Genomic DNA, 134433 nt, shown 5'->3' with positions numbered 1-134433 from the left:
GGAAGGCCGGGCAGTGGGCTTGGGCTCAGAGAGCTGGACGCTCCGGCAGCCCGAAGACGCCTTGTGCCATGGTTTCTTCTGCACGTTTTCTGGAAAGGCTTAAGTCCTGCCTCAGTCATGGGGTTGGCCCTGTTGGCGTTCTGTGTTCGGGAGCAGAGCTAGTTCGAGTTCTAGTGCCGTCACCTTTGAGCAGCTTTTGCCCCAGCAGGGGACGAGAGCGTCGTCCGCCAGCCCCGTCCGTAGCCTGAAGCGGATCCATCCAGGCAGACCCGGGACGTGCGCTCCCACTGTGCAACTGGACAGACGTGAAGGCACCTCACTGTGTCGTCTCCCTGAAGAGACAGAGCTGCAGCCACGCGCCGGCAGGTGTGTGTGCAGGCAGGTGCCCGGCAGGCCCCCCCCCCCCGTCAGTGCCCTGACAGCCTTGTGCAAAGCTTGTCATATTCAGAAACTACCTTTGCCTGCGTTAAAATGCCTTTACCGCTAGTGTTAATCTTCTGGACATAATTCGTGTCTTCAAACCACAAAAATTTATGCTCTCTCAGTCCCGGAGCCCGGAAGTCCAAAATCCAGGTGCTGCCGCCCTCTGAAGGCTCCCGGGGAAGGTCCCTCCTGCCTCCGCAGTCGCCGGCTGGTCGCTGGCAACCCTTGGTGCTCCCTGGCCTGGGGCTGCCTCTCCCCAGTCTCTGCCCCTCTTCCCACAACCTCCTCCCCGTGTCCAAAGTCCCCTCTTCTCCTGAGGACACCAGTCATTGGATCAGGGCCACCCTAATTCAGTACAACTTCATTTTAAGGTGATCACACCTACAAAAGTCCTATTTCCCAAATGGGTCACATTGGCAGGCTCTGGGGGGACGGGGAGCTCCCCAGCATGTCTCTGGGGAACACACGTCAACCCATAAAACCCACGGGCGGCAGGCGGTAAGCCAGGCACACTCTCCCGGCAGGTGGAGGGAACCACAGGTGCGGGAGGGAACGGTGTGGGCCGGGCCGAGTTTGGCCTGGTGGATGGCGGGACCAGCCCCACAGGCCTGCGGCTGCCCCAGGCCCCAGCCGGGCTGGATCACGAGGAAGCGCTGGCTGCGTCAACCCTTTGGGCTGCGTGGTGGGTCCCTGCAGACAGACACAGGAGCAGGTGAGGACAGCAGAGGGAGCACACTCGGAGCTGCTTTGCCAGAACGTTCCCCAGACACCTGCACAGACGTCCCCTCACTGCCTCAGAACTCTGCTCCTGTCACTTGCTCGAGGAGCCTCCTGCCTGGACCCCACCAAGATGTGTCCCAGCACCTGCCTCCCTGACCCCATAACTTGCACGGCCCCCACCAGGACGTGCACGTGGACACACCTGGTCACCATCTCCCTCCTCCCACCAGGACCTTGCACAGCGGGGGGTGGGGGGGGCTCAAGAAATGGATCCTGAGTTCGGGGAAGATCCTGTCACCACCCCCACCAGGGCACCCTCCCTGCCACCAGCCCTGCTCCCATTAAGGCCTCTTTAAAACCTAAGACGATGGTGCCACTTTCCGGCTTCTACCCTCCAGAACGGCCTTAACCAGCCTTGTTTCCCTAGTCTGTGGGCAGGGTGCAGGCAGCTGGGCCAGGGGACAGGCTCCGTGATGGGAGAGGTGGGGCCCAGTGCTGTTAGCACAGGCACCAGGCCTGTCACTGCTGACCAACAGGTAGGCAGATGGCCAAAGAGACCGGTGACAACAGGCCGTGCGGCCTGCCCAGTGCTGCCTGTGGCCCCGCACGTCTCGGTCAGGGTCCCTGGGACCTGGGACTAGCCTTGGAGGGACAAGGCCCCCTGGCCCACCTCTCCCCAGCCTCTCCCACCCCAGTTTCACAGAGCCCCCAGTGCCGTTCTAAGTGACGAGCAGGTGTCATTACAACCACACTCTGGAGGAAGGACAGGCCCCTCCATGAGCGAGGCCCCCCAGGGAGAGGGAGCGGTGGCTGGCGTCAGATCCATTACAGCGGCCCACCTCCCCCCACCCCTCTTTAATCCCCCAAGGGACTCTCCAGCTGGCCCGATGTCACCAAGGGGTGGTGGCAGAGGGGGAACCCCCCAACAGGTGCCCTCACGAGAAGAGTCCCAGGCCCAATTCCCTTCCCGGCCCGGCCCCGGTTCCCTTCCACGGTGGGAACCAAGGAGTGACAACACCAGCACGTTCTATGAGGCCCTCCCAGAGGCCCTTCAGACCCTAAAGGGCACGAAAGTGAGGTGTCCCCACCAAGACTGGCAGGGCGGGTGTTCTGTGCACGGTGCCCCCCACCCCTGGGGCAGGCCCTGAATTCGGGTCCCAAGTGCGGATCCCCTTGGCATCTTGGGCAAGGAGGGGTGGTGGCCCTGGGGTTCCCCTGTCTGCTGGCTGGGGCTGGGGTCCTCTCACCCCCACCTCGAGGCCGGAGCCCCTGGGAACGTGCAACCCGACCCACGGCGGCCTGCTGGCTCGCGCACACGGCGGGTATTTTTACCCTCCCGCCCACGCGGTGACAGTGTGTCTGCTTTATGTTGTGCAGCGGTGGACGTGTCCCCCAGAGACGGCTGCGGGAGGCTCTGCCAGCCTGGAAGCGCGGTCACATTGCAGACTCGGGCTTTGCTCCCTGGCTGATGCTTGAAAATTCTCACGTGAGATGTTGCCCAGTGAAATGCGGTTGTGTCGATGGGGAGAGAAGGGCAGAGAGGGCGAGGCTGCGGACCCATTTCTCGTGCCAGAAGCGTGTTGCTCGCACGTTCAGCGGGCATTGCCACCAAGGCGCCTGTTTCTATTTAAATGGCCCGGAGCAAGTCTCTGACTAAACTAACATTCCCACGCCAACACTCAGCAGCGCCTCTGGTTTTTGGCAATTTTTTTCCTTAGCTGTCAAAGCAAAAATATAGAAGAATTCTGGTCTTACTTAAGGATTGTTGGGGTTTTTTCCTTCCCCAGAGACCCGAAAATAGCTCACAGATGTGCGGTACCTGCCAAGGCCTGTGCTCCGTGTGCTTGCAAGCACAATTCCCGTGTGCTCCGTAACCCAAGCCCCCACTTCCAGCCTGTCTCCGTTCTCAGAGGGGTCCATGGGGGAGGTGTGGGGAGGACGGAAGTTCTGAACATGTTTAAACGTGTCTGGAGCAGACGGGAGGAAACCCAGGCGGCCCGAGAGACTCTCGCCCAGGGCCAGGGGATGCTGAGGTTCAGAAAGCCCAAGCCCCACCCGGGGCACGGGGCACGAGGGTGGCACTGACAGAGGGCAAAGGTTCTGCCGGACTCCGGGCCCCTTGTGGGGGATTCCTGCAGGGGCAGAGGATTCTGCTTATATGGTCCCTACAAACATAAAAATGAACTTTTTTATTTTTATTTTTTTTAAAAACGGGAGCTTTCCAGTTATGTTTACCCCCAGAAAGGAAGATAGGGAAAGAAGGAGGATGGGAGGAAGAAGGAAGGAAGGAAGGAAGGAAGGAAGGAAGGAAGGGGGACAGAGAGAAGGATGAGAAAAAGAGCAGGAAGGAAGGAGGGAGGAGGGAGGAGGGAGGAGCTGGGACTCCGCCTGGCCAGGCTCTTCCCATGACTCAACCCTCAGAGTTTGTACTGGAGCCTGAGGGGCGGGGCGGAGCAGTTTCATCCCCCGGGGCCCTTTCTTTTTGGAGAAAGTTCTGAGCTTCGGGCAGGGGGGCCAGTCAGGGAGGGAGCTCCCCTCCCGCAGGCTCCGCAGGGTCCCTGGGCCCCAGCTGTCGGGGATCTTGGGAGCGTGGGGCGTTGTGGGCAGACCAGGGGCCAGGCCAGGCCCCACATCCCTATTCAGAGCCCCAGCACCCCGCCCGTGCCTGCAGGGCCCCAGCCCCCGAGCCAGCCCCAGCCTGGAGGGGCTCCCGAGCCCAGTCATCTCCTGCCCACCCCTCACCCCACGTCCCTCCTCCACGAAGCCCCCTGACTGTGGCAGGTCTGGCAGCTTTCTCGGCACACACACCCCAACCCACATGACGCCCGGGGTCCCCTGTGGGCACTGCCTTCACTGTCTCCCCGGGCTCCCAGAAAGCAGCAGAGGTGGGCCATCGAGCCCCCAGTGACCCAGCCCCAGGCCCAGCTCAGCCCAGGCTCCGTGGGCAGCTGAGGGGACCTGGGACCTGGGGCCTGGAAATGTCTGAGCAGGGTCCCTCCTTCCGAGGGCTTAGGAGACCATGCCCAGGGCCATCTGCTGTCTTTTCTGGGCCCAAAGTTGGGCTATGTGTTCGGAACTCCAGCAACAGGCAGCAGGCAGGTGGGGCAGAGCCCTGAGCCCCCAGGGGACAGGCAGGCTGTCTCCCCCTATGGGTGGCCTGTACCGCACTGCCCAGCCTGCAGGCGTCTCTGGATGGACACCCAGCTCTGCCCCGTGGCCAGTCCTGCAGCCCTCAAGGCCCACACCGGCCGGGCCTCACCAGCTCACCTGTTCAGGGGGCCGGGTGCCTGTCTGGGGACTTGCCCGGGCAACATACTCCCCGGCCTCTGTGCACCACTGGGGCTCTGGCTCTCCTGCCTCTGCCTCGCGTGCAGCACGGGCTCCTGAGTGGGGACCACTGGGGTGATGAGCAGACATGCCCTGGGCACAGTCCCAGCCACAACTGGAGGCTGCTGTGCTTGCCGCTGGGCCCAGGGAGGCCACCAGGCACCTGGCGGAAGTGCTGGCCAGGCAGCTACCCAGCAGGTGTGCACCAGGCCAGCCCGACGGGCTCCTGCCGGCCCTGCACCCACATTCCGCCAGCATCTCTCAGACACGGGTCAGTCGGCAAACCTTCCGGAGCCTCTCATGTGGGGGCTGGGACCCAGCAGGGACAGGCCCTGCCCCAGAGACCACAGACGGTCTGTGTGTCAGCAGGCTGTGGGGTCAGGGCTGGAGCACGAGGCCGAGGGGCTCTGGGATGGTGCCCTGGAGGACACCAAGGCTGAGGAGTTGCTCAGGGACAAACGGGGAGAAGTCACTTCAGCAGAGGACAAGGCTGGGGACAGTAGACCAGGGAGGTCACCCGACACTAGCCACTGGGGTGCCCGGCATGAGGGGAGATGGCCAGCACCTGCAGGAGGTTCCAGCCAGTCCACTGGCAGGTACAGGCAGCTGCATGCACACCTGGCCGGGGAGACAGCTGCTGTGCATGGGGGAGGGGAAGCAAGGCACACTCTACACCTGCGGTCCCCCAGACCCCGGGCTGCAGACCGGTACTGGTCTGTGGCCTGTTCGGAACTGGGCCACACAGCAGGTGAGTGGCCAAGAGCAAGTGAAGCTTCATCTGTACTTACAGCTGCTCCCCATGGCTCACCATCCCCTCCAGTCCCTGGTGCCATAAAGGCTGGGGACCGCTGCTCTGCACCCGCCTGCCCCTCCCTGGGCCTCTGCACCCTCAGAGTGGGGGTGAAGCCCTCCAAGGTCAGTCTGAATCCAGCCCAGGGAAGAACAGCGCGGAGGGGGCAGGCGGCAGCATCCCCAGCCCTGTCGTGTTCACAGACGGCCCAGCACAGCATTCAGGGCCCCCCCCTGCCCTGGCGGACAGCGGCAGCCGAGGACCAAGGGCTGGACCCGGCCTGGCTGTGAGCCAGTCTCATCACGGCACCTCTGAGCCTCAACTTCCCTCCTAAGAAGAGGGGAGCATCATGCTACCTGCCTCCCCGTGGGGCCGGGTCACGGGAGGGCAAATGCCGAGATGAGACCCTGCAGGAAGGAAAGGGGGCGGTGGCCCAGGATGGGAGGCCAGGCCCCAGCTGCAGCTCAGACTCTCCTGGGAGCTCTAAACACGCTGGCCCGTCCACACACCCGCAGACCAAGTCTCTCTGGGGCTGGAGAAGGACCTCATCTGGTTTAAGGTCACCTGGGTTGCTAAAAGGCACGACAATGTCTATCCTGGTGCCAGCCAGCGTCTGGGGCCGGGTATACAGCATGAGCTCCAACAGCAGCCCGTGCCTGTCGATTTATGCAGAGGTGTGTTCTGCTCTTGGGAGAGCTGGCATTGGCCCCACAAGAGGGGCTGGGGTGGGCCAAAGTCAGCAGGGCACCCCAGTATCTCCAGAGGCAAGAGAGAGGGGAGCTGGCCAGACTCAGCTTGCCCGGGGCGCAGAGCCTAAGGGGCTTCTCATCAGCACCTGCAGGTGGTCCCTGGAGAACTGACCGCAGGCCCCTCTCGCCCTCCCCTCTGCACAGCAGGCCTGCAGCCTCACCCCTCTGTTTCCAGGTTCCCCAGCCAGTGTGGGAGCAGCCCCTTCATTTGGTGGCCCGCCCCGCCCTGGGGTGTACCCTGGGAACCTCGTCCTGGCTCCCACTGTAGGCTGGGACTAGAAGCCCAAAGTGACTTCCCCCTGGGGAGGCCTCACTGCACTGCACCCCTCAGTCAGCTGCCCGGGGTCCCAGCCCGCACTCCCCCATTGTGTCTCCAGAGCAGCCTGTGTGTCCCAGCATTCCTGCCCTCCCATGATCCTCTCAGGGACCCCAAGACCCACTGCCCAGGGCGGCTCACCTGACCCACGGGAGAAGGGCCCCAGGCCATCAGGATCCCCAACCTCCCCCACAGCCCCTCTGGCCTGGTAAAAAGGAATGGGCAGGCCAGACGTCAATCGCCTAATTTGTGAATGAAAAAGCTTCATGCCCACTTGCCAGGGCCGGTCCTCAGCCCAGCTGTCCACGGGGCACTCCAGCCCCGGGCGGTGCAGGAGTGGGAAGCCTGTGCCTCCCTCATGCCTGTGCGCCCAGTGTCACGTCTGTAACGTAGGCTGAGTGTGCCCAGCTCCTGGGTGGGCTGACCCCCAACGGCAGCCCCTGAGCTGGCCACTGTCCTCCCTGCTGGCTCCTGGGGCAGATGTGGGAGGCTCCCAGTCCAGGCTTCTCCCAGCCCCAGGCATTAGGCTGAGAATTTGCTTCCACTCCAGGGTTGCAGACCTGCCAATGGAAGCACACAGGTGGTGGTGCCCCAGGGAGCCCCGAGCCTTCGGGCTGCTGTCCTCCTCCCCGGAGCAGAGGGGGATACGGCGTGCAGAGTCTGGGAACCGCCGGCCCCACTCTTGCCTTCTATGGAAAATCTGCTCCTCCAGGCTGCGGCTGCGTTACATAAACATCGCCGCTGCCTCCAGGCGCCTCCTCTCCTGGGCACTGACCCCGAGAGGTTATGGCTGAGAATGGAGGCCAAGCTTCGGGTAGGCAGGCGAGGGAACCTCCCAGCACAGCTGCTGGGGGCCTGGACAGGCAGCCTGCACCGGTGGTCCAAGAGCACGCACCACTCCTGGCGACAGGTGTGCCAAGAAAGGCAGGCTGGGGTCACATGTGAAGTCTGCCCGTCCTTCCGCGCCTCCCTGGCCAAGGGCTGCCTCCGTCGCCAGTCCCCGGGACCTTCGGGACCTCTCCTGCCCCCCAGGGCCCTCCAACCCCTGGTCTGTCAGCCTTTAGGGCTTCCCTCAGGCACCACCTTCCCACTCTGGGAGAGGGCTCAGGACGTGCGCCTCCTGTCGCCGCTCTCGCTGCCGGGTTGGGTTGGAGAGGGGCGCTGTCTGCCCCTGGCACGAGGCCGTGAACTTTGGCTGCGCAGGAACTACAGCATGCATTTTGGACGCCCAGCGCTAAAGCGGCCTTGGCACAGGATGCCCATGTCTGGCGTCGCGGTGGAGAAATAAATCAGCCGGAAGGAACACGTGGGAGGGGCTGAGCCGGCGCTGGCGGCGGGTCCGCCCGACCCGCGTGCGCTTTCCGGGGCCACCTTAGGCGGCAGCGCCGGGAGCAGGAGGAGGACAGTGACCGCGGGGCGCCTGGGCGCTGGTCCCTCCTGGGAAAGCGACTGCGAATCCGCAGGGCAGGCGCTGGCGCAGGCTGTTCTCTCCGGGCGCCCGAGCTCCCTCTCCAGAGGCAGCGGTCGCGGCGCCACCACCTCTCACGGTCAAGTGCTTCGGAAGTCGTGGCCAGGAGTATCTGGCCTCTATCCCACCGACGCTTAAAGCCGCGGCCACAGGCTGCGGGAGTGAGGCTGCCGGGTTCGGGACGCAGCCGCTGCCGCCCGGGGTGCGACTGCTCTGCCCCGGCCCAGGTCCCCCAAACTTGGCCTCAGCTGCGCCTCCCACCTAGCCGGGTCCAGCGCCCCGCCGGACACGGCTCCCGCGGTCTCGCCTTCCCCAGCCACCCCGGCCTCTTCTGCTATTGAGATGCAAATTTCCGTCGCCAATTGTCGCTGAGCGCGGCGACGGCTAGAGCCGGATCCTTCCGCAGCTCCGTCTCAAACTTTCGGTCTCTGAAAACTTTCGAGCGAGAAGTAGTCCCCAGGCGCCCGCCCCCAACCCCACTCCGCCCGCCGTGCCCCTGGGTCCCGCGGGGGCCGCCCCCGGACGCTCGCCCCGCCCGGCGGAGCCGCCAGGCCGGGCACGCGGAGGGGCGAGGGGTGCGGAGGGATCGGCGGGGCGGGGCCGGGGCCGGGCGGGAGCCGGGGGCGGAGCGCACCCGGGCCCTGCGCCTCAGTAGTGCGGTGGCCACGGGCGGGAGCGCAGGGGCGCGGGCGCGGGCGCGAGCGCGAGCGCAGCGAAGGAACGAACGGGGGGCGCCCAGCCGGGCCCGGGACCGCGAGAGCCCAGCGCCGCCCCGGCCGGGACAGAGAGGGCAGCAGCGGGCCGCCGCCGCGGGACCGTCCGGCGCGCGCGTGTGCGCCCAGCCCCGCCGGCCCAGCGCAGGAGGCCGCCCGGGCGCAGCGGGCAGCCGGCGGGCAGGCATGCCGCGGCTCCTGGCGCCCCTGCTCTGCCTGGCGCTGCTGCCCGCGCTCGCCGCACGAGGTAGGCGCCGCTCCCCCGCGAGCCGCAACTTCCCGCGCCCTTGGAAACTTCGGCGGCGCTCTGCGCGCGCTCCGCGTGGCTGGGAGCGGGGAGACCGGCGGCCGGGCTGGGGACGGAGGAGCGGGCGGCCGGCGGCGAGGGGGAGCTGGAGTCCCGGGCTGGGGAGGACGGGCCCTCTTCCTCGGCCCTCCCCGGTGGGGCGCGTTCGCGCCGCCCGCGCCTGAAGCCGGATTTGAAGCCCGGCGTGGGGTGCTGGGGACCCCGGAGGCCCAACCCTGGGCTCGCCCCTCACGGGCCGCGCGTGGGGCTTGCTGCCGGGACGGGCGGGCGGGCTGCCTACTGTTTTTCGATTTGAGTCGAGTCGGTTTGGGTTTCCTGTTGCTCTTCTGGGCCATTTATCTTCTTTCTTCTTCGCCTCTGGCCCGCCGTGGGGGGCGGATGTTGGGGCGCGGAGTGGGGGCTCTGGGCGCCGCGTTCGCCTTCACTGACCCACACGCCCGGGGCTGCGGGGCTGCGGCGCGAGGCGGGGCGGGGCGAGGGGCGCGGACAGCCGGCCTCCCCGCGCCGGTGTACCCGGCCGGCCGGCGTAGACGGTTTGGGGAGGGTGCGGGAAACTCGCTGCGCGGGGCAGGACTGACTTTCACTTTGCTTTGCGGGGTTGAAGTTTGGAAATCTTGCGGGGGCAGAGAGTGGAAAGGGGGGTGCTTATTTCTTTTCCCACTTGGAGGGGTTCCCTGGGAACCTAGTGATTAATTCCACTGTTCCCCCAAACGTTGGAGGTGAGAATTATCCATCCTTTTCAGAAAGTGGGGTCTGCGTCCCACCTCCCTCCTGCCTCTCCCTCCTCGTCTCACGCAGCCGTGGAAAGCGGGGGAGGGAGAGGCCTGATTAATTGACCTCTTCTCAGAATGGGGTTGAATTCCTTCCAGACGGGGGATCTTCGTCCCCCTCCCGTGGGGAGGGTGCCCCTGGAGATGCCTGCCCTCGGGAGCAGGTATTGGGTGTCGCGGAGGCGGGGCCAGGTCCCCGGGGTGCAATCTTGGAGCCACAGGAGGCGGCCCTGGCCGACAATGGGCTGCTCTGATTCCTAAGCGGGCGCTTTGTTGGCGGGCGGGGCCGCGGGCAGAGCAGCTGTCGCATTTTCCCACGAGCGGGGGAGCTGAGTGTGGCCACCCCCTGTCTAGCGCAGCCCCCTGGTAGAACGTGTTTGAACAGAGACTCAATCGCTATGGCTGGATGGGGGCCCCAGCCCTGCCAGGGTGTCTGGGGGTGCCGGGGTGCAAAGTTTGGGAGAGGAGCCCAAGTCGCCTCTGCTTTGCTCCACTGCTGTCAAGGTGGCACATAAGGTCACCTCCCCCCTTTGAGCATGACCTGTCCACCCACCGCCTAACCTGTTCCACGTTCCCGGGTTTCTGACTACAGAGCTGTGGGCAGAACGGTGAAGCCCTTGGGTTTCTCGCGGTGCCTGGTCAGAGGCAGATGGTGCCCTGGGTTGAGGGCCGGTGGTGGATCCTGCGCCGGGTAGTGGGGGCTGTGGTGCAGGCCAGGCTGACCTCTCTCCTCGTGCCCTCCCCAGGCCCGCGATGCTCCCAGCCTGGTGAGACCTGCTTGAATGGCGGGAAGTGTGAAGTGGTCAACGGCACGGAGGCCTGCCTGTGAGTACCGCCCCTGTGGGGACCTGTTGCCCCCCGCCTTCTGCAGCAGGCCGGCAGGGGACAGAACACTAGGCCATTGTCTTCTGGAGATGGCCCAGAAGGCTGGGCGAGGTCACGTGTGACTTTTATTGGACAAAGTCTGGCAATTACTTAATCACCAGCAATTATGCGTGTGTGGAGCTGGTCTGGCTGCCGGAGGTTCCGCCTTCCTGGGCCGCTGCTGGGGCACTAGGTGGCAGTCCCCAGTACCCCACTTCTTCCCAGTGTCCCTGAGAGACATCCTCGGTACCCCACTTCTTCCCAGTGTTCCTGAGAGACAGCTGACCCGCCAAGGGGGCTCTGGGCCGTACTCAGAGAGGCCCAGCCCCCACCACCTTGCCAACCTGGGAGCACCTGCTTTGGGCAGGTGAGGCTGCCTCTGGGCAGGTGAACATCTCCTGGGCAGGTGAGGCCGCCTCTGGGCAGGTGAGCCTCTCAGCAGGGAACTGACCCACACTTTGGGCTCTCTGCTCGCCCCCCCTCACTCCTCCCTGGCCTCGGGGTGACGATGGGAAGACAGTTGGAGCTGGTCTTGTTGGTGCCTGTCTCCCCGGGTTCTGGGGCGTGAGGGTTTCTGTCCTGGCACCTGCAGACTCACTTCTGACTCTGTGGCCCTTCCAGCCTCTGTAGGCTGTAGGGTGGGCACGGGGGAGGCTGGGAAATCCTTTTGGAATCTGCTCCGTGCCTGCCTGCCCACGCGACCGCGTCAGCCGGGGAGCGTTTCTGCTCTGGCCGATGCCCTTCAACTTGAGTTCGTTCCTGATGGGAATGACGAGCAGTGTTTGGGGGCTGGAGGAGGAGGACCCTGGAGGCCGCCTCCCTCGCCTGCCGACTGCAGATGAATCAGTGGCTCCCCGGCCAGGCCACCCCTCATTCCAACTGCCAAGGGCCCGTCCCCTTGACAACCCCTGCCCGCTCCTGCCTCCGCTGAGGGCCGGCCTGTGGCAGGCGGCCCCCCTTCCCTGGCCCCCACCCACCCCAAACTGAAGCCAATTAAGCAGGTCTGTGAGCAGTTTAATGGACAAAGCCGATTGTGTCTTTGTCAGATGCTAATGAATGCACACTACTTTTTTTTTCCGCTTTTTGGGGGCCCTCTTCTCCCCCTGCAGAAGCCTCACGGACGCTTGATGCCCTAAATCTGACTTCTTTTCATTCAGAGACCGACAGCTGGGATTCAGGGGAAGTGCGGCAGCTATTGTTGGGGGAGGCAGATTAATGCCGTGTGATTAATTATGCGAGGCTTCCCAGAACGTGTAACCCCCTTCCTCGCACCCACGAGGGGCACGGCCAGAAGCTTCTCACTTCTGCAGAGGACTAGGGAGGGCAGGAGGGGTGCCATGCTGGAGAACGGGGCTATGCTTCAGGGTGCAGCCTGCTATACCTCCCTTCTGAACCCCGCTGGCTGGCATCAGGGCTGAGACCCTTGGTGTTCCGGACTCTCTCCCGCCTCCCAGACCTGGCGGCTTCGCCAGCCACGTGCAGCCCCAGCCGGGCGACTGATAAGGGTTTTGGTGCCTGGCCTTGTCTCCTCCACTGGGGCCTGACGCCGTCTCCTTCTTGGCGGGAAGCCTGCCTCAGTTTGGCCTGGCAGGCCGCCGAGCTCAGGCCACAGAGCCCCCATTGTGCACACCCTACAAATCCAATTAGAAGATGGAACGGAAGCGCCATCCTCGGAGGTGCCCACCTCTGGGCAGTGCAGTGCTGGAGGCTAGGGCCACAGTCAGTCCCAGCTCTGCAGGGGCACAGGGCCCGATTCACACTGGTGCGGTGGTGGCGTGACTGCGTCGGGTTCGAGCCCCAGCTCCCTCGCTGGGCTTGGGTGCCAGAGTCCCACCCTGTACACTGCACTTGGGGGCCCTGCCTTCCTGTCCCCGGCCACCCTTCCCAGAGGGTCCCAGCAGGCCTTCCCAGGAGTCGGCCAGAGCATGGAGACACCCTTGCTCTTTCCTCAGAGCCCCGCCAGCCTGGGTTCGAACCCCAGCTCCGTGGCACCCAGCCACGGCCCTCGGGAAGTTCTTTGACTCGTGGTGGTGGGAGCTGCCTCCCCTGTGGAAGGGGCGTGGGGAACAGGGGAGTCACGGTGCCAGGCACGTTAGCACTGGGTGAATCATCTCTTCCCACCCCAAGAAGAAGGAACCTTTCCTAGAAGACACCGTCAGGTGGTTGCAGGGCTCAGGATTGGAAAAAATGGTTTTCGTCGGTGCCAGATGCCTTTCCGGGAGGTCAAAGTGTCACTGAGGCCTGGTCAGACTGTGGCCGGGTAGGAAAGGGTTGCCGAACATGCTAGTGGGTGGAGCGTGGCCGGTCTCTGGGCAGCTGTTGTGTGGGCTAGCCATAGTGGCTGCCGTGGGAGGTTGGTGGCCCCTTGAGCAGGTCCAGGGTGGTCACTGCAGCCCTCGGCCTCACGCCAGCGTCCTCGCCCGCTCTATGCTGAGAGGGGCGTACTGAAATAGGCTCCTCTTCTCCCCTTTTTTCCTGAGACAGGGTCTTGCTCCGTCTCCTAGCTAGAGTGCAGTGTCGTCAGCTCAGCTCACTGCAACCTCCAACTCCTGCCTCAGTCTCCCAAGGAGCTGGGACCACAGGTGTGTGCCACCACACCTGGCGAATTTTTCTATTTTTTCTAGAGACAGGATCTGTCTATGTTGCCCAGGTTCTTTTTAAACACCTGGTCCCAAGCAATCCTCCTGTCCCGGCCTCCCAAAGTGGTAGGACTGCAGGTGGGAGCCACTGTGCCCAGCCCCCTTCTTTGAGGAGGGGCTGGGAGAGCCAGAGGGACCTTCGTCCTTTGGTGAGCAGGAAAGGCTTGTCGAGGGCTATGCGGCTCTGGGCTGGGAGTTGAGGCAAAGGCAGGCGAAGCTGCCCGCGGCTCGGTCGGAGTTGTGCAGGGCCATCTTCCAGGCAGTCTCGGAAGTGGGGTGAGCCATTGTACCCAGCACATCTGGGAGGGACACCCAGCCAGCTGGTGGGACAACCTTGAGTTTGAGACCTGGCTCTACCGCCCACTAGCTCCTTGACCTTGGGTCATCAGGTCATCTGGGCCTCAGTTTCCCCGTCTGTAAAGCCAGACTGATATGCAGTTGCTGTCTTGGTGGCGTGTAAGGATTGCATCAGAGCCGTGCAGAGCAGGCACCGGGCAAGTGTCTGTTTCCTCCCCGCCCTCTCCGTGTGAGCTGACGGTGCTGCTTTCAAGATCCTCATTCTGCAGTGTTTGACTGGCTAGTGGATAAATTCAGAGAATCCAGAGGTGTGCGCTGCGTGGGGGGCGGGGCTCGCCAATTCTGAGGACCCTGTCACCCAGGACGGCTCCAACTCACAGCCCCTGTGCTTTGCCAGAGCGCCACGCCAGGCAAAGCCGTGGTGGGGACAGGGCAGATGCGGCCCCTGTCCCCATGGAGCTGAGGTTCCAGCGTGGGGGCAGGAGACATGTGTCGGGGGTGGGCTGGGCGTGGGACTGGGCACTGGAGAGGGAAGAGGTCCGGAGAAGTGACGCCTGACCTCAGGGTCACACGGGTGTCATAGAGCGTCTACCAGCCCTGCCCCTCTTTCTCCAAAGCGTGTGTCCCTAACCACCGCCCCGTCCTACCGGGGCTGCCCCAGTCACTTCCCGGCTCCCCTGCCAGCACGCGGGGCTGGGGGTGTGACTTCCCTTCAGAAGAGGAGGAGGGAGGCTCAGGCGGGAAGTGACTCGGAGCTCGGAGCTCGGTCGTCTGGGGAGGGACGGGGTGTTATGCGTCTTCTGTCACCTGGTCCAGCTGTTTCCATTGAGTCACCTGCCTCGTCGTGGTTAATGCTGATCCTCACCGTCAGTCTGAGAGAGAGAAGGTCTGCCACGGGCTTCCTCTGTTTATGCAGCTCCTGGTCTTCAGGGCGCCAGCGTTAGAGAAGCATGTTTAAAAACATGTAGCATCAAATAGAAAGTCTCACCTGCGGGGACGTCAGGAGACGGGGAGGCCCAAGCCGGGAGCCCTGAGCCGGGCAGCCTGGACTGCTTCAGAGGGAGGTGCCTCCGTGGGCCGGCCGTGCCTCTGAACAGCAGCCAGCATTTTTTCCATTGCAAAAAATAATAGTAATAATAAAAGAAAGACAGAAAACTGTGACCCTAGCAGGCAGGAAGAGGGTGGAGCAGGGCAGATGGCGCGGGGGAAGCCCTCCCGCAGGGCTGCTGAGCTGGGTCTGGGCGGCTGGGGCTGGGAACCCCAGACACGGGGGCAGGGGAGGGGTCTCTGCGGGGCATCAGGCCGGGGTCCCAGACTGAAGGCCCAGGGAGCTGGGAGCGGCTTCATTCCTGGTCCCTGCAGCTGCCACGGGCAGAGGGGCTGCGCCCGCCTGCCGTGGGGAGGGGACCTTTCCTGTTCGTGTCCTGTCTGTGCAAAGTGGAAGGATGTGGCTTTGCAGAGGCGATCGAGCGTCTAGATTGCCTTCCTCAATAGCAGCTGCCCGCTCCGACGGCGCTCTCACCAGCCCATGGCCCGGCTGGTGGCGTCTCCGGCTGCTCTCGGGCCTTCCCGGAGCTTTGTCCCGCTTACAGGTGGGCAGAGCTGAGGCTGGGCAAGGGGCTGGGGATCTGAGGCCAGCTTGCGGCAGCTTTTGGTGTGTGCAGACATATCCAGAACTTTCCAGATCTTTCCCAGATGCTGAGGAGGAAACCTCACCAGCTTTAACGAGCGCCTGGCCTGGCCTCAGGGCATTGTGACGGTGGGGCCCGGGTGTTTCCTCCGCCCGAAGTTTCCTAGCCCGGCCTGGCTCTGACTGGCTGTGCCCCTCACACCACGTCGCCTCCTTGGGCCTTAGTTTCCCCCTCTGTATGTGAGGGGGCTGGGTCTGGCGGCCCTGGACCCCCTTCCAGCCATGTCCAGGACCAGGCCTGCAGGCGGGTGGTGGTGGTGGGCCTCTGGGCTGGGGCTTGCTCGGCCCGGGGAGCCCCTGCTGGGGGTGGTGTTGCAGGGTGGGGAGGACAGAGGGAATCCCATCTCCAAGTGGCCTGGTCCCGTTCTCCTTGCGGCCCCGCCCCGCTCCCTGAGGACTGGATTCAGGGGGATGGACGTGCATATGGGTTTTTGGGGTGATGAATTACACATGGTGTAAAATTTGCCTATTTAACCCTTTAAAGTGGGCAATTCAGTGGCCTTTGGTACCTTCACAAGGTTGAGCAACTGTCACCACTAACTAGTTCCAAACTTTGCGTCACCCAAAATAGAACTTGTGTACCCAAAAGCAGTCACACCCCCACCCCCACCCCAGCCCTGGGACCCGCTGATCTGCTTTCTGTCTCTGGACTTGCCCGTTCTGCATGTTTCGTATGACATTTCGTATGAGTGAAATCGTACGACATGCGCCCTTCTGCCTCTGACTGCTTTCCCGAGCGAGAGGTTTTCCAGCTGGAAAGGTGGGCTTGGCCGCGGGAGGAGGGTGCGTGCCGCTCAGCTCCAGCGCTGCCGTGTGCAAGGCCTGGGCGCACTGGGCCTGCTGGGACGGGGCCAGGAGCAGGGGAGCCCCCGGCAGAAGGAGCCACTGGGGCCATGGTGGGCAATGAGGCTTTGGATGTGTCTGGGCGAGGCCAGGCCTTCCTCTCCCTGAGAGCCGTGTGACTCCAGCCACATCTGCCTCTGGGCCCTCGGCGTCCCCTCAGAGCAGCCAGCCCGCCCTGTGTGCCAGAGCCCCTGGCGCCTACTCACAGAAGGTGCCCCCGGCAGCCTGCCCTCGGGTCAGGGAAGTGCCGTCTTCCCTACGGGCACCTGTCTAGCCAGTGACCCATGACAGTGGTGACGATGCCCTTCTCTCCTGGCCAGGTAGGCGCGTGAGTTTCAACATCTGAATTTCTGATCGTCCCTAGTGGCAGTGCGGGGGGTGTCAGATGGTCCTGGCATTTTGGGGTTGCTTCGGCGTATCCCCGAGACCTGTGGAATTCTGGGAACAGTGTTTCCCTGTCATGTGGCCCTTTTTACCGCAGATCCCCCACCCTACCCTACACCCCCTGCTCTGGGGTAGCAGCCTTCTCAGGGGGCCACCACTGCTCCACCTGCCCTCCCCTTCCCCCGGCCCGGGGCACAAGGACCATTTGGCTCACAGGGAGTCAGCTGGTCAAGCATTGCCCCTCCTCTGCTGGCCTGTCGCAGAGCCGCTGCTTTGAGCGGGGGCCCGTAGGGTGGCTGGTGGGCCCCTCTGAGGGGCCCGGCCTCCCCTGTCTGGTGGCTGCTTGGCTCCGCCCGGCCCACCCCTCAGGTGGGAGTGCACATCCTCCCGGGGCGCCCAGCCCCTCGGCATAGGCCAGGGCCATCTGCAAGGCTCTCGAGCTGCTCAGCTGAGTCTTGGGCTGTCCTGGGGGTGGGGGTGGGGTGGCCCGAGCCTCCTTCCGCCTGACAGTGGGGCAGCCCGGCTGCGGTTCCCGCCGTCTCCTGGGAGGAGCATCCGGGGTCCTGGTCTCAAGTGGGCCTTGGCGGGGCAGGTGGGCAGCGCTCGCCCCCAGCACCCACACTCGGGGTTCCCAAACACAGCTGCCAGGCCTACCGGGTCCTCTCAGGACCAGACCAGGCCAAGCCCAAATGCTGCCCGGACCCTCCACCCACAGAGAGCCCACCCTGCCAAGATGGGGGACCACCGCCTGTAGAACACTCGCCCCAGCCCCAGCCCACTCCTGGGCTCACCTGTGGGGGGCAGCCGGGGACAGGTGGGCGCCTGTGGGAGGCAGGTGGAGTCCTAGGTTGCTCGTTGAGGTTTTCACCAGGGAAGTAGCTGTGCTATAACTTCAGGACACCCGCAGTGAGCACGGGCCGGCCTTGCTCTGGCGGGCAGACGGGAGAATTTGCCTCCAGTCTGTGGTCCTGGTTTCCCTGTCACCCAGCCTGGGTGTCGGTCGTGTGTGTCTCAAGTGCTTGAATGGGTTGTTTTTTTAAGCTGGATAAATGTCCCCTAGTTCTGTTGACACTGTTAATTTGCTGAACAAACTCTCAGCTCACAGGTAGCGCAAAAGGCCAACCTCACCCCGGCCCCGGCCAGGCCTCGGGGCATCAGTGTTTGCGTGAGTGCCGGTGGGTGCTGGCCCGCCGAGAGCCCTTAGGCCCGGACAGGAGGAGCCCAGGCTGCAGGGCAGCAGGAAACCCAGTGGCCACGCCAGGCCTCCTGCCTCCTTGGCCACTGTGTGCGGGTCGCCCAGCATGAGTCAGGGCCGGGCCGCAGGCGTCTGCCTGGGAGCCGCGGCGGGGAGGCTGGCTTTATTGGTGACGCGTTCATGCCTGGTCAAGTCCCGGGAGAAGCCCGCATGCCCGTCACTTTCCTTGTTGTTTCCCCACGGCCCAGGCAGCTCCTTGAAAGCACATTTGAAGGAGGGTGGAGCTCTCAGCCTAGAACGTCACTCCGCGGTAGGGTCTGTCCCCTCGAAGGACCACAGTTACCAAGCCCGAGTGGTGTGCCAGGCCCTGGTGAAGGGCGCTGCCCTGTTCACGCACCAGATGGGCTCCCGGCCCCCGGCCCCTGGCCCTGCCCGCTCCGCTGGGAAGGCGGTGGGTGGCAGGGGCTGAGCAGCAGGGATGGCGTCGCGGGCTTGGGGCCTGCCTCCCACACGCTCCTCTCGGTTTCGGTAGATGAGCAGAAACGACAGTTACCGGAACAAGAGGCCTGGGGGAGCTGTCGGAGTCTGAGCATGTTTTCAGTGGGAGGTGTGGAGCCCCAGCCGGGGGGTGCAGGCAGGCGCTGCCGTATGGATTCAGCCGCACGTCTGACTCCCCTTCCCCTGGGGGCGGCCCTCCCTCACTTCCCCTCCAGTGGCAGGAGGAGGGCAGCCTCGTTCCTGTCCTATGGAGAGCCGGGGGGGGCCGGGCAGGGCTGTGTGTCCCAGCATCCACCGTGTGCCAGGGGCTCAGACCGTGCTGACGTCCTCCCGTGGTGGCCCAGGGTCCAGCGTCCAGCCTGGCACGGGTGCTCGGCAGCTGTCTGGGGTGCACACCTGGGCCAGGCAGAGGTGGGGCAGGCCCGGGACCGGGTGGGCAGCTCCTGGCATCTGGAAGTCCTGCTCCAGCTTGCAGCGAGCTGCGGTCCAAGCTGGTGGCCCCCACTGGCCTTTCCCTTCGGCCAAGCCCACCCCCGTCCAGCACTGTGCCCCGCCAGGCCCGGGAAGGTGCCGAGGCCGAGGAGTAGGCTGGCTTCTTCCAGGTGGGGTGTGTGACCTCAGGCCACTCCCTCACCTCTGAGCTCACCTTCCTCCTTAGAAGGTGGAACCGGCCTCCCAGGGGGGTGCGCGAGTGTCCTGCAGGGTCCCTGACGGGTCAAGGTGCCGTCCTCCCTGCTTGTCTCTTGTGTTTTATTTATTTATTTTTTATTTATTTATTTATTTTTTTTGAGACAGTCTCGCTTTGTTGCCCGGGCTAGAGTGCCGTGGCGTCAGCCTAGCTCACAGCAACCTCAAACTCCTGGGCTTAAGCGATCCTCCTGCCTCAGCCTCCCGGGTAGCTGGAACTACAGGCATGCGCCACCGTGCCTGGCTAATTTTTTTTATATATATTTTAGTTGGCCAGATAATTTCTTTCTATTTTTAGTAGAGACAGGGTCTCGCTCTTGCTCAGGCTGGTCTCGAACTCCTGACCTCGAGCGATCCACCCGCCTCGGCCTCCCAGAGTGCTAGGATTACAGGCGTGAGCCACCGCGCCCGGCCTCTTGTTTTATTTTTAATTTTTCGTCTCCTTTTGAGATGGTTGTAGGTTCATGCAGGGCTGTGGGACGTCATAGCTCGGCCCCATGTGCTGTGCACCCCTCGTCCCCTCTGGGAACAGGTCAGCCTGTCTTCCTCCGCACTGGAGCTTCTCACGAGGCCACCGGGCCTTGCCCAGAAGGGCCTCCGAGAGACCAGCCTGGCCACAGGACTCGGCGAGGTCGGGAGATGCAGTGCCCCGCAGGGGCAGAGGGTCTGGGACCTGCTAGGCCTGGCCAAGAAGTCCCCACTTTCCCCACAGGGAAAAGCACCCCAGACAATCCTAGACCTGTGCCAACTGTCCTGGGACACCCTGGTGTCCCCAAGGTGTGACACTGCAGTCTTCTGCCCAGGGCCAGGTGCACTTGGCTGCATCTGCCTTCTGGAGCTTGCTGTGTCCCCATGTGCCCGCGCTGGGCTGGGGGCAGAGCAGGGGCTTCCATAAGCACCAGGTGCCCGGGGCTGTGGAGCCCGGGTGGGGCACTGGGGCGTGGCTGGTGGGAGGGACTCCTGTTGGAGGAGGCGCCTCTGCACCCTGGCCAGAGAGAAAGGGGCTGGTGAATGTTGTAGGATGAGGGTGACCTCCAGGGCCACCCTGGAGGCTCGCCACCCCCGCTGTGGCTGAGTCAGGAGGCTGTCCCGCGCCGCCCACCCGTCCCGCGCCTGCACTTGCGGGGTCTCCTGGGAGCGGGCTGCAGGAACGTGGCAGAACGCTCTGGGCTGGGCGTGGCCTTCATGTGGAGGCCACGTGGTGCTGTGGGTAAGGTGGCACTGTGCCCCTCCTGCTGGGCAGAGGGCGTCCACCAGAGAAGGCGTGCACGGCTGGGGGCTCCTTCCAGAGCCCACCCTGCCACCCGAGGGCTTCGGGTTTCAGCAGAGCTGCTGGCTCAGGGTGCAGCGTCTGCGCCGACCTCCCGGTGTGGGAGGTCAGGGTGTCAGGTGTGAACCAGGCCGCCGGCAGACAGCTGGGGCTGTGGGGACGCACACCCCACTCCCCTTGCTTGTGCCTGAGGACGCTGCCCTGCTTGGCGTCCGCTGCCCCAGCCGTGGCAGGTGAGGCTGAGAGCCACAGGAGTGTGGGCAGGACCTGCTGCACTCTGTAAAGTGGGCCCAGCACACACGCCCAGGGCCGCGGGGGCATCGCGCTTGTACAGTCCACACGCGGGTGAACCAGGAGGGGCATGGCCTCGGGTCCTTCAGGCTATGCTAGACAGACGGAAGGGGGTCTTCGTCCCCCGCCCCAGCATTCGTAATGGGGGGCTGGACATGGAGCGGGCACCTGTGAGTGGCTCACTTGGAGGGAAAGGCACCAGCCCCTGCCCGGGAGGACAGGTGCCCTGCTGGGCAGCCCCTGCCACCTCCAGAGACGGCATGTGCTTCGCAAGTGGAGGTGGGAAGTTGCTGGAATCCTTTTTGGCTTTGGCGTCGAGCTCAGTCTGTGATTGCTGATTTAAATGAGTTTTGGATTAAGCCCTCCCAGCAGCACCCGCCCACGGGGCTGTCGATCGCCCTCACGGAGCCTGAGCCTCGAGGTGCAGGTGGGCTGTGCCGGGAGCAGGGGGCCCACAGCAGGCACGGCCGTCCCTGTCCCCGGGTGGCATAGGCACCAGCCCCAGAGCTATGTCCATGTGTGGCCCAGGAGGCGGTGTGGGTGGCTAGTGTCGAGTGAGCCCAGGGTGGGGGTGGGGGACACAGGCCCAGCTTTGCCTGCAGCTCAGGGGTCCGTCGCTGGGGGTCGGGTGGGAAATGCCCCCAGTGGGGCAAGGGGGGCTCGAACAGGCCTTTTCCACTATCCGACAACCTGTGGGACTCTGGTGACTGCTGGTTCCCGGGTGGCCCCAGCTCGCGGGGCTGTGCCTCCGGCAGTATTGGGAAGGTCCGGCCAAACACAGGTGGCCCTGGTCTGTGCTGCCCACCCAGCTTGGCCGTCTCCGGGAAGTTGGCTTCCCATCCCCTCAGACGGGACCTGCTTCCCAGCATGGCAGGGTGGGGGACAGCAGGCCCTGGCCTCCGTGGGAAAGGTGGCTTCCCGGAGGACGGCCGCCGCCTCCCCCCTGCGCACAAAGGGCTTCCCCGAGCCAGGGAAGGAAGCCCTTCCTGACTTCCTCCTGCCACCCAAGGATGCAACTGGGGGGAAAGATTTGCAGACAAAAGAGCGAGAGTGCTGGGAACAGCTGTTTGGGCCGGAAAGCCGCTGGGCTCGGACCCAGGCGGGGCCCTGCCGACAGCCGGGCACCCCCGCGCCACTGGGTTTCCTCCCTGGGCCTGGTCTGAGGAGCGGCTCCCATTGGGGACTGCCTCTCACCTGGGCCCCCAGCCTCCCTCCAGCCATAACTGCCCCCTTCCCCCTTCCCAAGGCCCCGGGGGCCCCGCACTCCTGGGGGCAGCCCTGGCCCAGCCGTGCTGGCCCCACCCTCACCTGCAGCCGCTTCCTGGGGCAGGTGGGGGGTGGAGGCAGCAGCCCCACCTGTGGCCCCAAACCCATGGTTGGTCCCCAGCGGCGAGCAGGCCCGGGGTGCCCTGAGCCCCTGCAGAGCCGCCTGCTCTCTCCCACCCAAGGTGGGGAAGGAGCCGGGAGCAGAAAGGGAAGAGGGACCAGGCGGCTACAGGGGCCACAGTCCAAAGCCCTTCACGCTGGCTGCAGGCTGTTTAGCTGGTCCTCCGACAGGTGTTGGGACAAAGGTTCCTGGCAGGTGGCTCTCTGTCCCTCTGTCCCAGGGGCTTTGGGGAGGGGACGTGAGTGAGGAGAGGTTCACATGTCTCCCCAAGGCTTTATGCCCTAGAGCTGAGCCGCTCTGACTGTTCCCAACGGGGAGGGACCCCAGGGCCCCCTGCCCAGCCTGCGTGAACGTCTCATTTCTTGGCAGCTGGTACGTCCTGGAAGATGGGTGGCTCCCACTGGGATTTGGGGGGCTCGGACTGGCCTCTGTGCAAGGGCGGGGCTGAGGGCCCAGGACTCCTCCTGCTGCCAGAAGCCTGGGGCAGGGACGGCCCGTTGACCTCATGAGGCCCTGCTGGGGGGAGCACCCCACACTTCGGGGTCTCATCCCACCTCCCATCCCTCCCTCGCCCCCTGCAGCAGGGGGTCCCAACACCCCTCTGCCTAGTCCACAGCTGGTCCCCTTTGCGTGGGCAGGGGTGATGGGTGGGCCTGCTCTCCCCAAAGCCAGGGGTGCGGACTGCCTGCGTTGGTGGCTTGGGTGACAGCCGGCCTGGCTGGGTCTGAGCTGAGCACGGCAGCGTCGGGCCCTGGGTGGGGGCCGCACCGGCGACCCCTGTAGAGCTGGAGCACACAGAGCAGGAGCCCCCTAGGGCTGGGGGAAGGGTGCTCCTAGGCAGGGAGGACCCCAGGCCATGCCACCTGGGGACTGCACCCTGGCAGGCTGTGGCCCAGGCTTGCTGGGAGCAGCAGCCGGGAGGGAGGTGGGGAGGAGATAACCTGTCACACTGCCCTGTGGGTCACCTGTACAGCAGGGAACCTGTGGCCTTCGCCATGGGGGGAAGATGGCACAGGACTGGCATTGAGGTGGGGCTGGCGGGGAGTCCTGCCTTGCCTGCCACACCTGGGGCGGGTCTGCTGAGGCTAGGTGGAGCCATGAAGGGGCTAGTTTAAGCCAAGCAGTGCCCACACCACTGTCCCTAGGGCTGCAGGCCACCTGACCCCCCTAGTGCAAGGGGCCAGGGGTGTGCAGAGCCGTGCCTTTTTCATGGAGAGGCGCAGCCTGGCACACCTGAGTCCGCCACCCGCCCCTGCACACCTGAGATTCCCACCACCCCTGCACAGCTGAGAGCCCCCACCACCCCTGCACAGCTGAGACCCCCACTGGTCTTGCACACCTGAGATTCCCACCACCCCTGCACAGCTGAGAGCCCCCACCACCCCTGCACACCTGAGACCCCCACGGCCCCTGCACAGCTGAGATGCCCCCACCACCCCTGCACAGCTGAGAGCCCACACCGCCCCTGTACACCTGAGAATCCTCCCCCCACAGGAAGCCCTTCCTGGGGTGTCTGGTTCCTCCTGCCCACCTGGCTGGCTTGGGTCCACTGACCCCACCCGCACCCTCTGTTGGGCCTTCCCCCCACACTTGGCCATAAACTCCTCGAGGGCAGGAAGTGAATAAAGCCCCCCACTTAGTCCCTCTCCCCCTCCTCATTTTGGGCTGGAGGGAGCTGTCCTCTGTCCCCTGGGGGTGGCAGATGGCTGCTTAGCTTAGAAAGGAAAACAGCACAGTTTAGAATTAGTCCCGGGTGAAAGGTCGCGACGACATCTGCCTCCGCATGCTTTCTGGACTCGCATGTCTATGGAGAGGCTCTGGCGGGGCGGCCCCCCCAGTGGAGGGAGGACAAAGCCAGAGGCCTGGCTGGTGGGGGCCGGGGGGCCGTTTGGCCTGTGGGAAGCCGGCCCTGCCACAGTCCTGCTCCTGGAGCCCCGGCCTGGCTGTTGCTCACCTGCCGCCCGCCAGGACTGGGCAGGTGCCCGGTCATGACCTTAGGAGGGACGCGAGGAGAGAGAGCCTCCCTCACCTGGCACGGGCAGGGTCCTCACGCGGGAGGCCGTGAGTGGGTGGCGTGGCGGACGGGGCAGTTCTTGTCCAGGCGGGGGAGGCTCACATCTTGGGAGAAGACATGTCTTTAGCCCGGAAGGGTCTTCCCACCACCCTCGACAGGAGGGGAGTGGTGTGGTCACTCTGTGACCTGGCCTGGCATGCTCTGGGGTCCTGCAGGGCCAGGCAGCTGCGGGTGCGGCTTCCTTCGCCAGGCCCTGGTGCCCGTCCGCACCACTCTGGTCCACCTGCCGGGACAGGTGCTGAGGACAGAAGGGCCGTTGGTGGGAGGGACTGGCCACCGCCAGGGCTGTGAGGGCTTGGTCACAGGCTGGCAGTCCTGGCCATGGCAAGCTACAGCCTCGAGGTCCCTCCCACCTTCTCAGGGACCTCTGGGTAGGAGGTGACAGATGTCTGTCACCAGGTATTCTAGTTCTGGCCAGGTGGGAGAGAGGAGCCCGGGATGGGAAGGAGTGGGCCTGAGACTGGCCCCAAAGCTGTGCCCCCCCCCCCAGACCCCTGCCCCCCAGCTCCGGCTGTGGTTCCCGCACAGCTGGTGCCCCTCTCTCCAAGCACCTCCAGGGGCCCCTCGTGGCCCTGCCTGTCCTGTCTGTGGGGACAGCGCCTTCACTGCAGGGTTTTAGAGCCCCGGGTGGGGGGGTGCGGAGGACAACGCACCCTCTCACCCGGGCATCCCCCACGGGGAGCGCTGGGGCTCCTGCCCGCCCGCTTGGAGCAGCTGCCACCGCTGCCAGCACCTGCTCCCCCGCCCTTTGCCCGCGCTGCCGTTGCCCGAGTGCTGGGCGTGTTCTGCTTGCTGCCCGGCCTGGCGAGGCACAGCCTGCTTAGCTGGGGTGAGCCGACTCTTGGTGCTCTCACCACCCTCTCTGCTGGGGAGGGAATGGGGTGTCCGCTGGGCGCTGCCCTGTGGCTGGAGGGTGTGGGGTGGGTGTCGGGGCAGAGCCTTTTGGTCCCTCTGGGGACTCCAATGTCCGTCACCTTAGGGCATGTAGCAGGGAATTGCTGTAGGGCCAGGGCCTGAGGCCTCACCCGAGTGGGGGACACTGGGCAGCGTGTGCAGTTCCTCCGAAACCGTGGGGTGGGCCCATCTTGCACCCCCCCAGGCAAGTTCCCTGCCCTGGAGCCTTGGTCTGCTGGGGCCGGGAGGGGCCCAGAGTGTGTGCCTGAGGCGTGGATGGCTGCTCCAGACCCGGCTGTGATGGTGCGTCCTCTGTCCCGCGCCCACGTACTGCTAATTTCATCAACGGCTGGGAAAGAAAAAAGAGCCTTTTCTCCGAGTGGAGCTGTGGCCCAGCCAACCCCTGCCTCACAATGGGGCATTGATGGGGAGGGCAGGGCACTGCTTCTGTGGCTGTGGCCCAACCCAGCCCGCTGGGTTCCAGGAGTCCCAGTGGTGGCTCAGGCGGCAGGGACTGGCCAGCCTGGAACTGGATCCACCTGCAGCGGGGCCGGGCCTGCCTTCTCCACACTCCCTCGTGTGCCCGTGCGGGAGCCCGGGCTGCCAGAGCGGCAGGTGTGGGCGCGGCAGTTCCCGGTGCTGCTGGCCACATGGGGGGCCTCACTCCAGGGCTTGCTGTCCCTGGGAGGAGCCAGCTGTCCCTGCCCCTCCTTCCCAAGAGGGCTGGGCCGGAGCCGCACCAAGTCCGGAGTTTGCTCCAAGAGCCCCCTCTGGGGGGTATGAGTTGTTTTCTTTAAGCCAGTTGGTTCGGGACTTTTGGCTTCTGGTAACAGATGGTCAGCCGAGTGGCCATTTTGCATCCTCCCTACCCAAGCGGTGGTCAGAGATAAAAGCCTTCGGGGAAGACAGATGCCTCTAGGGGGGGTGGGGGTGGGGGCCCGCAGACCGCCTCCCTGGCCTCTCGGGGCAAGGCTGCCAGGGACATGCAGGTTTGATTTTCGCAGGAGAGAGGAAGTGAGGACTTAGCAGGCTGGTGTCTTCAAAGGGGCCTGGCCTCAGGGGCTGGTCCTGGAGCAGCCCCCAGCCCAGAAGGCTCTGGACGGCAGGCAGTTCGCACCAGGAGAGCCCCTCTCTGCCTGGGGCGGGAGGCTGCGGGGCTGGCTGGGGCGTGTTCCGCCTCAGAGGCTTCTCCGCTGGGAAGAGCGATGGCTGGTGGGTCCCAGACCTTCCCTGGCACGGGAGGTGACGGGCAGGCGATTTATGGCCACAACAGGTGGTCGAGGTGGCTTGTGGGGATGGGGGTGGCAGACACAGCACCTGTCCCTGCAGGGAGCAGGTGGTACCAGGCCTGGACCGGGACGCAGGGTGCCTCTCCTGGCTCGTGGTTCTGTGTGAGCCTGGACAGCGTGTTCCAGGGGAAGGCCCAGGCCTGCCGGGGCGGCCCCCCGACCTCAGCCAGCTCACTCTTCACTGGCAAAGGGTTCCCCAGCCATGAAGTTGGCGCATCTGGCCGCTGCTGCCTGGATGTCCGTGTGGAAGACCGCGTCCTACCAAAAGGGGAAAGCCGCGTCTGGGGCTGCGTGTGGGCAGGGAAGGGGTGCTCGTCTGTGCCCCGGGCAGTTGTGGGTGTAGATGCCCGTGGGAAAGTCTCCTGCCCAGGAAGAGACGGGGCAGCTGGCCCGGCCTCCCCGCGTCTGCTGCAGGGCTGACGTGTGGCGTCGTTACGACCCGAGCACTCTCAGGAGAGCTGGGGAGAGAGGCAGCCTGGCTGCAGAGTGCGGTCACGTGCCACTCGTCCCCCACCCCCCCGGACGGCTCTGACTGGTCCGCCCGGCCCTGTCTGCGGCTCACGCAGGTGCGGACTTGGCCGCTGGCCTGGTTCAGGAATGCAGGCCGGTCCTCCCCGGGCACTCGAGCCTCTGGCCGGATCCCACAAGTAACAGTCGTTTTTCTTCCTTTGTTTTATTGAGGTGAAATTCATTTAACCATGAAATTAACCACTTGCAAGTGAACGATCCAATGGCACTTAAGACGCTCACGGTTCCAGAGCGTTCTGTCACCCCCAGAGGAACCCCTGCCCGATAAGCCTCACTGGGCTTCAGCTCTGGAGCCGGCACCCGCTGTGCTCCCTGCCCGGGTTCGGGGGGCAGCTGTGGCTGCGACAGGTGCCCGCCGCTGAGTGGCAGGCACAGCTGGGCCAGCGGGTGGGACTGACCACGTGGCGTGTCTGCCGACAGCTGCAGCGGAGCCTTCGTGGGCCCACGGTGCCAGGACCCCAGCCCATGCCTCAGCTCCCCCTGCAAGAACGCCGGGACCTGCCACGTGGTGGACCGCGGTGGCGTGGCCGACTACACCTGCAGCTGCCTCCTGGGCTTCTCTGGGCCCCTCTGCCTGACGCCCCTGGACAATGCCTGCCTCACCAACCCCTGCCGCAACGGGGGCACCTGTGACCTGCTCACGCTCACCGAGTACAAGTGCCGCTGCCCCCCGGGCTGGTCAGGTGAGGGGCCAGCGTGGCTGGGCGAGGCCTCCCCTGAGGACCATGGGCGGGACCCTCAGCCTAAGGAGTGGGAAGAGCCAGGCCACCCCAGGCTGCCACGGCACTCGAGGTGCTTGGCAGAAGCACTGAGAGGGCCGGGGTCTGTGACCCTGAAAAAGCCTGATCCTCCTACCGAGCGGCCGCAGGGCCCAGACCCTCACCCCCAGCCTCTGTGAGAAGAGGGGACTCTGTCCAGCCACGCCTTGTCCTCTTCCTGCCAGGGGCAAAGGGCTGTTAGCTGGGGAGGGGGCTCCAGAGGAGACAGACGGGGCTTGGGCCCAAGGCCATGTCTTCCCATGACTGGCTGTGTGGCCTTGGGAGGTTACTTGGCCTCTTGGGACCTCTGGCACCTCGTCTGCAGAAATACGACCACGTCCTGTGGCAGGCCCTGAGGATCCCAGGCTGGCTCCGCCGAGGTGCCCAGGCTGCCTGTGGGCTGCGGGAAGGGCTTGGCCGTGGGGCCAGGGAGGCCGGCACGACCTTCCTGTCCCTCACTCCGCAGGGAAGTCGTGCCAGCAGGCTGATCCCTGCGCCTCCAACCCCTGCGCCAACGGCGGCCAGTGCCTGCCCTTCGAGGCCTCGTACATTTGCCACTGCCCGGCCAGCTTCCACGGCCCCACCTGCAGGCAGGATGTCAACGAGTGTAGCCAGAACCCCGGGCTCTGCCGCCACGGGGGCACCTGTCACAACGAGGTCGGCTCCTACCACTGCACGTGCCGCGCCACCCACACCGGCCCCAACTGCGAGTTGCCCTACGTGCCCTGCAGCCCCTCGCCCTGCCAGAACGGGGGCACCTGCCGCCCCACGGGGGATGTCACCCACGAGTGTGCCTGCCTGCCAGGTGGGTGCTGCCTGTGGTCCCTGCCTCCCGCCTGGACGCACACAGGCCCATGCGGGCCCCTCCGCTGCTGCCCGGCCTAAGGGTGGAGTGGGGTTCCTGGGGGGCAGGGGGCCCAGGGAGGGCAGGCACAAGACTCAGGAAGGCACGGCCAGCAGGGTCCGTGGAGCAGGGGGATGCAGGGAGCCCCAGGGTGGTTGAGGGGCTGGGGAGCCCACTAGGAGGAAGCTGCACAGGGTCCAGGCGCCAGGCCAGGAGCCACCCTGACACCTGCAGCAGCTCTGCCGGGGGGTGGGGTTTTGCCATGATCTGCATAGCTGGGCCATGACCCCCTGCACACCTTCCCTGGACGTCCCCATTGCCCTAGTGTCCCTGCTCCTTGCCCTGGGGCACCTCACCCTTGCTCTGAGCCTCCCTTGAGCCCCCTCGTCTGTGGAGTCCTGGGACTGCCCACCGCGTGCACTGGCTTGCACAGCCGCTGGGGCTTCCCCTTTCCCCCTGGGGGTCAGTGGGGGGCGGGGGCTGGGTGTGGGTTGGAGCCCAGCGGCGGCCATCCTTGCTGGCCCTGCTTCCCTCCCCTGGGTGAGGTGGGGGTGCAGGCGGCACAGCGCCCCCCGTGCCCACGTCCCGTCCCTGTTGTACGTATCAGCTTTTCTGCTGTGGTTCTTATTTGAGTAAATTTTGCTGCAGCTCTAAAAATAACAAGGAGGTTTGAAAACCTCCAGACTGTCAGCTGCACACCACGGCGGTTAGGCAGGAAGGGGGTACGGTATTCTGGCGGGGATGGGGGTTGGGTGCCGGGGTGACCGGGGGCTGCCCCACCCCCTTTGCTGCCCCAGGCCGGCCTGGCCCCGCTTGCAGAGGGGAAGCTGAGGCCTGCCCAGTCTGCTGAGCCAGCCCGGCCTCTGTGTGCAGACACCAGGCCGTGTGTTTCCTGCAAGTCGCGGGCGGGTGTGGCGTGGTGACGGCGGTCCCTCTCCCCACCTGCCCCAGGCACTCCCTGGCCACTGGCTCTCTGCAGGGCTGGAAGGCACAGCCCCTGTGCTTGGTAGGGCCCTGGGCCTGGGTTCAGATGCCGTCTTGGTAGCTGCGTGACCTCACATTCCAGCACGCGGGTTGGGGACTGTCTCGGGGCCGTGGTGTGGGCCAGGGGAGGTGGTGGGTGAGCACACTCTGCACACGGGGCAGTTGGGCAGGGCGGGTGATGGACCTCCCATGAGGGCCGTAGTCACTTAAATGCTCTGGGCCCTGGGCCCACTCGGAGCCACCACCCAGGCAGGGGGACAGCTCGGGGTGTCGGGAGGTGGGCCTGTGGGGTCCACTCACCCGCCAGTGGACCAGTCTCAGAGGCCAGGATGCTGGCATTGGGTCACCCCTCTGTTGCAGGGGTGCTTGCTGCCCGGTGTGGGCTCTGGTCAGGCTGAGGGAAATGAGGGGGTCACCACCCAGGGCGCCCACTAAAATGCCCTGGGCCAGGACACCCAGACCCGAGGTCAGACTCTCCCGGGCAGCCTTGTGCCCAAGTCCCCCTGCAGGGTGCTCAGCCCCCTTGGAGTGGTCAGGGACCCCCAGAGAGACACGCCTGAGGAGTCACAGGGAACCAAAGTTGGGACAGAGCACTGAACTCTGGGGAGGCCCTGGGCACTCTGGGAGCTTGGCAGGGCGAGGGTGGGGTTAGGGCACAGCCGAGCTGCAGAGGGGCGGCCAGTGGTGCCCTGCAGCATGCACGGGGCAGCCCCTAGGCCACAGGCCCCGCCCAGGACCCCACCTGCTTAGAGACCCTTCGAGGCACAGGGTCCTGCCACACCAGCGGCGGGGATGGGGACTGGGCTCCGGGCTCCGATTTGGGGTGCTCCCCCAAACCTGTGTGCAACACACGCTGGGCTTTTCCTGGCCGCCAGCCTCTGCTGCCGTGGGGCTGGTGTGCTGGGGTGTCTCGGAGACCAAACCCACGGGTGTTCCCCGGGCAGGAGGGGTTCAAAGGCATCGCAGGCGGGGCGTTAATGAGTAACTGGCTGCAGGTTTGGCTGTTGCCAGGCGCGCCTTTCTGGGTTGATCATTGAGCCAGAGGGAGTTGAGCGGATTAATGGCTAACTGGCTGCGGCAGAGGCCTTGCTGTGGGGACCACGCCTCGGGGGGCCTGCCCTGGGCTTGGGGGAGGAGGCCTTCTCAGCTCTCGGAGAGGTGGGTGCAGGACCTCTGCCCCGGGAGGCTGAGGGCCGTGGCTCTGCACCCCTCTGAGGCTGGGGGAGGGCCCACCGTGTCCCGGCCCGCCAGGCCCTCCCGGGTCCCACATCTTCCCATTCCCAGCTTGGGGGCCTCCCAAGCCCAGTGCCAGCCCCTCTAAGGTGGGGTATCTGCAGCTGCCCTGCTCTGCCCCGCTGGGGCGGCGTGGCGGCGTGGCGGTGTGGCGGTGGCAGCATCCCGTAACAAGAGCCGCTGGGAGTGAGGCCAGAGGGCTTTTGCGGCAGAGCCCTCAGCCCTGTGTGCCTGCATCCGTCTGCTCAGCTGCCTCTACAAACTTAGTCCTCAGCAGGCACCTGTCCCTGTGGGCACCGGAGTGTGGCCTGGTGGTGGGGACACCAGAGCAGGGTCGGGGAGGGCAAGCTCGTCTGTCCAGAGCAGGGGTGCAGCCAGGGTTGGGAGACGCGGGAGCCCAGTGTGCTCTGGGGGGCTCGGAGCCGGAGGGAAGAGGCTGACCACTCCCGGCTCCCCTGCCGCAGGCTTCACCGGCCAGAACTGCGAGGAGAATGTTGACGACTGCCCAGGGAACGACTGCAAGAACGGGGGTGCCTGTGTGGACGGCGTGAACACATACAACTGCCGGTGCCCACCGGAGTGGACAGGCACGTGCCGGGGAGGCAGCCAGGGAGCAGCCACCCGCCCGCTAGGCTGCACACGTGCGGGGGCGGGGGGGCGCAGAGCACCCTGAGACCCGGTTCCAGGTTAGGGTGCCAGGCTGGGGGAGCCTGGTTGGCTGAGGAGGACGTGGTGGGCAGCCACTGCCCACAGCCAGGGCCCAAGACCCCTCACCTTGTGGTCAGCACAGACTCGGGGGCCGCTGATCTTCACAGGCTGTTTGCAGCCTGGCCCCAGGCAGCCTCTGTGCCCGGCACGAGGGCCCCGCTTTGAGCCGGCTGCACCACTCGGCCCCAGGCTGTTGGGCTGCATGCGGGGTTGCAGGCAGGCCCCCTCTCACGAGGCGCACTGTCTGGTGGGGTGGCAGGGGAGGGTGCACCACCACACAGCTGTGTGCACAGAGCAAGAGATGGGTTAGAGCCCCCAGTGCTGGGCGTATGGAGGATGGTGTGATCTGGGTTGGCAGGGGATGAGGAGTCAGCCCTGGAGGCTTCCTGGAGGGGGTGGCGTTTGCAGCCTTGCACCTTGGGGCGCGAGCTCAGCGTGGCAACTGCCTGGGGCTGACGGTCCTGTTTCCCCCGCAGGTCAGTACTGCACGGAGGACGTGGACGAGTGCCAGCTCATGCCCAACGCCTGCCAGAACGGCGGGACCTGCCACAACACCCACGGCAGCTACAGTTGCGTGTGCGTCAATGGCTGGACCGGGGAGGACTGCAGTGAGAACATCGACGACTGCGCCAGCGCCGCCTGTTTCCACGGCGCCACCTGCCACGACCGCGTGGCCTCCTTCTACTGCGAGTGTCCCCATGGCCGCACGGGTGAGTGGGCGCAGCCCCGGCGAGCAGGGGGCCAGGCGGGCCCGCGTGGCCTTCTTAGACCCGGGTTGGGGCCTGCGGCTGGGGGTCCACCACGCAGCCCCATCTCACAGGACGCTGAACGGGGCCGCAGTGGGAGGCTGCTCCGGGGTGTGGAGTTGGGGTCGGCCCGTGGCTGGGGGAGGCCATTCCCCCGCCCAGGCACAGGGGGCAGCGCCCGCTGAGCACCGCCGCTCCGCGCAGGCCTGCTGTGCCACCTCAACGACGCCTGCATCAGCAACCCCTGCAACGAGGGCTCCAACTGCGACACCAACCCTGTCAACGGCAAGGCCATCTGCACCTGCCCCTCGGGGTACACGGGGCCGGCCTGCAGCCAGGACGTGGACGAGTGCTCACTGGGTAGGGGCAGGCGCGGGAAGCAGCAGGGCGGCCGGAGTGGGAGCCCCAAGTCTGCTGGAGACAGACTCTGGGCTCACAAGGTGCCCACCCGCTTGCGGGGGACGTGACCCTGCCCTGGAGGACCTGGTGCCGGGGGGAGGTACCCTCGGGTGTTCCAGACGCCAGGGCACCTGGAGCAGCCCTCGCCCCTGCTCCCCCAGGTGCCAACCCCTGCGAGCACGCCGGCAAGTGCATCAACACGCTGGGCTCCTTCGAGTGCCAGTGTCTGCAGGGCTACACGGGCCCGCGCTGCGAGATCGACGTCAACGAGTGCATCTCGAACCCGTGCCAGAACGACGCCACCTGCTTGGACCAGATCGGGGAGTTCCAGTGCATCTGCATGCCGGGTATGCGAGGCAGAGAGCGGGCTGGGGAAACTGAGTCAGGGCTGGGCAGCCCCGGCCTAGTCCCCTCTTCCCGTAGCCTCCATGCCTGCTGAGGCCAGAGCTTCCTTGGGGCATCTGGGGAAACCAAGGCCAGGCCCACAGGGCCCAGCAGAGCATAGGACCGGAGCTGGGTGGGTGATGCCGCCGGGGTGCGGGACTTGGGGCTGCAGGGGGTGGTGTGGACGGGGCCCAGTGGGCTAGAGGCAGGGCTGTGTCTGTGCCAAGTCCCCAGCTGTGCCCTGGGGGCCCGCGGCCGTCCGTGCCCCTCACTGCCCGCTCCCCCAGGTTACGAGGGCGTGCACTGCGAGGTCAACACGGACGAATGTGCCAGCAGCCCCTGCCTGCACAGCGGCCGCTGCCTGGACAAGATCAACGAGTTCCAGTGCGAGTGTCCCACGGGTGAGGCCCAGCTGGCTGGCCGGGTCTGAGGGAGAAGTCCCGCCTTCCTTGAGGGGCGCCGGGCTGGAGGTGGGGTAGCAGCTGCCAGGAGAGTGAGGGTTTCGCCTTGTGAGGGGCGGGGGTGTTTTCAGGCTCCCCTAGAGGGCGGCCGGGGACCCTCCTCCCAGATGAGGGGTGTGGCCCCTTCTGTCTGGGAAGAGGAGCACTGGGAGCCCACGGTGCGTTCCCCAGGCCCCCGCAGGGCCTAGGTGGGGCTCGGGGTGGAAGGAGCCCATATGCCCTGCCCTCCCCGCCTCCACCCTGTGGCATGCCAGCCACCAGCCACGGGAGACAGAGACCCAGGAGCGGACAGTGGAATACAGGGACCTTGGGGACCTTGGGGGAAAAGGTGTTTCCATCTGCCCCGGGTGCCAGCCCCGACACCAGGAGCAGGGCCATGCACAGCCTAATGCACCGCGGCTGGTGTGGAAGTTCCCTCTGTGGGCGGAGGGGTGCGGCCCGCCGAGCAGTGCCCGTGGAGGGCGGTGGCTGCGGGCGCAGGAGCAGAGTGAGCGACCACCTGGAGTCGGCCGAGGCACCCGGGGAGCCCAGCCCGGCCGGCTGCGCACGTGTGGCGGGGGTCGCTGAGGGTCCGTGTGCTGCCACATGTGACCACCCCTGCCCGGCTGCAGGCTTCACCGGGCACCTGTGTCAGTACGACGTGGACGAGTGTGCGAGCACCCCGTGCAGGAACGGCGCCAAGTGCCTGGACGGACCCAACACCTACGTCTGCGTGTGCGCGGAAGGTGCGGGCTGGGCGGTGGCGGGAAGGTGGCGGGAAGGTGGCGAGTGTGGTGCAGTCCCGACCCCAGTGGGATGGGAGCGCCTCGCGAAAGAGACGGCCAGAGCCCGGGCAGGGACTTGGGGGTACAGGCGACCCCGGGTCTCGTTGGGGATTCCCGAGGCGAGGCCGTCCTGAGACCCCCTGTGCCCGCCTCCCCGTGCTGCAGGCTACACGGGGGCCCACTGCGAAGTGGACATAGATGAGTGTGACCCCGACCCCTGTCACTATGGCTCCTGCAAGGACGGCGTCGCCACCTTCACTTGCCTGTGCCGGCCCGGCTACACGGGGCACCACTGCGAGACCAATGTCAACGAGTGCTACAGCCAGCCCTGCCGCCACGGCGGCACCTGCCAGGACCGCGACAACTCCTACCTCTGCTTCTGCCTCAAGGGGACCACAGGTGGCTGGTCGGGCTGGCGGCGGGCGGGCGGGTGAGCGGGCAGGCGGGCGAGCTGACGCCCACGCACCCCCACCCCCCAGGACCCAACTGCGAGATCAACCTGGACGACTGTGCCAGCAGCCCCTGCGAGGCGGGCACCTGCCTGGACAAGATCGACGGCTACGAGTGTGCCTGCGACCCCGGCTACACAGGTGCGGCCCCGGGGAGGCGGCTGGCGAGGCTGTGGGCCCAGTTCAAGGTCGGTGACTGTCCCAGGGCTCCAGCCAGCACCAGGATGGACCCTGCACACTCTTGTCCCTGGTCAGAGCTGGCCTGGCCCGGGCTGGGCATGGTGGCCCGGCAGGACCCGAGGCCTGGCCCTGGGGTGTACCTCCCACCTCCGCTGCTCACCTCCGCCCTCTCCGGGCTTTGGATTCGCACCGGCCGGGGCCAGCGCAGCCCCCAGGGCCCCTGGGAGGACGCCTTAGTGCCGGCCCGTGGTCCTGCGGCACGTGGTTGCACGTGGGCAGTTTACGGCACCTTGGAAGGACCCAGTGAGAAGGGTTATGGTCCCGGTTTCACAGCTGGGGAAACTGAGGCTCGTGTTAGTGAAGACCTGCCCACCCAAGAGCCCAGCGCCTCTCAGGGTCGGGCCTGGGCATGTGCTGAGCAGCCCCCTCGGCCCGCAGGGAGCGTGTGCAACATCGACATCGACGAGTGTGCGGGCGACCCCTGCCACAACGGCGGCACCTGCGAGGACGGCGTCAACGGCTTCACCTGCCGCTGCCCCGAGGGCTACCACGACCCCACATGCCTGTCCGAGGTCAACGAGTGCAACAGCGACCCCTGCATCCACGGGGCCTGCCGGGACGGCTTCAACGGGTACGGGGCGGCAGCCGTCGGGCACGGCCTCCCCTTGGTGCCAAACCCTCAGGCTGTGCCGCCGGGAGGGCAGGCCAAGGGCGGTCCCCACGCAGGGCTTGGGGCAGGAGGGTGGCTGCTCCCCTCGGGGCCCTCCAGCAGCTGGGACCGTGCCCCGTGTTATAAGCCTCGCGTGATCCTTGAAGTGCATGTTTATGGGGTCACGGCCTGGGTGGGGCCATGTCAGTCCTCAGCGACGCCCACCCTCGCTCTGCGCAAAGTGTCAGTGTGTCCAGGGCCTCGGACTGGGCGATCCATGGAAGGCCCTGGGGCTCTGGACCCTGCGTCGCCGACACTCCACTGCCCTGGGCGCCGTCCCAAACCTGTGTGACCCTTCTCGCCACCATTGCGGGCAAGGCAGGCACTACTGCCTTCGCTTCGAAGGACCCTGAGGGTCCGAGAGGACGGGCACCTCCTTCAGACCACGGCACGGTGCAGAGCCCAGGCCCCAGGCCACACCTGACCTGCGGTGCGGTCCCCTTCCAGGTACAAGTGTGACTGTGACCCCGGGTGGAGTGGGGCCAACTGTGATGTCAACAACGACGAGTGCGAGTCGAACCCCTGCGTCAACGGCGGAAGCTGCAAGGACATGACCAGCGGCTACGTGTGCACCTGCCGGGAAGGCTTCAGTGGTGAGTGGGACCCGGGGTCTGTCTCGGTGGCACAGGGCGGCCCCTTGAACCGGGGAAGCTCGAGGCCCAGGATGGGGACACGGGTCCAGCCCGTGCGATTCATGGCGTCTCCTTCCCGTGATGGGCGCTGCCGCCCGCGGCAGGGAGCTGTTGGCCTCGGGCTCAGGCCAGGGCGTCCTCCTCCAGGGGACGGGGACGGGCTGGGGTGGGGGCCGGGGGGGCCTGCCGGCTGTGGCCGGGGTGCCGGACGTGCTGATGGCCGACCCCACCCTCCAGGCCCCAACTGCCAGACCAACATCAACGAGTGCGCGTCCAACCCGTGTCTGAACCAGGGCACGTGCATCGACGACGTTGCCGGCTACAAGTGCAACTGCCTGCTGCCCTACACAGGTGCGGGGGCGGGGCTGCCAGCCTGGCAGAGACAGGTGCCGGGAAGGACGTTTCAGTATAAGTGTGTCCCAAATATTTCACCTGGCGAGCGGGAGACGGGGCGGGCATGGACCCGCCAGGAGCCCGGCTGGGCAGCTGCCTTCGCGGCCTCGGCGTCCACTCTGCTGGGGCTTCTGGGGGCCAGGCTGTCCCCCGCCCCCAGCCGGCCTTAGGGATTCCTTTGATGGCGGCCCTCTGTGTGTGTGGGAACAAGGAACCCTCTGTCAGATGAGCAGGGCGGGGGCGTTTCCCTCCCTGCCCCGCCCCAGCGGCTGCCCCAGAAGGGAATGGCAGAAACGGCCCTTCTGCAGAAAAGACAAACGAAAGCCCACAACCGCCAGGGCCTGGGCTCCCCTGGGAGCGGGCAGAGGGTGCTGTCCCCGGGCAGGGCCGGCCCCGCACTAGCAACGGGCCCTGGGCGTCCCGAGAGCCCCTGCCTGGCCAGGGGCGGGGCGGGGGCCCTGTGTGTTCCCACGACACTGAGCTGCGGGCTGGTGTTTTCTTGACCGGCGTTGGGACCTGGCTTTTCTCTCCGCGCTCGCCGTGCGGACACTCCCTCGTGGCCTGGCGCGGCCGCGTCCCGCTCGGACACGCTGCTATCGCTGGCGGGAGGGGCGGCCTGTGCCGAGGCGCTTCCTGTCCGCGCTTCCTGCTCGCCCTTGCACAATTGTCGGAAACGCTGGCGGAGTTCCTGCCTGCCCGTCCCCGTGGAAACCGGCAGGAGGAAAGGGCTGGAAAGTCGCAGCAGCAGGCCCGGAGATAGCGGGCAGCGGGATGATCGTGCTTCCTCGGGAGGCCGGCCCCGCGGTAAACAGGAAGCGGCCGCTGGGGCTGCACGGGGGAAGACACCCCAGCGCACACGGTTCCCACACGCACTTTCCAGGTGCTCTGTGTTGTCCTGAAGCCTCGACGCGTAGGTGTGCTGGGGGCCGAGGCTGGCACGGGCCCCCCAGAGCGGAGGGTGCCTGGCCTGCCCCGCGGTCACAGCCTGTGTGCGCTGGACGCCAGTGACGGCCACTTGCCTGGGGCCCGAGTGGGGCCAGGCCCAGGGTCCCCGGGTGTCGTGGAGTCTGCCAGGCTGGGCTGCCTGCCTAGCGCGGTCCATGTTCCCGGGCACTGCTGGTGGGGTGAGGCCCAGGCTGTGCCCCGCCGCCCACAGGCAGGGAGGGGCCGGCTGTGGAGGGAGGTCTTGCCTGGTTGTCCTCAGTGTCGCCGTCTGCGTTCCTCTTGCTGAGCCCCCGGCAGGGTCCCGGCTCGGCCTGGAGCTCACTCGGGGTCCCAGTGCGCGCTTTGCCTCCTGCGGAACGAGCCGAAAGCACTGCTGGTGGCACCGGGGTGGCCTCCATGCGGAGCTGCCCCGCGGGTGAGGCCCCTGGTTTCACAGTGTCTGTCTGCCCCACAGGAGCCACCTGTGAGGTGGTCCTGGCCCCGTGTGCCCCCAGCCCCTGCAGAAACAGTGGGCAGTGCCAGGAGTCCGAGGACTACGAGAGCTTCTCCTGCATCTGCCCCGTGGGCTGGCAAGGTGAGGGGAGCCCGGGCCCGGGAGACGCTGGGCTGGGGGTGTGGAAAGGGCAGGAGGCAGTGAGTTCCCCGTCTTTGGAGGTGAGCAAGTGGGTGGTGAGGAACCACTTGCCAGAGAAGCTGTAGAATCAGGACTAGATTGTGGAGCGCCCTTGACATCCTGAGTTTCTGTGACCTTAGTCTGAAGTTAGGGGACGGAGGCTGGTCCTGGGGCCAAAGAGGCCTGCCTGTGGGCGCCGGGGGAGGCGCTGCAGGCGGACAGCCGGCCTGGGCACATGCCTGCAGGGTGGAGGCTGCGGGTGACTGGCCGGCCTCCTCCCCTGCAGGGCAGACCTGCGAGATCGACGTCAACGAGTGCGTGAAGAGCCCGTGCCAGCATGGCGCGTCCTGCCTTAACACCAATGGCAGCTACCGCTGCCACTGCCAGGCGGGCTACGCCGGGCGCAACTGCGAGACCGACGTCGACGACTGCCAGCCCAGTGAGTGGCCAGGTGGCTCTGGCTGCCTCGGAGATGCTCTCAAGCCTCTGTTTCCTGGGCGGGCACCAGGCAGGCTCGGAGCGGGGGGTGCCGGCCACCAGGGCCCGGAGAGGCCAAGGCCTCAGCTCGGTCCCCCTGCGGGTGGCCAGGAGGGAGCCCAGGCAGGCATTGCGGGACGTGCCGCGGAGGGGCTGCTGCTCTCAAGCCCCACTGCAGGCCTTGCACCCTGGCCGAGGTGCTTCCAGAAGGCTCCGGGTCAGCCGGCCCAGTACCTGCCAGCCGGGAGGCTGGGGCAGGGGCACCAAGAGCTCTAGCCTAACGCTTGTTTGGGCCACGCCAGGCCCCCGGGGGTGCAGGATGCTCAGGGCTCCCAGCCCCGCTTCACAGAAAGCTGACGTGGGGAGAAGCTGAGGGCCTTGCCCAGTGTCACCCAGCATGCAGAGGCAAGAACTGTCAGCTGACCCCTGATGGGGCCATTAGGCCTGCAGAATCGTCACCTGCCTGGGGCCGGGAGCGTGCGGGGAGGATGGATGACGTGGGCTGCTGGTGAAGGGGCTCCCCAGCGGACGCCGTCACCGGCAGCTCGCCCGGCCGGGCCGCCTTCCCGCTTCATCCCCCAGCAGCGTGGGTGGTGCCCACCCCTCAGGCCCACCCTCTTGTCCCCTCCCAGACCCGTGTCACAACGGTGGCTCCTGCACAGACGGGGTCAACACGGCCTTCTGCGACTGCCTGCCTGGCTTCCAGGGCACCTTCTGCGAGGAGGACATTGACGAGTGCGCCAGCAACCCCTGCCGCAACGGCGCCAACTGCACGGACTGCGTGGACAGCTACACGTGCACCTGCCCCACGGGCTTCAGCGGGATCCACTGCGAGAACAACACTCCTGACTGCACGGAGAGGTGGGGGGGGCTCGGCGCACAGGTTGGGGGTTGTGTGGCCTGTGGGGCCACCGTGGGGCCTGGCCTCGGGCAGAGGCGAAGAGGGAAGGAGGGAAACAGGCTGCAGGGGCCGCATGGTACGTGGTGACCTGGCACACCAAGCAGGTGTCCGCCCAGACCCAGTAGGCGCTCGGTGCTGGTTGAGTTGGGTCCAGATGTTGTTCATTGTATCGCAGTGTCTCTCCTGAAAGGGCCATTGTGACCTCCTGTGACCAGAACCAGGAACCTGCGTAGTTTATCCTGAAGAACTGGTGTGCCTCTTTCTGTCAGACAAAAAGAACTTTGTAACCCATCTTGTTTCCCTTTTTGTACTGGTTGCCAGGAAGCTCGGTGTTAAATGTCAGTCTCGTCCCTGGTTTCTGATGTGCTTATCTCCCACGTTATCTGTACAATTGTGGTTTTTCCTTTACTTTTACTTTAACTGTTGTATACTTGTATGTGTCGTAAAGCCTTTCTCAGCACGAGTTTTAAAGAGGGCAGAGAAAGGAGGTGTGATGTGGTGTGAGTCTGAGGCCCCTGGACTCCCACCGGCCTCCCTGAGGAGGCTGCTCCCAGCCTGTCGTGCTGTGAGGTCGTTTGGCCTGAGTGGAAGGGGAGATGCTGGCATGGCGGGACCCACGCGCCCCTTCTTACCTCTGCCCTGCCGCCCTCCTGCCTCCAGCTCCTGCTTCAACGGCGGCACCTGCGTGGATGGCATCAACTCCTTCACCTGCCTGTGCCCACCCGGCTTCACGGGCAGCTACTGCCAGCACGACATCAACGAGTGCGACTCACGGCCCTGCCTGCACGGTGGCACCTGCCAGGACAGCTGTGGCACCTACAAGTGCACCTGCCCCCAGGGCTACACTGGGCTCAACTGCCAGGTGAGTGACCGGCTGCGGAGGGGCGGCAGGAGGTGGCTGAGGCGGGTGTCTGCCCGTGGTGGGTCGGAGCAGCCGCCGACCGGGCCCCGCCGCGTCCACCGGGGCTGTGCCCAGGCTCCCGGGTGCAGGGAGGGGAGAGCCGGGCTCTGCGGGGGTCGGGTCCTGCAGCAGCACTGAGGAACCTCAGTTCCGATGCCGGGGTCGTGGCGCCAGGGCGGGGACTGGGTAGCCCGGGGGAAGGTGGCCGAAGTCAGCGCTTTCCAGAGAACAGGCACGGGCGTTAGACGCTCTCCCTGAGGATTTGCCCGTGAAACGTCCGTTACAAAAGGCTTCAAGAGAGTGTTTATCTCTGCACAGAGTCGTTCCTCTGAGAAAGGTCCCTGCTGCCCTGGATCTGTTGAGGGTCCTGAGGGAGAGGGAGACCCGGCCCCAGGCTGCCTCAGTGTAGCAGGGGCAGCCGGGGGGGGTCCCTGAGCCTCAGTTTCCACTTCTGGAGAACGGGGTCGCGCACCCTGTGGGCGTGAGGCTCTTTGGCAGACGTGCGTCGCAAGTTGCCGGGTGGCAGCTGGCTGGTGGGGGGCTGTCCCGCTGACCCCAGCCTGTCCCCAGAACCTGGTGCGCTGGTGTGACGCGTCACCCTGCAAGAACGGCGGCAAGTGCTGGCAGACCCACACCCTCTACCGCTGTGAGTGCCCCAGCGGCTGGACCGGCCTCTACTGCGACGTGCCCAGCGTCTCCTGCGAGGTGGCCGCGCAGCAGCGAGGTGACTGGCCGTGCCCCCGCCCGCCCTCCCGGCCCTGCAGGCCCTCGTGGCCCCGGCCTCACCTGCCCCCGCCCGGCCTCCGCAGGCGTCGACGTTGCCCACCTGTGCCGGCACGGGGGGCTCTGTGTGAACGCGGGCAACACGCACCACTGCCGCTGCCAGGCAGGCTACACGGGCAGCTACTGCGAGGACCTGGTGGACGAGTGCCTGCCCAGCCCCTGCCAGAACGGGGCCACCTGCACAGACTACCTGGGTGGCTACTCCTGCAAGGTGGGGGCCTGTCCTGGGTGGGGGGAGGTGTGTGGCATGAGTGTCACTGCACACCGGGCCCTGGAGTGGGAGCTGGCACAGTGAACACAGAACACAGAACCCAACAGACCTATGCACCTCCCGCCCCATTAAGGGAGGGCCAGGGTAATCAGGGAAGACTGCCTGGAGGAGGTGGCCTACAGGGAGCCTGAAGGAGGAAAAAATGCTGGGAAGGATGGAGTTTCCCTTCCCTAGATCGTGTCTGGGCTCAGCTGGCATCTACCCTGTGGCCCTATCTGATGGGACGGGGCCAGACCACCCCCCCCATATATACACCACAGGCAGTGATTCAGTGCACTGAGGTCCCGCCCACGGTGTGCTGGGCCAGGGTCCCCGTCCAGCTCTGCTAGGGGTGAGGGACTCCAGGGCAGCTTGTGTGGCCCTGCCGTGCTGCACGGCGGGTGGGGGAGTGTCCTGTCTTGGCCACTGGTGAGCCACGCCCCCCTCGTTCTGTCCCTGTGCAGTGCGTGGCCGGCTACCATGGGGTGAACTGCTCTGAGGAGATCAACGAGTGCCTGTCACACCCCTGCCAGAACGGGGGCACCTGCATTGACCTCGTCAACACCTACAAGTGTTCCTGCCCCCGGGGCACACAGGGTAAGGCCTGCCACACCGAGGGGCTGCCGGGGGTCCGGAACCGGCCGGAAATTCCATTTTGCTCTGTGGGGCCAAGGGCAGGTGCAGCGCTGGCGGGCAGGGGCCCAGAGGTGTCCGGCGGGAGGCGTGGGCTCCGTGGCGTTGGAGCACCGCCCGTGCCGGGCATCCCAGGGTCCCGGTCCTCACTGCGCCTTGGGCCTGGCCCTGCAGGGGTGCACTGTGAGATCAACGTGGATGACTGCAACCCCCCTGTGGACCCCGTGTCCCGGAGCCCCAAGTGCTTCAACAACGGCACCTGCGTGGACCAGGTGGGCGGCTACAGCTGCACCTGCCCGCCGGGCTTCGTGGGCGAGCGCTGCGAGGGAGACGTCAATGAGTGTCTGTCCAACCCGTGTGACGCGCGGGGCACCCAGAACTGCGTGCAGCGCGTCAACGACTTCCACTGCGAGTGCCGCGCCGGCCACACTGGTGGGTGCCGTGGGCCGGGCAGGCGGGCGGGCGTGGTGGCTGGGCGAGCCCCTCACAGCCCGCTGTCCCCGCAGGGCGCCGCTGCGAGTCGGTCATCAACGGCTGCAAGGGCAAGCCCTGCCAGAACGGGGGCACCTGTGCCGTGGCTGCCAACACTGCCCGCGGGTTCATCTGCCGGTGCCCTGCGGTAGGTGCCGCCGTGGGGCAGAGCGGAGTGCACCTGGGTCTGACGGTGGCGGCCCCACGCCCTCACCTGGCACAGCTCAGCCCGAGGGTCTTGGCCACTGTGCGGGGGGGGGGGCGGGGGGTGAGCCTCTGGGCCTCCATCGTCATCATTCCCCCAGGTCCATTTCTGTAGTTGTGATGAGTATTTTTAGAGCAGTTTTAGGTTAACAGGAAGATTGAGCAGGACGTAGCCCTGCCCGGTTCCCCTCAGTAACGCGCCGGTTAGCACTTGGTGTGGCGGCTTATTGCAATTGCCATGAACGCACCCTCCCGGGGCTCAGCCGTGGCATTGTGATTCCGTGGGCTCGGGGTGAGGTGGTGACACAGACCCACCGCCCGTGCCGTAGGGCACTCTCGCTGCCCCCGAGTCCCCGCGTCCCCGCGCTGCATGTGTCCAGCCTCCCTCCAGCTCCCGAGCCTCCGGCGACCCCAGTCCTGCTGCTGTCGGGGGAGCGTGTGTTTAAGCTTTTGCTGCTGGAGGAACGGCTGCGGGCGCCGCCCCTGGGGGAGCGGGTGGTGCGGCCGGGCCTGGCTGGGGCTGGCGTCTGGGGTGCAGCCCACCCGGATGACCCACCCAGATGACCCGCCCGCCTTCCCTCCCCCGCAGGGCTTCGAGGGCGCCACCTGCGAGAACGACGCTCGCACCTGTGGCAGCCTGCGCTGCCTCCACGGCGGCACGTGTGTGTCTGGCCCGAGAAGCCCCACCTGCCTGTGTCTGGGCCCCTTCACCGGCCCCGAGTGCCAGTTCCCGGCCAGCAGCCCCTGCCTGAGCGGCAACCCCTGCTACAACCAGGGCAGCTGTGAGCCCACACCCGAGAGCCCCTTCTATCGCTGCCTGTGCCCTGCCAAGTTCAATGGGCTCCTGTGCCACATCCTGGACTACAGCTTCGGGGGCGGCGCGGGGCGCGACATCCCCCCGCCGCAGATCGAGGAGGCCTGCGAGCTGCCCGAGTGCCGGGAGGACGCCGGCAACAAGGTGTGCAGCCCGCAGTGCAACAGCCACGCCTGCGGCTGGGACGGCGGCGACTGCTCGCTCAACTTCAACGACCCCTGGAAGAACTGCACGCAGGCGCTGCAGTGCTGGAAGTACTTCAGCGACGGCCGCTGCGACAGCCAGTGCAACTCGGCCGGCTGCCTCTTCGACGGCTTTGACTGCCAGCGCGCCGAGGGCCAGTGCAAGTAAGGCCGGTGCCCCAGGGCAGGGGCCGGGTGCTGTCCGCACGGCCAGAGGAGGGGCCGGAGCTGGGCCCAGTGCCGGGCAGGGCATCGAGCCCCGGGAGGGCAGGGCATCGAGCCCCGGGAGGGCAGGGTGTCCCCGGCCTGGCCAGCAGGCAGGGCGTCGAGCCCCGGGAGGGCAGGGCGGCAGTGCCGACGGCCCTGGGGCGGGCTCTGGGTCCGGCGTGGGGGAGGTCTGAGCGTGGCCGCCCCACAGCCCCCTGTACGACCAGTACTGCAAGGACCACTTCAGCGACGGGCACTGCGACCAGGGCTGCAACAGCGCCGAGTGCGAGTGGGACGGGCTGGACTGCGCGGAGCACGTGCCCGAGCGGCTGGCGGCCGGCACGCTGGTGGTGGTGGTGCTGATGCCGCCCGAGCAGCTGCGCAACAACTCCTTCCACTTCCTGCGCGAGCTCAGCCGCGTGCTGCACACCAACGTGGTCTTCAAGCGCGACGCGCACGGCCAGCACATGATCTTCCCCTACTACGGCCGCGAGGAGGAGCTGCGCAAACACCCCATCAAGCGCGCTGCCGCCGAGGGCTGGGCCGCACCCGGCACCCTGCTGGGCCAGGTGACGGCCTCGCTGCTCCCCGGAGGTGGGGGTGTGCGCCGGCGCAGGGAGCTGGACCCCATGGACATCCGCGGGTGAGTGAGCCCTCGTGCCCGCGATGCCCCCGCGCCTCCCCGACCCTCGCGGCCACTGCTGGGGCAGGCGGGACTCTCCTTACTCGATAGTGAAAGAGATGGAGGGTCCCAGGGACTTCAAGGCCACACGGGTGAGTTGCAGGGGCAGCTGTCCGGCCAGGTGCGTGGCCCTGTGGCACCGCCTCCCCCAGACCACCGTGCCCCTGATGTCGCTTCTCCACTCAGTAGGTGGTTTGAGATTCTGTCCTGCACCAGGTGCTGGGGGACGAGCTGATGGAGACCCGCCCCCCCGTGCCCCCCCCCCAGGGCTCTCTGGGGCTGAGGATCCGCCTTGGGCATGAACACGGCGCAGTAACCGCGTCCGCCTTGTTTGGGCTGGAGGGGCGGGCGAGGGGGTCCAGGGAGGGGGCCGTGGCTGGGCCTTGGAGACCGAGGAAGAGCTGAGTAGGGGGCATCCTTGGGGGCGGGAGACCACGGTCAAGGTGAGCTCATGGCGCAGCCGTCCCGCGAGGCTCCCCCTGCTCCTACGTGGTTGGCGCAGCTTGGCCGCGGCCTCGTGTGCCCTGACCCGGTGGGTTTGCTGGCTGGGTCAGAGTCCGCTCTCGGGCAGCCTGGCCCTGGCAGCAGGAGGAGCCCGGCACCCGGGCAGGTCTGCGCTTCCCACGGGCCGGGACGGCTCCCGGGAGAGGACGGGGCTCCTGAGGAAAAGGGTGTTCCGGCACCTAAGGAGCCAGAGAGGGTGGAGGGCGCTCGGGGAGGGTCCGTGATGAGCTCCTGCTGTGTGCGTTGGGCTGCCGGGGGCTGCTCCCCTCGGGTGTTGTTGCCAGACGCAGCCCCCGCCCCAGCCCGTCAGGGGCCAGAGGTGTCCCTGGAGGCAGCACACCCGGCGGGTGGAGAAGGGAGGGCACCCCGGTCCCAGCCCTGACCGATGTGTCCCCAGGTCCATCGTCTACCTGGAGATCGACAACCGGCAGTGCGTGCAGTCCTCCTCCCAGTGCTTCCAGAGTACCACCGACGTGGCCGCATTCCTGAGTGCGCTCGCCTCCCTGGGCAGCCTCAACATCCCCTACAAGATCGAGGCTGTGCAGAGTGAGTGTGGCCCAGCCGCGCCCGGCCCTGCGTCGGGAAGCCAGCCTGGGAGGGGTTGAGTCTCCCGTCCCCCCAGGTGCTCCGTGTTTTAGTGCCGCTGCCACCCCCAGGCACGTCCTGCCATCCAGAGTTCGGGAAGTGCCTTTCTGGAATTTTCTGGACGGCACTCCCTCCCAGCCACTGGTGAAGCTACCCAGGGGGACAAGCCCATCTACCAGAAAGTGGGAGCCTTTTTTTCTGCCCACCCCTTCCCCCTGGTTTTTCTTTGTTGGGTATTATTTCAAAATCATTACAGCTTTTTTTTTTAAAGAAAAAAAGAGAGCGAGAAGAATTGATCGGTGTCATGTGAAGTGTTGAAGTTTGTGTCTTGAAAATCCCCCTAAATCCTTTGTCTTAACAGCTCAATGCGAGTGCAGCGATTTGAAGTTGGCTAATCCTCCTCCCTTAAAGGAGAGAAAAGTAAAAGCCGTCTCCAGATAGAGGCGGCTGGTGCAGGAGAGAATTTAGCGATAGTTTGCAATTCTGATTAATCGCGTAGAAAATGACCTTATTTTGGGGGGCGGGATGGAGGAGAGCGGGTGAGCCGGCGCCCGGCCACGGAGCCTGTCCACTGCCCCCGGCCGCCGGCCCACCGCACCGCCACCGCCTGATGTCCCGTTGCCGGCCGCCGGCCCCCGTGCCCGCAGGTGAGACCGTGGAGCCGCCCCCGCCCTCGCAGCTGCACTTCATGTACGTGGCCGCGGCTGCCTTTGTGCTCCTCTTCTTCGTGGGCTGCGGGGTGCTGCTGTCCCGAAAGCGCCGGCGGCAGCATGGCCAGCTCTGGTTCCCCGAGGGCTTCAAGGTGCCCGAGGCCAGCAAGAAGAAGCGGCGCGAGCCCCTCGGCGAGGACTCCGTGGGCCTCAAGTGAGCGGACGCTGCCCTGGCTGCAGGGGCCGGGGGTGGGGCCGGGCCAGGCGCTCCCTGGGGGTCGGCCGGGGACGGGGGTCCCAGGAGCCGGCTCAGCCTTGCTTCCCGCCCCTTGCCCCCAGGCCGCTGAAGAACGCCTCGGACGGGGCCCTGATGGATGACAACCAGAATGAGTGGGGGGACGAGGACCTGGAGCCCAGGAAGTTCCGGGTGAGTCCCGCGGCCGCTGGCCCCTGGCACCTGCCGCCGCCCCGCCTGACGTGGCTATCTCTGCCCTCAGTTCGAGGAGCCGGTCGTTCTGCCCGACCCGGATGACCAGACGGACCACCGGCAGTGGACCCAGCAGCACCTCGACGCGGCCGACCTGCGCCTGTCGGCCATGGCCCCCACGCCACCCCAGGGCGAGGTCGACGCCGACTGCATGGACGTCAACGTCCGAGGGCCAGGTAGGGGTGCCGCCTGCTGCCGCCACGCCGCCATGGCCGGGACTCTCCAGCCAGGGTCACGAGCGTCTAGCAGCCTGGGCTTCCCCCACCTCAAGGCCCCCTGCTCGCTCCCCTAAGCCCTGGGTGGGGCGCTGGGTCCTGGGGTGCTCCCTGCTCGGAGCGGGGGGGAGCCCCGAATCAGCTGCCCTTCTGCCGACTCTCCGGGGGCCGCTCTGTGGGCTCGCTCTGCCCCTGTAAGTTCATCCCTTCTCCTGAAATGCTGCTTCTGGGACATCCCAGCTGTTGGGTCTCTAACTGCATGTTTCTTACGGGGTCTCCTTTCTAGGTGGGTTTTTGGTGCGGGATCCTGGCAGGACAGGAAGCAGAGCTGCTGGGGTGTCCGTTGCCCACCAGCGAGTTGGCAGCGGGGCTTGGCTCTGACCCTTGCGAAGTTCAGTGGGAGGGGGCTTCTGTGGCCCCCAGCGGGTGGCTGTGTGTGCAGGGCCACCGGCGCCAGCGGCGTGCCCACACAGCGGCCCCCGAGCTCGGGCTGTGGCCTCCTGACCGCGCCCCGTGTGCCGCCCCACAGATGGCTTCACGCCACTCATGATCGCCTCCTGCAGCGGGGGCGGGCTCGAGACGGGCAACAGCGAGGAGGAGGAGGACGCGCCGGCCGTCATCTCGGACTTCATCTACCAGGGCGCCAGCCTGCACAACCAGACGGACCGCACTGGCGAGACCGCCCTGCACCTGGCCGCCCGCTACTCGCGCTCCGATGCCGCCAAGCGCCTGCTGGAGGCCAGCGCCGACGCCAACATCCAGGACAACATGGGGCGAACCCCGCTGCATGCGGCCGTGTCTGCCGACGCACAGGGTGTTTTCCAGGTAGGCGGCAGCCGCCTGTGTGCCCGACCGCAGCTCCCGGTCACCTGCCCTCCTCAGGGCCACCGGCTGGTCTGGGGCAGCAGCTGGGCTTACGCAGCCCTGGGGACCTGACCTCCAGTACAGCTGAGGCAGGGACAGCTGGGGCCCCCACCCGGGACCTTCGCATCCTGAGAGATGCTCGCTGGGGAGGGTGTCGGCCCACCTGTGCCGTGGGGGTCCGGCAGGAGGCCCGAGGGACCTGCAGGGCGAGGCAGGGCTCCCCACCCCCACACACCACAGGCTCCAGTCTCGGGGTCGTGGGCCTGGCTTGGATCCCAGTCCCAGCGCTCAGCCCGGGGCGCCCTGCCCCCCTCCCTTGCAGCCATGGCCGCCGGCGTAGCCCGTGGCGGTGAGAAGGGCTTAGGGGCTGCCGCTTGCTGCCTGCAGACCTGGGGCTCTGGCCGTGCCGGGAGCTCCTGTCAAGGGGGGATTTGGCGGTCTGGACGCCGGGGCTCCGGGCACGTCCCTGGCAGGAGCTCCCCTGGCATCAGCACTGTGGCGGGTCCCCGGGCTCCGGGCAGCCCTGGAGCAGGTTCAGATGGGGCACGAGCCTGGGGGGGGGAAGCCCCCACTTTTCAGTTTAATAATTTCATAAGTGATATGTTGCCATTTTGCAGATATAAGAAATTCAGATTACCCAAAAAAGGAAAACCAAAACGAGCCCCAGGGGCAGGCCCTGTGTCTGCCGTGCACCTCCCCAGACGGGCTTTCCGCACCTGACGGTGCAAATTCCCGGGGCTTTGCAGCATCGGGCCAGCACTGCACATCAGTTGGTGCCAGCTTTCTTTGCCCCCAGCAAAAACCACCCTCCGGCCCAGGCCATGCCCAGGCCGTGTGTGAGGGGCTGCCCACCATCCTCCCGGGGCCCGGGCAGTGCAGTGGAGCTCAGCGGCTCTGAGTGGCTGTAGCCCAGTGCCAGGGTTCCTGTGCTGGCCATGTCCCCTGTGGCTGGGCAGCGACCCAACCCCTGTTTTGGAAGTAGTTGTGGAAGCCAGAGGCCATGAGTGGGCACCAGGGGCCCACGCTATCACCAGGGGGCTAGTCCATGTGGGCAGCACAGCCCCTGCCCTCTGGCATGGCCCCTCCCACAGGGTGTGGAATCAGCCCCGTGGTTGTGTCTCGCAGGGTCGTGCCGGTCTCAGGAAGGGCTTGGTCCGTGTCAGGGAGGGCAGCGGGGCCCCCGGTCCAGGCATTGGGCTCCCGTTTGCCCGTGTCCCTCCTGTCACCCAGATCCTGATCAGGAACCGAGCCACAGACCTGGACGCCCGCATGCACGACGGCACCACGCCGCTGATCCTGGCCGCCCGCCTGGCCGTGGAGGGCATGCTGGAGGACCTCATCAACTCGCACGCCGACGTCAACGCCGTGGACGACCTGGGTACGCCAGGCCGCGGCCCAGCCTGTGGGGCGGGACACGGCTGCCGCCCGGTGTGCCACAACCCCCCTCTCTCTGCTTCCCCGCGCAGGCAAGTCGGCGCTGCACTGGGCTGCCGCCGTGAACAACGTGGACGCGGCTGTTGTGCTCCTGAAGAATGGAGCCAACAAGGACATGCAGAACAACAAGGTGAGCGGGCCGGGCAGGGTGCACGGTGGGGGTCACTGGCCCACAGGTCGCAGTGAGGATCCCGGGGCGCCTCGCTAGGGCCCCTCCTTTCCTGTGCTGACGACACCTCCTGCGTGCAAGGCTGGCTGCCGGGGTGCTGGGCTCCCCACACGCACACGTCCACCGCACGCCCACCGGCCCCCCATGTTCACAGCCAGGGTCTCTCTCCTGCCTGGGTGAGGGACACGCCAGGCATTGGGCACCAGGGGGCAGTGTTGGACCCAGGCACGCCAAGTCCGCGGTGCCAGTGGCCTGACGGGGGTCAGAGGGGGCCGGACGGAGCCCAGGAATGTGGAGGGTTTGGGCGCAGGGCGTCCAGGCTGCGGGGGACACTCCTCACTCCCCGCTCGGCAGCCTCGTGGACACGAGTGACGTGTCCACAGCATGGAAGAGAACGAGGAAAGAGAGTAGACCCCGGGGGGCTTGGTGACCGTCCAGACAGGGAGCTCCTTCCCTGGTGCTGAGCTACGATCTGGGGATCCCCAGGCCCCTGAAACGGCTGCAGTGTCTTTTTGTTTGCATTTTTCAGGGGGAGAGGGAAGAGGGCCACAGTTTGTGAGGTTTTTAATGGGGTGTGTGACACTCTCCCCACCTTAGAGTTCTACTGATTTAGAATAGGAGATCGCACCCAGCACCTTGGGGAGGGTTTCAGGGGATGCATTTAAGGCTGTAGCATCGAGGATGAACCAGGCTAGGTAACTGTAGGACGCGGGGCTAGGGTCACGATGAGCTAACGAGCTTCCTGCCGCCGTGGGGAGCTGGGAGTCAAACCGCTGCTCCCTCTGGCGACAGGATTGGGAGGGTCCCCAGGGTCTCCCTCACCTGCCGCATGCCTGTGTCCCCAGGAGGAGACGCCCCTGTTCCTGGCCGCCCGAGAGGGCAGCTATGAGACTGCCAAGGTGCTGCTGGACCACTTTGCCAACCGGGACATCACGGACCACATGGACCGCCTGCCGCGGGACATCGCGCAGGAGCGCATGCACCACGACATCGTGAGGCTGCTGGACGAGTATAACCTGGTGCGCAGCCCCCAGCTGCACGGCGCCACCCTGGGGGGCACGCCCACCCTGTCGCCCCCGCTCTGCTCGCCCAGCGGCTACCTGGGCAACCTCAAGCCAGCGGTGCAGGGCAAGAAGGCCCGCAAGCCCAGCGCCAAAGGCCTGGCCTGCGGCAGCAAGGAGGCCAAGGACCTCAAGGCACGGAGGAAGAAGTCCCAGGACGGCAAGGGCTGCCTGCTGGACAGCTCCAGCCTGCTGTCGCCTGTGGACTCCCTCGAGTCACCCCACGGCTACTTGTCGGATGTGGCCTCGCCGCCCCTCCTGCCCTCCCCGTTCCAGCAGTCTCCGTCCATGCCTCTCAGCCACCTGCCTGGCATGCCCGACACCCACCTGGGCCTCGGCCACCTGAACGTGGCAGCCAAGCCCGAGATGGCAGCGCTGGGCGGGGGCGGCCGGCTGGCCTTTGAGGCCGGCCCCCCGCGCCTCTCCCACCTGCCTGTGGCCTCTAGCACTGGCACGGTTCTGGGCTCCGGCGGCGGTGGGGGAGCCATGAATTTCGGCGTGGGTGGGGCCGCCAGCTTGAACGGCCAGTGTGAGTGGCTGTCCCGGCTGCAGAGCGGCCTGGTGCCGAACCAGTACAACCCGCTGCGAGGGAACGTGGCGTCGGGCACCCTGAGCACGCCGGCCCCCGCCCTCCAGCACGGCATGGTGGGCCCGCTGCACGGCAGCCTGGCTGCCAGCACCCTGTCCCAGATGATGAGCTACCAGGGCCTGCCCAACACGCGGCTGGCCACCCAGCCTCACCTGGGGCAGGCCCAGCAGGTGCAGCAGCAAAACTTACAGATGCAGCAGCAGAACCTGCCGCCGCCCAACATCCAGCAGCAGCAAAACCTGCAGCCGCCACAGCCGCATCTCGGCGTGAGCTCAGCGGCCAGCGGCCACCTGGGCCGGAGCTTCCTGGGCGGGGAGCCCAGCCAGGCGGACGTGCAGCCGCTGGGCCCCAGCAGCCTGACGGTGCACACCGTCCTGCCCCCCGAGGGCCTGGCCCTGCCCACCTCACTGCCGTCCTCGCTGGCCCCACCCGTGACCACGGCGCAGTTTCTGACACCGCCCTCACAGCACAGCTACTCCTCCTCCCCTGTGGACAACACCCCCAGCCACCAGCTGCAGGTGCCCGAGCACCCCTTCCTCACCCCGTCCCCAGAGTCCCCCGACCAGTGGTCCAGCTCGTCCCCGCATTCCAACGTCTCCGACTGGTCCGAGGGCGTATCCAGCCCACCCACCAGCATGCAGTCGCAGATCGCCCACATTCCGGAGGCCTTCAAGTAAACAGCAGGCGCCCCGCGGGACCCCGCTTCCTTTCCCAAGCCCTGCTGGGCGTCTGCATGCGCCGCGGCCGACCAAGGGAGCCTTTTCTAAAAAACATGTTTTTATACAAAGTAAGAGAACAAGGACTTAAATTTTTTTTTTTTAGTATTTATTTATGTACTTTTATTTTACTCAGAAACACTGCCTTTTTATTTATATGTACTGTTTTCTATGGTTCCAGGTAGAAACTTTTATCTGTTCCAAGAAAATAAACTAGTTCTCAGATTCATGATTTTTCTACTTAGGATAAAGATTCTTACGTGTTTGTAAAATATAAACAAAGATTCATGATTTATAAATGCCATTTATTTATTGACTTCTTATTTTCATAATCCAAAAAGAAACGATGTTGGAGAAGGGAGGTCTGAACAAGCATCGTCCAAAAAGCTCCCGGGCGCCGGCCTGCTACCCTTTCCCCAGGGGCTGCCCTCTCCGGCAGCCATCGTCACCTGCATTCTTTGAGAAGATGCATCTAGAGACAGACAAAGAACAGATCCACACTTCGGCATGTGGATTAATTTGCATCTAAAATAGGAAGCTTAAGTAAAATGATGTGGATAAGATGTTTTGGTGTTTTTCTAAGGATGTTTTTAAAGCATGCTTTTTACAATGTGCTCTTGGCGTATGCCAAGACTACATTCCATGGTACAGGTCATGAATCTTTGTTTCAGGTTCAGTATCACATAGTTACCCATTGGTCTTGCAAGTCTCGTTCCTTCCAGAACCACTCCAGTGCCCCCTTCTTCATGTTTAAGCACCGTGTGTAGAAACAGGTCAGACGTGGACCCATGGCGCCTGCCTGGGACCCCTGTGGAGGAACCCTGCCCTCTTCTGCAGAAGGCTCTGCCTGGGCAGTGCCTGTTGGGGGCCTCAGGATCTCGACCTGGGCGGCATCTTGCAAGTTCAGCAGGAGATGGACTGTCACGGCCCGGGCCCCGGCTCCCGGGACCTGACTGCCATTGGCTCCTGTTTTTATAGGAGACGTGCTGGAGCAGCTACAGGAGGCTCTGGAAAGCCGTGGGCCATGTCCTCTGGTCTCCCAGTGGCCCTGCCGGCTGCAGGTGGGGGAGGCGGGGAGCCTGCTCTCAGGCCACCCTCCAGACTGGGGGTGCTGGCCCAGGGGAGGGGCAGATCCTTGCGATATCGAGTATAAGCCTGTGGCAAAGTAAATGTCTGTAAATACATTTTTAAAGGTGGATTTTGTTTAAAAAATCTAAATGAACAACTCCGTCGTGTGTCATGCTGATGAGGGATGTCAGAACACGGCTCAGCTCTGTGCACCCCGGCCCTGTAGCCCAGTGGCTGCAGCAGCAGCTGCTAGGAGCACAGGCCGGGCCCTGCCACCGCCTGCCATGTGCACGGGGGGTGCTGGGGGCAGCACCTACCTCCTCAGGGCAGCGTCTCCCATCTTGCGGGGGGGCGGGGGGGGTGATCGATGTGCCGTCCCTAGTGGGCATGACCAGACACATCCTAAGGTATTGATTCTTACTGTGTTTTATAAAATAGAGTGTAGTTTACAAAAAAAGGAAACTTTTAAAAAAAGTTATCTACATGTGAAACTGTAGATAATGAAAATGATGTATTTTTTTTCATCTTTTTTGTTAACTGATTTGCAATAAAAATGATGATGGTCATTCAGATTTTGCTAAGCTCTGCTGTTGCCTTCAGCTCACTTTCTGGGAGGGACAGAGGGAGGGACATCCTGCCCAGGTGGCGGGGCTTTGGGCCCCTTCTGATGGGAGTGACGGAGAGGCTGCCCAGGCCTGGCCCATGGGGGTGTCAGGGATGACACTGTTCCCAGAAGTTCCATGAGTGTCTGCAGCCTGCCTGGGCCAGGCCCTGTGAAGGGGAGTGGGGACAGCAGTGGGGAAGGGGGCTTGCAGCCTCATCTGAGGGGACTCATTTTCTAGGGTGACACAGCTCAGGACACCCGGGAATGAGTCTGGCCCTCCTGGCAGCTCAGGGCTGTTATGTCCCTCTGGGCCACAGAGGGGTGAAGGCCCCCCCTACCCTGGGGATGGCCCACGGGAGCCCTGGGCATGCCAGAGGTGTGTGGGGGGATCTTCAAGGCAGCGTCCAGGCCCCTCGGTGGGCTGGAGACCACGGTTAGGAATGCAGCCCCCAGCAGGAGGGTGAGGGAGCCATGGAAACAACTGATCAGGGCAGCACGGGGCATGGTGTAGTGAGTCTAGAAGTTTCCATGAGCCGAAGGGGGCAGACCAAGGCAGACGCAGTGTGGTCCTATGGGCGTGCACCTGGGAGTCCAGGCCCTGGCAGAGCTGCCAGCCCAGCGCAAGTGTGGGCCTCTGGGCCTGGCCCCACTCCACCAGGGCAGGCCACTGGCTTCAAGCCACAGTGATGGGGAGTCTGAGGTCCCCTCTCAGCTGCAGAGTGCCACCTGCCCAGGCCTGGCCTATCCAAGGACAAATGTGACCCCAAGACTTCCCCACCACGTGTGGGTACTCCGCTTCTGCCAGGCACAGTGCGCTGGTGCCACGACACGTGGGGGCACAGAGATTGCAGCGTGGAGGGGCCACACTCGGGTTACGGTGAGTGGCCTGACTGGCCTTCAAAGGGGCTGGACTCAGCCTGGATCCTGCCGAAAAAACTCTCAGCACCGCACCCCACTCCCAGGTCGGGTGCGCGCCCAGGACAAGTGAACATAAGAACTCAGTCCCTGTGTCCGCACGTTCTCTGCAGCAGCACCCACAACAGCCCGAAACGCAGGGGCCAGCCGCCACACGTCCTGCGTGTGTCTCTGAGTGTGTTTCTGGACCAGCTAATGTTGAAGTCCACAGACTGAGCGAAGCGGCTGCCCTCCCCGTGGGGGTGGCTCAGCCCGTCCACTGACGGCCTGAACAGAACCAAAACGCCAAACACGGGAGAACTCCCGCCTGCCTGCCTGAGTGGGGACACTGGCCTTTTCCTGCCTTTGGACTCGGCCTGAAACCTCGGCTCCTCTCGGGCCTCAAGCCAGCTGGCCTCACACTGCCAGGTCCCGGCTTGCGGACGGCAGACCGCGGACTTGTCGGCCCCCCAGTCACAGGAGCCAACGCCCCGCAACAATCTCTCTCAGCATCCACCCGTCCCCCGTTTTGACTGACACACGTGTGGACTGTTATTCTGCCATGGACAGGAGCCAGCACTGACAAGCACCCCAGCAGGGCAGACTTGGGAACATGCTCAGTGACAAAAGCCAGACGCGAAAGGCCACGTGATGTGTGATTCCATTCGTAGGAAAAGTCTGCAGTAATCAAATCCACAGGGACAGAGAGCAGATTGGTGGTTTCCTGGGCAGGGGAATGCGGAGTGACTGCTTAGCAGCTGCGGGGTTCTACTTGGAATGGTGGAATATTCTGGAACTAGGGAGAGGTGGTGGTTGCATAGCACCACAGATGTACTAAATGCCACTTAATTGGACACTCTGAAGTGGTTAAGTTTATGTTCTGTGAATCTCACCTCAATACATTATTCTTAAAATGAAAGAAAGGACTTCCAGCAGTGTCTGAACTTCCACGAAGTTCGTGCCCACAGATGCAGCAGGATGGGGCTCGTGGGACCCCCTGGTCTTCGGGAGAACGTCTCTGCTCCCCAAGTCAGTGGGGCCCCCGAGAGCCAGGAGGAAGCCTACAGAGGAGCGAGGGGTCTCTGGTGCTTAAACTGGGCGAGCTGAAAATCGGGCCCTGCCCGGGTCCCAGCAGAACCGTCGCGAGGACTAAACGCAAAGCAGATGCAAACCACTCCTTCCAGAAGCGGTGAGCGTCCAGCCTGCACCCACCACGCGGGCACCTTGTCCTCCAGGCCCCCTCCCATAGTGACTCGGGCCCCTGGCGGGGTGGGGGGACATAGCAGCCCACAGATTTTCGGTGTTCTATACACAACCTTGAACTTGTGGATTGTTCCTATTTCTTAAAAAAAACAAAAAACAAAACAACAACCTTATAAAAGTGTGTAACCTTAAGTAACTCAATTATTCTCTATCAACTTGTTTCCTTATTGGGAAGAAAAAGGATACCGACCTGAAGCAACATCCCCCCCGGCCACACCTGGCCAGGCTGCTCACCAGTGGCACCTGTGGAGGTAAGAGAAAACAGAATCTAGGGCCTCCCTGTTACAAAGCAACACAGTGGTGGGGTTAAATCACAGAGCACAGAGCTTGAAAAAGAAACATTCTCTGTTATTCCAATATACTCAACTCCGGGAACATTTCCGGAGCACCTGCTGTCTTCAGTAAACCCTGCTGCCCCCAGAAGTGCAGAGGTGGATAATCGCCGGAGGAAGGCTGCAGTCGGGGGCTGACGGGGGAGCCAACACCTTCCTCTGGCTACAGTGGGGCCAGGCAGGCCCTAAAGCAGCCCTAGGGCCCCTGATGCCCAGCCGGACAACTCGCGGCAGCTCTCTGCCTCCCCCTAGTGGCAGCACCCCACGTGTGCCCCTTTGGCAATCCCTGGCCCAGGGGCGGGGAACATGTGGCCTTACTGTGGTCTTCTAGGTCCGTGAGGCCTGAATCCAAATTTTACAGAACAAATCCTTTTGTTTTTATGAATATATTTTTGTCTTTTATATTTTTATTTTATTTTTAAGATGAATGTATTTAAAATACCAAAGAATAAAATAAGTTTCAACAAAATAATCCTCCCAGAGTGACTGGCACAATGAGAACATTAGTAGCCATGAGGGTAAACTGACTGTGCTTACGGTTTAGTTCTAACTTCCCCCGCCTGACTGGCGTCACTACGCACGAGGCTGGTTGGCAAGAGTTTATGGGGGTTGAGTACGCCAGTCTGTTATCAGCTTTTGCCAAGGGTGCACTGTGTTTCTGTTTGAAGTGGAATTTGTGAATAGTTGCACAGCTCGACAGTATTTTTAATTCTGATGCTTAACAGCCCATCGTGTCAAAGAAGACCAAGAGAACGCTGAAGGAGGAAAACAGATTTTTAATGAGGATAGGGAATTGCAATATCATCTTGCTTCCACTAAAGATGATTTGCTTGCTGTGTGATACTGCAATACCACGATTACAGAAATTCAGTGCTCATCAGCATATAACACTCATAAGGACCACAAATATTTTAAATTAGAGGGAGAGGCACAAAAGATTGTAGTGCAGAAATTAAAAGATGAAAAAAGCAAAAGCAGAGACAACTCTTTCAAGCAGCAATAAGGCCTGGAAATAATGCCACTGAAGCGACTTATAAAGTAGCTGATATACTCGGGGAACCCATTCAGTGATGTAGGAATTGTGAAAGAATGCACTGTCCAAGTTGTAGGATGCTTAGACCCCAATAACGTTTCAAAGTACGAACAACTGCCTCTTTCAAGAACCATAACTGATCGGCAGCATGAATTGCCTTCAACTTAACAGAACAACTTCATGCAACATTTTATTCCGGTCATAACAAGATTTTCTTTGCTACGAAGAGTTACTTGGCTTGGGGCACTCTTGGGAACAGAAAACGGGGAATAGATACCTTCAACAACTTTCAAGATAAATGTTGTGAAGTTGGACTGAATTTGGTAAATTTAGTAAGTGTATGCATAAGCATACATTCATTGTACCTTGCACCAGCAAAATCTCTGTGCTAAAGCTACTATTTTAAGTGACACTTTGCAACAAGTTATAAGTACTGTTAACTGTATTGGTGCAAGTGCAACACAGCATCATCAGTTTTGCAACATGCTAAAACTGAACAATGAAGTGTGCAGTGTGGATTTGCGGTATCATTCTGAAGTGTGCTGGCTACCTCAAGGACAGCTGTCAGCCACAATTTTATCTCTGCAAGAACAGAGAGTTAAATTTTATGAAGAACATCATCAGCAATGTGAATTATTGAAAGAAGATTTTTATAGGAATGAAGTATTTGTGTGATATGATATCAAATCAAAACGACTTGAATATTTCTTTGCCAGGTAAAACTAAGTCTATGTATGACATGTGGCTAAAAAGCTATCTTTTTTCAAAATACTTCTTCTTCAAAAGGAAATTTCAGATGAACATTTTCCCCAGTTAGCCAAGGTTATTGATGAGCAGGATGATATATGCGAATCATCTGAAGAACACACAGCTGTTACAGCCCTATTAATATTAATTGGAGAATACAATGAAAGGTTCACTGACTTTGAGAATCATAACATCACACCCGAATTAGCATTTCAGCCTCACCCAGTTGATATCACCAAGGCACCTAAAGAACTACAGATGGAATTGATTGAGCTCTCAGTAGATGGTATTTTAAAGTCATTGTTTGATGCTAAGAAATATCCAAATATGGAAAAATGCAGTGGAATACCCATGCCTCCAGCAACACACCTGAAAAATGCTTTCTTGCTTTTCAGCCACTGATTGCTGCGAATCTACATTCTCCTCCCTCACTCAGATCAAGACGCCCGTAAGGTCACAAATGACTGATACCCACCTAGAGGATCAAGTGAAACTGCAGACTTCCATGCTACAACCAAATATTCAAATACTTTCCAACAAAAAGCAGACACAACAAAGTCATTAAAAGGTCAGTTAACTTTAAAATTAACAAATATAATCATTTTCATTTTTTGAAATTATTAAGTACATAGAGGTGGGGCGCGGTGGCTCACGCCTGTAATCCTAGCACGCTGGGAGGCCGAGGTGGAGGATTGCTCGAGGTCAGGAGTTCAAGACTAGCCTGAGCAAGAGCGAGACCCCCCCCATCTCTACTGAAAAATAGAAAGAAATTATCTGGACAACTAAAAATATATATAGAAAAAATTAGCCGGGCATGGTGGCGCTGCCTGTAGTTCCAGCTACTTGGGAGGCTGAGGCAGGAGGATCGCTTAAGCCCAGGAGTTTGAGGTTGCTGTGAGCTAGGCTGATGCCACAGCACTCTAGCCAGGGCAAAAGAGCAAGACTCTGTCTCCAAAAAAACAAAAAAAAAAAAGTACATAGATTTTTACAAAATAAAGTACATTTTTAAGTATATCTCATTGAAGTTTCTTGAATGCAGCCTTATTTGATTACAGCTAAATTAATGTGGCTTCCAATATGAAAAGGTTCCCCACCCCTGACCTGGCCCCCCGGAGACTTTAGGGGAGACTCCAAGCTTTATACGTACCTCACCTAAGGCTCTCGGTCAACCCTTTCAACAGCGTTATTTCCCCCCCACTTTTAGTGATGATGACAACTGTCAAAGCAGCATCTTTTTTTAAAATTTATTTTTATTTTTTGTAGAGACAAGGTCTCACCATGTTGCCCAGGCTGGTCTCAAACTCCTGGCCTCAAGTGATCCTCCCACCTTGGCCTTCCAAAGCACTGGGATTACAGGCATGAGCCACCATGCCTGGCCTTGACAGCACTGCCCTGCTCTGCAGGTAAGGAAGCTTAGGCTCAAAGGGGTTAAGTGACTTAGCCAAGTTCACCCATTGAAGCCAGGGTCCTGTGACTCCCAGGTCCATGTCCTCACAACCATACGGGGGGGGGTCCCCTCCCCTCAGAGGGCTGGGAGGACCTGTAGAGCCTATGTCATCCAGCTCTGTCATCTTTCAGACAGACAAACAGATGCTCAGGGAGAAGGAGCTTGTTGGGTCGCCTTGCCAGGAGTTAATGCTGTGGCCAGCCTGGCACCAGATACTGGAGCTCTTCCCAGCCACACCTGGGGCCTCTTCTCTTCCCTAGCCACTGTCCCTCAGGCCTACAATTTAAATCACCACCCAGTGTTTAGGGCTCTTGCCTTCCTGTTGTGCTTGTCCACCTGACTGATGTGCGTGGGCCCCTGTGCTGTGCCAGGGGCTGCAGGTGCAGCTGCAGCAAGAGAGCTGGGTCCCTGCCCTTGGGAGTCGCCCAGGGTTCAGCTCAACCCACCAGTCCAGTCCCAGAACACCTGTCTCTTGCCCAGGGCACACCAAGACCACCTCCTGGGCCCCTGGCTCTCCCTAGTGCCTAGCCAGAGACCTTCAGGAGGCCAAACCGATCAGGAGGTCATTCCTGGCTGGAAAACCTCCAGAAGCTTCCCTTGCTTCCATGCAAATCCCTCACCAGGGCCTACAGAACCCACGCCACCCACACCTGGCCCCTCGCCCTGCAGAAGCTTCACGTAGCCTGCCCACTTCTTGTTTCTCGTCCCTGCCCCTCCCCAGCAGCTGCTGCACTGCCCCACCTCGCCTGCACCAGGCCCACCTGCAGCTGTGCAGTGACCATACTCCCAGGGGCCAGCTCAGCTCCTAGCAGTGCTTGGCACGTGGCCAGGGCTCAGCTAACGTCTGTATGCAGTTTGGGGAAGGAAGACTCCCAGGGTTGGTCCAGGGCCCCCACTGCTAAAGGGACACCAGGCAGTTCTCCCTGCAGCTCTGAGCATCTGTGGCAGAGTTGGTGTGAAATTGATATCTGTCGCGTGCTTTCTACTTTGTCTTTATTGCTTATTTATCATCTTATATGGTTAGTACTTGGGTCAACGATTCAAGAGAAATGTTCTCTGAGACCTACTCTGTGCCAAGCACGTTTCAGGATGCTGGAGAGGAAAGAGTGCAATGCTCATGCCAACCGCGAGGCTGCGGGTGATGCATTTAACACACTTCACGCCTGGCCTGGGTTTCCCCTTTGCCACCCTGTGAGGATGGTTCCAGGAAGTCCTCAGAGGCGGCCCAGGACAGGGTGAGGTTATCACCTTCTTTAACAAGCGAGGAAACAGAGGCTCGGAGAGCCCAGGTAGCTTGCCCAAGGCTGTACACCTGGGTGGTGGCCGAGGGTCCAGCTGGACATAGAAATTAGCAACCATTGCTTGAACTATCTTATCTGTGCTCTGCTAGCCACGGTGGGCACGCAAAGGGAAAGGCGTCCCCTGTCCCAGGAGGAGGGCTTCGGGGTCCCGCTCACCCGCAGCCCAGTGCAGAGGAACATTTGCCAGGGTGGGGCTTCCCTTCAGTCCCTCGTCAGCCCTGGGAAGACCCGGACAGAGCAGACAGACGTGTCCTGTTCCATGCCCCCAGCAAGCACACACAGAGGCTCAGACACGAGTAAGAGCAGTGACAACATGGGCACCTGTCTGGGGCCCTCTGCTGTGTGCTTGGCAGGCCTTCCGTTGTGACCTCCAGCACATGGAGGCCAGTGGGCCTGGGGCTTCCTACACACTGCCCATCATGCCCCAGAGGTGCCTCCCTCTCCTCACACTCCACCTGGCCACCCTCCAGCCAACTTGGGTGGCACACAGACAGGGCCCCATACTGCAGGAGCCTGCTGAGCAGATGCTGCAGAACAAGCTCTAAGGCACAGCTATCTCTGCCTCCCAACCTGCTTCCTCTGCAGCTTTGGCATCCAGGCCTGAGAGGCTGTGCCAGGGGCTGAACACAGTGCCAGGCCCCGCAAACTCCACAAACCATAACCACCACTTATGGCTGCCACTTTATGCCTGGTAGGGTGAGGGGCAGAGGCTCACAGTGAAGGGCCACCCTGCCTTCGTTGTGACTGCTGCCCCTCCCTCAAAGGTGGCAGGTGTTCTGGCGCAGCCTGGATGTACACAAGCCCTGCGCCCTGTGTGCTCTGCACAATGTTCCACAACAGTGGTCCCGGAACTTTGTACTGCTGTTGATTCCGGCCCACCTAGGGGGGCTTCAGGGAGGTCATGATATTTGTTTCCAAACTCCACGTGTGAGCTGGGGAGTGGGGGGACTGGGAGAATGGAGAGAACAGTGGATGTTGCAGGCAAAGGGGAGCCTAACCAGGAATGATGGCCATGCTGGCAGGGCACCTTCTAGGTGCAGGCCCTGCATGTTCTGCAGCCAGAGTCACCCTAACTCCCTGTTTGCCCCAGACAGTCCCAGTTAATGCCTCCTGTCCTGGCATACGTACCAACAGCACCCCATTTCAGTCCCCAACTGTCCAGGTGCTCATCCTGCCTCATCTTAGAGATGAGGACCTGATGCTCAGAGAGGTTAGGAAGCTGACAAAGAACACACAGCATCTAGGTGGCAGGCTGGGCCTTAAACTGGCGGGTCTATGGCCCAGAGGCTTGATGGGCTTGAGTGTAGGATGCAAGAGCCCTCTACTCCATGCCAGGACAGACTGGCTGTCTCCACTCTTAGGATTAGGGAGAGGATAGGGGAAGAAAAGTAGCCCCAAGGCCCTTGCAGGGGACTTTGCTGATTCCCTGATTTCCTTAAAGTCACCTCTAGGAGTCAACACAATGCTGCCTTTTCAACATCCCTGCCCTAGGGGCCCTGGCCTGGGGTCCAGAGACCTTGCGTTTTATTCCCAGGGCAAGGTGGGTTTCTGCAGCTTATGGTCTCTCCAAGTCAGAGGCCACCAGGGCAGGACCACATGGCTTCCCAGGACACCAGAGGGGCAAATCCTGCGCTCCCAGCTCTTTGGCTCTCTGAATTCCACTTGAGAGCAAAAAAGAGCTGGCCCTGAGCCTGAGAGAGTCTGAGCTTTGCCTCTGCTCCTCCGACCCTTTCGGGAGGGTTTTTGGGACAAAGTGATTGCAGAGCACCTCGACCACCAGGGAAGTGGATCAAGGGTGGTAGGGGCTGGTGTCACTGTTGCCTCTCCTAGGTGGCCCAGGGCTGAGCCCTACCACGTGTTCCCTAACTCTGTGTTGAAACAGATTGGGAACTTGACTCCTGAAAAGCAAATATTAACTTAGCAGAGCGGCCCGGTGCCACGTCAGCGGGGCTGAACTCTCCCCGCATCGCCTGGGCATCTGCCATCGTGGCATACAAACTGCACTCCCTCCTTCCCCAGAATCCCGGCCCCTCCGAGACCAGCGTGTCTCCCACCCCAGGTGGGCCTCAGCCGGCCCTGGAAGCTCGGCCTGGCGCCATGCAATGAATGGCGCGCCTGCCGCTGGCACGGGCGGAGGGCACGCCGCTGCTCTGCCCGTCCTTGCCGGGCAGGTGTGCAGGTGAGCGGGCGGGCCTGCTTGCCCGCATCCTCACCGGCCAAGCCTGCCTTTCCGACTCCGGAGATGAGGACACAAACGACAGCACCCACCTCTTCCCTGAGATCCCCCACGGCAGGGCTTAGACGGTGCCTGGCCTGGGTGGCACCGGGGACCAGGTAAGGCGACGGGAGGGGCCGGGGGCTGACCCCACCAGCCTCGCCGGGTCTCTGGGGAGCTTGGGGGCCGCCCAAGGGCCGGAGCTCGCTCCACACTGATGTCCGCTCGACCGGGCTGGGAGCAGCGGGCCCGTCCTCCCGGGTCCGGGAGCGCTCCGGCCGGGGTGGGCCGGCGCGGAGGACGCGACCGACGAAGAGCGGACTGGCCGAGTCCCGGCGCGGCTCGCGGAGACCGGGCTGCCTGCCCGGTGCGGGCGGCCACCGGCGGGCCGCGCTCCCTGCCAGGGCGCGGACGCCCCCGGGACGCCTCGCGACGCTCCACAGGGGTCGGTGGAAGCTAAAACCCGGCTCCAAGCGCCAGACCCGAGCCCGAAGCCGAAAGCCGTAACCAGGCAACCAGCGCGCGCCCCGCCTCGAGGCGCGCAGGCGCAGTCAGCCGTCAGCAGCGCGGCGCATGCGCGATCTCCCTCTGCCCGCCGGCCTCCGAGGCCAACCGAAGAATGGGAGGAGCACGCACGCGTCAGGGCCGCGCGCAGGTCTCGGCCCCGCCAACTATCCGTTCTCGCTGCGAGAGCCTGCTGGCATCAGTCCCTTAGACGGATTCTTGCCTTGGGGCCTTCGTTGAAGAATTTCGTGTCTTCTCACATCCTAAAACGAAAAAAGACTAGGAGAAAGAGCCAGCGTAACCAAGGCCACGGCCCGGGCGGCCTCGGCGCGCTCGGTCCGGGCAGGTGGGCGAGGGGCGGGGCCAAGGGCTGAGGCGGTGGATGGTCGTTGACGGGGGCGGGGCCAAGGGGAGGCTGGCGGACGGACGCAGGCGAGGGGCGGGGCCAAGGGCTGAGGCCGTGGACCGACGCAGTAAGGGGCGGGGTCACAGGTGGGCGGGGGACGAACGCAGGTGAGGGGCGGGGCCAAGGAATGGGCGGTGAAAGGCTGAACGAGGGCAGAGGCGGGGCGTGGCGGAAGCGCCGAGGGGCGTGGCGCGCGCTGACGTCGCGGCCGGACACGTCGGCGGAGCGGCGGCCGCGGCTACCGGAGCCGGATGTGCCAAGATGGCTGCGGCGGCTGCTCTGTCTGTGCTCGTCGGCAGCGCCGGGTGGGCTTTCGCCCGCGGTTCCTGAGGGGCCGCCCCGGCCGCGCTGGTGAGGAGGCCAGCGTGGGCAGAGTGGGGCGGAGGCCGGCCGGCGGAGCGAGGCTGCGGAGGCCGGGCGGGGTGTAGGGGAGGCGGCTGGGCCCAGCCCCGAACGGCCGGCGCAGCTCCGGGGCCGCGGCCGGGGCCGAGGGAGAGGACAGAATCCCGGGCCGCCGAGTGCCCGCGGGGCCGGAGGCAGAGGCCGGGCGCTGCGCGGGCAGCTGGGGGCGCGGTCCACGCTGAGGACTGACGTGGACCTAGCAAGTGTCCAGATCCGGGCAGGCGCCCGCCGGGCTCGGCTGCGGTGACACTTGTCCTAGTAGTGGCTGCCTCTGTGGAGAGTTGTGTTGGAACGGCTGGACAGTCAGCCGCTTCTCATGAGACCTGCAACTTTTTAAAATGAAGGAATGTTTGGGAAATTCTCTGACAGTTAGTGTGTCCTTTACGTCGCAGGTTCTGAGGATGTCTCGTCCTCATTGGTTGGAAGACTTTTCCTTAACAGTGCTGGTGGTGAGATAAATTTACATTTGAACCCAGGAGCAGAGTTGTTATTTGTAATCGGATGTTGCAACGGAGGTCGAGCACCTGTGTTTTATGTCAAGGATTAGAGGAATGTGTGAACCAGCTCGCCCTATTGTGATGAAAGTATTACAGTAGAGCATTCAGGTACATCAAAGCCATTTAAAATCACTTTTTCTGCTTCACTTAAAAGCATTTTTAAATGGCTTGTAGGTTGACTGTGAATTGCGTATTAAGATTTTGTTTTAAATATGTATGATGCAGATGTTAACTAGAGAGACATTTCCCATCCCCAGATAGGGCAACAAGAAGCAACCAGAACCACAGACGTTCATTCGTAGAGTGATATTTTGCAAGTTTCCACACAGTGCAGCCTCCTTGCAGTTTTTTTTTTCCCATCCCATTTCTTAGAGTGCCGGTACTGGTATCCTGAAAAGACAAGTTTGACTTGTGACTCATTTACCCTTAGTAGTAGTTACTACAGTGAGCCTCAAAATTGTACTGCAAGTTTTCTTTGAGGTAAATTTTAATATGATTTCTTTTTCCTTCTGTAAACATCTTTCATGAGTGTCAGAGTGTCCTTTTGGGTCTTTGTCACTTTTAGCAGCTTTTAGGCTCTTCGGTTGCTGCTGTCTTCTTCAACATTTACATGCATTTGATTCCAGTTTTAACTCAGAAGAGTTGGAGTTTGTTGTGTCAAGTGTCCCATAGTCCGAGAGAGATGTCACTAGCCATCACCACGAGGGAGACTGTGGGCAGAGGGTAGAATCACAGGTGCTTCTTGGTGCTCCTGTTGATTTACATTCTTACAGCTAGAGGGCAGTGGATCGAGAGGAGAGGGGGTGTGCATGTGTGTTTTAAATTCCTCAGTTCTATAGCCCTAAAGTCATACTGAAAACGGTTTTGCTTAAGTACTCACATGGCTACAAAAGAGTTTAACTAAAAAACTAGGTTTATGAATAATGCATCTTCAAGATCAGCTGGTCTTTTTGAAACACTGATCCTTTAAAAAGTTAGATGACCTGAGGTTATAGAATGACTTACTGTACAGAATAAAATTTCTGGTAGCCACGAGATAGATGATATACACTTGTGTTGTTTTTCTGTTGGTTAGTAGAGAAAAAGATCAAAAAAATTATGTTCAAGTCACAAGATTGTTCCAAGTGAAATTGGTGTATTGCAAAAAAGCTCTCAATTGGAGAGTGTGGGGGTTGGGGATGCTCCTTTGTGGGTAAGTGATGGTGTTTGCTTATAAGACAGTTCTTAGTCAAGTAAAGTTGAGAAAATAATTTTAAGAAAGTTTCTGTAAGGAAAATATTTAAGTATAAACCTGTGAACTTTAGATTTCCCTGTAATTAGCAGTTGGGATTAAGGCATCCCAGAATCCCCTGAGTAGAATCTCATGAGATTATACCTGGAAGAGACCTTAGAAAAAAACATCACATTGATTTTTTCTTTTTTTTTTTTTTTTTTGAGACAGAGTCTGACTTTGTTGCCCGGGCTAGAGTGAGTGCCGTGGCATCAGCCTAGCTCACAGCAACCTCAGACTCCTGGGCTTAAGCGATCCTCCTGCCTCAGCCTCCCGAGTAGCTGGGACTACAGGCATGAGCCACCATGCCCGGCTAATTTTTTTTTTTGTATATATATTTTTAGTTGGCCAGATAATTTCTTTTCTATTTTTAGTAGAGACGGGGTCTCACTGTTGCTCAGGCTGGTCTTGAACTCCTGATCTCGAGTGATCCACCCACCTCGGCCTCCCAGAGGTAGGATTACAGGCGTGAGCCACCGCGCCCGGCCTGATTCTTTCATGTTATAGATGAGGAAACTAGTTGCGAAGGAGAGGCGGCTGCCCTGAGGTACTTAGCTGGATGCCTAGTCTTGCTCTCACAGTGATGCCTATTGAATAAATCCTCCAGGCTTGTGCTCTGTATTTAAAACAACAAGAAAAAACTGCTTAGGATGGTTAAGGGTCTTGTGCTGGAGCCTTAAGTCCATGTCCCGCAAGATGATTTAGAATGTTTGTTGCTCCTAGCAGAAGAGTTTCAGGAGGTGCAGGGAAGTCTGCGTGTTCTGACCATAGGAAGTTGCTGTGCCCATTGTGGTCTTGTAGCCTGTCCGACCCAAGGGAAGAGGATGCCGGCTCACTGCTCTGCTTGTTGTACCTTGAATCCATATCAGTGGAGCTGTGAACATCCTGTGCTTTAAAATGACAGCTTAGAGCCAGACCAGGTCTCTGATATTGTTCGTAATATATATAGTCTGTTAAAGTCAAGTGGATTTCAAGGTGCTTATCATTTGGAACGGGTCCCCTATTGGCATAGGAAGAGAGTGTGTGTGAACAGTCATAGTAGTGAGTTAATAGATTTAAAGGACTAGTTTTCAGGTAGGGATAGGAACTTTCATTTGAATAGCTTTACTTAAAATACATTCATTAATGTTTTCTTTTGTCTGAATATCAAAAAGATTTCCAAGGACAGAAAAATGCAGATGCAAAAATGTGTGGATTAAACTCCAGAGTCCTCTTAAGATTTCTCCCTTTGGTTTAATTTTCTCTTTCATTGGCTACACTTAATCTGTTTGTTAATGAAGGTGGTGCTAGGAAGAAGTACGAATATAAAGAAAAGGACTTTTTAAAGTTAAAGCACTTGAATTTTTAGAAGCCTGGGTTGACTATTCTAGCTTGTACTTACTGTGTTTTATTTAAAAACAAACAAGAATAACAAAAAAACTGTGATGAGATTTTTGCCCTTTTGTTTTTTTTCTTTTTAATTTTTTTAGACATGGATCTCACCCTGTTGCCCAGCCTGAAGTGCAGTGGCTTGATCATAGCTCACTGCATCCTTGAACTCCTGGGCTCAATGATCCTCCCGCATCAGCCTCCCTAGTAGCTGTAACTACAGGCGTGTGACATTAGGCCTGGCTAACTTATTTATTTTTACTTATTAATTTGTTTTTGTAGAGATGAGGTCTCAATGTGTTGTCCAGGCTGGTCTCAAACTCCTGGTCTCCCGCCTCAGCATCCCACAGTGTTGAGATTACAGGCGCGAGCCACTGCACCTGGCCCCTTTTTGTTTTCTGTGAGAGGTTTGTTGGCACTTTGCCTGTTGTTGAAAATTTTTGAATCCAGTTAAAACATTAGTTTTAAAGCTGCTTTAAGTTTCCTTGGGGTTTCCGTTCCAGGCATAGTTATAACTCCAGTGTTAAGAGGTGACATTGTTTGGCTGTTGGTGCTTTCATACCTTAAACCAGCTATAATACGAAAAAAGAGAAATTTTACATTGTGAGACAAAAGGCATTTAGATGAATATATTTATTTTTCAGATTTTATAACTGTACTTTATAATGCTCATTAAAGGATGTAGAAAAGGAAATTTTAAACTTTTGTATTCCTTTTGAGATTTAAAATTAAGATGTATGAAAAGTATGATATGTAGTTCTTTCTTAGTAAAGGAATTGCTCTTTCTGGATCTGGTGATAGTTTACAGAAAATGTGGAGGACCTAGGCTAAAGTATCGGACTAGTAGCCAGATTCTGCCTCGTCCCTGCCAATGTCGTGGGTGTCCGCAGAGGCGGTGGTCATTCTGAGCAGGGAGTCCCAGAGGAGGGAGCAACTGTCCACATACACTCAGCCAGCTCAGGGCCAAACTGTCCAGTGCTCTCACTTCGTCCCCTGCCTCCCAGAGCTCTTGGAACAGCTCCTCAAGGACAGATGCTCTCTGCTAGGGCAGGAGCGTGAGAGACATGTATTCTCCAGGATTTAAGTGACTTGAAATCAATTTCAGTCTTTCTCTTTTTCCTTAGTTTTCCTGATTGCAGCCAGGACTTTGGTCTTTTTATTGTTGTTTTGTTTTTTTTAAGAGACAAGGTCTCGCTCTGTTGCCCAGGCTGGAGTGCATTGTCGTGATCACAGCTCACTGCACCCTCAAACTCCTGGGTTTAAGCAGTCCTCTCGCCTCAGCCTCCCAAGGTGCGTGCCACCATGCCCGGCTAATTTTTTTTTGTTTTTTTTTGTGGTAGAGATGGGGTCTCTCTGTTTTGCCTAGGCTGTAGAACTTTGAATGTATGGGTTTTATGCTCATTTTGTCTTTTTCTTTTTCAGCTCAAATTAAGGAAAAGTTATATCCTTCTTCCTTGTATAAGCAACATCTATTTGTGCAAGGGATCAGCCATGCAGCCACCGCCCCAGGCAGTCCCATCTGGTGTGGCTGGACCACCTCCGGCCGGGAATCCTCAGAGCATGTTCTGGGCTAACAGCCCTTACAGAAGACGGACCAATAATAACGCACCAGTGACTCCGATAACCTGCCCTTTGCAGCCAGTAACGGATCCGTTTGCTTTCAGTAGGCAGGCCCTCCAGAATACCCCGCTGGGCGGTTCGTACAAAAACAGCCCACCCATCTTGCAAAGCTCAGCACCCCCAGGGTTTCCTCAGCGCCCTGGTTTGCCTGTGCCTCACACAGATGCCAGGGATAGCTCCCAAGGACCTTGTGAGCCTCTGCCGGGACCTCTGTCACAGCCCAGAGCAGATGCCAATTCATTTTCTGGTGCGTTGACACCTTCAGCGCTGCCCAGGGCTGAGATGAGCAGGAGTGCAGAGGTCCATCCCGGCTCAGAGCCTGGAGTTCAGGCTCCACCGTGTCTGCCTCACTACATTCCAGGAGTGGGTCCTGACACGTCTCAGGGGACCCATCTGCATGGGAACGTGCCTGGGCCTGACCAACCCCTGAGTAGGCAAAACCTGCATGATGGTGTGGTAGCCCCAGCAGCGTCCCCTTTTTCCCCCCAGCCTCGTCAACAGATACCGAGTCAGTGGGGCCCAGTGCAGGCAAGCCCACAGCCCTCAGGTCAGCATCACTCGCCCTGCCTGGAAGGACCTGTTCAGAGCGCAGTGCCCCATGCCACCAGCGTTCCCCATCTGCCCCCATCATCCAGCCCACATCAAGGTGTTGGCCATGAGCAACAGAACCCACTGGTGTCTCTTTCGGCACCCTTGGCCAGTGACAGGAGAAGTGAGGTGGCCCATCTGCAAAGTGGAAGCTATGCAGCAAATAACTTTGATCCTGAAAATACATTCAGGCAAAACCCCAGAGTTGGGAATACTTGGGCAAGCCAGGACTTTAGGCAGAATCCAGGAGTGACTAAAGAGCACTGGCCAGCTGCCACTCTTGTGAGCCCCCTCACTCAGGGAGATCATCCAGAAAACCACGTGCACTACCCCCCAGGCACTGGGGCCAGCCTCTCCCTTCCAGATACAGACTCGGGAGCTCTCTCAATGTTTTTCCAAGGGGGAGAGACAGAAAATGAGGAGAATCTCTCGTCTGAAAAAGCAGGCTCTGCTGGTAAATCGGACTTTGAGGGTTTCTCCCCTAGCCCTGGACCGGGCCATCCCCCCTCACTTGCACACATGGGAGCGGGTGGCATCTGCCAGGCCTTTCTCAAAGGCTCCAACATGGAGACCACACCGCAGGGTGGAGATACACACCTTTATTTTGCTCAGTCTGCAGGCATTCAACATGATCAGCAAACGACTAAAAATGCTGCTAGTGACATGTGGGGTGACACAGCGAGTGCAGAGACTCAGGGTACCAGCAGTTCACAGTGTGAGAATATTGAGAACTTAGAATTCATTCAGAATCAAGAAGTTCTGCCAAGCGAGTCCCTAAATTTGGACGCTTTGTCTCCAAGTGATCAGTTCAGATACGGGGTCCTTCCTGGGCCAGCTGTCCCCAGGCACAATGTTGGGGGCCACCCCGGAGCCGCTGAAGCAATGATGCATCCTGCGAGATCTGATAGCGTGTCATCCAGCTACAGCAGCAAAAGCCACAGGAGTCTTTCAAGTTCAACCAGGCCCCAAGAACTAGTTGGCACGTTTATTCAGCAAGAAGTTGGAAAACCTGAAGATGAAGTTTCAGGTAGTTTTTTTAAGCAAATCGATTCTTCTCCCGTAGGAGGTGAAACAGAGGAGGCCACTGTGAGCCAGAACTGCCATAGCAGCGTGTCCCAGCCCTCAGCTCCAAGCCCCCCAAAACCGACAGGAATATTTCAGACAAGTGCAAATAGTTCTTTTGAACCAGTAAAATCTCACTTAGTTGGGGTAAAACCAGTCGAGGCAGACCGTGCCAATGTGGTGGGTGAAGTAAGGGGGACCCGTGCCCGCCAGAAGAAGTGCAGACCACCTGATGCTTCCCCTGGCAACCTAGAGCAGCCGCCAGACAACATGGAGACCTTCTTTGCACCCCAGGTCTGTCCTCTGCCTCTAAACACCACTGCAGAAGCTGGGCACGTGCTTCCGCACACTGGGGCACCACCCTTGGATACTGTGTATCCGACACCGGAGAGGAAGCCCTCAGGCAGGGCTCAGGGGACGGTGAAGTGTGAGAGCCCAGCGACGACTCTGTGGGCCCAAAATGAGCTGCCAGATTTTGGAGGCAACGTCCTTCTCGCCCCAGCGGCTCCTGCACTTCAGGTACCAGCAAAACCTCAGCCGTCTGCAGTTGTTCAGCCTCCAGAAAAGGGGGTGTCTGGGCAGCAGTCACAGAAGCCAGGCTCTGCCAGCCCCCTGCAGAACCGAGATGGGATTGGTGCTTCCGAGAACCTCGAGAACCCTCCCAACGTGGGAGAAGAGGAGGCCCTTCAGCCACAGGCAAGTTCTGGTCATGCCGCTGCGTTACCCTCACTGTCCACTGAGTCTCTGCAACATCTGCCAGTCCTGATGGCCCAGCCTGACCAGAGCTATAATCTGGCTCAGCCCATTAATTTTTCTGTGTCCTTATCGAATCCTAATGGGAAGAATCAGTCCTGGAGAGATGCTTTGGTGGGAGATAAACCTCCAGTAGGCAGCAGGGTGCTCAGTGGTGATTCCGGGGAAAACGTTCCTTTGTCTGGGATCCCAGCCAGCTCTGTCCTTAGCTTGTCTCTGCCTAGTAGTCTTGCCCAGAGTAATTTTCCACAAGGTTCTGGTTCTTCTGAAATGATTTCTAATCAGCCTGCCAATTTGCTGGTTCAACCGCCATCCCATCCACTTCCAAAGAACTTGGTTCCAGAAAGTCGAAAGAATCACAATGCAGAAAACGTTCTTCCCGAGTTTGTTAATAGCCTTGCTGGAAGCACGAGTGTGATGTTAGTTCCACCTGCAAACAGTACTGTGGTGCCTAATAGTAACAAGGCAAATCACTCCACTAATCGGGAAGAAACGTACGGAGCCCTAGACTTTACATTAAATAGGACTTTGGAAAACCCTGTAAGAATGTATAGCCCATCCCGTTCCGATGGCCGGGCCTCTCAGCACACCCTTGCCAATCACCCCGGACAGTCTGGGCCTGGGCTGCATAACCCAGACCGTTTCTACCAACAGGTAATGAAAGATGCACGGGACCAGCCTGACCTGGGAAGAGCCCTGCAAGAGCTAGCGCCTCCTCGGCAGCAGAACTCTCCTCCACAAGTGCCCAGAGCAACGTCTACGGAACCTTCAAATGCAGAAAGTCCGCCAGCACAAGGACAGTCCCAAAACTCAGCCCAGGCACCAGCAAGCCTGGCTCCAGCTGACACAGTTCAGCAGCGGCTGCCTCCGTCCTCCAGCGTGTCATTGGTGTCCACTGGCTCGAGCCAGGCAGCCACGCAGTCAGAGCAGCAGTGGCCACAGCCGACACCGCCGCACTCCTTGGGCCCACTGCCTCCGGACTTGGCGTCCTACTACTACTACAGACCTCTGTACGATGGCTACCAGTCTCAGTACTCCTCCCTGTACCCACCGGATCCTGGGGCGGCCTCCCTCTATTACCCGGTATGTAGAGCTCTCATGTGTAACCCACTTTCCTCTCCTTGCTTTGACTAGTTGGGTTTCTGTCGTGGTGTGTTCTTTGGTGGTGTTTGCTTGATTCAGAGGTAAGCCACAGTCCCCAGAGCATGTAGAATACCAGTTCTAAGCCCAACACCAGCTCCGAGCAGTGCTTCCTGAGAGAAGTACTCCCTGGTCCCAGAGCTGAGCACAGGCCACCTCTTAGAAGCTCACACCACAAATTAGCATATTGAATTGCTTATAATATCTGCTTAATTTTATTTAATCCAGCCTCACCAATTTATGTGACAAAAAGAGCCCTTTGTCTCCTATAATACTTGTTGTCTCTCTGCAGAATTAGAGTTCTGAGTTGCATCCTTTAGGAAGCTGGGATAGCCTTTGGAAGCTTTTGTGTGGTTTTGAGAATAACCGTAGTCTTTCACATCCCTCCTTGAGAATAAAAACATTGACGGAAAAAGTTAGGTTTGGAATATTATCCACATGCAGCAGCTAAGAGAGGTGGAATTCCATGAGCTTCTGTCAAATACGTGGTGATACCAGCAGCAGAGTGGGGAGGCCCTGCTTGTTAACACACAGGATTCTTTCATGCCTTTCTTCACAGTGACACGAGTGTTGTTCAAATTAGATTCTGTTTAAATCCTGCAGTAGCTTGGAAAAGTGTGGTCCACGAGGACACATTTGATCATTATCTGCTTTTTCTCACCACTGACCCCGATTCAGTATCACCCAAGGTAGTGTTGTGTAAGGGGAAGTCTTGCAGTGGGTGGGGCCCGTCAGACCCAGGCTTGGGTGCTAAGCAAAGGCCTAAAGTTAGAAGGCATCCCCAGGAGCGGGGCTGCTTTGGCCAGGCAGGCGCTGCCTGCAGCCCTGGGGCCGGGCCTCCCTCCTTGGCCTTGAGTAGATGGTTTGTGCACCTGCAGACAGTTACACATTTGAGCCCTCAGGCCTGTGAAGCCTAGATTCTGGAAGGAGCCTACATAGTTCTTATTTCCACATGAGGAAGTTTAGCCTTGAGCTCTGGGAGCAGCAGAGCGAGAGCAGCCACGGACTCACGTTAGGTCCTGTGCAGGGACCCGGCCTGGGGCCAGCTGCACTGTGTGTGTGTTTCCTTCCAGCTGCCGTGGTGTCCAGTCGTGGGCAAGAACGAATCCGTTTTTCCATGGTTTCACATTATCTGCCAGGCAGTGGCAGAGGGTTGAGGCTTTTAGACATGGAAGGATGAATTCTAGCTTCTACCCAGATCACCTCATCTGTCTTCAGATCTTCATGTGTCCACTTGGGCCCTTCCTTAGAGACAGGTCTGAAAACATCGTAAATATAAAACGTAATCCTCTTCTTGAGGCTGGCTGTAGCTTTAGGACCCATTTACGTGGTTGTAAAGCTTTACGGAGATGGCATCTGAAGCTGGACACAGGCATTATTCAAATCCTGATGTCTCCACATTGGAGACATCAAGAAGCAGACACCTAACAACCCCCGCAGAAGTCGCCGTGGTCCTTTGGGGTTGCCTGTGGACATGCTGGTGCTCTCTGCCCAGAGGTGGTCTCCTGAGCAGGGCCAGGGCTGTCAGTCTGGGGAAGATCCCACCGCAGGCCTGGTGAGAGGCACCGCCGTTGGTAGGTGGTTGTTTGCATTAAGGAAGCCCCACATTCAGTGCTGCTTTTAGAGAGCGTCTGTAACGTTTAGAGCTTGAGCTGGTTGCTCTGAGTTTGCTCTTGACTAGTATCTAATGCAGCCCAAATGCTTCCTCCCATAGGACATCTACAGCCTCTATGAGCCGCGATACAGGCCCTACGACAGTGCAGCATCTGCGTACGCTGAGACCTACCGCTACGCCGAGCCTGAGCGGCCCAGTTCCCGAGCAAGTCACTGCTCCGACCGGCCACCTCCCAGGTGGGGCTGCATCCACTCTGGCTGCTTCACTGTCGTACACAGTCTGATGTTTGTGTTGTTGACTGTGGTGGTAACTTAATGATTTGAAAAATTTTGTATCTGTAAAGAATTATACAAACCTATGCAATATATGTTTACATTTTGCCAATATGGACAAATTGCAGAATGTGCTTTTAAATTGAGTCAAACACACTGCCACCAGCAGTCATTAGCTGTGATGGTCAGTTAGCATTTGGCCACCTCCTAGTCAGGCCAGAGCCTGAGCAGGTCCACAGAGAAGCAGCCTTGGACTTGTGTGTGTGCGCTCTGGATGGGGTGCTTGTTCCTGCTGTCCAGGCACGTCTTGCTCTGGCAGTTTGCTAATGGGATATTCGCGGTCCTTAGACTGTAGCAGCTTTTATCTGTTGCAGACTTTTCCCTACCACTGAGTCTCCAGAGGCCAGGGGGTGCTGGTCACAGAGATGACATAGTCCTTAGATCCACCAGGCAGCACCAGAATGCAGGGCCTGAAAACCCACTTTCTCTCCCTGATACCACCACCTCTGCCGAAGGCCGGCAGGTGTCTTGGACCTGCTCGTCTCCTACGCTGGCCCTGCATGCTTTTGTTTGCAGTTGCAGAAATGGATTTGGGAAGAACCATGGCACCGTGCCTTCAGCTGAGTAAGCCTTTAAGCCAGGTCAGAGTCCTGCGTTCTTGGAGCAGAAGAGGCTGTTTTTGGTTTTTGTTTCCGCTCAGAGAAGTTGTCAGTGGGAGAACAGCAGTGGTGGCATGGTCCTGGCAGCTGTGTTCAGCTGTGCCTGCCTTCCAGAGCTTTTGCTGCACTTTCTCCTTGTCGAACCAGACCGAGGAGTAATGGTCTCACTGGTACAGGTTTTGCTACAAGGGTATATTGATTTTTAGACTTTGTAATACAGAAAAGTCAAATCATTATGAAGACTGTGTACCTATACTTTGTTTCAAAAGGTTTCTTATGCTGAGTCTTTGAGGTTTGTAGTGGCTTACCTGAAGACAAAAGGCTCTGAAAGTCTGCTCATTCGGCTGGCCCAGGTGTACACTGCCGCAAAGGTACACCCTGAACCGTGTGTAGCGGGGCATTCTGGGTGCTTTATGAAGCACAGCAGCACAGTGAGAGTTTGTCTCTCAGGAGACTTCACTTGAGATAAAATTCCCAGGATTTTAGCTACTGTGTATCACCATGTCACCAGGGAGGTGGGACCTGATGTTAATGTGGTTGTCTGACTCCAGAGCCTGCAAAGTGATGGCGGACGGGCAAGTGTTTTCCAGAGCCCTGGGAGGCAAGAGAGGGCAGAGGAGGCAGAGCTAGGGTGAGCTCTCGCTGGCCTGGTTTCCTTCACCTGCCGACCTGCAGGTTCACGTAGGATGATTTCAGGCAGCCAAAGGCAGCTCCATGCTGTTCAGAAGCCTCCCCCAGAGGCTAGTTCTGGTGCCATGGGAGTGATTTTGTCGCCGTAGAAGCTAGAATTCTCTTCTGTCAGCTGTCCCGCTGCTCCCGCTGTCTTCAGTGCTTACTGTGACCACTCTGTCCTTCCCCTCTAGGCCGCACACGAGCACATGCACGTGTATTTGGTCTCAGTGCTGATGTGTGGTACTAGCTTGTCTGTCTGCACCAGTGTGCTCAGATCATGGCAGAAAGTGCTTGAGGTTAGAACGCCTCGTTTGCTGTTGTGAGCGTATCCTTCCTGACAAATAGTGGGGCTGGAGAGCAGTGCAGCTGCTGCCAGGTGGCAGAGGGCCCGGCCGTCCACCCCGGCACGCCGCACTGCTCGGCCACAGTGACGGCCCTGCCAACCAACAGCCCGGGTGGTCACTCTAGACTGCATCTGTGTACATGGCAGTGGGTTCTGGAACCCCCCGCTCTCACGAGCGCTGCACCAGCCAAGCAGCCAGGCAGGGCTGAATGACCATGTGGCTCCTGTGACAGTTCCTGAAGGATCATGAGAAAAGTCACATTATAAAAATCTGATATTGTATAAAACCTGCCATTAGGCTGCTTGCGGTGGCTCACGTCTGTAATCCTAGCACTCTGGGAGGCCGAGGAAGGAGGATCGTGTGAGCTCAGGAGTTCAAGACCAGCCTGGATAAGAAAATTTTAAAATACTCTTAAGTCCTTTTAAGAAAATCTTTTAAGTACCAGAAGTTCTGATAATTGATCATTTTGCTAAATGTGGTTTTTCTGTAGCAAGAGTCAGGGTCATGGCTTGGTCTACGAAGCCAGCCTAGGGGCCCCTGTAGGAGTCTGACCACAGGTCAGCTCCAGGAGACACAAGGGGTGACCCCGTCCTGTCCTGCTCCCAGGAGCCTGTGCTCAGGCTCTCCGGCGGGCACACCTGTGAGCGTGCAGCAAGCATCCGTCAGGCAGTCTGGCGTAAAGGCGTTTTCATTGGCATTTTAGGGTGGTTTGGTGGCTCAGTGTGCTTTTTTCTTCTGCTAAGCATGATATAAAAAATTTTAGGACCTATTTTAGTGTTGACTTTTATAGCATGTAGCAGTGAGAACACCAAAAGGGTCAGTTCTTTTTTGCTGATTAGCTCTTAAATATTAATAGTTACTTTACTGAGGTAAATTTTAATTAGCAGTATGGTGAGGAATGCCATAATCTCATCCAGGTTACTGTTTGAATCTTCTAGTTAGAATTTTTTTGTGACCAAAGTGCTTTGATATGCTTTTGCTCTTATAATTTGTATAATTTGTATTGTCTGATAATCACACTTTAAGAAACAGGTAACTTGTTTTTGAACAGCATTGTGTGTTTTTTCAGGCAAGGGTATCCTGAAGGATACTATAATTCCAGAAGTGGGTGGAGCAGTCAGAGTGATCACTATGCGAGTTACTACTCCAGCCAGTATGATTATGGAGGTACGTTTAGGAATTTTTAAAAGTCAGCCATTCACAGATGGATTGTCTGAGAGACTGCCGCGCTCTGCGGGGTGACTTCTGAGAAACTTTCCTTTACTAGTCTCTTATGTTTTTATCCAAGAGCCAAAGTTGTTGAAGATACTTTGCATCTGAAAATAATTGTATTGATATTTTTCATTAAGAAATCACACCTTAATTACAGCATGAATGTATCTCTATCACATTGGCAGTTTTCTTTGATTTTCTAGCAAATCGTAATCATCACTAGTTCCAGAGCCACCTTTTCCACATGTGACTACTGACATGTACATTGATGAAAACAAAACAAAGGGAGAAACCAGCCCCTCAGTCTCACCAGCCATGTCTCCCATGCTCAGTGGCCTCAGGAGGCTGATGGCTGCTGCATGGGACAGTGCATACATGGCCGTGTTGTGGGTGTGGCACAGTGGCCCTGTCCCTGGGAAGAGCTGCTGGTCGCTCCTGCCCTGGCTGTGTCCTGTGCTCCTGGCCCTGCAGCCCCTCTGCGTCCCGCTGGGGCCAGCCCCGCCCTCGGCTTGCTGGAGGGCTGCTTCTGCCCTCTGGTGTTTGTGCCTCTTTTAAATGTAATTTCTGTACACAGTTGTTAAAAGTGTACATCCCGTTTTGTTTATAATGTTAATGTGCCCTTTAAAGTAACCTTTTAATATTGAGGTGATTTTTAAAAAATCTTCCGGATCACATTAAGGAGAAGAAATATTAGTAAAATTTATAGTTACAGGATTGGCTATTAAGAAGTAGTAACTATGAAAAAGAATTTAATAAAGAAGTCTTTTAGCATCTCTTCTAAAGTTATCTTTTTAATCAAAAAACATTTGTATTTGGAGAAAAATTGTGTAGTAAATACACAGGCAAGACACAGCGGAGGTCCTCTGGGACCTCGTAGCTGCCCCGTGTTCTTTCAGGAGGAAGGTTTGGTTTCTCCAGGGGTCCTTAAGCGTTCTTAGGTACTGGCAGGGTGCAGCTTCTGTCGTGAGATCCAGCGGAGTTTCTTGTTCTGCATATTACTGCATTAATCCATTACGCCCTTGCTTACAGACCCAGGCCGCTGGGATCGTTTCCACTACAGTGCTAGATTCAAGGACCCCCGCGCCTGTGACCGGAGGTACTGGTGTGATGTGGAGTACGACCCGTACAGGAAGGAGCACTATGCCTATGGTGACAGGTTGGTAAGCCACACTGGGATGAAGGAGGCTGGTGGTGAACAAACGTTCTTTCTTATCTGTCCTTGTGTCTTTGGAGTTTATCAAAGAGCTCTAGTTGTTTGGGGGTTTCTGGTGAGCAGCTGCCTAATGTTTTGGTCACTGTCTGAGAAAGGAAGGATGGACTAGGCCCTCCTGGCGTTGCTAGCTCCTGGGCTGTCAGAGGAGCCCCGGCCTCAGAATGAGTGCTCCTGCAGTGGCTTCAGAACCACCTGGGGTCTAGGCTCACTCATGACTCGTCCCTCATTTGTCATGCCTGCACCCAGAGTTGTGACCACGGTCAAGATGCACTTGAGTTCTCTAAAATCCTGAACCCGAGTCTGAGCTGTGGGCTGCTGTCATGTGATGCAGGGTAGTGTCAGCTCTAACTCATACTCTTTAGGGTAAAGGTGTCTTGGAAATGGCAGGGTGGCCAGGGGGTAGGAGGACCTGCTGGCCTTGGTCTGTTGTCTGGCAGCTGCACGTCGTGCCCCGAGCAATCCTCCGAAACTGCCCTTTCTTTGCCTCTGGCTCCTCCTTCCTCCAGGCCCGAGAAAAGTGACGACCCCTGGCGGTATGACCCTCGCTTCACCGGGAGTTTTGACGATGACCCAGAGCCCCACAGAGACCCATATGGGGAGGAGGCGGACAGGCGCAGCGTCCACAGTGAGCACTCGGCGCGGAGCCTGCGTAGCGCGCACAGCCTGCCAAGCCGCCGCAGCAGCCTCAGCTCCCACTCGCACCAGGTGCGCTCAGCAGAGTGGCATTCAGGGCCGGGGGGTTGGGGCGAGGGTCTGCCGCCCCGTCCCGTCAAGCACAGTTATCTTTGTTGCCGTTCTGGCAGCATACCTCAAGTCTCACTGGTGTTGGTGGGGAAGTAATTTACCCATTTGCTTTGTTTCCTAAGAGTCAGATTTACAGAAGTCACAATGTCACTGCCGGTTCCTATGAGGCCCCACTTCCTCCAGGCTCCTTTCGTGGTGACTATGCCTACGGCACCTACGGCAGCACTTTCCACGGTGCCCAGCGCTTCCCTGAGTGTGGCTACCCCACAGACAGCGGCTGGTCCGCCGTGGAGCAAGGTGCGTGCGCAGCAGGGCAGGGGGACGCTGGGTCCCCTGCGGGGTGGCTGCCAGCCTGGGGCCAGGATGCGGAGTCAGGGCTGTGACTGGCATTTGTGACAGGCTGTGTCCCAGCCCGTCCTTGTGAGTGGCAGAGCGAGTAAGGACAGGCCGATGCCTTCCCTTCGGTTATAGCGGGGCTCGCAGGGCTCGCAGGGCTGAGAGCGGCTGTCTGTCCACACGTGCGTTTCTCCAGTGTGGTTCCGAGCACGGCCCACTCCAGGCTCCTGGGTGGCCCCTGATGGTGTCTCCAATGTTGACCCTGGCGAGTAGTTTGGAGGGAACTTCTCATTCCCTTTGGAAGGCTCCTGTTCCTGGACTTGTCCCCGGCAGCACATTCTAACTTCCCTTCTAAATGTTTGGCCAAAGGCTGTTTGGGAAAACTGCAAAAATATACGTAAAGTTATAAAGAATATAACAGGGGCCTTCCTTTCTTAAAGTATTACTTCAGTTAAAGATTTTTTGTTTCTTGAGACAGCGTCTCTGTTGCCCAGTCTGGAGTGCAGTGGTGTCATCACAGCTCACTGCAACCTCGAACTCCTGGGCTCACACGATCCTCCTGCCTCAGTGTCCTGAGTAGTTGGGACTACAGGCACAGCCACCATGCCTGGCTAGTTTTTCTTACTTTTTGTAGAGACGGAGTCTCACTATGTTGTCCAGACTGGTCTCGAACTTCTGGCCTCCTTAAATGCTGGACAGGCATGAGCCACTGTGCTTGGCTCTTAATTTTCTTTTTGATTCAAAGTGTTGACTCTTGTCATTTCTGAGAGGTGCTTGTCAGAAGGTGCATTTGTGAGAGAGAGCTCCGGAGCAGGGAGGGCCCAGGAGGAGCCCCCCTTACCTGTAGAAAGGGCCCGGGAGCTGTCTATAGGAGCTTTTCCATTGTAGACGAGAAGGGGTCTCACTTTTAACGATTTAAACATTTTTCTGACATATGCTTAGGTTCTCCTTCTTTTACTGTAGATGTTTAACAATTATTGCAAATATTTAACAATTTTTTTTTTTTTAGACAGAGCAAGACTGCCCCAGCCTCCTGAGTAGCTGGGACTACAGGTGCACACCACATACCCAGCTAATTTTTCTTTTTTTCTTTCTTTCTTTCTTTCTTTCTTTTTTTTTTTTTTTTGTAGAGACGGTTGCTCTACAGTTGCTCAGGCTGGCCTCAACTCCTGGTCTCAAGCCATCCACCTGGGTTGGCCTCCCAAAGTGCTAAGATTATAGGTGTGAGCCACCACACCCGGCCAACAATTATTGACTTTAAGTTGAAAGTCGTTTTATAATGCTAAATCTAACATGATTTCAGCTGTGTGGTCACATTGAAAATCTAGGCATTGATCTGGCTCAGAAGCATTAAAAGTGACAAACTGTTTCCTTTTCAATTTTTTTAAATATAGTTCCGTCAAGACCAACTTCTCCTGAAAAATTTTCAGTGCCTCATATCTGTGCCAGGTTTGGCCCTGGTGGCCAGCTTATCAAAGTGCTTCCGAACCTGCCTTCAGAGGGACAGCCCGCGCTGGTTGAGATCCACAGCATGGAGGTAACGCCGCGGGGGCAGCGTGGCTCCACTGCTTGGCTCACACTTGTGCTCTGCAGCTGTTACCTGCAGCTGCCAGTTGTTGTGTCTGGACATACCAGCCATGGAAATGTTTATTCCTATGAGTCTTCAAGTTGTAGGTTTTTTGCTGTGTTTGCTGGTACCATTTTCCTCCTCGAAGTCAGCGTTTGAAGCATCTGCTTAGGGTGTTAGACTTGGTTTTACTGCGTTTGTGTCTCTGTCTTGGTTCGCGTCTGTTCGCTCTCCTGGTAACTTTCAGTGATGCTGAGGTGCTTCTCAGTGCAGTGCTGGTGGGCCAGGTGCTGCCTCCCTAGGGCGCCTGCAGCCCTGGCCGGCCTCTGCTGTTACACGTGTGGGGGCCCTGCTTCAGAGTATGGGGGAAAAAATGGATCTCACTACGTAAAGTTTGGAAATCACTGTTGTAGCCCAGACATGACTGTTCCATTAAACAACCTTGAGCCTTCACTGCACGTGGTGGCACAGGCCACCCTCTCGGGCAGTGTCTGTAGTGCAGTCTGGCAGTGTAGCCAGCAAACGTGGCTCAGGCATGCACTGCATACTGTCCCATGTGAGCGACTCTGTCCCCCTCCTTGTAGACCTTGCTGCAGCACACGTCTGAGCAGGAGGAGATGCGAGCATTCCCGGGGCCACTCGGCAAGTACGTTCTTGTTGGGAGTTCCCTGATGTCTGTGCGGTAGCAGTTGCTGAGCTTGGCCTCAGAGACAATACTGTTCACTGCATGTTTGTTCCTTTGCAGAGGTGACACCCATAAAGTGGACGTCATTAACTTTGCACAGAACAAGGCTGCAAAGTGTTTGCAGGACGAAAATTTAATTGACAGAGAGTCTGCAAGTCTTCTTTGGAATTTCATCGTTCTCTTGTGTAGACAGAATGGGGTATGTGTGTTTTTACTCCTGCCGTGTTTCTCTTCGTTGGCCTTTAGTCTTGGGGCTGCTCGGTCCTGCAAAGGGCCTGGGCTGGATCCGTGTCCTTGGCTGTGGGCAGTGGGCGGTGCCGCCATCAGGGGCTCCCTCGGGACCGGGCGCCTTAGGAACAGTTTGGGGATGTGGGAGAAAGGAGAAACATAGTTTTGGGGTGAGCTGAAGTTTTAGCTCAGCTGTTGTCAGCCTTTTAGGGGGACTGCGGGTACATCTGTCATGTCCCTGGCTGTGCCCAGAGTGTGTGTAATGTGTGTTGAGGATCCTCACCGGACCAGCAAATTTGTCACCTCACTGGAAATTCTGTTCCTGGTCAAGCCTGTGTGCTCCCTCCCACCCTGTCACCCTTACAGACCGTGGTGGGAACAGACATCGCGGAGCTTTTGTTACGAGACCACAGAACGGTGTGGCTCCCTGGGAAGTCCCCCAATGAGGCAAACCTGATTGACTTCACTAACGAGGCTGTGGAGCACGTGGAAGAGGAAGAAGCTGGCGAGGCCCAGCTCTCATTCCTCACGGACAGCCAACCGGCCACAGCCAGCACGCTGGAGAAAGAGACCGAGAGGTTCAGAGAGCTGCTGCTTTATGGCCGCAAGAAGGTAAGCTGTCCCCGAGTCACAGAGCCCCAGGTGTCTTCGAGTGTGCACCAGGGGAGGGGCAGAGCCTTGCTCTCGGGTGCGTCAGTGGTGTCCTGGGTCTCGCCATTTCATGAGATGTCCAGTCCCTCATATGTCGTCTCTCTGAATGTGTGGATGTTGGTTTCCTTTAAGTATTGCCAGTGACAATGACTTGCACATTCTGTTTCCAGTCATTCATCAAGTAAATGCGTGTGTTGAGCACAGGCTACATCCCTGCCATGTGCCGAGTCTCAGGGTTAAAGACATGCATGAGACAAACCCGTTCTCACAAAGCTGGGTGGGAGTTGGGGGGACGTGCCGAGCGCAGGCCAGGCATAGGCTCATCGTGGCAGAGGCCGAGGGCCGGTGTGTGCCACCGGGCAGCTGTAGTCACTCTGGTGTGGAGGGGCACTGGGGTCCCAGAGTGCCTCCAGAGCCCTGCAGGAGGGAGGGAGGGACCGAGATAGGAGCCTGTTCTGGGGAGGGGAGGGACGTGTCCAGAGTGAGCCTGTGGGACAGTGTGTGCGTGGGAGGGGGCTCCGGGGTGGGCGTCGTCTGTTCAGGACTCACTCAGGGTGAGAGGCTGGTCTTGCTGGCTCGGGTGGCTCTGAGCAGCAGGGACACCTGATAGGCCTGGAATTCTCTGTGCTCACATATCCCAGTGAACTGAGGAGGGTCCTATGTGATCATTGTGTCTCAACATGGACATTTGGCAACTGATTGAAACCTGTCAGCTTTGACTAACATTTATCTCTTTCTTGACGTCTGCCTCTCAGCCGGCAGTTGTAGGCGTTGAGGTGTGTTGCCCCCTGGATTACTTAGGGTAAGGGGGGCTGGCTGTGCTGGGCAGATCCCCACAAGGGGCCCGTGGCACCTGGCATTGGGAGTGAAGGTTGCCATGTGGCGCCTCCTGGGGGCAGGACGGTGTGAGCACAAGGGCACTTCTTGGTTGTCCCTGCTGGTTCTTTATGCTGAAAATGGGTAATAAAAGCAGTGACATCTACTGTAGGGACTTTGAAACTAAGGAAAATGATGAAGTAATGGATTTTCTTTAATATCGAACTGCCTTTGGTGGGCTTTTCTCTCAGTCTGCTGTCAGCCCTTTCTCCCTTCCTGTCAGTGCGTACACAGCACGTGGCAGCTTCCTCTGCTACAGTCACCTGAGTGACTCTGGTGATTGGCACAACCACTGAACTGCTTTGCAGGACGCCCTAGAGTCCGCAATGAAGAATGGCTTATGGGGTCACGCTCTGCTGCTTGCCAGTAAGATGGACAGCCGGACACACGCCCGCGTCATGACCAGGTACGGAACCTCCCGGCGCGGGCTGGTCGGCTCCCTGCGGCACGCGGGTGCCAGCACTGCCTGTCACGGACGGCAGGTGGGTCTCACTCCTGCTGCGGTGCTGCCGCACAGGGACTCAGGCCTGCTTGGCCCTCCTCGTTGGGTCGTATTGCTGAGGGTTTTTAAGTTTTGTTTTACTAACTGAATGGTTTTTAACACATTTTTCTTTTCTTTTCTTTTTTTTTTTTTGAGACAGAGTCTCACTCCGTTGCCCGGGCTAGAGTGCCGTGGCGTCAGCCTAGCTCACAGCAACCTCAAACTCCTGGCCTCAAGCGATCCTCCTGCCTCAGCCTCCCGAGTAGCTGGGACTACAGGCATGCGCCACCATGCCCGGCTAATCTTTTCTATATATATTTTTAGTTGTCCGGTGAATTTCTAGTTTTTTTTTTTTTTTAGTAGAGACGGGGTCTTGCTTTTGCTCAGGCTGGTCTCAAACTCCTGACCTTGAGCAATCCTCCTGCCTCAGCCTCCCAGAGTGCTAGGATTGCAGGCGTGAGCCACCGCGCCCGGCCGTTTTTAACACTTTCTGTAAAATCTCAGTGAATTCCTTCATCTTTAAGGGTTTGTTTTATTTTTTTAAGTATTGAGATGTGTACACTTTGCCTAAACACGAGTCTAATCACTAAATAAAAAGGCTAAGATAAGATTTTTTAAAAACTGAGCCAGAAGTAGATCTTTTTGTTTTTGTGTCTCCCTAGGTTTGCCAACAGTCTTCCCATCAATGACCCTCTGCAGACCGTGTACCAGCTCATGTCTGGACGGATGCCCGCTGCGTCCATGGTATGTGGCGGCTCGTGATGGCCCCTTTCCGTTTGGCCTGTGCTCTGAGCAGGCTTGCTCCCGGAGCTCAGCGTCACGAGTTACAGTGCTGTGCCCTTCCCAGGGTAAGGGGCTGGGTTTTTTTCCCCAATTTTAGTGTTGTGGAGACGAGAAGTGGGGAGATTGGAGGCCGCACCTCGCCATGGTCCTGTCCAACTTGAACAACAACGTGGATGTGGAGTCCAGGACGATGGCCACAATGGGCGACACTCTGGGTAGGTCAGGTGCTGGGACCGGGAGGGGGTCCTGGAGCGGGTGTGAGGGCTCGAGGTGCGAGTCGTGGCAGGGGTGGTGAGGACCGCAGGATCTTCGCTCCTCTGGCCTGTACTTGTGGTGTCTCCCGCTAACCCTCCGGTTTCTGTGAGGAGTCCCAGTGACAGGGACTTGGCCTGTTTTATGTCTCTCTTCAGCTTCAAAAGGTCTCCTCGATGCTGCACACTTCTGCTACCTTATGGCCCACGTTGGATTTGGGGTTTATACAAAGAAATCTACAAAACTTGTCTTAATTGGATCAAATCACAGGTAAGGAATCAAGTAAATGTAGTATCTGTTTTCCTTTAGAAAGAAAAAAAATGCCTCTCCTTTAGCTAATTCGGAGATGGCCAGCCTCACGTCTTTGTCACATCGTGGGACATGCTTCTGAGTTATGTGCTCCAAGGTTGACTATGCCAATAACTGGCCATTTTTTTAAATCAAAATAATTCATTTCCTCAACAGTTTGCCGTTTTGCAAGTTTGCAACCAATGAAGCTATTCAGAGGACAGAAGCCTATGAATACGCCCAGTCGCTGGGGGCCCAAAGTGGCCCCCTGCCTGACTTCCAGGTGAGCAGGCATCCGCATGAGCTGGCGGTCAGTGCTGACCAGCTTTGGGTTGTTTAGGGTTTTTGAGTTCTTATGCAAAAAATGACGGAATTTTTGGGAAATCTTGTTGGGAAGACATTTGATCTATAGTGCTCAAATACCAAACCATATTGAATTGAGAATTTTTATTTGCATTTTGGTTCTTAATATTTTAAACATTACAAACCTTCAGTACTTGGTTTCAAGAAGTTTTATATCAGCTATTTTTAGTATTTGGGGAAGGTGTTATCTGACACAGTGTGTGTGTGTGTGTGTGTGTGTGTGTGTGTGTGTGTGTGTGTGTAGAACACATCTAAAGCACTAGGAGAGATGCTTCTGGTACGTTTGCAGCCGCATGGCGGGCTGTGGTCTCAGGGTGTCTCTCTGAGTGTCGCTCTCATTGTGAGCCTAGTGGCTCTGCTGCAGGTGTTGGGGGGAAAGTAGAGCAAGTTTCTCAAAAGCTTAGTTGTTTACTTGGACCTTACAGCATCCCAGGGAATGGAGGCTGGTACGTGGTTGGCGGGCAGGGAAGGGAGACAGTGTAACCAGAACATTCGGAACAATTCATAGCTTACAGGGTGCTGTTAGGAATGACAGGGAACGCTACAGGGTGCTGTTAGGAATGACAGGGAACGCTGCAGGACAGCTGAGCTTTGTTTGTTTGTTTGTTTTAGGTGTTTAAATTCATCTACTCTTGCCGCCTGGCCGAAATGGGGCTTGCCACACAAGCCTTTCATTACTGCGAAGTGATTGCTAAAAGCGTCCTGACGCGGCCCCACGAGCATTCCCCAGTGCTGATCAGCCAGCTGATTCAGGTCTGTCTCTTTGCCTTCCCCCCCGGCACTTGCTGACTGGGCCACTGAGGCACTTTGGGATTGCTGGGCTCGGGGATGGCCTCGTGACCTGGATGCTCATTGTAGTGGACACTCGGAACCTACTTCTTGGATGGATGAAGATCTTGAAACGTGCTTAGGCAAAGATGCTGTGTTTTGCATCTTAGCATGGGGATTCTCAGGCACTCGTGCCAGGACAGAAATTGGGCAGTAAGCTTCAAAATCAGAAGGACTTGCCTCCAGGACATTCCTATTTTGAGGCAATTTAGTCTGGTGGTTAAGAGCTTAAGCTGCTGGGTCTGGAGCTTGACTGCGCTCTGCGAGCCCCACTCCTTCCCGTGAAATGGGGCCACGAGGCCACCAGGAGCCCAGTGAGGAGTACACAGGGCAGGGCAGAAAGCACTGGGGGGAGCCCGGCACGTGGCGGCCCAACAAGGCTGGATCAGGTGTTTCCCCTGCCCCGCTAGCTCCATTTTTGAAAATGTGCTCATGTGATAGCTGCAGAAATTTATTTTGGAAATTTTAAGACCTATGTCATAGTACAAAGAATAATTAATGAGTCCTTATGGCCTTGTCCCCCAGCATCACCAGCTGCTAATACAAGGCCAAACTTGTCTGTGCCACCCACTGCCCCCTGGCTTTCATCCCCCTCTGCCCCTACCGCACCCCCCAACTCCTAATCAAAGAATACATACATTCCGGGTCAGTTCAGCATTTTGACGCATAAAGTTGAGTCTGCGTGATCAGATGGCAGCCGCAGGAGCTGCTGATCACATGCGCGTGGCCGGGGGCTGCCTGCAGTGACCTCATGGGCAGGTTGTTTCTGATCACCCAGTGTCTTCTGTTTGGGGCCTGTCATGTAAGCACACTTTAGAAACATGTACATGGCTAACTAAAGCTTTATCTCTAATTTAACACTGAAGCTGCATTTGTTCGAGTACGGTATGTTTTGAAAATGGTTTTGCCTGCCATCACCTGGTTGTAACTGGGTCTTTGTTTTTCGTGTGTGTCTAGGTAGCTTCCCAGTTACGACTCTTTGATCCTCAGCTGAAAGAGAAGCCAGAAGAGGAATCTTTTGTCGAGCCTGCTTGGTTGGTTCACCTGCAACATGTGGAGAAACAGATCAAGGTACAGTGTTTGCTTTTACAACAGGACAGCCTTCTCTTAGGACTTGGCACAGAGACATTTGACAAGGTGGTTTTTGTCTCTGTTGTTGTCACACTAAAAGTATTCAGTCTAAACAAGGTAGTCATAGAGTTTGCCTGTCGTTAGAATTTCGTAATTCCCAGAATGGGCATTTGTGGCGTAATGCTCTCCTGAAGTAGCGACGGTGGCTCGGGCTGGGGAGAAGGCTGTTGCCGTGAGCCACAGGCTGCCAGACGTGCGTCCACAGGCCGGACTTGGTTCTCCTTTAGGAGGGGACTGTGGTGTGGAGTCAGGATGGAGCCTTCCCCCAGCAGTGTCCCAGCACGCCCAGCTCTGAGGTGGGACAGTTGGATGGTCCAGGACTCGGTCAGCAGGCGGATCTGGAGACTGATAACCTGCTGCTGGTGGTGCCGGCGCCCAGCACCGATCAGCTGAGCCAGGGTGTGCGGTTGCTGCCCTCAGGTGAGCCCACGCTCCCGGCTGTCCGGGCAGGTGCCTGCGCACCTTGCCAGGGAACTGCTGTGCACGTGGGATGCCTGTGTTTTGCTGCCAGGAGAACCAAGAACGACAGTGGTTTGGGCAGCTCCTCTTCTCCTTCTCCTCACGTGTCCTCTCTTGGGGAGCCTGTCACTTCATGGCTGCAAATTCCCATATGCTGATGACCCTGCCATTCCCACCCCAGCCAGCCCTGTGCCCTGGACGCCAGCTATGTCCTCAGCTTGCCCACACACTTGTCTGGGGACCTCTCAAACGTGCCGTCTGGACTGGGGCCCTCCACAGGCACTGGCTGCAGCCTGCTCCTCCTCATCCACCCCGTCTCAGGAAGGGCAGCCCTGATTCTTCCAACAATTGGGGCCCAAACCTCCTGCTCTCATTCGACCTCTAGTTTGTCAGTAAATCTCGTCAGTGCGTCCTGCCCATGTCACGCTCTCACTGCCTGCCTGGATGAGCACCCTTCCTTCCCTACCCGCCTCCTGCACTTACCCCAGACTCGTCTGAGGGCAGGACAGGCTCCTCACAGTGCCTGCAGGCCCTGCAGCCTCCTGCACTGCCCCTCCCGTTTCGTGCTCCAGCCGTGTCTGTGACCCATCCGCTGCCACCTCCCCTCCTGCCGTTCACCCCTCTTCATCCGTAGCTGCTCTGTCACCACTTCCCGGCCAATTGTTTATCTTAGCTTTTATTTTGTCTTCTTAATTGGCTCATCCAAGCCCCATCTCCCCGATCAGGACTCCTCGTCTGTCCTGCTGATGCTGCATCCGGTGCCCGCGTGGTGTTGGCAGGCTGCAGCTGTCCCTGGTTGTGTGTTGAGTCGGATGGAGGGAGGGGTGAATGAATGAGTGGTCTGTTGGACTTGTGGCAGTGGAGGAGAGGAGTCAGTGCACAGAGCAGAGCTGTGTGCCCAGCGGCCACTCACCAGCTTGCATTTGGGTTTTGCAGTAGACTGGAGCCTGTGCCTCACCTCGTGCTTGGTGACGTGCACACGCATCCATGCTGCCCCCGACCCCTAGGAAGTAAATGTTCTGCTTTTCTCCAAACCACTGACGGGGCGGTGTTTTCAGCACTTTGTGCTTTGGTTATTGGATCTCGCACCCCTTAATGAAAGCAATGTGGCTTTCACTCGAGTTATTTCATTCGAAATAACTAGTAATGTGTTTAGTGTATGCTAGTCACCTCCTTCTAGTGACCAAAGTTAACCTCTGTAACCTTTGACTTCTTCTCCACTGCCCCTGTGCAGCTCCACAGACGCTCTCCGACGGCCAGCTAGCCAACCCAGCCAGGGTTCCAATGTTCCCGGTGCTGCCGCCCCCAGGCCCCCCCGAGCCGGGTCCTGGCTATGGACTGCCAGGGTCTGCACCTGGCTTCCCAGAGCCCTCCAGGCCTGATCCTGCAGCTCTGTACCCTGGGCCTGGCCTGCCACCTGGCACCCCATCTCTCCAGGAAAGCAGACAACTCCAGGAGTCCAGGAGCACAGACCCAGGTGGGTCTGCCAAGACGCTGTCCCGGGAGCAGAAGCTACACTGGGTCTGGTGTTCAGGGGGAACTGGGGGAAGAGACTGAAGTAATTTGAGCTTGGAACAAGTTATGTTGCCTTAATGTAGACCAGCAATTCTGGAAGTTACAGACTGAATGGGTTAAGAATCTTACTACAGTAGGAATATTAATACTAGTTTTCTTTTGTGACTTGGCTTTTTGTTATAATGTGAGCCTATGTGACCATTCAGAGCATGACAGAATGACTGGGCTACTCCCAGGGTCTGTGTTCAGATGGCCTTTCTGAGCTCCTTGTGAGATGCACAAGTGGAGTGTGAACGTCTGTCTGGAGGTGGATTGGGGGATCTCATCTCTGGTCTGTGCCTGTCTTTGTTTGGACAAAGCAAAACATAAGCCAGGCTTTAAAAAACAAGATAATTTCCAAACATTTGGGAAAATTTTTCAGTGTTGGTCTCTGAAAACAGCACTGTGGTGAGCCCAGGAAGAAGCTGGTATGTTCCTTGACTTGTGTGTCACAAAACGTCCTGCTTCCTTCTGTTCCACATCCAGTGGCACTGAGGTCACGGTTGCCCTCTTTCCCGTTGACAGGGACACTGCCACAGGAGGTGCCTGTTGGAAACTCACTTTCGGAGCTAAGTGAAGAGGATTTTGGTGGAAAATTTGCTAATCTGGTACTTCCCACATATTTTAACTGTTTTTCATGAAGTTCATTGAGTAGTTACCCAAACTCCTTGTTCAGGTGTACATAGAGAAATAATAAAGGTGATAAAATTATTTTTTAAATTGTTTCTTAAAGAGGAAATGCTTCTAGATAGTTTTAATCCTTAAAATATGAAGAGTTGTTGAAAATGTTTGTAAGGAAAGACCGGGGAAGAGAGACTTCAGTAGTGTAAAAATAGTTGCTTTAAGTAGAAGAAATACCCAGAAACAACGAAATCCCTTACTAATTTTAACTTTTCCAAAATGGAGAACTTTCTTCATTTCTATACCTTTTCTTCTACAATAGAATTTCTAACATTTTCACTTTTTTCCTAAAACTGAGTTTCATTTCACCAGACATATTTGGTATAAATACCTCGTCTGTTTACCCTGATCCTAACCAGGAGAGACAGCTGTTTTCATACAGCCTGCATTCTGGAACCTCTTTATGGGTACCCAGCTCTTTATGGCCATCCAATCAGTATGCGATTGCTGTAGTTTAAACTTTCATTGTATGTTTTACCAAAATATTCTGTCCCTGGAACAGTAAAAAAGAGGGTTTAAGTGTATTGAGAACAATGTAAGTGCACATTGCCCAGCCCTGCCCAGTCTTGTCCTTGGTGCGGGTGAGTGTTCTACTTCTTCCAGCCAGCAGTTCCCCGGACGCCAGAGTCTGCATTCTGAGTACCCCACACTCTGAACAGGGCTGCTTGTTAAGTACGGCAGCTCTTGCCCTGCCCAGGCGGAGGCTTCTGGGCACCCCGTGGCAGAGGCTGCATTCCTTCCTCAGTCCCCTCCCTGCTCTGGTCACTAGAATCAGCTGACCTCTTGGTGATGTTTGAGGGAACCTGTGTGGGCAGGTGCTTCCCCCACTCTCCTCTGGATCCTACACGAGGGGCCTCCTCTGCTTCTGTGTTGTCTTGGGACAGGACCCCTCGAGAACTGCGCAGGACTCAGAGACCCCTGCAGGATGGGATCATGCTAACTTGGGTTCTGCGCAGCCTCCTCTGTCTCTGACACCTGCTCCAGAAATGAAGAGACCTGGACAAGCTGTCAAGAAAGAGGTCAAAGAACCTAAGAAGGTAAAGCACAGCCCACCCCTGGTGTTCTCGTCCAGCTGGGCAGGGAGGGCCGGGGCTGGTTCTGAGCAAGCAGGCTCAGCTTCCCAGAGGCAGCTGTCCTCGTACACTGGAGGCAAGGGAAAGGCATTATTAGTTTCTTGGTTAATTAAAGCAAACATTTAAAATTCTTTTTATATACACAGTCAAGTGTATAAAGTGTACAACAGTGTGGTGAGCATGTATATATTTGTGCACACATGTAACCAGCACCCACGTCAGTATGAGGACACCTCCAGGCCCCCAGTTCCCTCATGGCGACTTCCTGTCAAACCCACCCCAGAGGGTGGCCAAAGGAGTCAGAGGGCAGCAGTTGGCTTGTTCTTGTTGTGTTGGTGTCTGGCCTGTGCCACAGTTTCCTTTCTCCCAGTAATAGACATTTGGATTATTTTCACTTTGGGGATATTCTCAATAAAGTCAGGTGAGCATTCTTGTCTGTATCTTTCGGTGGGTGAATGTACTCATTTCTCTTGGGTATGTGCCAAGGAGTGGAGCTTTTAGGTCACAGGATAAGTGTCTGCTCAGCTTTCGGGGACATTGCTGAACAGTCTTCCTAAATGGCTGTGGCAGTTTGCACTGCCAGCAGCAGAGGATGACAGTCCCAGCCGTTCCACGTCTCCACCAGCACTGGGTATCACCAGTCCTTAGGCCTTTAGCACGTTGCTGGGTTGGAGGTATTTCCCTGCTGAGTCATGATGCTGACAGAGCACCTTGTCCTGAGCTCATTACCGTCTCTGCTCTTCTGTGTAGTGTTTGTTCCAGTCTCTGTACACTTTTTAACATTTTTATTTAAATGTTAAATAAAAGCTGTGTTGCCCAGGCTGGTCTTGACCTCCTGTCCTCAAGCTGTCCTCTTGCCTCTGGAGTAGCTGGGATTACAGGCAAGAGCCACCGTGCCCAGCTTGTCAGTTTTTAGTTGGGTTGTTTTAGTGCCTTGCGGGAGGCCTCACTGCACTGTGGGTGTGAGTCCTGTGTTAGATGTGTGTATTGCGAACGTCTCCAGTCTGCACGTTGCCTCTGCACTCCCAGTGGTGCCTTATAAAGAACCTAGTTCTTCATGCTAATGGAGGTCATTTATCAGGTTTTTCTTTGATGGCTACTGTCTTAAAAATAAGCACACATTTAATTCAAAATGTGTGTGAATTGTGAGATAAAACATGACACATCAAACAGGTTTTCAGCAAACAGACTATTCCAGATCTCAGGTATAAGTTTATCTGCTCAGTAGACTTCATAGAGGAACAGAAGTGAGAGTGTGTAGGTAGCTACTGATGCTTTTTTGTTTTTTTAATTAGAAATGAAGTACAACATGTGAAGAATAAAGTAAATTTCCCCAACACCCGTGTTCTCGCAGCATGGGAAATGGGGGCACTGTGCTGTGTGGGACCCCACACTGCCTTCCTCAGCTTGCCTTCTGCTCCATGGAGCGGAGCATGTGCAGGCTTCGTCTGTCCGTGTTTAGACATGAGAAGCTCCTAAAGGCATATTACTGGTCTGACTTAACTATGGTAAAATGCACATACATGAAATTTACCACCTTAGCCATTTTTAAGTGCCAGTTGAGTGGCGTTGAGCGCATTCACGTTGTGCAGCCACCGCCCTCGTCCACCTCCAGTGCTTTTTCATCTTTCCAAGCTGGAACTCTGTCCCCCTCCCACAGCCCCTGGCAACACCCATGCTCCTTCCCATCCATGTGGGTCCGACAGCTGTAGGGACCTCATGGAAATGGATCATGCAACGTTTATCTTTATGTCTGGCGTATTTCACTGAGCACAACGTTTGCAAGGTTGTTGTCATGGTTTTTATGTTTAGAGTGAATCCTGGTTCTCTCGTTGGCTACCTGGGAAAAAAAGGACAGAAGCTTATTTGCCAGATGACAAGAACAAGTCGGTGAGTGTCATAAAATAAGCACAGTGGGGAGCGGGAGGAATTTTAATGATTTGTCAGTCACTTTCAGGACAGTCCTGAGTAGATGTTTTCTAAAGTTGGAAAGTATCATAATTTATCAGATTCTAATACTGTTTGGCTTCAATCTACTGATTGTTTTTCCTTTTTAAAATCTTGGCAGATTGTTTGGGATGAAAAGAAAAACCAGTGGGTGAATTTAAATGAACCGGAAGAAGAGGTAAATTACGATTTCAGTTACTATTGGGTATTACTAGGCTGTGACTGGAAGGAAAAGCCTTTCCTGCGCCTATACTGTGCTGGGTTTTGGCAGTCCTTTTGGAGCATCCTGTGGAATGTCCCGGGGGCGTCTGGGTGCATGGAGTGGCTTTCTGAGGCTGTTCCTCCCTCTGCAGAAGAAGGCCCCGCCCCCACCTCCAACTGCGTTTCCCAAGGCTGCGCAGGCCGCGCCCCCTGGCCCCACGGGGGTGAATGTGTTCTCCAGGAGAGCAGGTGAGAGTTTCCTGACGGTAGAGCTCATTTGGATAATTCACAGTTCAAGAGATATGGGAGTTTAGCCTTTGTAACAGGTATGAGATGGCATTTGTCACACTGCAGAAGGTGATGTCAGTGTCATGAAGATGAATCCTTGGGGGGAAGAGTCCAGTTCTCCAGAGTATCCAATACCCCGCAGCACACCATCCATCGGTGCTGATGAACTGCAGGCACAGAGTGTCGGAGGAGTCAGAACAGAACTGGAGACAGTGGCAGGAACCAGGAAACCTCCCTGGGGGCAAGAGCCCACACAAAGCTGCCCGAGGGCAGAGAGGCGCCCTCTTCATAGTCAGGCCACGTGTGGCTCCCAGGGCACCCTGCTTGCTCCTCTTCTGCCGCAAGGGAAACGGAGCTGTTGGAAGCCTGAGGTCACTTCCTGTATGGACCCGGTTTGCTTCCCCTCCCTTGTTGTAGCCGGAACTAGAGCTCGCTATGTCGATGTTCTGAACCCGCGTGGGACCCAGCGGAGTGAACCAGCGCTTCCTCCCGCAGACTTTTTCGCTCCACTGGCCCCGCTCCCTATTCCTGCCAGCTTCGCACCAAACCCAGGTGGGCAGGGCCTGAGTGAGCCCAGCGTGCTAGCCTTCTGGCTTCCTGACCTTTGACCTTCTCTCTCTTTGTGAGTCTCTGGCCTAAACCTCCCTTTAAAAGAATGACCTGACCAGCATGCAAAGAACCCAAAGTTTGTGCTTTTTTTTCCGATTTCTTTACCTTTTCCTCTTTGAGTGTACGACGTGAAACTCTTCTTCTTGGGATGTTTTAAATGAAATCCCAGCGAAGTTCTGGACAGAATGACGTCTTCCTGCACTCTCGTTCACAGATGCAGAAGAGCTGCAACTTGCGGACGGGGCTGGGGGGGAACAGCAGGCTCCAGCCGGGGGCCAGGCCAGTCCAGAGGTGAGCGGTGCAGCGGGGGTGGTGGTGGTGGTGGTGGGGAGGCACCCAGTGAGGACATGCCTGCCAGCCCTGCCCAAGACAGGTCCTGCCCTCTGCGGGTCGGTGTCCAATCTGCACAGATAATGTTCCACCCGAAACATCTGACGCCCGTGTGTGTACAGACGGAAAGCAGAGTAGAGGTTGCCAGGGGCTGGGGGAGGGGAACAGGGAGCTGCTGTCTAAGGAGTACGTAGTTTAGTTGGGGAAGATTAAACATTTCTAAAGATGGTTGGTGGTGATGGTTGCACAGCAGTGTGAGTGTGCTTAATGCCACTGGACTGTGCACTCAGAAATGGTCACAATGGTAAATTTTGTGCGTATTTTACCACAATAAAAAAATTTTATAAAGTTACTCTAACTTAAAAAAAGGAGAAGTTACCTACTAGTAATAAAAAATAAAGTATATTTTCACCTCAAAAAAACAAACAAAATCCCATGTGAAGTAGAACAGCTCAGCCCAGAGTCTCTGAAGTTGGATAGGCCCAGGTCTGATCCTGGTCCTCCACTCATTAGTAAATGCATGTTTTGTTCACTGTTTAAAGTGTGGGGTGGTCGCCAAACCTCTCTAAGCCTCAGTTTCCCCCTCTGTAAAATGGGAATAACAGTCGTACCAAATGGCAAAGCTGTCGTGGGGCCTTGAGGACTGTGCAGCACGCAGTAGGTGCTCAGCAGTGAGCTGTTGGGGTCTGGAGCTCACAGGACAGTGCAAGTGGGATGTCACGGGAGTTGCTCTCTTTTCGTGGCTTCTCACCACGGAGCCCTTTATGTGGAATGGGTGTTTGTAACCCGGGCCGGAGGAACAGTTCACTGTTTTTCTGCCTGGTGTGAAAGACTTTAAATTCCCTGGGATTTGGTAGTTGCTGCATTTCTTGTTTTTCTCCGCAGGTTTTAAGTTCCGCAGCACTGCACCCTGGCTCTGAACTCCCAGCGCCCCAACCAGACTGTTCCCAGGGAGGAGAGGTGAGGAGCACCGTGCCCGCGGCTGCCCGCGGCTCAGTTTTATTCTCCAAGTGCCTCTTCCTTTAAAAATGGATGATAATGGGCAGGAAAAGTCAGTATGGAAATGAAAACACGTCACAGTGTTGTATTCCTAGGAAAAAATTGCGATTATTTGAGCAAATCTGTTTAGGACCTCTAAATAGGGCATGAGGGGTTTGAGGTGGCCGTGGTAAGTCACCCCCAACGCAGCATGGAATGATCTGGAATTTCGTGATGCCATAAGGTAAAGCTGGCTTAGGGCAAGGGCTGGAGAGTTTCCCCCAGCCTTCCCCTAAAACTAATGGTTATTTCTTAACAGCATCACATTAAAATAGAAATTTTAAGCTAACTCTGGCTTTTTCCCCTTTTGAATTGTATCAATTCTAATGGCATCAAAAAGCTTTTGAAATTGAACTGACAGCTTGGACATGCATGTTGATTTTCCTGTCTGTGTTTTGTGTGTGTTCTTGCTGTTTTGTAGCTTTCGCGCTGTAGTTCAATGAGTTCATTATCACGTGAAGTAAGCCAGCATTTTAACCAGGTACCTGTGGCTGGCGGCTCTCACTCACCTCGAGGATGAGTTGTGTCGCTTTGTGTTTCCTTTAAGAGTGCCGGAGCGGGCGCGTCGTGTGTGCCATGCCGCCACCCCACCCGCTGTCTCACGCAAACACCATGTGGCCAAGGATGCAGTGTTCCTTTCTTCGAATGGCCTTAAAGGGATTCTGTTGTTAAATATCAGATGCCTTGATGATTGAATTGACCCCAAATGCTCATAGAAACGTTGCTCTTTCTCAATTGGTTTTCAAATGAATGGGCCCGGGGTGCAGCCTCCCTGTGTGGGCGTTCCTGGGTCAGGATGCTCTCCTCTGGGAGGAGGGGTTCTTCTTTCTGATCGAGCACGGGAAGGTTTGTTTGAGGCCAGTGAGAGTGGCAGTGACGGCGTCTTGCAGCCAGTCTGGGTGGGGACGAAGGAATACTCCATCTTCCGTGTGTACCATGCAACTGAGCCGTGTCCAGTGGCTCAGCAGAAAGGCTTGACACGACATTGCTGCCTGCACATTGGAACGCTGGGTTTCAGAGCTGGGTACTGGAGGTCTGAAGTAATCAAAAAACCTACTAACTGCTTAGACTGACACTATTGTGACGTCCCAGTGCCATGCACTCCTTATCTTTGCATGTTCCGGTGTCTAAAGCATTTTACTCTGCATGTTGCTTTTATTTTTACCATTTTCTATGAACCATTAAATAATTAAATCCAGTATTGCAAGCAGTATCTGTGACCTGCTTCTGTCGCTTACTTAGAAGTATTATAAATCCTCACTTAGAAATAGGATCTGTGTCTGTGATTGAAACACCAGCTGGTGTGCAGTACAGCCTTGCTGAGGTGACTTCTCTGTGGTTCTCAGGCTCCTGGCGACCTCCCCACTGCAGGGGGCACTGTGCCCTTCTACAACCCTGCTCAGCTGGCACAGGTGAGTGGCCCTCGTCTTCCTCCACATGTGACACCAGCTTGCTTGCTGACTTCCCGACCCGGTGCTTGGTGACTCTCAGTGTCCCTTCCCGGACTCCCTGCATAATGGGAATGGCGCACCACTGAGCGACGGCCCACGGGCGTGCGGGAGTAGCAGCGCCCTCTCCCCGTCCCGCCACCTCTGCCTCTCCGGAGGCTGTCACTTGGAACTCCTCTAGCCGATCTGGGTACTCAGCCCCCGTCACCCCAGTGACTGTGTCGGGCGCTGCTCCTTGGCGTTTGGGCTCAGGCTCCTTTCTGCTCTCCTCCCTCACCCTGGGGCGGAGTCGGACTCCTCTGCTGCTGCCTTTCTTGGTTATTCCGTTTGTCTTGGCCACACACACCCTCCACTTGCTGCTGGTTTGGTTTTATGTTTTTGTTTTTTTATTTTTTGTTTCCCAGCAGCTTCTTGACAAAAAGGTGCACAGGTGAGTTTGTAGAGACCTTTTCCGTCTCAGAATGCCTTTATCCTACCAGTGTGTTCAGTCGATTGTGTGGCTGGGCAGAGTTCTTGGGCAGAAATCATTTTCTTCAGAACGGAAGGTGGTTGTGCATTTTCTGGTGCAGCTCCCTGCAGGGTCCTCCTTGTGTTCTCTTTGGAAGCCTGAAGGGGCTTCTCCATCCCCAGGGCTGTCTGACTCCCTCAGGGTGTGCCCTCGGCCACTGCTGGCCTGGGCGCACACACTTCAGGTGAGGAATGTTTTTGAATGTTCCCTCTGGTTTTCCTTCCTGAGCCTTCTCTTTCCTCCCTCTGGTTTCTTGCCTGTAGAGAACACACTGTCTGCCAGTTTAGGGGAACTGAGAGCGGGCAGCGGTCTGGGGGTGTCCTGGCACTCAGCCCCCACTGCCACGCTCGTCTGCCCGCAGCGGCCTGTGGGCCGGCCTCACGCCTCTTGACTGCAGTCCTGCCGCAGGCCGCACTCCCTGCCCTGGTCCTGCAGGGCTGCTGCAGCCCCGTCCGCTGCCTGGGCCAGCTCTTGGTTTTCAGCTTCAAGATTTGGTTGTTTTCTTCCCTCCTGTTAACCTTTATCTTACAGTTTGCCTTTACAAAAATCCCTTGGCTTTGACCTCGGGTTTCGAGAGGGAGCAGAGGCTATACCTGGTGTCCCTGCAGCAGCAGGCCAGGCACAGGCCACTGTCCCTCCCTGGACTCACTGAACACTCAGCAAGCCAGCACTGCAGAATTGGCCTCAGGCCTAAGAGCCCTGACAAAACCAAGGCACCTCCTGGCCGCCGTGATAGACGCTCCTGGCAGACGAGTCAGCACTTTTAAGGGAGCCTGACTCGGTGCGGACCTGTCCGTTCTCCTGGGCTTTCAGGACAGAAACGCAGCCTTCCACTTGCCGCCGTCAGCAACCAGCGCCCTGCGGCATCATCCCTGGGCGTTGTCCACCCTGGTGGACGTGCAGAGGTCAATATTGTTCATTTCTTTTCAGGCCTCTGCCACCTCTGGGAGCTCAAGGCCGGGGAGGATTGGCCAGAGGAAATACCCGACATTGAAGTAGAGCCGTCCCTGTTTGGGGTTTGTATTTGGAACCCTGAGAAGACTGTTCTCCACCAAGAACCCAACTGCCTACTGGTGGCCTCACTCCTGTCCCCAGACAGGGCGGTAACTCGAAGCTGGCCACACTCTGCAGCTCCCTCTCCTCACCCCCGTCTTGATGAATTATTTCAGAAATTAACCCCACCATTCCTTTCAGATGCTGGATGGAAAGAGTGAATCTCTGACTCAGAGTCTCTCACCGAAAACGATGTTACTTAAGTCATTTCAGATGATTTAGGATATATTCTCAGTCATTTAAGAATATTCTATTCAGTGAATCTAGAATTGTTTGCTGCAGGAGGGCAATGCGTCAGTAACCTGGGGCCTCTCTCAAAACTCAACTGTGAATTGTTGCCCTGTTAATCCCAGGGCTCCTTTAAGATGCTGGGGGGAAAGAGTGAATGTGTGACTCGAGAGGGAGACACAGCCACCCGCCCTGCAGCCAGGGGCAGCTTTGCCCTAACCATTCCTGAGCCTGCAGGAATGACCGCAGGAAGCTGCGTTCTCAGGCAGCACCTCAGCAAAGCGTGGGGTTCGTTTGGCAACAGTTCAGTTAGGTTTTGAGAGCGGCTCTGGTTACTGAAGCAAATTTCTCTCCTGTAGCAACAGCCTCATTCCACTTTCTGTGGCCTAATTAGGACCGTGGGTGATTTCACACAGCCAGAAGACAGGCACTGCCTCTCCCCGCCACGAGGTGCCGCTCAGCGGTTAGGAAAGAGCCCCAGAGTGCTGATCTCTGACTCGGCCGGCTCGGATTGAGTGGCCACTGTTGGAACTGTGACCGTAAGAGGCCTGATTTTTATTGCACACATAAGAGGTCTGGTGAGTGTCAGGGCAAGGCCCTGGGTGGGCTCTCTGAGGAGCACTGCGCCTTCTCAAGAATGGCTTCCACGTTTCCGTCTGGATGACTGGCTTTCTCTCACCTGGGCGTCATCATTTGAGGATTGGTGACATCTTGAAGAAAGTGGCTCATACAGTTTCTTGCCAGCAGCTCTGGAACCTGAGAGCCCCCCCGCTGCTCCCTGCTGACCCGGCCGGGAGGACCGTGGGGAAGAACTCCGTTCAGCGGACCCAGAGCTTTAAGGCTTCGTCGACTGTTCTGAAAACCGCTCGTGTTCTTGTTAAGACTAAAGAGACTGAAAAAAAGAAAAGATTTAAATATTTATAAAAATCAGTAGGTAACAATTTCTGTAGGCTCTGCTGGGGGGACATAAGCAGTTAGGTATTTTAAGTTTTAAATTTAAACGTAGAAATTGTAGAATGCGGAATCAGCACAGGCCCGTCCCAGTTTGCTGTTTCACTTGGTCACCCAGGAAAGACCCAGACTATCTTCCAGGGTGTTCCACAGACCTGTCTGACTGGATCCATTTGTTCTTGTCACTGAGAAAGGCCTGTCCCTGTGGACGGGCAGCCCTGTGTCCCCTGGTGAGGTCCTGTGGTTCCAGGACCTCCTCCAGCCCAGCCCTGCTGGCTGTTCTCTGGTGGACTGCTCACCACTTTTGATTCAAGAAGCTTCCTGCAGGTGGGAGCTGCTATTTTTCCTAAATGCAAATTGTTACACTGCAAATTGTTGAATAAAATATTTTGCGCTCTCAAGCACTTCACGGGTGGGTTCCCTTTTGTTTGTTGGAAGCCAAAAAATGGGTGCAGGTGTCCTGCAGGCAGCCTGGCAGACTCCTCCAGGCCTGGCCGGGTCCGGGGCGCTTGGAGGACCGGGGCGCTTGGAGGACCGGAACGAGGGCGAGGGCAGGGGCGGGCTGCCCGGGGTAGGGGGCATGGGGCGGGGCGGGCTGCGCGGGGTGGGGGGGTTGGGGGGACGGGGATGGGGCGGGGCGGGCTGCGCGGGGTGGGGGGGTTGGGGGGACGGGGATGGGGCGGGGCGGGCTGCGCGGGGTGGGGGGGTTGGCGGGACGGGGATGGGGCGGGGCGGGCTGCGCGGGAGGGGGGCGTCCGGGCTCGGCCGAGTGCGGTCCTCCGGCCGCCAGGGGCCGCTGTGGGCCGGGGCGGGCGGCCGGGCCGGGAGGGCGTGAGCGAGGTGCGGAAGGAGGTGCGCGGGCCGGGGAGCCGGGAGGGAGGTGTGCGGGGCGCGGGCCGGGGCCGGGTTCGAGTCTGGACGACAAAGGCTGGAGGCGGCGGCGAGGTGACCCCGGGGTGCAGGTGCGGGGCGCGGTGGGCGCGGGGTCGGGGTGCAGGCGGTGGGCGCGGGGCCGGGCCCGGGTGCGGTCGTTGCCCCGCCTGCCCGCGCTCCGCCCCGAGCGGCCGTAGGGGAGCGGGGACGGGTCGGGTCGGGGTCGGGGTCGGGGCGCACCGCCGGCCGCCGCCCGCTTCCTCTACGGGGTGCGCACCGTCTGCCCCACGGCCGTCCTTAGGAGCGTTAAATGCGCCCGAGGGAGCCGTGGGCCTGACCGCGGGGTTTTCCTTTAGGGGTTGCCGGGACTCCAGGGCATCCAGCCATGCAGCCACGGCGCCTGTCCCTTTGGGACCCGCTCAGGCCTGAACAGGAGCCGCTGCCGGGTTTCTTTTCTGTGCTGCGCCCGGTGACCTCTGACATCGTATCCCTGACACTGTGTGTTGCCGGCGACCCAGGGAGGCGGCCTCGCCAGGGAGAGCCAGGCTGTGGCCGCCCCTGAGGGCTGGCGAGGCGGCCCGACCATGCCGTCCGAGTCAGTGTGCCTGCGACCTCCCCAGCAGCCTGAAGGCAGGATGCTCAAGGGACAGCTTCCAAGCACAGACAAAGACCTGGCACAGAGCTCCAGCCCGGGGTCCCTGCCCTCTACCACCTGTCAGGGCCTGGAGAAGAGCCCCGTACTTCCTTTCAGCATTCCGGCAAAACTTAGTGGGGACCCACAAGCGGAGGCAAAACCCATTGTCCCGCAGCCCCCGGCCAGGCCCAGGCTGGAGCGAGCCTTGTCCCTGGATGACAAGGGCTGGAGGAGAAGGCGTTTTCGAGGCAGCCACGAGGACCTGGCTGCCCAGAATGGGGCCAGTGCCTCCAGAGGCTCCGAGCACAGGGAGGTGCCCCCAGCCCCCAGCCCCAGTCTCTCCCCACCCTGCCTGAGCACCTCCTTGCAGGAAATCCCCAAGTGCTGCAGGGGCCCAGGCAGCGAGGGAGGGAGCCCCTCTCCGGGGGGTAGGCGTCTCTCGGGGGTGCTCAGCGGCTCCCTGGACCTCCTGCACGGAGGCGAGCTCTGCGCAGCGCGCTCCCCCAGGTTGGCCAGCCTGCTTCCCCCTCGCCCACCGCCCGCCATGGACCTGGACGTCACCTCCGACTCCCTGAGGACAACAAACAAGGTTGACTCGGAGCACGCCGACTACAAGCTCCGCGTGCAGACCAGGCTGGTTCGGGCTCACAGCAGCCTGGGCCCTGGCCGGCCCCAGAGCCCCCTGGCCTGCGACAGCTGTTCCCTTCGTTCGGCCAAATCTGCCTTCAGCCTCCTGGCGCCCATCCGCACCAGGGACGTCCGCAGCAGGTAGGCTGGGTGCGGGGCGTGTCGTCCTCAGCCTCCGTGTTAACGTTCAAGGCAAGCTGCAGGAGAGCCGCTGAGTGCGCGGTCACAGACAGGATACATCAGCAGAGTAAAGCGAGTCTACCCGCAGCCACCCCGCACATCATTCCAGAACTTTCCCTTTGTGTTTCGGAATCATTTGTGGGTATGAGGTACCTATAAAAATACATCCTCCTGACTCGATAGATAGGTGAGATCCAGTGCTACGTGCTATTCTGTATCTTGTATTTTCTTTCTTGTTCTCACTTTGTCTTTAGCAACTTCCTTGCCAGCGTGTGGGCCTCCGCCCCGCCGTCTCTGCTGCGGCAGTGATGCCGCGGGTGCATGGAGCCGCGCTTGCAGCAACCCCTTTGCCCATGGCACACGTGTCGGTGTGCTCCAGCTGTGGCTGGAAGGGGTGCTGTAGCCCGCCGCTGGGGAGGGCTCCTGGGGGGTGCGTGCCGGCGTATTCCAGATGGACAGGTGGACATGAACTTGGCCGGGCCAGGGGGCAATGACCATGAGAGCTCCCCAGAGTCCACTCACGCTTGGGGAGGGGAGGGGAGAGCAGCCAGGCCTGGTTGCCTGCACGTGGCTTACTGGGGACCACCCCGCGCTTTCTGGAACCACAGGCCCTCGCTGTTCTGTGATTAGATTTGCTAAACACTCCATCTTGGGATCCGCCGGCCCCTGTGGCTGAGGGGTTCACGTCGTGGGAGGATGCACAGGCCTTGGCTTCCTGCACTTAGACTTTCTGTGACTTTAATAATTAATCCATATTGAGTTTTTTACAGCTCTAAAAGAACCTGGGTGCCGCCCACGATGTCATCCCTCTCATGACTCCCAAATGCACACCTCCGGCTCACCTCTCTGAGGCCAGAGCTGTGAATTCACCAGACCGGGGCTTCCAAAGACTTTTGAGTTCAGCCCCTCCAAACCCATGACCTCCTCTCCCAAGCCCGTCCTCGTCCTGGGTCCGTGGGACCTCGGTCTCAGGGCCTGTACTGGGCCTCCCTGCTCCCTTCCCTTCCTGCCTTCCCCACGGCCATGGTGGTCAAGTCCCGTGTGTCCAGATGTGTTGGGGGTGGGAGGGAGAGGAGGTGTGAGGTGGTCCCCGCGTTGGTGTCCTGGGGCTGCCGTAACCAGTGACCGTAGACTGAGGGGTTTAAAACAGCAGAACTTGACCCTCTCCCAGCTCCGTAAGACCAGCGTGCCGCAGGGCTGCGCTCCCTTCAGGGCTCTGGGGCAAACCCTTCCTCCCTCCCTCGCCCTCGGATCCAGCACCCAAGATCACACGTGGGAGAAAACTGTTTCATTGGTTGAAATGATTCACTACGTGCTTCCTTTTGAATGGTGAGATTTCTTAGTGCATTTAAAGTATTATTACGTTTTTAAAATTATGTGCAACTTACTTAGATATGTTCTTCATGGAAAATGAGAATTCGGTCTCAAAGTTGGATCAAGTTGTTGTTCACAGACAACTGGGAAGCGCTGGGCTGACGGGGCTTCTCACCCAGTTCTGCTGCCAAAGAGCCCCCTGTTTCCAGACCTTTGGTTTGTTCTAGAATAGGGGTTGACAAACCTTTTCTGTCAAGGCCAGATAGTATCTTCAGCTTTGTGGCCCGGAGGCCGTGTCCCAGCTCAGCCGCCGTCGTAGTCGGGAAGAGCCACAGACGCCACGGGACAGAGGGGTGGCCGTGTGTCAACGAAGCTCTATACTTAGAGATGGAAACTTGAATTTTATATAATTTTTATGGATCATAATATACTATTCTTTTTTCTTTTTTAACCTTGTAAGAGTGTAGAGACCATTCTCAGCTCGTGGGCTGTACACAGACAGCCCGTACCTGGCCTGGGCTGACTGGGCCCTGCTCCTGAACGGCCCTTTGCTTGTGGCCAGGCCTGGACGGTGGAGGCGGCTTCCCCGCCAACTCCCTCTGGAAGCCGGCGCATTGCCGGCTGCACTGGGTCTCCAGCAGAGCACCTGCACGTGCTGGCTGGGGTGGGAGCTGGGCGGGGCTCTGCTCCAGAGCCTGGACATAGGCCGGTGCCCTTGGCCTTGACCTGCCACTCCCTGCAGCTGGGCAAACCGTCTTCGCGGCTTCCCCAGTAGAGAAGACAGGCAAGGGGGCCCCGGGTTTCCAGGCCAGCTGCCGAGGGCCCAGGCCCTGCTCACCTGTGGTCTCCTGGGGCCGTCGCCTGGCGCTGTGCGGCCCGAGCGCGCTGCGCCCTGACAGCCGGTGTATAAGCATATCTGTCCTGTTAGGAGTTTGCAAGCTTTGGGGGTGCGATAAGGAGGATCCCCGCTCCTGACGTGGTGTACGTTGTGTCCTGTGGATGTGGACGTGGAGAGGTGAAGGATTTCTCACAGGTGCCGGTTCGCATGCGCTGGGTGTGGCTTCCGTCCGTGGCCGCGGCTCAGGGGACGTGATGTGCCGCGGGAGTTGCTCTCTCCTTCAAAGGACTGTTGGTCCCTGCATGCGCGGGAGGAAGGTGTGAGATTTTTCTAGCAAGTTAGGATGGAAAGAGTAAGCCAGAGGTTTGGAAAATGCTCAGGGGTCCCATCGACTGGCGCTGCATTGACTCCAGGCATCCAGCCCCCACTCCCCCGCCAGGGACCGCTGTGAAGTGGCAGTAACGTAACAAAATCAGATGCGCACACGAACACACTCACAGTAACAAGAGAGCCAGACACGGCCCTTGGAGCTGAGAGGTCCTACCCTTCTCTGGAAGGCGGGCACAGGTGGCGGCTGGGAGGGCACACTGGGAGGGGGCACCGGCCCACCAGGTGGGGTGAGCTCGGGGCAGAGGATGGAGCGTTGACCGAGTTGCATGGGTTAGCTCATCCCCGGGGAAAAGCTGTCCACATCCCAGCGTCCTGAGCTGCCCTCTGTCACCAAAGTGCAGCCTCATCACGTCAGGGACCCGGCTCCACTCCCAGGGCTGGTCCTCAACAGGCAGGACCAGGGACTGCCCCCGTGGCGGGAACAGGACCAAGATAACCAGGAAGAAGGGACCTTGGCGTCCTTGAGGAGTCGAGAATCTGTCATAGAGTGAACCGAGGAAGGGTCCTGCGAAAGGAGCAGTTGCTCTCGGCTCCCAGGACAGGTGCTGCCCCGGCCGTCGGGCTGTGAGGCCGGGACAGGCAGAGGCCAGGTGTCACGGAGGACTGCTGAGCCGATGCCATCGGACCCACCGTCCATCCTGGCATCGCTGGGGCAGGACAGGCAGACGCGGCACCTGACCGGGATGCCCGGTGCCAGTGAGCTAGGACGTCCTGCCTGGAAATGGGAAGGAACCTGACAGACACTTGCAGGGGCCAGTGGAGGCCGTGCGTGGGGGCATGGTGTGACTCCACAGGACCGAGGGTGTGGTTTCTCCAACACGTGGATGGCTGGGCCGGGCGTGTCGTAGAGATGAGGAGACGCGAGAGACCGCGGGGACATCATCTAGGTCCTGATTTGGGGAGCGGCCTGGCCTTAGCCTGGGCGAAGGGCGGGGGTGGAGTTGGGTTGGAGCAGCATTCCAGAAGGAGGGCTCCCCGCAAGAAGGGGGGCCTCAGACAGTGCAACTGGGAGAAACCGGAGGCGTCCGCAGTGAGGGGGCACTGGGTGTGGAAGCGCTAAACTCTCGCCCCCGCTGCGGAAGAAGAGGCGTCAGAAGGGGCGGCACAGTTACCTGTCTGGAGAGCAGCCGGAGGCGGGCGTCGCCGAATCCGCCTGGGTCAGGGCAGGCACGTTTCTCAGTGGTTTGAAACAAGGTAATTGTAATATCTCATGGTAGGAGAATGTCATAGGAGATTCTTATTTCAGCGTCCGTATAAATAAAGTTTTATCAGCACAGCTGTGCCCATCGCGTCAGTTGTAGTGGTTCTTGTGCTACAGCGACAGAGCCTAGTAGTTGTGACAGAGACCAGGTGTCCCATGAAGCCAAAAATATGTACAATCGGCTCTTTCCAGAACCAGCTTGCCAAGCCTTGTGGCAGAAGCCGCCAGTGTGGAGCGTGTCCTGGGCTGGGGCAGGACCGGGCTGGGTTTTTTGGTTTTTGTCACAGGCTTTGAGCATAATTTGGTGTGTTTGGCCATTTGCGTGCTTCATTGTATTGCAATCTGAACGTGGCTTGAACCCGCGGGGTGTCGTGAAGACATGTATGCACACGGGGCCTTTGGACCTCCCGTCCTAGACCGTCCTGCCCGTGTTGGGCTGCGGGGGAATCGGAGAGCCAGCCCCTCCCCAGGAACGTGCTGCGTGCACCCCGCTCTGCCCACAGCCTGGAGGCTCCTCTGTACACCCCTGGCCTTCCCAGGCCCTCGCCATCAAAAAAGCCCAAAACGTCACCTTTTTGCCCCTTTTTCCCAGGAGGCAGCCAAGGTCAGCGTAAATCCGTGGTGGGCGTGTGCACGACTGGGAACGGGGCTCACCATCCCCCAGCGCAGACAGGGCCTTCAGAGAGTCTTGACCCCAGGGGGCGCAGCTCCTACCATTCCATGGGGCTGCTGTTTCCCCTTAGGGGGGCACTGAGTCCCCAGAGGTGTGTCCCCACGGCCCCTGCTGTGCCTAGGAGGACTCCTGGGCTGCTGCCGCCCCAAGATCAGTCTCGTCTCTTCACAGGAGCTACCTGGAGGGGAGCCTCCTGGCCAGCGGGGCCCTGTTGGGGGCGGACGAGCTGGCCCGCTACTTCCCGGACCGGAACGTGGCCCTCTTTGTGGCCACCTGGAACATGCAGGGCCAGAAGGTGAGTGGCACCGGGCTGGGCGTGACGTGAGTGCGAAGGTGGCTCGGGACAGAGGCAGGGTCACCTGGGGAGCCAGCTACCCGCATGGCCTGGGCCTGGGAGGGACACAGCCCCACGGCTCACCCACTGTGGCCCACAGCACAGGGTGGTGAGGGTGGGCGAGGGGATCACACCCTTCCTCTGTGAGGGTCCTGGGTCCCTGGCGCCCCCCGCACCTCCCTGCCCACGTGGCTGCGGGGAGGCCGGGAATGCGGCAGTGAGCCCCGACCCCGCCGGGATTGCATCTGTGCTGGTGGGAGCAGGGAGGTGTGCCTGGGGGCGGCCAGTGGTGCCTGCCCCGGGGGGATACTCAGACGAGGGATGGGCCTCGAGGGACAGGTGCCCAGGTGCTGAGCGGGCATGGCCCGGGGCCAGTGCAGCCTTGGCTGTAGACTCAGAGGTGGTTGTTAGACAAACTCGTGTTTAGAGAGGGAAATTGAGGCAAGGCTGGCCCACCCAGACCTGGAGCATCTTTGGTGTCGGGCTCCTCAGAGACGGAGCACACTGCTCTTCATCGACTGCCAGGAAGATCGCTTCTCATCTGTGGCCTCAGTTTCCCCCCATTCAGAAGAGTTTCTCAGTAGCACTTCTAGATGCCGTGGCTGGGACGCGGGCACAGCCCCCAGCTTGGGGGAGCCTGCTGACCTTGGCCAACCACACGTGGCTCTTGTCCCCAGGAGCTGCCGCCAAGCCTGGATGAGCTCCTGCTTCCTGCCGAGGCAGACTACGCCCAGGACCTGTATGTCGTCGGGGTGCAGGAGGGCTGCTCTGACAGGTACGGCACGGCTCGTGCCCCCCAAGCCCGCCCGGCCTCCCACGTCCTGCTGGTGGGCTCTGAGACCCCCACGTGCGGCCAGACACGGGCAGCCTCTAAGCCTGGGGTGAACATGGGAGGCAGTTTCTTCTCAAGTAGTGACTGAGAGAATTTAGAGTAAATGATATTTTGTTTTTTGTAATCAAATAGTTGATTTTAGAGAAATGAAGGTGGCCAAGAGGGAGGTTGGTGTTTTGTGCAACCTGGTGGCCCCAGGGCACTGCCAGCCTGCCCGACTCACCCTGGGGCCTCGTGTGGCTCCGAGTCGCGACGAGGACAGCAGGGGCCCCTTGCACAGACGCTCTCAAGGGAGGGCTCTGCCTGGCCTGCAGGTGGGGGCGGGTGGCTGCTCTGCCCAGGTGGGAAGGAGCCAGGACTGTGACCCACTGGCAGGTCCCTGGAGACCCTCCCTTTGCAAACCGTGCCCACGACACCTGCTCACCTGCCGTTCTCGGTGCGAGGCTGCCAGCCCAAATTGCGGGCTTCCCCTGGTAGCTCCTCCCGGGGCCCAGGCAGTGGGTCTGGGGGGTGAAGCGAGGAGGCCCCGAGTGCCCCCAACAGCCATGCGTCCTCGCTGCAGGCGGGAGTGGGAGACTCGCCTGCAGGAGACGCTGGGTCCCCACTACGTGCTGCTGTCCTCGGCGGCCCACGGGGTGCTCTACCTGTCCCTGTTCATCCGCCGGGACCTCATCTGGTTCTGCTCAGGTGGGTGCAGCCAGAGGGTGGATGGGGCCCCACAGGCGTGCTCCCCTCTCGTGGCCCGGCCTCCGCCTCTGTGGCAGACAGAATCCAGCCTTCAGGCCGCTGCATCCCACGTGGCTGCCCTGGTGACCCCGCCCCTCGCACGAACAGCGACACGACCCACGGGGTGTGGGCGGCGTCCCGCACAGGTGAACTGAGGGGCTGTCTGCCTCCCCGAGCAGAGGTGGAGTGCTCCACGGTGACCACACGCATCGTGTCGCAGATCAAAACCAAGGGCGCCTTGGGCATCAGCTTCACCTTCTTCGGCACCTCCTTCCTGTTCATCACGTCGCACTTCACCTGTAAGTCCTTGGTGCCTGGGCCCCGTGTGCCGCATGGAAACCCTTCCTCCCTGCCGACAGCCTCTGTCTGGGGCAGGGGAGCCCGGTCACCCGGCGGCGTCTCCGGGGGCTGCAGGGTAGCTCCGCGCGCTCGGGCATGAGGCATGAGCCTGACGAGGACCCGAGCGAGACCTCAGCGTTCAGGACTGTCGCTGGCCAGGCCTCGCCGCACACACCTGTGCTGAGCACGGTCCCGAGGTGGGGGCTCCTTGCGGGGACTTGCGTGTGCAGAACCCTGCGTCCCCCGCCTGGCTTCTGTTCCCACAGCTGGAGACGGGAAGGTGGCGGAGCGGCTGCTGGACTACACCAGGACCGTGCAGGCCCTGGCCCTGCCGCGGAACGTGCCGGACACCAACCCCTACCGCTCCAGTGCAGGTGAGGGCCCGCGGCCAGCTCCCACGCGGGGGCTCCGCCCCGCCTGCTGTAGGTCCGCAGAAACAGCGTCTGCAGCTTCTGAGAGTCAAGGCCAGAACGGTTGCTCGCAGTGCCCAGCGCTCGCGAGGGGCGGCCGTTCCTTGGCGCAGTCGGCAGCCAGGCAGGCTGTGCCCTCCAGGCCGAGCGTGGCATCGGCAGCCCATGTCCACATCCTCACTGCCCACCCCACGCTTCCCCCGGCCATGCGGTGGGGCTGAGACGCCACTGTCACGGCGTGAGTCTCAGGCTGCTGGGTGCTCCTGAGGCTGTCCTGGGTGCGGGCGCTGCCGGCCTCTGCCTCCCTGCCAGCCAGCACCGAGACCCGCTTCCTTCTGGGGCAGGGGAGGGACCCAGACCGAGGACCCCTGTCCCCTGCCTGGGCCCGGCTGCCTGTCGCGGAGGCCTAATGGCGGTGCACATCCAACACCTGCTGCAGCGGACGTCACCACCCGCTTTGACGAGGTGTTCTGGTTCGGAGACTTCAATTTCCGCCTGAGCGGCGGGCGCGCGACCGTGGACGCCCTCCTGCTGCAGGGCCCGGAGGCAGACGTGCCGGCGCTGCTGCAGCACGACCAGCTGACCCGGGAGATGAGGAAAGGTGAGCCACCCGGGGGCCGCAGCCCAGGCGAGCCAGCCTGAGTGCCCGTCCCGGTCTGAGCGCCTCTCCCCTTGCAGGGTCCGTCTTCAAGGGCTTCCAGGAGCCAGACATCCACTTCCTGCCGTCGTACAAGTTCGACATTGGGAAGGACACCTACGACAGCACGTCCAAGCAGAGGACCCCTTCCTACACGGTGAGGCCACACCCGCCCTGCCTCCCAGGCAGCCCTGGCCCTGCCACCAGCCACCTGCCAAACACAATGGCTTCAAGGCAGGGACTGTTAGCCAGGAGCTCACGCCTAGCGTCGGGTGAGACGGCGCACTGCCCAGGCCGGAGCCCGAGACGGCCTGGCCTTGAAACTCAGCTCCGCACCCCGGCCGTGTGGCCTGGGTCCAGTGAGCCCGCGTCTGAGTGTCCTGTGGCACAGACAGGGCTGCTGAACCCTTGCACTGGCTCCCGAGCTGTCTACCCAGCACACCTGCCTTCTTGCCACGCCCCCCAGGCCCACGGCCCCAGGCTGGGCACATCATGAGGTCTGGGGGAAGCCACTGAGGCAGAGCTGGGTGGGAGCAGGTGCCGTCCCCGCAGGGTCTCTCGAGCAGTGAGGGACAGGCCTCTGGCCCACAGACACCAGCAGCAAGATGTGCGTGAGGGTGGGGGTCCAGGAGGGGCTCCCGGGCCTTGCCGGAGGACAGTGGGAGGGGCGCAGGCCACGCCCCACGGCCCACGGTGCATAATTGGTCCTGCTTCTGGACTCTCTTCCTGAAGGACCGGGTCCTGTACAGAAGCCGCCACAAGGGTGACATCTGTCCAGTGAAGTACGCTTCCTGCCCTGGGATCAAGACGTCCGACCACCGCCCTGTGTATGGCCTGTTCCGAGTGAGAGTGCGGCCCGGGCGTGACAAGTCAGTGTCTCCTGTGCGTCCTCCCTCCCGGGGCCTGGGGGTCAGCGGCACATGGATGTGGGTGTCCCTGTCACTGTCATATCACCTGCAACATCCAGATAGGAGCAGGGTGTCCTGTGGGCCAGCAGAGGCCCAGGAATCCTCGGGGTTAACCCGGAAGCTTGTCCGTGGCCTGCAGGGCTGCGCTCTGGAGTAGCAGGCAGGACCTGGCCGAAGCTTTAGGAGTGAAGCCGAGGCGAGCCCGGCGGGTGGCGGGTGGATGTGGCCCCTGGCAGCTGCCCTGCCCTTCCCTGGGCGGGGGCGGGGGGCTGTGCGGAGCGAGGGCCCCTCCCAGCGGTTCTCTCCTCCACAGCATCCCGCTGGCCGCCGGCAAGTTTGACCGAGAACTGTACTTAATAGGAATTAAAAGACGGATTTCTAAAGAAATTCAGAGACAGCAAGCGCTAAAGAACCAGAACTCCAGCACCATCTGCACTGTTTCTTGAAGCTGCACGAGGACTGGCCAACTGCGGTGTGGGAGGGCATTTGACCAAAAGTCACTGGAAGACGGAAGCGTCCGCCCCTGGGTGGCCTCTCGCCCTCTTTGGGACCCTCGTGAGCCAGCCCAGGCCGTCCCACTTTCTCCTCACGCGGGGCTGTGGCGAGGCTGTGCCCTGCCGTGTCTGTGTCCCAGCAGGGAAGCCGGCCCTCGGCCTGAGCACACCTGTCCCGGCCAGGATGCGTCCCCATGGGCACAGGTGGAGCTTCGCTCTCAGGGCAGGCAGAGCTCGGACCCCACACGGAAGCACCGCACCCCCCACAGCCCCCACGCCCCAGAGGCTGTCGCGGGGTCCCCCACTCTTCCTGCCGGCGAGCGCCAGCACTCTCCCAATGCCTTGTTCACGCCATCACGGCCGGATCGGATGTCTCCAGGTCTGCGTCCTCCTGACAGCCCCTCACACCCCCCGAGAGCTGGGCCCGTCCTCCCTCGAGTACCCCTCGCCACACGGGAGTCTGCAGAGGCTGGGTTGGGGCTGGGCCACCCCTCAGACCCCTGGAGTGCCTGGGAGCCCAGCTGACGAAGCCAGACGCTCAGACGTGATGCGGTCCCCTCTGCTAGGCTGCAAGTCACCCGCCTTGGGACAAAGAGGCCCCGGCTGAGTAAGACACTACTTCCCGTCTCCTGTCCTGTGAAAACATGTCAGTTTGGTAACGTCAGCCACACAACATTAGAGCAGTGCTGGGAACTGCCGGAAGCTCAAGAGTGTCACCATTGTCCACCTGGCCAGGGTCCACCACCATGTCCGGGGTTTTTCTTGGAGAGGGTTCATCCTGGCTCTTTGCATCTTACCCTGTCTTTTGAAAAAAATAACGTAGGCTTGGGATGTGTGAAAATCTAGCGACATTCAATCTAGTCCTTTAAATTATTTATTTTTCCATATTTATGTTTTTAAATAAATGCATATATTCGATCTTAAACTCTCTTTCTAGCCAAAGATTGAATTTTGGGAAGGAACAACCTATGTGTACCCTATTCTTAAATGTTCTTATTTTAAAAGGCTGTAAAATTCAAAGGCAGAAAGTCTGGACCCAACCATCAAGTTGCTGACCAAGCTGCTGTCTGACTCCCGCTACTCCTGCTCCATTTGCCGCCCGGACGCCAGCATCCACTGGAAAAGGGTCTTCCCAGGGAAAAATGACTACTTCAGACGGGAGTGGACTGTGATGAAATTAGGAACAATTGCAATGAAAAACATAGAAAACTTCGATTAGCATTACCTTCCAAAATACAGAAGCAATACACACCCAATCTGTTGATAACAACGCCAGCCCCGTCTACACTATTCAGTCCGTACGTTTGAGATTTTGTTCAGACAAATCAATTAATTGGAAATCTCTTTGTTACAAAGATTTTTATGGTAGTGGGACTTGAAATGAGTGAGACTTGATGGATTCTGTCCAGGCATTTTCTCTGACCCATACCACAGGGAGGACGTTTTCGCCTGAGCCCAGAGCGCCTGTTGGGCAGGGTATCAAGAATTCACGTCCTTGGAGGATCATCGCAGACATCTAATAAGATCGTGGTTCAAAAGTCGAGTGATTTGCCTGATCCTAGACTTTAGATTTTAGATGAATGGAATTTCACTTGGAAAATTAGTTTAAAATTCAAATTAATGCCATGGAAGTTGGCCGACAGCAGTGGAAACAAGCTTCATAAAGAATCATGAAACACAACCGAGTGTGAGGGCAGTTTTTTAAAATCCAGCTCTCGTTCTCTCAACACGTTCACTTGTGTCTTTCATTCGACAGGTGTTTCCCGGGTCCTGCTCCGGGCCTGGCAGGTACAGCGTGGGGCAAGCGCACTCCGAGATGGGACCGCACCTGGTGCCAGGCCGGGTAGGTGTGTGGCCAGGGACGGTGCCAGCACAGTGCTGGGCTGGAGAGGAGGAGCAGAGGGAGGCCCAGGGAGAGCCCTTGGTGGGGGTGGAACTAGAGGGGCCCGTGCTAGCGTTCGCTTCTCAAGCACTGGGCACCAAAGCCTGGTTAGCAGCAGTTTCCGGAATGCAGCCAGGCTGCTCAGGCCTCCACCCCTCACCATGACACTTGCTGCTGAACACGGGGAGCAGCTTCGCATCACCTGCGTGTGCTGCCCGGGGCCTTCCCCCCAGCACGGTAATACTAGCAAGTTTCTAACCAAAAATTCAGTCAGAATATATTACAATATACTATATACCACTCTCCTCTGGCTCCAGCCCCAGTGGACTGGATTCTACCAGGCGGGGAGAGAGCCGACTCTTCCCGCGAGGCAGATTCAGTCATTGCGCTGGTGTGTGTGTTGTAAGGGTTCCAGGTTTCCAAAATGTAACAATAGGCCAGTGCTGGGAAAACCGACCGTGCTTTTCCTCTGCCCGCACGGCAGCACGGAAGACTTACGCGACCCCAAAACCCGTGGGGATTTCCCCACCCAGCAGCAAGTGAGCAGTTCTGCAGGGACGCCCCTGGGTGACCTCCAATTCAGTCCTGACGATCCTGGAGGCGGCATCAGACCCCACAGGGTGAGGGCTCCCTCGAGGACGGCCCCCGGACACCACCCACGCGTCTGGACCTTCGGAACTGTCACACACTGGCTTCAAGAGGGCTCCCACGAACCCCTCTGGCTCTAATCTGCTGGAGCGGCTCACGGAACTCAGGGAATCACCTTTACCAGCTCATCACAGAGGACATCACAAAGGATGCAGAGTGCGTGGGGCGAGGTGTGAGGCGTGGAGCCTCCTTGCCCTCCCTGGCCACCACCCTCCACGTGTTCAGCGACCCGGAAGCTCCTTGAGCCCCATCCCCTCGGGCCTGGTGTGGAGACGCCACTGGCTGGGCGCGAACAAAGAACGGCGACAGTGTCGAAACGGACTGCACGCCAGGGCCGGGAAGCCCAGCAAGGCCTCTGGCAGCACCCGGCCTCCCGGTGGCGGCAGGGCCCTCTGGAACGGAGGTCTCGGGCAGGAGAAAGGAGGACGGGAGATCAGGGAGATTCCGTCTCCTGAGGCTGCTCCGGAGGCCTAGAGCAGCCCAACAGTCACAGCCAGAAACCGTGGACAAAACCACTGTATTGATATGTACGTAAAACACTGTCACAGCTCGAGTACAGCAAGAGAACCGAGTAACGGAAGTAACGCTTGAAAGTCTGACTGCCTTAAAATACCCACTCCCTCCGGCATCCACACAGCGGGGCTTCTAGCCGTTCAAAAACCACGACCAGCGACCATCGTCTTCCAAGCAAACCGGGCAGCACGATCTCTGCAGCGCACTGGCTGCTGCGGGCCACACGACTGTCCTCTGGACTGTGGCCACGCTCAATGGCTCCCGGTGGCTAAGACAGGCTCCCAAGCTACTGATGCCCCCCAGACCCCCACCCCATGGGGCTCCCCGGGTGGTTTCTGTGTGAGAACCACTGAGGTACACCGTGTCAAAAGTCTTAACCTGTCACTCCTACTCCCAAGCCACGTGGCCTACAGCTGTCCTGAAACCCCAGCAGCAGCTACAGGCTGAGTCCCGAGGCTCTGCGTCCCCAAGTTGAAGCGCCACGGCTGTGCCACCGCCACCCACTCCCTCCGCACTCCTCAGCTCTGGCCCCGTGCACACCCGACACCTCCGAAATCAGGACGCACCTCACAGTTAAAGGACAGGAGGCTTCACGGCATTGGGTCAAGCTGGACGATTCTCAGGGAGTAAGGTCCCTGTTTTAGGAAAGCTGTCAGTTAGGACAGGCCTGTAGCAGCTCCTTCCTCAGCCAAGGGAGACAGAAAACACTGGTAAGAGAGGCATTCACCGTTTTATTGCCAGTGACAATGGGTGAGGCACACACGGACTCGCTCCGCAGGGCAGGCCGAGCCCCGTCCGGTCCAGCTTGTCAGAGGTGAGTCCTGGGACCCCTCGCGGAACACCGCGGTCCGGTGTGTGTGGCACGGGCCTCCCAGGAAGCCGGGACCCCCGCGGGTGCCTCCCTGCTCAGTGGCCAAGTTTCCAGGAACTCTCGTGGGCCCCACAGGCCACGAATTCCTGACAAGGGTGACGTGCCTGTCTGGTTTTGCCACGGCGAGCCGCTTTTCTTCTTTCTGCAGTTCGCCTGGCTTCTAGCCGGGAGTGGTGAAGGCGAGTCTTTATTCCGCTGATCGGCACGTTCAGTCCTGAAGGAGTGAAAACCAAGCGGGTGTTCTGGCAGCATTGGCTTCGCTCACCCAGCTGAAGAGGAAGGTCCCACTGTGTGCGCTGTTCGCAGAACCAGGCATGTGTCACCAGACTCACACGCAGGCAGCACGTGTGGAAGCAGGCTCTGGCCACAGCCGCTGGGCCCCGCGGCAGCTGGGGGCTCTCTACCGGAACAGCCGGTATGTCCTGGGCAGGCGTCCGTCCTTGCTGGACAGCGCGGCCTGGATGTGCTCGTACGCGGGCAGGTCGGTCAGGTCACCCAGGGCGGCCACCGCCGGTTTCCCTCGCAGCATCTTGGAAGCAACTCTCTTGATGTCTTCTGGCTTCACGCTGCCTGGTACGAGAGCAAGAGGGCATCAGACGCGCTGTCTCCACATCACGGCTGCGGTCACTGAACGGACCGAGGAGGCCACCAATCTACGTCACTCCCACCGTGCTGGGCCAGCTGGGGTGAAGTGACAGAACTGAGTTGTTCTTAGCAAAGAGGCAAGTGCCAAAGTTTAAAATGATTTTCAAACGCATAAGGACATACCCAGCAGAAGTTAATATATTTAGAAGACCAGGCTCCTAGTCTGATGCGTTAACTTCATGACAGGTCTACAGGAAAAACCCAAATTCCTCAGGGCTGCGTGGAGGGAAGGTGGAGTCGGAACGAGGGGCCCACGGGGCGGCACCAAGGCAGCAGCCTCACTCGCTGCCCGGCCTCCGGGGACCGGGACCTGCTGGGAGGCGCGTGGCGAGAACCACATCCTCCAAGAGCGCCCCCTGCAGATTTATTTTCCCTGGGGAGACTGGACACTCTGCTCAAGGATCCAAAGGGGATTCCTAAAAGGAAGGACAGGGGCCCACACGGGGCAGGGCAGGACTTCATGCCCAGGAGGACAAGGCTGAGGTCCCCTCACTAGACCGGAAATGCCATCGGGAGACAGCCAGAGGCCAAGCCTACCTAATAAGCAACTCTGCGCCAGGTGTTGAAACTGGCCCCCAGAAGATGCCTACGTAAGCAAGATCTGGCACAATTTGGGGATTTTCAGGGACCACCTGAAGGTCACTCACTGGGGCCACAGAAACGCGGGGCTGAGACACCTGCCAGGGAGCCAAACAGCAAAGCCCTGTCCCATGTGACTCTGGCATTCCGCCAAGTGCTTCTCAGCCGTTCACTGAGTCCTCGTTCTTGTTTATCCCAGAGACACAGTCTCACTGTCGCCTGGGCTGGAGTGCAGTGGCATCATCACAGCTCACTACAGCCTCAGACTGCTGGGCTCAAGCGATGTTCCGCCTCAGCCTCCGAGTAGCTGGGACTACAGGAGTGTGCCACTGTGCCAGGCTAATTTAAAAAAATTTTTTTGTAGTGATGGGGTCTCACTATGTTGCCCAAACTGGTCTCAAATTCCTGGCCTCAAGCAATCCTCCCACCTTGGCCTCCCAAAGTGCTGAGATTATACGTGTAAGCCACCGCACCCAGCCCGAGCCCTTTTCACAAACGCCGAGCAGCAATGACAGCCCTTCCAGGGGTGGAGAAGGCCTGGTCACATGCTAAGGTGCCCAGCTGGCACAGGTGAAGCTAGGAAGTGAGACAGACTCCGCAAGCCCATGGCCCTGTCCTCAGGCCTCCTCACTGAGGATGCCTGGCGAAGGCCCAGGCTTGCGGATGGGGCAGCCATGCCCATGTGGGCCCACATAAGTCCGCAGGAAGGCGAGGTGTCATCCGAGCCCTGACTGAAGCCGTCAGCAGCCGCCTCACTGCCGACATGGTACTCACGGATGAGCGTGCACAGCTCGTGGGGCAGCTTTCTGGAATGTGTGGCCAGCACCTGCCTCCCCACGTCCTCGAAGATGATGGGTCTGGACTCCAAGTTCATCATGAGCATGGACATCAGCTGTGTCTTGGCACGCTCCAGCTCCACCTGGGGCCAACAACCAGGTCAGCAGGGCATTTACACCACCACCCACCTGTCACAGCCTGCAGGCTACCAGAGGTACTGATGGGACCTGTCCCAGCAAAAGGCCTCTGGGTACCCTAAGCTGAAAACCAGGGAGGGAAGGGCCTTCCCCTGTGCCTGGGCCCAGGCCCAAGTCGGGAGAAAACCGGCCACATTTCCTCCCTGGCATCCTTTGGGTAAGGGCTGACAGTACACCTCAGAGGGCTTATGCCACGTTGGAATAAGGGAGACATGTGCTTCCCTGGAGTGCTTTTTTTACTGTCGGAGTGCCACACAGCGGGAGAAGGTAAAATGTTAAACTCCCAAACTCCGGGACCCCACAGCAGCCACACGGGACAAGCAGGAGGGAAGTAACGCAATGCAGATTCCGGGGCTCCACCAGTCCCCGGTCAGGGCCCAGGCAACTGTGTTCCACAAAGTCCTTGGGGAACTTCGGAGGACAGCACCTCTGCCCCGAGGCTCCGGCCAGTTACAGGAGTCAAACTACTAGGGCTCCGTGAAGTCAGGGCTCCGGAGCTGGATCTGAGGGGGCACACGTGCCAACCAACTAGGCGCCGTCAAACTTTGAAAACAAACACTGACAACAGATATTGGCTGCTGAGATACCGGATCATCTTCTAAGTAAAATAATTCCCAATTTAAACAGGTCTTTTTGGTTTTTGCCACTTCAGGCAAGTATCTAAATAAATTTATCTCAAATTGGCCTCACATTAGCGAAGGGTGTTGTTCTCTAGCAGGATACTAATGGAACTAAAGAATGTTAATTTTTAAACACAATTTTTTTCTTAATGCTTCTTTTGCAGTAAAAAATAAATATGGGGCCAGGTGCAGTGGCTCATGCCTGTAATCCTAGCACTCTGGGAGCTGAGGCAGGAGGATCACTTGAGGTCAGGAGTTCGAGACCAGCCTGACCAAGAGCAAGACCCTGTCTCTATTAAAAATAGAAACAAATTATATGAACAGCTAAAAATATATGTAGAAAAATTAGCCGGGCATGGTGGTGCATGCCTGTAGTCCCAGCTACTTGGGAGGCTGAGGCAGGAGGATCGCTTGAGCCCCGGAGTTGGAGGTTGCTGTGAGCTAGGCTGATGCCACTGCACTTTAGCCTGGGTGACAGAAGGAGGCTCTGTCTCAAAAAGGAAAAAAAAAAAAAAAAAAAAGCAACAAGCATCTAATCACTGCAGAAAACATGAAACACGTAGAAAAGAATTACAGGCAAAGCACGTATGACAACACCTACAGGCAGGCGACTCCCAGGCTGGCGTGCCCTGATGCTGTGTGTGTATAAAACTGGTTTATTTGTGCCAGTCGGGGTCCAGGAGGTAACAAGACTTCCAAACATATAAGGCATCAAAAACTACGCTAAAGAAATAAGTAAAAACAGGCTCAAACACAAAATGGAGCCAGAAAAAGGCTGGAGAAGGCACTGTGTGGTGCCGCGGCTCATGCTGTACCACCAATTCGCAGTGGCCTTACAGGGGCGCCTGAGCAGGACGCACAAACACTGCAACGTGTCTTCCGCAAAGCTGAGAGGTCACATGGTCAGTCCCAGGCCTTGCCAGCCAGCCAGCGGATGAAAGCAGACCAAGCGCTCAGGGCAGGTGTGGTGGGCTGTGCTCAGGGTCACCACCAGGCAGGAGGGATCTGGGGGGCTCCTGAGTGCCACGGCCAGCACTGAGCCCCTCAGCTGCACCATCCTGCTCGCCCGTGTAGCCTTGGGGTTGGGGACTGCGCCCGCTGCTGGCCACTCCTACAGCGTGGCTCTCTCCCTGGCAGGTGCTGGGGGCAAGTTTGGAAATGGCTCCACGCCTTACTTACCACGTCCACGGTTCCGCTCATTAAAATAAATTCCTTTGTGATGATTTCTACCATTTCTCGAACCTGCAAAGGAGAGCAAGGCCCTGAGAGTGTGGGCTGCACTCCAGCCTGCTGACCCCTCTCAGGCAGGGATGGCCCTGGTCGGAGGAGCAGCTACAGTGGAGAACTGCGGCTGTGGGCAGGACTCGGACACAGCTCCTGTGCTGGGGGAAGCCCTCACCTGTCTGGGGTCGGCACTGGCGTGGATGCACAGGAGGCCCGTGTCTTCGTAGCTGTGGTGGTAGGAGGTGGCGTTGTACATCCAGTGGTGCCTGTGGAGGAACACGGAGTTGCTGGGGTGGGGGAGGGGACTTGCCAATGTCAGGCCACAGGAAACTGGAGAAAGGACACCTGGAAGGTGGCATCATGGTGCAAAAACCCACTCGGCCTGGTCTGGCAGCCTGAGGACAGCCACTCAAGAAGACTGCAACCTACCTGTTGAGCACGTTGAGGTACAGCCTGGAGAACATGCCCTTGCCGGGCCCCCCGGCCGAGAAGGAGCCGCCTCCCCCCATCATCATGTTCAACACGGCGAAAGGGATGAAGTCTCCCTCCTGCAGGGACAGCAGGGCAGGGCTTGGCCAGAGTCCACACTGCATCTGGGGTGCGCCACCTGTCCAGCCCCTGGACTTACCAAGAAGGAACAGCTCTCAAGTCCCACCATGATGTGTGTGAGCTCGGGGATCGGGGTCGGGCCCAGGCTGACGTTGGACATGTCCCTTTCCAGCTGTAACCGACAACAACAAACAAGCGTGGCCCAGGTGAAAAACCACCAGGACTCACCAACTTCCCAGGGCACCCTGACGGTGGCTATACAGAAACCAGGTGCCGACGGCTCCCAGCTACATGGACACGTTCCCTGCTGTCCTGGGACGACAGTAACTTAAGGCAAAGCAGCAAGTGCAATAAATGTCTACCCCCTCCGGCATAAATACAGACGCAAGTCAGAAGACGTACACAGCCCACGATCACAAGACCTTTCCTGTCACCACTCTACCTTGACAATCCCCCCAGTGTACTGTGCTACCGATCTGTCAACATCCGTGGCTGGCGTGCCCCCCCAGGCTGGCTGGACGCCCAGGAGGTACTTTCTGGCACATTCCACCAGGTGCTCGTGCTCGACGCCCACTCCAGCCAGCACCATGCGATCGGGCGTGTAGTAGTTTCTCAGGTAAGAATGAAGCACTTCTCGACCCATCTTGGCGATGTTTTCTGTGGGGCAGAAGCGGTGGAGGCCAACGGTGTTTTCCCTGTAGGCTGCCTGGGAGCGAGGGAGACAGACGGAAGTGACTGGAGAGTGCAGTGCGGTTTCCTCCAGCCGGCATCCACCCCGCCCCCGCCTCCTGCCGTGCCTCTGGGAAAACCTACGCAAGCTGCTCTTTTAGGCAGTCTGGCAGTGGCAGCTTTGTGTGTATTCATGAAAATAATAGAATCTGCTTCTCCACAATGAAAATTCATAAGAAATGTAAAATGAAAGGGTCATTTTATAGACGGAGTGGGAAATGTTACGGCGAGAATCGTAAAGCACAAACGCCGTATAAACAGCAGACTCGGAAATTCAGAGTGTTCCATGAGCACCCATGACCTGCAAGGACAGGATCAGGGAGGGGGCTACCGCTCCCCACCGCCCCTGGTGTTATAAGGACCACTGATCTGGAGGGACGTTTGCAAGTTTTATGTTTTACTTCATGAATCATCTCAGTGAGAAGCGGTTCTGGGTCAGGCCGCATGTTCAGGTCCTCTAGCTCAAACTGGACAGCCATCCGTGTCATCTCGATCTCTTCATCTGCAAAAGAACCCAAGGGCAAGGGCTCCGTCTGCTCAAGCAGGAACGAAGAAAGCACTAATCCCGAGCCACGGAGCTGGGCGGGTGCTGTTGACTGGTGGGTGCCGGCAGTCACCACCACCCTCATCCAGGGGGAGACCTGGGGGTGCTCGTGTGAGTGAGGGAAACAGCATTATGGTGAATCAAGGTAAAGGGACTTGAGCCTCTCGTCCCAGTTCTGCCATGAGGCAGCCAGTGGGCCCTGCCGCAGCCCAAGCGTCCACCTGTGGAAGGCACTGCAGGGGCCTGCCTGGCTATCTCAAAGCGCTGCTGTGAGGACACAAGATCAGATGTGAAGGCACTTAGAACACGGGCACAGACTCCTGCCAGGGGTTCCACTTCATCAGCTAACTGTAGCAAATGCCACAAAGATCGTGGCTCCAGCCAAGTGTGGTGACTCAAGCCTGTATTCCCAGCACTTTGGGAAGCCAAGGCAGGAAGATGGCTTGAGCCCAGGAGTTCCAGGCTGCAGGGAGCTGTGATTGCCCACTGTACTCCAGCCTGGGTGACAGAGTGAGGCCCTGTCTTAACTAGTCTTGCACTGGCACACTGAGCTAGACTGCTGTGAAACGGCACCCACTTAGATCGTCTGGATCAACCGACACTCCTCTTCTCCCAGTCCACTCCAGGCTGGGAACTCAAAGTCCTGCCATCTGCAAGGCCAATGAGGGTCATGGAAACTTCTGGCAGCATGCCAGTCAAGGTGTTTAAAGACAGTATGAGGGTGCCTTTCTAAAACAAAAGACCACTTTCACTGAAAACATCAAAGGGCTCAGCGATGTATCGCAGTATTACGCACTCCCTGAAGTGCCGAGCACTTTTCCAATCACCAGGCTTATTTCTACTGAAATCACGCCGCCACTGCTGTGCAGGCCCAAGGCTCCAACAGCACGGTGCTCGTGGCTGCAGCACTTCAACAAGCCTCCCTGGTCTCCCACGCCCACCTCAAGCATCAGCAGCGGAGATCCACACCTGTTAGCCGGGGGTGCAGGACCACGTCGGCCAGCAACCCAACCACTGTGTCCAGGCCTTTGCTGTCAGCAGACACAGCATACATGGTGGTGTCTCTGGAAGGAAAACAAGCCAACGGTGACCTGGCAGCTAGGGGACGTTCACACCTGGTGTGCCAGTGGGTATTTCCTACCATTTTGTGTCAGGGACCGGCAGACTTTTTTTCCCCCTTCCCCCCTTAAGGTATGAATTCCTGACAGGCCGGAACCCCAGCTACACACAGGTTAAGTACTTAAGTAAAAGACACTGCTGAGTCACATTGGAGCCAATGCTAACAGAGATTTTTATAACCACAGGCACTCTCAGAAGGGACAGCGTTTCATCTGTGCTTTCTAAGTGTATGCGAAATGCACAGACTGGAGGCGGGGCCCAGTGGCTCATGCCTATAATCCTAGCACTTTGGGAGGCCAAGGAGGGAGGATTGCTTTGGGAGGCTCCTGGCAGGAGGCCAGGAGTTCGAGACTACCCTGAGCAAGAGACCCCATCTCTACAAAAAATAGAAAAAGTAGCCAGGCATGGTGGCATGTGCCTATAGTCCCAGATACTTGGGAGACTAGGACAGGAGGAAGGCTTGAGCCCAGGAGTTTGAGGTTGCGGTAAGCTATGATAGTGCCACTACACTCTAGCCTTGGCAATAGAGACCCCGTCTAGGGGAAAAAAAGAAAAAAATGAACAGCCTGGAATTACACCCAGCCTTGGATGGCTGGGGGACAGAGACGACTTGGCTCTGACTGAGCTTGCTGTCCAGCGGTAATGCTAACTCCCAGCGTGAGGCACCACACCATCAGAAGTGCACAGAGCTGGGTGGGGAAGGAACAGCCGCGGAAAATCACAGAACTATCTGAGATCAAGTGAAATCAAGTGAGACCATGTAGAATAGACACAATCGTCACTCGGGAAAGAGCCCTGTCAGGTGGGACGCAGTCACCAGTGCCTCTGCAGAGGGGACTTGGCTAGACCTTCACCCTGGAGAGGAGCCGTTCTCGGTGACAGTCCCATGTTGGGAGAACAAAAGCCTGAGCTGTGTCTGAGTCAGGACACCAGCCTGCCTGACCAGAGGATGGAGTTCATTTGGCAGAAAGAGGACAAGACCTGGGGTCTGAGGCAAGATAGGGACGACCTCACATACCACGCAAGGAGACTGGACATCATGCATGGGCAGCAGGAGCCAGAGGTTTTCTAAAACACCTTGTTTTAAACGTGAATATAATTACCTCCATTGTAACTTTAATTGTTAGCATTTAATGTGCCTTTTATGTGTCATTTTTTAGCATTCAAATTTAAATAATCAACTTTTTAAAACATTTTTCTGTGATCTATATCTGCCCATCTCACATTGCCCAGAGCTTTCTGAGAGTGTTCCATACCTGGCACTCAAAGATCAATCCCCCAGCCCTTATCCCAACTGTGCTCCAGCTAACAGTGCCCACCTCCCCTTCCCCAGCAGACTACTGCCTCTTCCAGCACTGAGCCTTGGCACAGTTGCCTGGGTCTGGAAAGCCTCCTGCCTCACTTGTCCAGCAAACTCCTCAGGAACCAGCCCCAGTGCCACATTTCCTACGATTCTGTTCCCAACTCCAGACCAATTTCATGGCTTGTCCGCCTGGGTCACAGCCCCTTTGGCTCTGGGGTCCATTACCTACACGTCACCCTTGCCCTATCCGCCAGCCTAGGGCCTACTCTGTACCCCTAGCACTGGGCTAAGTGGGTGTCCAGGAACTGTGTCTCTGTGTAAGTGCTGCCCGCCCAGTTCTCCACCTAGGCCGGGGCTGCTTTCTCACCGTGAAGCTCCACAACTTCTCCAATGGGAGGGGCTCAGTAGGGCCTTAAGCAAGGATGGAAACAATATTCTCACAAGGACACAAAGTAAGTTGGTTCGTAAAAGCTGGTGTACCTTGACGTCTGGCAATCGCAAATACCCCCGTGCTTTTCCAAGGTAAGCAGGATGTCATCCTTGCTGTCGAATCGAGCAGTAGACTAGTGAAAATGAATAAAAAAATCTAAATAAGCAATCCAAATAACCTCTAAAATATAATCAAGAAAATTTACTTTTGCTTTCAAAACACACAAAAACAAATTATTTTTTAACTTAAACGTCTTTTATTAGTATTAATTTAACAACTTCATTATTTATTAAAATATCCGTTCTAAAACAGAAAACCTTGAAAGATCCTTCTCAAGTATAGTCTCAAAAGTGACAAATTGGACACTGACCGAAAATGCCAACTTTTCCAAAAAGTGAGCAATTCCACTAAGATATTTTGCTTCATATCTTGATCCTGAATTAATAAGAACTGGTAATAAAAAGAAAATTAACAGGTTAAAGCAAATGTTGCAAATAGAAAATTTAGTCAAGAATAACTTTCCAAAATTGTGAATATGACTCAATAACCAGATTTAATTATGTGAGGGTGATGAATACATTCTTCATATTCGTTGTGATGATGGTTTCGCAGGTATATGTGTATGTCAACCCTTATGAAATCGTACATTTTATGTTTGTGATAAAAACTTTTAGAATTACAGAAAGGTTGAAAAAAAAGGGGGGGGGCAACCGATCCTAAATGCCATTACCAAAAATGGCCACTGTTCATATTTCATACCTTCTAACATGTTTCCGCTCGGTACAATTCACAACTGATCTACTCATTACAACTGACAGTCAATAAAGCATGCACGTGTCAAAACAAGACCACCTGCAACACTACCAACAGTACTTACTTCCTACCGTACAAAATTGTCCAAACTTATTCTGAGAGGCCACACGAAGCCCATTATCCAGTGTGGTAACTTTGGTTTCAAACTTTTCCTGTCCGTCGACTGTAGCAAAAACAGGCTTGGGTACTCCAGGTAAGGGAGAAGAGAGGGGGATGTTGGGATAGGTGCCACCACTGCTGAACTGTCTGTATGCCTTGGGTCCAAACCTGCAACAGAGAAACCGGCCCAGTTACAACAGACTTGAGACAGCTGGTCCTGTGGTAACCACATAGGTGCAATTACTTATGTTTTGTTGGCGTTAACAGTCAATATCTGGTGTTCTAAAGGATTTATCTTGACACACCTTCATAGACAACATGAAGGAGTGACCCAGGCTCAGCTAAGTTGGTTCAGTTCTTTGGGTCTCAACTGCTATCTCTGTAAAATAGGGCTGATGACAGTGACTCACTCCAAGTGCAATTTGTACAAGTGGAGCCCTTAGCACAGCTCTGCCCTTCACCAAAATCAATGGAGTCTTGGTAGAAGCCACACCCCTCATTAACTCAGTCTGAGTGGTGATCTGGCCTCCTTCTCGCTCTACTAAACTCAACTCTTGAATCGCCCTCCTTGCCCATTAGGTCCCAGCTACCCCTTCTTTCGTTCCTCATCTCTTGGCTTAAATGTCACCCTGGTGAAGGGCTATCTCTTATCAGTCTGTCCGGTCTTTCCTGTTATTTCCACTAAATGTTGCTTATTTACTTCAAAGCATTGACACGACTGCCAACATTTCATTCATGCTATTGTCTGTAACCATTTCCAGAGGACAGCAACTTCGCTTCTGTTCACCTCCCTAACCCTGAAACAGTGTTAGTTATGCAGTAACAGATTAACACATATTTGTTGCCTGAACGAATGGGCCAGCGTGCGAACGGCAGGCCTGGCCACTTGGGCAGGAGCAGCGGTGGGCACGGAAAGAGTCCTTCACGTCAGAAATCAACGTTCCAGGGGACACGGCGCAGCAATCGAGAGCCCTAGACTCTGGTGTCAGACAAAGCCCCCGGTTCTGTGGGTCTAACAGAGCAGAGGCCCCGCCGGAGTGGGCACGCGGCAGGAAAAGGGCAGAGATGACACATGGGGCCGTGTCAACTGCAAAATCTAAAGACGGGCCTTCCAGAGAGACTCGAGCATCCCCGGCCCCAGGCCGAGGCCTGGATCGCCTTCGGCTCACCTCAGCCGGGAGCGGCCCCAAGAACCCGAACCCCGCAGCAACCGCGTCGCCGCCAGCACCACAGCCGCCATCTTGGCTCTCCACCCACCGCTTCTGTCGTCACTTCCGTTTCCGCCGGCGGCGCCCCAGTCCGCCGGCTTCGGCTCCCGGCGTTCCGGTGCGCGCTTCCGGTGCGCAGACCGGAAGCCTCGGCGGGAAGCTCGGAGGAACGGCGGCGGCCGAGCGGCGGGCGACGGGGGCGGGCGACGGGGGCCGCGGCCCGGGCGGAGCCGGGGCCATGGAGCCGCCGCTGCCGGGCTAGGCAGGTCCAGCCCGCCGGTCCCGCGGCGATGTCGGGCTACCCGCGCCGCCCGGGCGCCACCCCGCTGTCCCGAGCCCGGAGCCTCGTCATTCCCGACGGTGAGCGGGGCCGGGCCGGGCCGGGAGGGTCGGGAGGGCGGGAGGGCGAGGCGCCGGCCTCCGGGTCCGCGTGGTGCAGGTAGGTGGCCTGCCCCGGCGCGCGGGCGGGCGGCGCGGCTCGCAGTAAAGTCGCTCTTATTGTTACTTACAGCTCCAGCGTTCTATGAGCGCCGGTCTTGTCTCCCCCAGCTAGACTGTGAGCGTCCCCATGGCAGGGACCTGGACTCCCACTTCTTCGGCATTCGGCCGACTTTTATGTGCTATGTGCCCAGTCCGGTGCTAGCTTCCGTGGGAGATACAGGTGAGAGACGAGGGCGCCGGCCTCAGGGAAGCGCCCGTTCCTGTACTACCTGTAGGTAGCTCTGCTATAGCGTTATCTCCGCCATTGACCCAACAATGAGCACTAGCGCTCACTGTGTGCCAGGCACTGGGAGTACAAAGGTGAAGTCCCCGCCCCCTAGGAGCTCACAGCCTGGTTGTGGGGAGACCGTCCCCCAAGACAGTTCCAGGACAGCCTCCTCAGTGCCCAGTGGGAGCACAGGAGACCACCCCATTATTCTGGGTGGTGGTGGGCGGGAATGAGGACAAGGGAAGCTTCCAATAGGTGGTGACTGGAAACCGAGCTGGAGCCTTATGTGTCCACAGCCGGGCAGCGGGCAGGTGTTGTTCATCCTCATTCTTCCCAAGCAGCTGGGTGGGCGGGAGTGCTTATAGATGGTTATGTCAGGGTCTGAGGACATTCAGGGGGCATCACAAGACAGAGAAGGACATGTTCCTTCTCAGCTCGGCATCAGAACCTACCAAGAGCATCTTTAAAATCACAGACACCAGGGCCAGTCGGTGGAAGTCAGATCATCTCCACAGTCAGGAATCCTGGGGCTTGTGTTTTTTTAAGTTTCCCAGGCAGTGAGAGCCAGTGCAGTAGAGACTCCATGTCCAAAAAAAAAATGTAGTCATAATGGCTCTCATGATTATGGTGGGGTGACAATGTTTCTTTGCAGATTGTGGCTATGGAAAGGGGAAATGTACTAAGCAAGGCCCATCAGAAGCCCACAAGACACGTTTTGGAGGTAGAGTAGTTTGGTAATCCTTTCTTTTTCTCTCCAGCACACAGTGCCAGGCACGTGTCTGTGGTGGGGCTGTCGATTTGACTAGACATAAGTGGCTCCTTATATCTAAAAGAGCAGGTGAGGTCAGAATCCCAAAGATGCAGTCTGGGCCCTAGAGGAGGAATGGGGGTGCAGGGGCAGGAGAGCTGGAGGTCGGGCTGGGATTGCAGGAGCCAGCCTTATACGGGGTGGGCACCTGGGAGAGGCTAGGCTCACTGGTGGACCAGAGGCCCAAAGTGGGGCCGGTGGGTACCAGGAGAGTCAGAAGGAAATGGAGGAAGAGGGAAGGGGAAGTGGATGAGTGGGCCTGAGCTAGGTAAACCAGATCAAATGGTCAGAGAGAGGACTGAGGAGCACCTGGTTCCCACGCTTTGCAGCTCCTCCCCCCCAGTGAACTCGGCATGTGGAATGGAGGTGGCATCCGTCCTCGTAAGGACCCCCAGGGGTTCCTGCAGGCAGCAGTGTGGGAACCGCAGGGCTGAGAGATGGACAGGAGAAGAATTTTGAATTTGGAAGCAGAATGTTTCATTGCCCACCTTTTGGTCAGCTTTCTCACTTCCTAATGTCCCCCGAGTCGTGGTGGAGTGGTGAAAGTGGCATTCCCGATTTCAGATGTGACCACGCTCTGCAAAGAGATGAGTAGGAAGGTTCCCTTTTAATGATCTTCAGTAGACTTTATGCCTTTGCAATTCTGTTATTTTAGATGACAAAGCTGAAGATCTTGAAGAGGCAAATCCATTCTCCTTTAAAGAATTTCTGAAAACCAAGAACCTTGGCCTGTCCAAAGAAGACACAACCAACAGAATTTATTCAAAGGTAAATCTCAGGTGTTGTTTTCAATGACTTTAGACAGAAAAGGTCTTCAGAGGACGCCTCTTTTCTGAGTCGCAGTGTCCTTTGGCGGAGATCATGGAAGAATGTGCGGCAAAGCGAGGCAGCTGTTGACACTGGTGGAGAAGTTTTTCAGGGTTAAGAAACTATTTGGATCCTTGTAGTAGACAAGATAGGATCTTTCTCTGTACTCCAAGGTTGAACACAGGGAAAGGCACGAGGTGGCTTTTGGGTTGGCAGGGGTTTTTTTTGTTGTTTTGAGGGGTTTTTTGAGACAGAGTCTCGCTCTCTTGCCTGGGCTAGGGTGCAGTGGTGTCATCGTAGCTCACTGCAACCTCAGATTCCTGGGATCAAGTGATCCTTCTGCCTCAGCCTCCCAAGTAGGTGGGACACCGGGCACACACCACCACACCTGGCTGATTTTTCTATATTTTGTCGAGACAGGGGCTTGCTACGTTGCTCAAGTTGGTCTCAAACTCCTGGGCTCAAGTGGTCCTCTGGCCTCGGCCTTCCAAATTGCTAGGATTACAGGTGGGAGCCACCGTGCAGGCTGAGTCAGCAGCTTTGCTCCACTGTTTTTTTTAGGAAGCCTCGAGGCACTCACTGGGACTTGACCACAACTCCCCAACCTCCCAGCCCGTGGGGTATGGCCTGGAATATCAGCAGCCATTTTTCGAAGACCCGACGGGGGCTGGCGACCTCCTGGACGAGGAAGAAGATGAGGATGACGGTTGGACTGGGGCCTATCTGCCTTCTGCCATGGAGCAGACGCACTCTGCAAGGGTCTCTGCCAGCATGTCACCCTGTGGCACATACCTCTCATTTTTTTCCACCCCATCGGAGCTGGCAGGGCCCAAGTCTCTGCCTTCATGGTCGTTGAGTGACACTGACTCTCATGTGTCTCTGACATCTCCCGCGGGGAGTCCTAGCACAGACTTTGCGGCTCACGGAGAGTCTCTGGGAGACCGGCACTTGCGGACGCTGCAGATAAGTTACGAGGCAGTAAGTGAGGGGCTTGCGTTGGTGCCTGGCACAAAGCACCAGTCTGAGCAGGGATCTGCCGGAGGGAACTGGAGCCACCCTGCTTGCTGGGTGGCCTAGGATTTGGCGCCAAGGATAAGACCATGTGTTGTGTAACAGCCTGCTGTGTGGCTTCCCTTCCCCTTCAACTTTGGTTACATATGTGAATATAACTGGCTAAAAGTACCGTGATTGGAATTTTTTATTTTATTTTATTTTTTTTTGAGACAGAGTCTCATTCTGTTGCCCAGGCTAGAGTGCCATGTCATCAGCCTAACTCACAGCAACCTCAGACTCCTGGGCTCAAACGATCCTCCTGCCTCAACCTCCCAAGTATCTGGGACTACAGGCATGTGCCACCATGCCCAGCTAATTTTTTCTGTATATAGTTTTACTTGTCCAGATAATTTCTTTGTATTTTTTTTTAGTAGAGATGGGGTCTTGCTCTTGCTCAGGCTGGTTTCAAACTCCTGAGCTCAAACAATCCACCCACCTTGGCCTCCCAGAGTGCTAGGGTTACAGGCGTGAGCCACCGCGCCTGGCCCGTGATGGGAATTTTTAAAGCAATTATAGTCACCTATAAAAAGTTCACAAGTTTTGAGTAAAATTGGAGTCTGTGACCATAGTTCTTTAAAAAGTGGGCACCTTTATTCATGGTCTTCGTGAGTGCACTGCAGGTTGACTCCCCACTGGCCTGGATGTTTCCGTTTATCAAGAAGTTCTACAAATTTGTAGAAGTACATACCCAGTTTTGAGTGAGACGTACTAAAGTTCTAATAAGGATTTTCTTTCTCTACAGCTGAAAGATGAAAATTCTAAGCTAAGAAGAAAGCTGAATGAGGTTCAGAGCTTCTCTGAAACTCAAACAGAAATGTATGTAAGCTTCAGTTAGGAACGTAAAACCCCTAACACTCAAGGAAGTCGTTTTTTAAATGATAATGGACTAATCAGAGTTGAACTGAGTCTGGGTTTTCTTGTATGTAAATCTTCAGTGTCAACACAGTTCTTGTGTTCTGTGTAAAAGTTTATTTTAAACTTTAGACCAGAGTCCTTGTTGGAGCTGCGGAGCTGTGAGCCAGCCCCTCCTCTCCACCCTGCGTCAGCACAGCGCGGTGCCCCCCGAGGTCACCGCTGCCTGGCGTCTGTACCTGCGGCTCATTTTCTCTCGGGCTCTTAGTGGCTTTTATCTAGCTAATCAAATCACAGTATCTTTTAAAAGTATTCTTAAAATTAGCCACATGAGTTATTAACACTCAGGTTTTTCTTTAACAAGGGTGAGGACACTTGAGCGGAAATTAGAAGCAAAAATGATCAAGGAGGAGAGTGACTTCCATGACCTGGAGTCGGTGGTTCAGCAGGTGGAGCAGAACCTGGAGCTCATGACAGTACGGAGCCATGTCTCTCCGCACTAGGGCGGGTGGCGCAGGACGCTCCTTTGGAGCAAGAGCTGTTGCTGGTGGCGTCACAGCCCTCAGGGTGCCCCCGGGAGTGTGGGGCGTGTTGTGCTCAGGCAGACCCTCGGCACTGTGGCCACGCTCTTCCCAGGCTTAGACGGCCCCAGAGGCCATCAGTGAGCAGAGGGCCAAGCACAGGCTCTGTGGGACAAGCCCCACGGGGAGGGCGGCGGCCACAGAGGGTGGTCCCTGGCTCCCTGCTGCCTGTGGACATGAGGACACCAGTGATGCTTTCTGTGTTTATTTTTTGGGTAACAGAAACGGGCTGTAAAGGCAGAAAATCACGTCATGAAACTGAAGCAGGAAATAAATTTGCTCCAGGTAATTAGAGGAGGGTCCTACGTGTTTTCCTTTGATGTGTGGAGTCACATACACATGGATGTAACGCACTGACCGCCACACTAGAAAAAAATTTTTCCTTAGGCCATGGTGTTTTATTGGGAAAATAGAATACAAACTTTGAAAACAAAACGATCCCTTGTAATTTAATGAAAAATTCATTTTTATTGTTTTCTGTGCATGAGTTATATGCCACTTGAAAAGTAGTTCTTGCGGTGCTCAAGGTGAAGAGATGTATGAGTTACGTGTGCTTCACGAGGCCCCAGGCTCAAAATTAGTGCGAGTTAAATACAACTCAGGTGGCAGTTAATGTGTTAAGAAAAAAGGTGTGAAAGCCCTCTGTTGGGGTTCGCCCTGTGCGCTGAGCAGATCCAGGACTTCAACTCAGGATGGCGCCGGCTTTCTATCAGGGGCCTTAGATAAAGGGAGGTCACGGAGTTCTTTCGGGTGTCTGGTGTCTAGGCTGGGATGGAGCCAGGTGCTGAGTACGTGGTGGACTTGGGCGGAAGGTGTGAGGCCCGTCTCCCTTAGGAGCCTCCTCAGGCCAGAGCGCCTGGCGAGAGTAGGCTGGGCCCCCGCAAGCGGGTCCACACCTCTGGGATGGCACGTTGGTTTCCGGTTGGGTTGCCCGACGGGTGCTCTGTGCTCAGCCATAAACACCCCCACCCCCACCCCAGGCGCAGGTCTCCAGCTTCAAACGTGAGAATGAAGCCCTGCGGTCGGGCCAGGGCACCAGCCTGACAGTGGTGAAGCAGAACACAGACGTGGCCTTGCAGAACCTCCGTGTCGTCATGAGCAGCGCACAGGCTTCCATAAAGTGAGCGCCTCGTGGGGCTGGGAAACCTCAGGCCAAGTGAGGGTGAGAGTGGAACGGCCATCAGCTCTTGTGGGTGGGGCCGCAGACCGCGATGGACGTGGGTTAAATAGTCCTGTCCCCTCCAGGTCGTGATGTGGACCGACCAGGGCTCTTTTTAACCTGCCTCATAGTGACTGTTCGCACCTGGGAGGTGTGGATGTCGGCGTCACGCAGATTTGAATCCCAGCTCCTTCATCTGCAAGATACTAAAATTCTGAATAAAGAAAGTAGTTTTCCTCCTGTCATAAAAAGATAAATTCACAGAAGGGCCTTAGTGCAGTGCTTATCACAGTGAGCACCCTGGGACACGGCAGCTGCTGTCACCGAACAGCAGTGATTGTCAGCCTCCCGCTGGGCTGAGCTCTGCAGGGCGGACAGCCAAGCCCGTTCTCCTGGCAACTCAAGCGCGAGAGTCTCCTCAGAGTGGATCTGAGACTTCAAGAGTCTGTAGTTTTCACTCTGAAATTCCTTTCCTTTCGTGCTTCTGTTGTTGCTGTGAAGCAGCAGTAGCCGCTTCCAATATCTGTATTTTCATTTTAGGCAGCTGGTTTCCGGAGCCGAAACGCTGAATCTTGTTGCCGAGATCCTTAAATCTATAGACAGAATTTCTGAAATTAAAGACGAGGAGGAGGACTCCTGAGAAGCTCTGCGACACTGTCGGCCTGACGCTCCGTGTCTTTAACTGTGCAGTCTTCACTCAGAGTAAAGTATTTATCACAAGATACTAATTTCATGACCTAGAACAGTATTATTGGCCACCTATCATAGGAGCTGATCCTATCTGGGAGTCCAAGCTACAATTTACATGCAGTCCTTCCTGGTGAAATTCCTGCTATTTTATAGATTCTGATGATCTATTGGAAGGAGTCTTTATAAAAGCCAGCGCTTTTTTTTATTTAACTGCTAAACATGAAAACAGCAATTCTGTAATAAGTGTTTTCCATTACTGTCTAAAAAAATTGTAAGATAAGTTCACATGATCAGCCCTGATGTTGTAAGTAGAAAGAACACTACATGAGCCATTGTAGACAAAATCGGCTTGGGCAGGGACTTGTGCCTTTTCACCATTACTCAGGGCCCCTCTGGCTCCCGGTTCACTCCTGCGGCCTTCCTGGGGTGGTTTCTGCAGTTGGCCCGAGTGAGGGGTGCTGCTTCCTGGATGCTGCTGTCTTCCCACCAGGGACCAAGGGTGCGCATTCCGCGTTGAAGCTGTTTACACACACCTCTGTGAGCTTTCAGATCTGAAAAACTTTTGGGCTGTGGGTTTCGATACACATTGAAAGTGGCATTTTGTACAATGAAGTTTAGAATTCAGGAATTTAAGGTGTGTTCGGAGCCTTCTTGGGTCAGTGCGAGGTCTTCCAGACTACCTTTCTGATCCCTCTCCCACACAGGGAAGAGCGGGGCGTGTACTGCGTGCCTTTTTGGCTATTTTCTTGTGGACGTTATTTTTTTAAATAAATTTTCTTTTCCCTCCTGTTCAGATTGATAGCTTCCTTATTTAAATAAATTGTGAAGTTCATATGTACTGCCTATTTTACTCTGATTTTAGCCAACTCTTGATGCTTGAGAATCAAGCTGCCTTCCAACTCTAGGGCCTGCATCCTGTTTTGTTCTTGTCTTAACTGGTGATTTGTGCTGGAAGATTAATTTCTTCAGGTCCTTGGCCTTTGGGGACAAGGACAGACTCAGACCACTGCTGCCTGGGCCTGACCACAGTGACTGACATGTTATGGATCTGTGAATCACACAGCTGCACGTTTTGGAGTTGGACAGATTGGATTCTAGCATCAGATCATTCTTTGAGATTATATGTGGTTAAATTTCCAAGCAAGATGTTGAAACTGCTGGACCTTGTGGCTACAGGTAGAGGTTGGAGCTTTCCGGCGCCTTCAGGCCTCCGCCCATGTGGCACCTCACAGTCCTGCCTGTTGGTGAAAGCAGGTCTGGATTCTGTTGTCAGGACAGACTTCAGGCAGGGTGGTATGGAAAGTGCTGGAATGAGGTTCTCTTCTGGACATACGAGGTAGTACTACTGGGACTTCTGGGGAGGACGCTTGGGCTGCAGACCTGTTCCGAGGCCTCAGGAGAGACAGCATTTTATGGGGTGGGAGGACATGCCGGATGGCCAGGGTGGCCACCAGAGCCACCTTTAGACGTTGCACCTGTCCTGGGTCCTACACTCCAGCTGGCAAGCAGGGTAGAGTCTGGGCGCATACGCAGCCGTTCACTGTGCTGTTCTTCCTCGGTGTGTGTTTGAAGCATTCCATAGCAAAAAGCTTAAAAATAAAATTCACAGTGCCATATCTAATGTCTGCCCCAGGGCTTCGTGCCCCCTGAGGACAGGTCCCTTCACAATTCAGGGAATGAAACGAGAGGTGCTTGATGAGCACCGAGGGGCCAGCAGCTTTATGGTTCCGTTCTCTCAATTCTACTTTTGCGCCAATACCAAACTCCCAGCTTGGCCTCACTGGCTCTAGCCCTCTGCCGCCAAAAGCCCACCTGTGGGTGGACAGCAGCCCCCCTTACGGTTCTCCAGCTGACTCCCCCAACTCTCCCCAGGCCGCGCTGGAGGCCCCGGAGTGCCTCTAATGCTCACAGGCCCTCAAGGCAGGCTCATGTCCAGCCCCCAGCCCGGAGTCAACCCCGGAATGTTCCTGAATGAATGAATACCCACTTAGGGTAGCTCCCTGGGGCAGCTCTCCAGGTTGGGACACCCTGAAAGGCCCGCAGGGGGTGAATTCTGCGTGGGATCCCCACCCTGTGACTCGGCTGGTGCTTAGTCCCGTGCACCTGCCTCGAGTCCGGTCTGGCCTGGGGTCTGGCCT

General features: G+C 58.4%; 5 protein-coding genes and 1 long non-coding RNA gene across 26 annotated transcripts; 4 read left to right on the top strand and 2 right to left on the bottom strand.

The window, feature by feature from the left end:
- The first annotated feature begins 8445 nt into the window (after positions 1-8445).
- Positions 8446-53032, top strand: NOTCH1 (notch receptor 1). Of its 2 annotated transcripts, XM_045563948.1 has the most exons (34): positions 8446-8753; positions 10330-10408; positions 26834-27096; positions 27638-27976; positions 30697-30819; positions 31417-31650; positions 31891-32046; positions 32247-32432; positions 32757-32870; positions 33542-33655; positions 33860-34093; positions 34174-34284; positions 34762-34954; positions 35480-35625; positions 35902-36015; positions 37457-37576; positions 37902-38054; positions 38725-38953; positions 39654-39855; positions 40465-40618; positions 40704-40888; positions 41392-41524; positions 41735-41992; positions 42067-42179; positions 42825-43396; positions 43650-44081; positions 45022-45170; positions 45857-46073; positions 46199-46286; positions 46357-46522; positions 47091-47386; positions 48656-48803; positions 48892-48989; positions 49874-53032. In XM_045563948.1, exons 1-34 carry the CDS (start codon positions 8693-8695, stop codon positions 51353-51355), a joined length of 7662 nt encoding a protein of 2553 aa, XP_045419904.1. In that variant the 5' UTR covers positions 8446-8692; the 3' UTR covers positions 51356-53032. The 2 variants fall into 2 exon arrangements, with proteins under 2 accessions (XP_045419904.1, XP_045419903.1); XM_045563947.1 differs by lacking the exon at positions 8446-8753 and having other exon boundaries at positions 9670-10408.
- Positions 53033-54789: 1757 nt separating this feature from the next.
- Positions 54790-55423, bottom strand: LOC123646693. The gene is made up of 3 exons (XR_006737974.1): positions 55414-55423; positions 55277-55302; positions 54790-55021 (listed from the first exon to the last, which is right to left on the bottom strand). It is a non-coding gene; the product is annotated as an uncharacterized LOC123646693 (long non-coding RNA).
- A 6644-nt stretch (positions 55424-62067) lies between these two features.
- Positions 62068-99880, top strand: SEC16A (SEC16 homolog A, endoplasmic reticulum export factor). 10 transcript variants are annotated; one of them, XM_045563959.1, is made up of 31 exons: positions 62911-63148; positions 68168-70711; positions 71423-71851; positions 73623-73759; positions 76540-76637; positions 77712-77838; positions 78402-78600; positions 78762-78936; positions 80370-80512; positions 81127-81188; positions 81288-81426; positions 81822-82067; positions 83291-83388; positions 84126-84207; positions 84344-84461; positions 84657-84768; positions 84964-85069; positions 85762-85902; positions 86935-87048; positions 87336-87528; positions 88802-89044; positions 89647-89729; positions 90687-90839; positions 92688-92765; positions 92944-93000; positions 93176-93272; positions 93729-93863; positions 94135-94211; positions 95136-95210; positions 96635-96700; positions 98175-99880. In XM_045563959.1, exons 2-31 carry the CDS (start codon positions 68237-68239, stop codon positions 98241-98243), a joined length of 6327 nt encoding a protein of 2108 aa, XP_045419915.1. In that variant the 5' UTR covers positions 62911-63148; positions 68168-68236; the 3' UTR covers positions 98244-99880. The 10 variants fall into 10 exon arrangements, with proteins under 10 accessions (XP_045419907.1, XP_045419915.1, XP_045419906.1 ...); XM_045563958.1 differs by lacking the exon at positions 62911-63148 and adding exons at positions 63446-63559; positions 95710-95769 and having other exon boundaries at positions 96635-99880; XM_045563953.1 differs by lacking the exon at positions 62911-63148 and adding exons at positions 63446-63559; positions 95710-95769 and having other exon boundaries at positions 68168-71851.
- A 405-nt stretch (positions 99881-100285) lies between these two features.
- Positions 100286-112567, top strand: INPP5E (inositol polyphosphate-5-phosphatase E). 7 transcript variants are annotated; one of them, XR_006737864.1, is made up of 12 exons: positions 100346-100438; positions 100706-101751; positions 106378-106501; positions 107218-107315; positions 107935-108059; positions 108278-108397; positions 108704-108811; positions 109287-109448; positions 109526-109641; positions 110217-110353; positions 110706-111265; positions 111453-112567. XR_006737864.1 is itself a non-coding variant. In XM_045563133.1 (11 exons), exons 2-11 carry the CDS (start codon positions 100934-100936, stop codon positions 110836-110838), a joined length of 1941 nt encoding a protein of 646 aa, XP_045419089.1. In that variant the 5' UTR covers positions 100346-100438; positions 100706-100933; the 3' UTR covers positions 110839-112567. The 7 variants fall into 7 exon arrangements, 6 of the variants coding, with proteins under 6 accessions (XP_045419088.1, XP_045419089.1, XP_045419091.1 ...); XM_045563133.1 differs by having other exon boundaries at positions 110706-112567; XM_045563135.1 differs by lacking the exon at positions 111453-112567 and having other exon boundaries at positions 110753-110836.
- Positions 112568-114640: 2073 nt separating this feature from the next.
- PMPCA (peptidase, mitochondrial processing subunit alpha) lies at positions 114641-125758 on the bottom strand. Of its 2 annotated transcripts, XM_045563124.1 has the most exons (13): positions 125598-125758; positions 124394-124596; positions 123887-123966; positions 123567-123649; positions 121634-121728; positions 120522-120622; positions 119834-120097; positions 119471-119563; positions 119272-119390; positions 119018-119108; positions 118798-118860; positions 116799-116943; positions 114641-115370 (listed from the first exon to the last, which is right to left on the bottom strand). In XM_045563124.1, the coding sequence occupies exons 1-13, from the start codon at positions 125666-125668 to the stop codon at positions 115201-115203; spliced, it is 1578 nt and encodes a 525-aa protein (XP_045419080.1). In that variant the 5' UTR covers positions 125669-125758; the 3' UTR covers positions 114641-115200. The 2 variants fall into 2 exon arrangements, with proteins under 2 accessions (XP_045419080.1, XP_045419081.1); XM_045563125.1 differs by lacking the exons at positions 124394-124596; positions 125598-125758 and having other exon boundaries at positions 121634-121726; positions 123887-123942.
- ENTR1 (endosome associated trafficking regulator 1) lies at positions 125738-133088 on the top strand. Of its 4 annotated transcripts, none has more exons than XM_045563126.1 (10): positions 125738-125996; positions 126148-126297; positions 126998-127066; positions 127809-127921; positions 128522-128938; positions 129756-129829; positions 130230-130341; positions 130669-130731; positions 131427-131566; positions 132146-133088. In XM_045563126.1, the coding sequence occupies exons 1-10, from the start codon at positions 125927-125929 to the stop codon at positions 132243-132245; spliced, it is 1308 nt and encodes a 435-aa protein (XP_045419082.1). In that variant the 5' UTR covers positions 125738-125926; the 3' UTR covers positions 132246-133088. The 4 variants fall into 4 exon arrangements, with proteins under 4 accessions (XP_045419082.1, XP_045419084.1, XP_045419085.1 ...); XM_045563127.1 differs by having other exon boundaries at positions 125859-125996; positions 130230-130314; XM_045563128.1 differs by lacking the exon at positions 126998-127066.
- The last annotated feature ends 1345 nt before the right edge of the window (positions 133089-134433 follow it).

This window comes from Lemur catta, chromosome 10, assembly GCF_020740605.2.
Source record: "Lemur catta isolate mLemCat1 chromosome 10, mLemCat1.pri, whole genome shotgun sequence".
Classification (NCBI taxonomy): Eukaryota; Metazoa; Chordata; class Mammalia; order Primates; family Lemuridae; genus Lemur; species Lemur catta.
This window is presented reverse-complemented; position numbering and strand designations above follow the sequence as displayed.

What these genes read in the sequence shown, in the direction of transcription:
- SEC16A (XM_045563951.1), top strand. Translation starts at nt 68,237, where the DNA reads ATGCAGCCACCGCCCCAGGCAGTCCCATCTGGTGTGGCTGGACCACCT. An exon ending in CAGCCAGTATGATTATGGAG is followed by an intron (nt 76,638 to 77,711) that starts GTACGTTTAGGA and finishes CCTTGCTTACAG; the next exon opens with ACCCAGGCCGCTGGGATCGT. An exon ending in TGATCAGCCAGCTGATTCAG is followed by an intron (nt 85,903 to 86,934) that starts GTCTGTCTCTTT and finishes GTGTGTGTCTAG; the next exon opens with GTAGCTTCCCAGTTACGACT.
- INPP5E (XM_045563132.1), top strand. Translation starts at nt 100,934, where the DNA reads ATGCCGTCCGAGTCAGTGTGCCTGCGACCTCCCCAGCAGCCTGAAGGC. An exon ending in GACCCGGGAGATGAGGAAAG is followed by an intron (nt 109,449 to 109,525) that starts GTGAGCCACCCG and finishes CTCCCCTTGCAG; the next exon opens with GGTCCGTCTTCAAGGGCTTC. An exon ending in AGAGGACCCCTTCCTACACG is followed by an intron (nt 109,642 to 110,216) that starts GTGAGGCCACAC and finishes CTCTTCCTGAAG; the next exon opens with GACCGGGTCCTGTACAGAAG.
- NOTCH1 (XM_045563947.1), top strand. Translation starts at nt 10,233, where the DNA reads ATGGTGCCCTGGGTTGAGGGCCGGTGGTGGATCCTGCGCCGGGTAGTG. An exon ending in TCATCTGCCGGTGCCCTGCG is followed by an intron (nt 42,180 to 42,824) that starts GTAGGTGCCGCC and finishes CCTCCCCCGCAG; the next exon opens with GGCTTCGAGGGCGCCACCTG. An exon ending in TGGAGCCCAGGAAGTTCCGG is followed by an intron (nt 46,287 to 46,356) that starts GTGAGTCCCGCG and finishes CTCTGCCCTCAG; the next exon opens with TTCGAGGAGCCGGTCGTTCT.
- ENTR1 (XM_045563126.1), top strand. Translation starts at nt 125,927, where the DNA reads ATGTCGGGCTACCCGCGCCGCCCGGGCGCCACCCCGCTGTCCCGAGCC. An exon ending in AGCTTCCGTGGGAGATACAG is followed by an intron (nt 126,298 to 126,997) that starts GTGAGAGACGAG and finishes GTTTCTTTGCAG; the next exon opens with ATTGTGGCTATGGAAAGGGG. An exon ending in TCTGAAACTCAAACAGAAAT is followed by an intron (nt 129,830 to 130,229) that starts GTATGTAAGCTT and finishes TTCTTTAACAAG; the next exon opens with GGTGAGGACACTTGAGCGGA.
- PMPCA (XM_045563124.1), bottom strand. Translation starts at nt 125,668, where the DNA reads ATGGCGGCTGTGGTGCTGGCGGCGACGCGGTTGCTGCGGGGTTCGGGT. An exon ending in TGGAAAAGTTGGCATTTTCG is followed by an intron (nt 123,650 to 123,886) that starts GTCAGTGTCCAA and finishes CATTTTCACTAG; the next exon opens with TCTACTGCTCGATTCGACAG. An exon ending in CCAGTGCCGACCCCAGACAG is followed by an intron (nt 118,861 to 119,017) that starts GTGAGGGCTTCC and finishes TCTCCTTTGCAG; the next exon opens with GTTCGAGAAATGGTAGAAAT.